We start from the raw sequence: 144179 nt of genomic DNA, 5'->3' as shown, positions 1-144179 counted from the left end.
CTTACTAAGTACCCTATGCTTTTTGTATGTACTATTACTATTTACTTACTTATAGCAGGGTATATACTCATTTTCTTTCTATCTTAGGCTTTGTTTATTTATATAGTATGTAGTGGCTGCTGCCGGGCACTGCAGAACACCTCATAATCTTTTGAATAGGAGCTGTTCTGCTGAACTGGCAATGGTATCTCCTGTGCAGCTCTAGTCAATGTGTGAGAATCACTGCGGTGTACAGCAGGATATCTGACGGGTGTTTCCCCCAATTGATCTCATATTAGTAATTTATCCCATAGGGAGTTCACTAATATGGTGTGATTACAATACTCCTTCAATGGTGCTTTAAAATAGCTAAATAATAATAATAATAACAACAATGAGTCTATTAAGCCAATTTTCCTCTGTAAAGGTATAATATAAATGAATGAACAAAAAATATTGTGCTCATTTAGGCAAGAAAAAAATAGCTGTGCTGTAGACATTATGCCCTTTGCACATAATCAGTACTATCTTCTTATATACATAGGTTTACTTTATAGGGATGTCCACATAAGGTAATCTATAGCAGACGTGGGTAAACTATTGTGTCGCTAGTAGTGATGAGCGAATAGTGAAATATTCGGATTCGGGAAAATTGACACAAATACTTTCTAATATCCGTGAATTTGTACCGAATAACGGATCCAATGCAATTCAATGGGAAAGCCAAATATTTTTCTGCTGAACCCAACAAACAGGTCTGGGAGCATGAGCAAAAGCTGAAATGGATGGAAAAGAGCAAAACCTAAACGGAAACAGCATGGAGAAGATGCCTGCATGCTTTTCTGAATCACACCGTGCGATAGATGAAAAAAACAACAATTCATCTGCCGCCCACAGGAGTTGACAGGATAGAAAAAACAGATTACATGCAGTAAATACACATAGAATAGGTACAAATATACATGTTAGTGACACACACACACATATATAAATATATATATCGCATATACTCGAGTATAAGCGGACCCGAGTATAAGCTGACCCCCTTAATTTTGCAACAAAAAACTGGGAAAACTAATTGACTCGAGTATAAGCCTAGGGTGGAAAATGCAGCAGCTATGGGTAAATGTTAAAAATAAAAATAGATACCAATAAAAGTAAAATTAATTGAGGCATCAGTAGGTTGTGTTTTTGAATATCCATATTGAATCAAGAGCCCCATATAATGCTCCATACAGTTCATTATGGCCCCATAAGATGTTCCATACAAAATAGGCCCCATATAATGCTCCATACAGTTCATTATGGCCCCATAAGATGCTCCATACAAAATAGGCCCCATATAATGCTCCATACAGTTCATTATGGCCCCATAAGATGCTCCATATACAAATATGCCCCATATAATGCTCCATACAGTTCATTATGGCCCCATAGATGCCCCATATAATGCTTGATGCAGTTCTTTATGGCCCCATAGATGCCCCATATAATGCTCAATGCAGTTCTTTATGGCCCCATAGATGCCCCATATAATGCTCCATGCAGTTATAGCCCCATAGATGCCCCATATAATGCTCCATGCAGTTATGACCCCATATAATGCTCCATGCAGTTATGGCCCCATATAATGCTCCATGCAGTTATGGCCCCATATAATGCTCCATGCAGTTATGGCCCCATAGATGCCCCATAGACGCTCCATGCAGTTCTTGCCATGCATTGTGCCACATGTAATGCTGCTACTGCACTAAAAAAAAAATAAAAAATGACATACTCACCTCTCGTCGCTGCCCGCTGCTACTCAGTGTCCCGTCTCTCCGCACTGACTGTTCAGGCAGAGGGCGGCGCGCACACTAATATGTCATCGCGCCCTCTGACCTGAACAGTCACAGCAAGAGGACAGGAAGACGAGGCAGCAGTGGAACGCGGAAAGGTGAATATGACATACTTACTCGCTCCCGGCGCTCCTGACGCAGTCCCTGCATGTCCCACGGTCTTTGGGAGCGGCAGCTTCTTTCTGTAGTGAGCGGTCACATGGTACCGCTCATTACAGTAATGAATATGTGGCTCCACCCCTATGGGAGTGGAGTCCACATTCATAACTTTAATGAGCGGTACCAGTGACCGCTAAACAGGGGAAGAAGCTGCAGGCACCCGAAGACCGTTGGGACATGCAGGGACTGCATCAGGAGCGCTGGGAGCAGGTGAGTATTTGACAGGCGTCACTCCCCCTCACCCACCGACCCCCCCGCCTTCCATGACTCGAGTATAAGCCGAGAGGGGCACTTTCAGCCCATTTTTTTGAGCTGAAAATCTCGGCTTATACTTGAGTATATACGGTACATATAATATATATATATATATATATATATATATATATATATGTAACATAGATCGTTAAAAGAAAAGCCGGTAATTCAGCAACCTTGTACTGAAAAATCACAGCAGGAGCGGACAGGATAGAAGAAATGGATTACATCCAGTAAATATGCATAAAATAGATAGACATATAGCTGGCAGTAACCTATACAATTAGTACAGTGTGTGCAGCTTACTGTGCATGTATTTATTAAAATACTATTTTTCTGAAAAATATGGCGTGGGCTCCTGCAAAATTTTCAGCAGAGGGAAAGCCGATGGCTGGGGGCTGATGTTTATAACCTGGGAAGAGGGTAATATCCACGGAGCTTCCCAGACTATTACTGTCACCTCTCAGATGTATGCTTAGCCTTTACTGGCTATTAAAATGGGGCAACCTAAAAAAATGACCTAGGGTCCCCCTATAATTAATATCCAGCAAAGGCTATGCAGACAGCTGTAGGCTGATATTAATAGCCTAGGAAGGGGCCATGTATATTGGCCCACCAGGCTAAAATCATCAGCTCTCACCCCCCCCCAAGAAAAGGTGCATCGATAAAAATGTGACAATTGTGGCATTTAGCCTTCGCTCTTCCCACTTGCCCTGTTGCCCTGTAGCAGTGGTAAGTGGGATGATAGTTAGGGGGTTGATGTCACCTTTGCATTGTCAGATGACTTCAAGCCCCAAGGTTAGTAATGGAGAGGCGTCAATAAGACTCCCCTATCACTAACCCCATAGTCATATTGTATAAAAACACACACACACAGAAGAAAACAACCCATGTATTGTAGCAGGGTTGCTTCTGCATGTTCTGTGACCCATTTGGTGAGGGCTGAGGACATTGCTTTGCTGAACTGTGAAGGGCTGTTCTGGGCCCGCTGTGGCATCACTGTTCATGTGTGCTGTCCCCCTGGTGCATTAAGGCAAACAGGTACTGGACATCCGGCTGAAGAGTAACACTGGAGAAGGCATTAGCCAGGTCGATCACTGTGAACACTTTTGCTGTGGAAGGCACATTTGAGAACAGAGTGTGCAGATTCGGCACTATTGGAGTTTCATACACCGTGACGCCATTTACAGTTCTCAGCTCATGTACCATTCTGAACTTGGCTGGCTCTCCTTTTACAGTCTTTTTCTTGACAGGGAAAAGCGGGGTATTGCAAGGAGACGTGTAGGGGATAACAACCCCTATTTCTAGGAACACCTTCAATTGGTCTGAGACCGCTTGACTCTGGGTGATGGACAGGGGATACTGGGCATTACAAGGATATGGAGTGCTTGGCTTGAGTGATACCCGCACTGGGGCAACTTGAGGTTCTCCCACATCCTGGGGTCCCTTAGACCATAGACTTTATGGTACTACGTCCAGTACCTCCTTGGGTAGGCCTCCGTCGGTTGTTTGAGGTCCTTGTAGGGCTGCCAGCATGATTCTTCTTGGGTCAGGGATGAAGCAAGTCTCACGGTCCCATCTTCCTGGAACACTGTGGTTGCCTTCAGCTTCTGCAGTATTTCCGCTCCTAGCAGGTTGAGTGGCAGGTCCCTGACACCACAAACTGGGACAGGATAGAGTGTCCTGGCTGAGTGCACATGCTCAGAGGCTTTGTAGGCTGGGAATGTCTGACTTGACCATCAATGCCCATGTGAGACGCAATGGATTCTGATAGGCAGGTGGGAGTTCCACAGGTCTCATCACACTTCTGGCTGCACCGGTGTGCAGAAGAAAAGATCTGACAACGCCATCCACTTTCAGGGTAATTTGAGGTATTTGTCCTGCAGATGGGGTTTTACATGTCAGGAGCGTAGTGTCTGGTGGACCTGGCTTGCTTGCCCCTGTCCTATGGACGGGGTACTTCACTGCTTTCGGTACTTCTTCCTTGAACTGTTTCTCTGGATCAACTCTTGGGTTGCATGGGTGCTCTGCACTGGTTTCAGAAATGGCCAAACTTGCCACAGTTGCAACACTTGACACTTGTTCTGTCTTTGTAGGGTGGTTTGCACTTCCAGGTCAGTGGTCACCATGAGAGGGGCTGTCTTCTGCACTCCTGGTTGGGACTCAATCCCTTTGGCTACTGTGGACAACGGCATGATGGGCACTGTAGTGGCAGTGGGGTCCGGCCTGCTGATTGAAGCTGCGGGCCCTGCGGGGCCTGGTCGTAAGATGGGGCCTGCAGGTGCATTTGTGGTGAGTCCCGGGGGTGCCATGAGACCGGCGGCTGCATCCAACGCAAGGTCTTGGGGCATTACAGGGGCTGCGGATGCATCTGCCATCACTTCATCCCCCTGGATGACATAGCTTCTCCCCTTTGCTAACCTTATTGAGGTCGGTGTCTCCTCTCCGGAGTCTGTAGAGGTTCTTCCGGTGTGTCGCTCGACACTTTGCAGCGTCTTCACTTCTGGCTTCCCTTACGGCGATCTCAGCTGCGTGGCACCCGTTTCCTTCTTCGCACTTTTTGTGGCGCTATGATGGCTGCAGTTTTGGTGGCAATCGGCAATAAACAGTCTCCTAGGCGCACATAACCCATTTTGCTGGGTCAGTCCACTGCTATTGACCTGTTCTCGGGCTTTGCCACTATCAGGACAATAAAAGACATGCAAATAGAAGGGCAGCCAGAGATGGTGAGGGACTGGCGGTCGGGAGCAATGATTCCAGATATCACTTAGTAAGGCAAGCTAAGTAAGTAATGTCAAGTGAAATACAGATTGTTTACCTTTGATCCTTTGGTAAATGTACATAAAAGTGGCAGAGGTAGAGGATGGGCGAACGATCCCTTTTAGAGCATATCCTGTCACTGTGATAAAATATCAGTATTATATAATACATAGGTAAAGAGACAGTTTAAGCATAAGGGGCTTATATGGACACCAGGATAAAGGGAAGGGTCCCAGGTGGTTTCAGATACCTGTAGCCATATTTAGTTGACATATAGTAGGAATGAACAATAAGCATGGTGGTGGATCCCCTGTATCAGTGAAGGTCAAGGAGTCCCAGGACGTATGGTATTGGTCCCAGGAGACGGATCCCAGATAGTCCTAGGTATATATGGCCGTTTGTATTGGGTGAGACATATGGGACTAAGTGGCGAATAGAACCCCATAAATACCAGTGTACTATAGTATCGGTGGTAGTGGTGGATACCTTGCTGTAGGGCCAGTAAAGACCTGTGTGTGCCTGGTGGATGAGGCTTGAAATGGAATGGCCGTCACATTTAAGAAGGGCCTGTAAATACCCACATGTCAAGGACCATGATAAAAGGCAGGAAAAGGGATGGCAAGTTCAGGGGCGAACAGCTCCGGTACCTGTAGTAGCGTGTTCCAGGATTAGCGGCGTTCCCGCGCCCTGCTGGTGATGCTGTCCTGGATGGAGGGAGAAGACGGGCTTAAATGCCGTCCTGAGGTACTACCATACCAGAAGTGAGTTCTTCCGGACCGGAAGTGATGTGGCGCCCTGTATTAGCGCATGCGCGGTAGGCGCTGCGTGTCAGTATGGGCATGGAGATGCCCAATAGTGGGAGTGTGCAGGCTCTGTCTACAGTGGCCGCACAGACAGGACTGCAATGCAGCGACACATAGGACACTATGTAGAAGTCTGTTGCTATAGCGTCCATTGGCAAATAGCCCTATAGTATAGGCAGCTACAGAGAGGACATTGGGATAAAGAGTGTGTGTGTGTGTGTGGGGGGGTAGTTAAAGGTGAGCCTGCTGAATGAAATTAGACCAAAACTAGGAGGGGATGTAAATAAATGAATAAAAAAGGTGAATAAATGTATAAGATAAAGAACAATAATTTGTAAAATGAAAAAAGGGGGGAAAAAAATAATAAAGGGGAAAAAAGAGAAAATACTCAATAAAAAATAATAAAATAAAGATAAAAATTAAATAAGGTAAGGTAATGAAAAATAAAAATCATGAATGAGATGGTTAAACCATGAAAAAACGAAAGAAGTAAAAATAAGGAATAATAGAATGAAATAAAATGATTGAATAAAATGAAAAAAAATGAAAAAATTAAAAAAAAATTAAAAAAGGGGGGGAAATACAATCCTTGATGGATGTTGGGAAAAAATGAGAAAATTTAGAAAAAGGTGGGGAACTCACCTTGTAGATTGCAAACTCAATGTGTCTGAAAGGTAAAAATGCAAAGATTAATACGGTTTTATAGTAGCCAATCTATTTCCCTGTTGAGACCCTTGGGGGTGAGGGTTTTGAGTTTGTGAATTCAAAAAGTTTCTCTTAATTTCAGTTGTTTAATGTGATTACCCCCTCCTCTGGGTCTAGTTACCTGTTCAATTACCTGGTATTTCAATTGTGCGACTGTATGTGTGAATTTGACAAAGTGATTGGGGATGGGTAGCCATGTTTTGCTGCAGCGAATAGTGGATTTGTGGCTAGCTATACGGTCTTTGATGTGTTGTGTTGTTTGCCCTACATACAGGAGGCCACATGGGCATTTTATGATGTAGACTACAAAATTTGAGACGCACGTGTAATAAACGCCGATGGGATATGTTTTACCCGTTCTGGGATGTGTAACACTGTCGGATTTGATGATGTTTGAGCAGGAGGTGTAGCTAAGACAAGGGAATGTCCCATGGCGACATGGGGTCAGTACAGTCTGACTCATGGTAGGGCAAGTACTGCCAATATCTGCCCGGACCACTCTGTCTTTGATATTGGGGGCTCTCTCTCAAGGGCGGTACTGAAAAACTCGTGATGTTGGGATAAGCTTTTGCTAACAGAGGCCAATGTTTGTTAATGACCGATTCTATTTTTGGCATAAAAGGATGAAAAGTATGGACGAATGGTATCCTATCCTTGTTGGTGTGCCTCGGGGAAGGTAGTTGTGTGTTATGATCCGGTGACCTTGGAGCTGCATGAGAACTTTCACTGGAAAAGGTGGCCACTATACTGACCGCAATCCTGAACTTAACCACCGCAACTAGAAGTAGCCGTGGAGTGTACCTAACACACCTAGACACCTCGTCACAGCTGGAGGACTAAATACCTCTAAAGATGGAAACTGGAATACTATCTTGCCTCAGAAAAAATCCTCAAAGGATAGACAGCCCCCCACAAATATTGGCGGTGAGTCAGAGAGGAAAAAACATACACAGGCAGAAAAACAGGATTTAGCACAGGAGGCCACTCTAGCTAGATAGGACAGGATAGGACAGAGTTCTGTGCGGTCAGTATTAAAACCCTTCAAAACATCCACAGCAGAATATACAAAAAACTTCCTACATCTAACTAAAAGATGTAGGAGCGTAAATCTGCAACTCCAGTGAATCCTACAATCAGAGCAGGAATAAAACTGAAACAAGCACACAGCAGTGTGCCATAGATACAAAAACCAACCACTTATCTTTGCTGAATTTGGCAGCAAGCAGGAGAAGACAGAAAGTGATCCAACACTTCACAAGGAACATTGACAACTGGCAAGGGCTAAAGGATCCTGCACACCTAAATATCCCAGTCAGAATTGTAATCATCCGATACACCTGGCCAGGACTGCGAGTCAGAGACAACTGCATTCCCACCTGCAACCACTGGAGGGAACCCAAGAGCAGAATTCACAACAGTTGTGGTTGAAGGAACCCTGATTTCTCTTGGTCAAGTAGACGTTGGGGGTAGTTCCTTTCCCTGAATTTCTCAGACATATTGTCCAAGCGTGTGGGGAGTATGTCAGGGTCAGAGACAATCCTAGCTACTCTGGTGAATTGAGAGCGGGGAAGGCTATTGCGTGTAGCTTTCGGATGACTGCTAGAATAGTGTAGGAGACTGTTGCAGTCTGTTGGTTTGGAATAGAGATAGGTTGAAAGGCGGCCCTGTTTGTCCTTCTGTACAAGGGTATCTAGAAAGGAAATCTGGTTAGGGTCATAATGGATGGTGAACTGAAGTTCAGGGTAGATTGAATTGAGAGTCTCATGGAATGCCCGTAGTACGTCTGTTGGTCCTGCCCAGATAAAGAAGATGTCATCTATATAGAGAAGATAACAATCTATGTGTTGCTTGAACCTGTCATCCGTGTAGATAAAGCTTTCCTCAAATGAGTTCATATAAGCGTTTGCATAAGCCGGTGCGACGTTAGAGCCCATCGCGGTCCCCTAGCACTGTATGTAGTAGGTGTCCCCATAGAGAAAAAAGTTTCTATATAGGACTAATTTTAACAAATCCAGACAGAGGTGTATGGAGTTAGTGGATCTGTCAGAGGTTTCCAATAGCAGTTTGGATGCCGCTATGCCTTTTTCATGAGTGATAGATGTTTAGAGGCTATAACGTCCATAGTGACAAGGAGGCTGTCTGCGTGAACATTACCATGTTGTCTAATTATACCAAGGAAATGCCTCATGTCCAATATAAAGGACTTAGTGGTCTTGACCAGTGGTGTGAGATTTTTTTCTAGAAAGACTGAAAGGGGTGAAAGAATGGATTCAGTGGATGCCACGATGGGACGACCAGGAGGGTTGGTTAGAGATTTGTGGATTTTTGGGAGGACATAGAAGACTGGGGTTATTGGATGAGGATTAGAGAGAAATTTAGCTGTTTGTTGGTCAATCATCCCATTGTCAATGTAGGTGTTTATAACAGACTGGATTTTTCTGGGGATTTCAAAAGTGGGGTCTCTTGGAATGGTATTGTATGTATTGGTATCCGACAGTTGGCGTAATATCTCGGTGCTACACTAAGCAATAAGGCACATATACAGAGATAATGATGTGCACTCAGGTCAGGGACAGGGAGGTGCTGGTGAGACAGACCATGTGGTCCCATAAGTCATATAAGAAGAAAATTACCGCACACTCAAACTGGTATGATGCAAATAGGTATATGCCAGGTTTATTCAAATGAACAAAAAGAGGTTGCCACATAGAAGAATTGTTTAAAGAAACCCAACATTTCGACCCTCCCGGGTCTTATTCATGGGGTTACTAGGAGAACAAAGAAACAAAATAAATAAATAACTGTTCGGCATATAGTAACATTATCATCATTTTCAGACATAAATACTGTACACTATGTAAAAATAAATGACAAAATTAAATAAAAATAATAATCAAAGACCAAAAAAGAGGACAATAAAAGACATGCAAATAGAAGGGCAGCCAGAGATAGTGAGGGACTGGCGGTCGGGAGCAATGATTCCAGATATCACTTAATAAGGCAAGCTAAGGAAGTAATGTCAAGTGAAATACAGATTGTTTACCTTTGATCCTTTGGTAAATGTACATAAAATTGGCAGTGGTATAGGATGGGCGAACGATACCTTTTAGAGCATATCCTAATATGCTGATGAATATGTGATAAAATATCAGTATTATACAGTATAATGCGTAGGTAAAGAGACAGTTTAAGCATAAGGGGCTTATATGGACACCAGGATAAAGGGAAGGGTCCCAGGTGGTTTCAGATACGTGTAGCCATATTTAGTTGATATATAGTAGGAATGAATAATAAGCATGGCGGTGGATCCCCTGTATCAGTGAAGGTCAAGGAATCCCAGGACGTATGGTATTGGTCCCAGGAGACAGATCCAAGATAGTCCTAGGTATATATGGCCGTTTGTATAAGGCGAGACATATGGGACTAAGTGGCGAATAGAACCCCATAAATACCAGTGTACTATAGTATCGGTGGTAGTGGTGGATACCTTGCTGTAGGGCCAGTAATGGCCTGTGTGTCCCGGGTGGATGAGGCTTGAAATCGAATGGCCGTCACATGTAAGAAGGGCCTGTAAATACCCACATGTTAAAGACCGTGATAAAAGGCAGGAAAAGGGATGGCAAGTTCAGGGGCGAACAGCTCCGGTACCTGTAGTAGCGTGTTCAAGGATTAGCAGCGCTCCCACGCCCTGCTGGTGATGCTGTCCTGGATGGAGGGAGAAGACTGGCTTAAATGCCATCCTGAGGTACCACCGTACCGGAAGGGAGTTCTTCCGGACCGGAAGTGACGTGGCGCCCTGTCTTAGCGCATGCGCGGTAGGCGCTGCGTGTCAGTATGGGCATGGAGATGCCCAATAGTGGGAGTGTGCAGGCTCTGTCTGCAGTGGCCGCACAGACAGGACTGCAATGCAGCGACACATAGGACACTGTGTAGAAGTCAAGCCACAGTCTCAATTTGTTGTCCGCCTATTCCGGAGTTGGAGTTCCTCCTCCTGTGGGAATCCCTCCTCCAGCTGCTGATCTGCTCCGGTTAATTTAGTTAAAGATATGTCTAAAGTTAACCCCCTGCTGGCTGGTGTACATAAAGAAGCATTTTTTTGTGGGATTAGCGCGCTTGGGTCTCATGTAAGTGATGAGGAAAAAATGAAAATTTGGATCAATGACTATATTGACATTTGGTCTTTAATTTCTGTTGACCAACATACTGTGGTGAAAGAGAGGAGGGTAATTGAAAATGCACTTGATAGGTCTACAAACAAGGTGGCGAAAAAAATAAATAATTGGCTTCAAGCATTTTCATTTTTGGATTGTATTATGGGCCAAAGGCTCCCGGAACGCTGTATGGAACTTTTTATATATCAAGACATGATTTACAGCTCGTTTAAAGCACATGGCAGCACCGCCTGGTGGCGCTACGATGAGGAATTTAGGAGGTGTCTGGCTCTTCAACCAGAGATAGGATGGGGGTAAAAGAAAAGGATGTTTGGTTGCGGCTTGTGATATCTCAAAAGCAATTCCCCTTTCCAGCAGCGGCTACTGGACAAACAGGCCAGACTTCAGTGGTCGTGTGCAGACCTGGGACCTGTTGGTTGTTCAATGAAGGTCATTGCCATTTCTTTGGCTTATGCAAATTCAAACACAAGTGTTCCGCCTGTAGTGGAGCCCATCCGGCAGTCTGGTGCCCATGCCCGACAGGAAAGTTACCAACTAAACCCCAACAAACAGAACGCAAGGAGTCCTGTGAGCATAATCGCGATGGGCCCCATAATCGCGACAAGTAACCTAAAAAAGAGGCAGCTGGACAATTACGATTCGGGTTTACTTACGTTTTTTTCATCCTGTTCAGACTAAAAAATTCAATTAACGTTGCAAAAAATTTGAAATCCGCTAGAGCACATCCAGATGTTCTCTGCATTAAGATCAAGAAAGAAGTGGCCTTAGGCAGAATTGCCGGGCCTTTTCATGCCCCCCTTTCATAATTTCCGAGTTTCGCCTTTAGGAGTCATTCCCAAAAAAGAACCTTGTTCATTCAGGCTTATTCATCACCTGTCATACTTCAAGGGAGATTCAGTCAATGATGGGATTTTGCCGGAGGATGCTTTGGTATCTTATGCATCCTTTGACAGGACCGTTGCGCTGGTGCGGGATGAAGGAGCTGGAGCTTGGCTGGTGAAGTTGGATATTGACTCCGCCTTTCGTTTATTGCCGGTGCATCCTGATTGTTTCCATCTATTAGGTTGCCGGGTTGACGGTTATTACTACTATGATATGTGCCTCCCAATGAGTTGTTCAATCTCCTGTTACTACTTCGAACTTTTCAGTTCATTTTTAGATTGGGTGATCAGGTACGAAACAGGTAGTAATGCAATGACTCATTACTTAGATGAGTTTTTATTTGGTGGTCCAAAAAATTCTGACTTATGCCAAAATTTGATTAGTAAATTCAAAATGATCGCTGGACTCTTCGGACTTCCTTTGTCACAAGAAAAAACGATTGGTCCGGCTCATGCATTGTCATTTTTAGGTATAGAAATTGATACGGTGGAGATGGTTTTCCGACTGCCGGATGCTAAAATTCAAAAAACGATTGGTTTAATCTAGGGTTTTTGTTCCGTGCGGAAGGTGACATTAACGCAGATGCAGTCCTGGCTGGGTTTACTGTTTTTTGCCAGCAGGGTTATGCCAGTAGGCAGGGTTTTCTCACAGTGTTTGCCTTTATCAACAAAAGTAAATATAAAATTCACCGCACTCTCTTAGGTAACATAAAGTATAGTGTAAATTTATTGTATAAACAATCTGGGAGCGGAACAGAATATACAATTTTATGCGATCTTTTATTCAACGTTTCGGCTCAGCCTGAGCCTTTATCACGTGATCGCTGTGAAGAAAAGAAACATACGTAGAACACAACAAATATTAAATAAATATGGGAAAAAAAACAAACAAAAAAACATATGGTATAAACATATGGTATAATCGCATCGGTGAAACAGGTTGTCCAGGATTAGCGATAGGTCTAGTGGGTCCCGTACAAGGTTTTTTCACGTTCAATTCCAATTTCGTGATCTATTTGATCAAATGCCCTTGTGGGCTCCTATATGTGGGTGAAACCAGGGCCGTATTTGCCACTAGGCACTTGAGGGCACGTGCCTGGGGCGGTGGCATGCTGGGGGGGCGGCACCCGAGCAAGGTGTTTTTTTTTTTATTTTTTTTATTTTAGTGCGGGTTCTTAGTCTGGCGTCGGCCTGCCCACTCACCCACCTCAGTCAGTCTGAGTCTTCAGAGCGGAGATGTTGCAGAGTCATGTGACCTGCCTGTGGTTCCTAGTTATTCTCCGGTGCAGATGCAGCCAGGCTCCCTGCTCTGCTGATTGACCTCCAGAAGGTCAGTGCTGTGTGTCCGGTCTGACTCCTCAGTCCGTGACTCCGCTCACTGCAGCTGGTGTGGGGGAAGGAGGGCGGACTGCAGTTGTTTTACTTATTGCGTGGAGAATGGGAGGCAGACTTTGTGCTGGGAGTTTCAGAAGCTACAGGTGGGATATGCAGCCCCCAGTCTTTGGGGTAGGGGTTACTTACTAGCTGTGCAGCTAGAGTGGAACTACAGGTCCCAGCACACACTGCAGAGCCGCAGCTTAGTGGATGGTGCAAATCGGCTCTGTGCATTAAAAATCTAGTGAGAAGCCTATGTCCTTACTAAATGTAACACAGAATTACTGCACAATGTGACTGATCTCCAGGTGTCAAGACTTGTGCAAAATTGTTACTAGGTGATTTTTCCATCACTATGGCCATGTGAGGGCTTATTTTTTTGCAGAACTAGTTGTACATTTGAACGACACCATTGGTTTTACCATATTGTGTACTCGAAAACGGGGGGGAAAAAAAGTCCATATGTGGTGAAATTGCAAAAGAAGTGCAATCCCACCCTTGTTTTTTGTTTGGCTTTTTTGCTAGGTTCACTAAAGGCCAAATCTGACCTGCCGTTATGATTCTCCAGGTCATTACGAGTTCATAGACACCAAACATGTCCAGGTTCTCTTTTATCTAAGTGGTGAAAAAAAAGTACAAAGTTTGTTAAAGAAAAAAAAAATTGCGCCGTTTTCTGAGACCTGTAGCGTCTCCATTTTTCATGATCTCGGATTGGGTGAGGGTTTATTTTTTTGCGTGCCGAGCCGACGTTTTTAGTGATACCACGTTTGTGCAGATACGATCTTTTTATCGCCCATTATTGCATTTTAATGCAATGTTGCGGCAACCATAAAAAGTAATTCTGGTGTTTTGATTTTTTTTTTTTTCCACTATGCTGTTTAGCGATCAGGTTAATTCAGTTTTCTTTTTTATTGATAGATCGGGTGATTCTGAACACAGCGTTACCAAATATGTGTAGGTTTGATTTTTATTTTTCATTTTGATTTGGATGAAAGGGGGGTGATTTTAAACTTTTATGTTTTTTTTTTTTTTTTTTTTTAATTTTTAAACACTTTTTTTTTACTTTTGACATGCTTCAGTAGCCTCCATAGGAGGCTAGAAGCTGGCATAGTCTGATCGGCTCTGCTACATAGAGGTGATGCATAGATCGCCCCTATGTAGTAGAATTACAGCATTGCACACGGTGGCACTTATAGCAATCTGACATCAACAACCACAGAGGTCTAGAGCATACCTCAGGTTGTTATGGCAACGCAGCGCTGATGCCCGATCACGTGACGGGGTCAGCGCTGCAAGTATTTACGGCTGCGTGACGGAAGCTCTAGTTAAATGACCACTGTCAGCACGAAAAAAAAAATAAAAATATAGAGCTACATGGGCATATACATAGATTTGGCCTCATTCATTCCCTATGGAACTTGCGGACATGTGCAGCACTTGCGGTTTTGCACTTGTGGTGAGACAAAAAAACCGCCAGCAGCATTTTTTTCCATTTCTGCAAGTACCGCATTTGCAGGATCGCGGCAAAACCGCAAGTGCCACACATGTCCACAAGTTCCATAGGGAATGAATGAGGCCGAATGCAGTGTTGCCGTAAGTGATGCGTTACGCGGCAGATGAGGAAAAACTGCCGGATCTGCCGCAAATGGTAAAAATTGCTGATGTGAAAGTAGCCTAAGTCACTGCCGATAGTGTCTGCATTAGTCATACTCACCAATGGGGGAGGCAGCACGAAAGTGCGTAGGGCAGCATACTCTAAATACGGCCCTGGGTGAAACCACACAACATATCAAAGAACGAATCGCCAGCCATAAATCTACCATCAGATGTGGCAAAAATTGGCTACCCTTACCAGACCATTTCTCAAAATTCAGACACACAGTGGCCCAATTAAAATTTCAAGTTATTGAGCATGTCCCCCGTCCTAGGCATATTTATTTAATTTTTGTTGTGTTCTACGTATGTTTCTTTTCTTCACAGCGATCACGTGATAAAGGCTCAGGCTGAGCCGAAACGTTGAATAAAAGATCGCATAAAATTGTATATTCTGTTCCGCTCCCAGATTGTTTATACAATAAATTTACACTATACTTTATGTTACCTAAGAGAGTGCGGTGAATTTTATATTTACTATAGTGGAGACCTTTGGTCTATTACACCAGCACCTCGCTATAGGCTGAGTGCACTCCATTACGTTCTTTTTATCAACAAAAGGTTTATCCAAGCCTAACCATCGGTTGCAGATTTCTAGGTCCATGCGGGTGGACCTGGATGTGTGGAAGTCCTTCCTGCAGTTGTTTAACGGTCACACGTGCTTCATGTTACCTGAAATCCGGAGTCAAGATTTACAATTATTTACGAATTATGATGTAACGGGGGGCTTTATAGCAGTTTTTGGTAGCCATTGGTGCAGAGACACTTGGCCGGAGTCCTGGAAGGCCCAAGGTTGGCTTGTTGATCACAACCTTGGTGAAATCTTTTCAATTGTAGTGGCAGTTGAGCTTTTGGGATCTCAGTTGTCTAACAGAAAAAATTGTTTTACGACAGATAGTGTCAGCGCTGCACGCTGTATCAACCATATGTCATCAACGTTGCTCCCAGTATTGGGTCTTCTTCACCGTTTAGCGCTGCTTTGTTTACAATTTAATATTTGACCTCAGGCTCAGTAAGTAGAGGATACTGTTAACATCTTTACTAACGTTTTACCACATTTCAATTGGCAGGTCTTCAGAGACAGATTTCCCACTGTCCAACCGAAGGGCCTAACCCTCATTCTATATGGGACGTGGTAACGAACTGCTGATGCTGCTAGTTTGTTCATCGGTGGCCCCTTCGACTTGGCAAATGTATGGTAAGGCATGGGTTGACTGATGCAATTTGATAGGGGGCAGATAAGTAGAAGATTGTGATCAAGCTAGGTTGGAAGTCACCATTGAATTTCTTTCTCAACTTTATAACAAGGGCATTTCTCGTGCATCTGCACAGCAGCGCTTGTCAGGTTTAGCGTTTTATTTCCAATTGTTGGGTTGGGCTGATGTTATAAAAGCATTTATTATTAGACAGGCAACGAAAGTGTGGAGAATTAATTGCCAATACGGCTGTTACGTGTGGTTCTTCATTCGAGTCAGCACTCCTAACTGCCGCTTTTGTGTTATCCATTTTTGGAGCACTTCGTATCAGTGAGCTGGTCCCTCAGTCGAGAATTAGCAGGGTTGGTGGTTTATTACATGAAGATGTCGTATTATTGGATGATGCAGTACGCCTTTGTATTCGAAAATCGAAAACGGATCCATCAAGTAGGGTTGCTTGGCTGCTACTTCATCACTCTGATGGCCCAGCTTGTCCGGTCAAGCTAGTTAACACTTATTTAGCAGTCAGACAAGGTAGGAGTTTTTTCTTGACTCATGTAGACGGTTCCCCGTTAACAAGGTATCAATTTCAATTTATATTTGGGAAATGTTTAACAGCTTCTGGGGTTTTGCGAAAGGTTTATGGGATGCATTCATTCCACATTGGAGCTGCCACAAAGGCGGCTAACGCGGGTTTACCAGATTTGGTGGTTCAGAAGATAGGCCGCTGGCGCTCAGCTTGGTTTGCCAGATATATCAGGCTGGACTTGCTAAACTAATGCAGTGCTTTTATCTACAGGTGCTGTCAGACCTACAGTTTAGTTGTTGGGTCATTCTTATATTTTTTGGGCAGCTCAACTGGCCGAATGCCATCCTGGCGGGAGGAATTTGGGATTTTGAAGTGTGAATTTCAATTGATGGGATATTCGAGAATTGCAATGGCCACAAGTTTTTCCAGAAGTAGTAACTATTGCAAGACTGTCTGTTGGTCTGGCGGTTCTGCTATTGCATGCTGGTGGCAATGACCTGTACTCATACAAAGTGGCGAAACTATTCACCATGATGAAGTCTGATATGGAGCGTTTCCATGGTTTCTTCTCCGAGTTTATCCTGGTCTGGTCATAAATTGTTCAGAGGACAGTTTGGAGGGGCGCCATAGATGGTGTAGCCATTGAGGGAAAGATTTGGAGTGGTGGTTAGGCACAAGCAACTTGAAGGTGATAATAGAGCACTGCTAAGGCAGGATGGGGTACATTTAACTGATGTCAGCCTTGATATTTTCCTTTCGTGTCTTCAAGACTTGAACAGGCATTGTAATTCATGGGTGGGGTCGGAGTCCTGTATAAACACAGGATCCTCCATGGTGGTAAAGGAACAGAAAGGGTACATGGTGCGACTCGTTGGCTGACTCACCTGTGAATATGCAGTAGGGCATTTGGCGGTGAGTCCGGTTTAATACATTTAAGTGCCTTTCTAATCGTTGTGTTAAAATACTTTAATAAAGCTGTGACCGACCTTCACCCATCATCCTGTGTTATTGTGTTATTTTATGGATGTGAGTGGGTTGTGGTGCGTGCCAGTTTTGATTAATGCAGTCTCTGCAGTCTGGCAGGCACTGTACTAAGTAAGGAGGGTAATAATATACTCATTTCCCCAGAAAAGAAAGGAGAAAAACCGAGGCATACAAAGATAAAAATTGTATAACAAAATTTTATTAAAGAAACAATAAAGAACAAAATTTGATAAGCCCAACGGATATATAGAAACAAAAAAACTCAATAAAAACAAACAAACAGCAACGGACCAGCATGAAAAACAATGGAAAAATTGCCATACAATGGCATGGGCTATGAAACAAAGGCGCTGGGAAAAATATTTTTTATACAACCAATTTATGAACATGTACCAAAGTCACAAATAAAGTGCTCAGTGCTAAAGAAAAGCAGTCTCAATGGAGCTGCAAATCACTAAAAAGTGCTAGCGTACATGTAAAATGGACATTTACCAGCTTACTGCCTAAATATTAAACCCTATATGTAGCAGCCCAAACGCCATCAGGCTAATATGCAAATGAATGTAAACTTACATGCTGCGTGCAGGTATATCTATCCGGTCCGTGCTGCCACCCCGACAGCGCCGTTTCGCCTACCAGGCTTCTTCCATATGGGGGTATGATGTGTGTCTATCTGAAAATCTCTCCTCTTATAGTGTGCAGTAAAATGAGTTACACCTGTGAAGTAACGCCGCATAGTGTGCAGTGAAATAAATTGCACCTGTGAAGTAAAGCCGCATAGTGATACGATCCTGAATAGCGCATGCGTCGTCCAAATAGCCTCTCCTGCATGAAAAAGAGACTTCCGGTCAACCGCATCTGAGACGCAAGCGTGGAACGCTCGGGTCACGTGGTGAGCAGGACCGGAAGTCATCGGGAGGCTAAGGGTGAGGCATGCGCAGTATGGATCAACAGCCCCATGGTAAGTATAGGTACTAACGCAAAGCCTAGTCGCTAAGTGACATAAATAACTAACATATAGGACTAATAACTGCATCTGCAGACAAGTGAATGAAATAATATAAAATGAACAATTATGCATCAGCCGCAACCCGATCTGATATACAACACCGAAAAGAGACGCCTAATATGAATGTGAAAAAAAAAAAAAAAAAAAGGAAAGGGGAACTATATAAAAAGATTAACATATATGTATATCTAGAACAATACCACAAAAAAGGGCTAGATATATAGCCGTGATATGTGCCGGTAACTTTATGGGAGTAATCACAATATTATGAGAGTGATCCCAGTATTACCACAGAAAAACATAACAATTTACAAAACGGTATACAGAATAAAAAGAAGTGTCTATGTATGAATAGTTCACCAACACCTATAAACTACCCATACATCCTACTAGCGTGATAAATGTAAAAGTGCAACATACACAGTATGAATAGACTTTAAGTAAAATCACAAAGCCTACTTCACTGAGTGACATACTTTGCTACCGTGTGAACAATTGTCAATATCTCAACCAACATAGACATGAAATAAGCTACCATTAGCCGCAACAACATGGCAAGGATAAACAAAAAGTGCGAATCTATTAATAGTGCAACAGCACATATAAATTACTAAATACATACTGGTGAACAATATTACAAATTGTGGTAAAACAAACATGTACCAAATCACCGTGAACCACAAAAAGTGGTACACTGGAGAAAATCCTACTATATGCAAAACTAAACCTAGACAACAATATACCATACAGCCGCAATAGTGTGGGGTAAACTTATACCCATAATGTAAGGACACAGCGGATTCATACACGGGAAAACCAACTGACACTACAAGTAAATAAATATAGGAGAAACGTCCATGATGAACTCCAACCAAACTTCTTATCATGAATTTTGATAGTAGATTTCACCAAAAGATGATACGGTCCATAGCATATTTCAGATCCTGAAGCAGATCTCTTTCATCCTGACGAAGTCAAACGGAACCTCTCAGGAATGTCACCATAATAAGAAACGATGGGCTAAAATCCAACTGACAAAAAATAAAACAGTAAATATCAAAACAGTAAACACACACATAATTAAAATCCGGAAACAGGATGTACGTAAAGTATCACCTAAAGTAAGGAATGGCACGGAAAGAGAGCAGGTGGGGCCTAAATTTTATAAAAAGGAACTAAATCCCATAGTTTCATTCAGACCTTGTGGTGTTAAGGTCCCAAGTTGGTATATCCACCTACTCTCCTTCTGCGCCAGAACTTTCCCCAAATTCCCCCCTCTACTATTCAAAACAACCTGATCAATAGCTTTAATCTTAAGGCCTGTTGGATTAGAATTGTGGAAAAGTCTGAAATGTCTGGGAAGGGTCTTCAACATACTCACATCGTCAGCCGCCGCAGCTTTTTCAATATCGAGCACATGTTCTCTGGTACGTAATTTGAGCTCTCTGGTTGTTAATCCAATATATACCTTCCTGCAGGGGCATTCGGCATGGTATATAACCCCTTTTGAGACACATGAAAGATTTTTCCAAATGGAATAAGTCCTAGAGCCATCATGGTTGCAAAAAGATTGGCTTTTACTGTGGTTACTGCACGCCTTACACCTATTACATGGGAAAAAACCTTTTCTAGTAGATGTAGATGTTTCAGATGTATTATCTTTGTTTGAATAGTGGCTGTGTACCAACATATCTTTCAGATTTTTGCAACGTTTTGGCACTAAAGATGGATGTTTTGGTAAGATATTTTTCAAAACTGGATCACAAAACAACACATTCCAATGTTTGTGCAAAATAGACGTAAGCTCCGACCACTGTTTGTTGTAATTAGTGATGAACCTCACTTGGTCATTCTTTCGTCGACTACCCGGAAGATCACGTCTTCCATAGAGTAGTTCTTCCCTTGACATTTTGGATGCCCTACTACAGCCTCTTTTTATCTGCCTATTACTATATCCTCGATCTTGAAAACGACAGGCCAATTCTTGTGATTGCATTTGATAATCCTCTTCATTAGAGCAGATCTTTTTAACCCTCAAAAATTGTCCTATCGGAATACCATTTATTGTTGGCTTAAAATGTGATGATGAGGCATGTAGAAGGGTATTCGTTGCAGTAGGTTTTCTGTGTACATCAGTGATGATTTTACCACTTGGGGACACCAAGATTTTAAGGTCCAGGAATTCCAGGGATCTGCCACTTTTATATGTGAGATTAATGTTGTAGTTGTTAGAATTAAATTTTTTCATCAATGTCACAAGTTGGTCATTACTACCTTCCCAGATGAAAAGGATGTCGTCGATATAACGACTCCATCCATGTACCAAGTTGATTTCCTCCATCTGGTCATTCTGGAAAATCTCTCTTTCCCAATATCCCATGAATAGATTGGCGTATGCAGGGGCGCAAGTTGCGCCCATGGCAGTACCTTGTTTTTGAAGAAAAATATTTTTATTAAAAATAAAAAAATTATGCTCAAGGACAAATTTCAACAGAATCAAGATCAAATCTATCAATGGTTTCTCCAAATTACTCTCATGTAAATAATGGGCAGTTGCATGTAATCCATCGGCATGTTTAATTGAGGAATATAAAGATTCCACATCAGCTGTAACCAAAATTGAGTTTTCATCCAAATGCACAGCGTCCAACATACGTAATGCAGCTGTTGTATCCTTTAAATATGACGGAAGCGTAACAACTAAGGGCTGCAGGTAAAAATCAATAATATTGCATATTGTCTCACACAAGCTCTCTTTTCCCGAGACTATTGGTCTTCCAGGTGGATCATTCGGCTCTTTATGCAATTTTGGCAAGAGATAGAATGTAGCCATTTTTGGTTTCAATTTGATAAAATAATCTACCAGTCTTCTAGGGATAATCCCTTTCTCATGTGCTTCTTCCAAAATTACAATCAACTCGTGTTGATATTGTACAAGAGGATTGAATGGAAGTTTTGTGTAAGATTTGGTAGATAATATCTTATCAGCCTGTTTTATATAAAGACTTACAGGCCAGATAACGGTATTGCCACCCTTATCCGCCTGTTTTATAACTACATCCTCCAAATTTTGTAGTTCTTTTAATGCCATTTTTTCTTCTCTGTTCAAATTGGATACCCAGTTAGGGCTGTCAGGAATAGACTCTATATCTTTTGTAACCAATCTTGTAAATATCTCTATTGCTGGGCACACACTGAAGCTGGGAAAAGTTTTAGATTTAGCAACCAAATGTAATGGAAACTTACCAGCTTCAGTTTGAGCATTCTCCTGCAACAGATCCTCAAGATCTCTAAGAGCCTTTTTCTCCATTTCAGTTGGAAATAACCCCTCCAAGTCTGTCCTATGATGCATTTTTTGTAGAATGATTTTCCGGGCAAACAGGTGTAAATCTTTTACCACCGTGAACTTGTCTAGTTTAGAAGAGGGAGAAAAAGTTAAACCCTTCTCTAGAACTTTGGTCTGGGCATCCGATAAAACATGACTAGAAAGATTAATTACCTTTAGCCGATCGTTATTCCGCTTGGTGTTTTTTTTGGAGAAAATATCTGCATATTTCTTATTCCCCAGTCGTGTGCGCATGTATTGATCATTGGAGCCTTCAGTTTCACTGCACGATGTACTGCTTTCAGAGTAAGAAGGCAACTCTTTGGTAATCATGTTCCCATTGGCAGAAGCTAGCTTCGATCTTTTTTTGGGGAGCTGCCATTTAAAGATTTTGTCCGTATCATAATCATTTGTATCTCTCAAGTACTTTTTTAATTTTAATTGGCTAATATCCACCTCCCACTTGTCTATATCCTTATCAATCGCTTTCAGATAATTTTCCAATTTATCAGTTGTAAGTTGTTTTTTAAGATTTTTATGTAATTCTTCAATTTCTTTATCCAACAAAATCAGGGAAGCAGAGTTCTTATCGATTATAATTTTGATGAATTCTAGTGAACATATGGTGGCTGCCTTTTTCCATCTTTGCACCAACTCCACTTCCTCCAAATCAAAAGACGGGTAAACTTGTACCCTCAAACCTCTAGGGATAATAGTATGCTCAACATAATTTTCCAAAGCGGTTTTATTCCACCAAATAAGTAAGGAGGGTGCCTAGGACTGCAGTGCCCTTCCCTCTCCTGTTCCCTATGTAGGTATGGCACTCTCCTTCCCCCTCCCCCCCCCCACTCACATGCAAATAAGAGGTGGGTAGATTTTAATACTGGATCAATAAGGTTAGGAGGGGGTTTATACGGCCCCCCTCCTGCAGTATATATAATGGGGCTTGGTGCTTTTTTGTCCTCTTCCCCCTGACTAAGGTCCCGGATTTCTTGGCTGCATCTCTGATCAGTCTTCTCCTTGTCTGAGATGAAAGTTTAGAGGGACGGCCGGGTCTTGGTAGATTTGCAGTGGTATGATACTCCTTCCATTTCAATGTGATCGCTTGCACAGTGCTCCTCGGGATGTTTAAAGTTTTGGGAATCATTTTGTATCCAAATCCTGCTTTAAACTTCTCCACAACAGTATCACAGACCTGCCTGTTGTGTTCCTTGGTCTTCATGATGCTCTCTGTGCTTCAAACAGAACCCTGAGACTATCACAGAGCAGGTGCATTTATACGGAGGCTTGGTTACACAGAGCAGGATTATATATATCATCATTAGGCATTTAGGACAACATTGGATCATTCAGAGATCCACTATGAACTTCTGGAGTGAGTTTTCTGCACAGAAAGTAAAGGGGCTGAATAATATTGCACGCTCCACTATTCAGTTTTTGAATTTCCACAAAAATTTAAAATAACCAATACATTTTGTTCAACTTCACAATTGTGCTCTACTTGCTGCTGATTCTTCACCAAAAATTTACATTTGGTATCTTTATGTTTGAAGCATGAAGCATAAAAAGGTTGAAAAGTTCCAGGGAGCTGAATACTTTTGCAAGGCACTGTATTTGCACTTATTCAAAGCAACAATACATTTCCAGTATACTTCTGAGGTTAACCCCTTAAAGGGAACTTGTCACCTGCTTCATGCTGCCCAATTCGCGGACTGTAGGAATCTGAGCCTGGCTGCAAAATTGCAGACGAGTTTATTTTTCTCTGAAACGTTTTGGCTTATTCCAGCGCTGCTGCAGGTGATTGACAGGTTTTTCACTATGGTAGAGAAATGTCAATCACCTGGGGGCATTGGGAGAAGCTGTCCAGGGGCAGAACCAGGCTTGTCTCGTCTATACCTGATTGATATTACTTGCAGTTTGGGCAGCAGAGATTCGGGTGACTGGTTCCCTTTAAATCCTTGCAAGTATATATAGCATACATTTAAAGATTAAAAAAACACGAAAGTTCTAAACAAAGTAAAAATACTTAAAAACCTTAACTATCCTTGTACTTTAGATAGATTTCTCACTGTATGTGCCGATTTGTCTTCTTAGCAAGTTGCTGATCATATAATTGTTCCTTGAATAGAATTATAATTGGGGTAAAGCCAACACCCAGGGAAAAAGTACAGCTATTAAGATGTTTCCTTTGAAAGTGAGGTAGGCTGTAAGCATTTCACAAAAAGTGTTGACTGACCGGAGTTAATTCAATTATTTATTTTTTTTTACAGTCAAGAATTTTTTCCTTGTCTGCAAACCATCAGGAAAGTTTAATAGGTGTGGTCTGCCATTGGCACCCACACATTGGGTGGAATGGCTAATTTTACCATTAAAACTTGTTTCCTTTTGCCCCTGGGCTTTAAATCCCCAGTATGGTTTGGAACAGTGCTCCAAGTCAACAATGTAGTCACTGTTGACTTAATTACAGCAGACAAGCTCTGACTTTCTTTAGTTTGGTGGCATGACAGTGAACTATATTTGGAGCATATTACACGTGCATGAGGCTGGGATGACTGCAGTGTTCTGGTGAACAATGGTACAGAGATTAGTTTATAGGATAGTTCTGCAGAAACAGTGTTATACCTTTTCTACAATTGCATCTACTATATTAGTGAGTTACCCTGTGAAGCATATGTTTATGGCAGTTCTGCTTGAGAAAATGCATAGCTTTCCTACAAAAGTTATTTGGCAAGGCCCTTTTAAAAGGTCAATATTGATTTTTAGGGTTGCCTTTTCTTGTAATAGGTGGCATTACAGTTCCTCTTCCCTCCTGAATAGGTTATCGCCTTGATTCATCAGGACAGGTGGTTTTCTTTCCAATGTGGATGAGGGGGCCTTGTGGTGTCAGACACACCTGATTTATGAAGAGGCGTACAACTCTTCATGAATCTGGAGCGTCTGTCGAATAGTGTGTGTCTCCGTGTTCAACGACAGAAATCTTACTCTGGTCAGGGTCTGGAGTGAGATTCTTGGCGTACAGAATGCCACAGTTTGTAATGACATAGACAAGCTGTAACCTCACATCCCCACCGTACCCCTATCTTGACAGAAACTGGCATGAAAATTCCAAAAGTTACAACATTTTTGTGGCTTCTCAATATTTTTCACCACTTTTTGGGAGTGAAAGCTTTGATGAATCGAGGCCTATTTATATTTTCATGGGAGCATAGCATGGCTTAAAAATCTCCCTCTGCCAACTTGCATGCTGGGACTCCATGATTCAGAAGTTCGGAACCAACTTTTGTCAGGTCCTTACAGAGGCCATTAGGGACACTTGGGAGCAAGTGGATAATAATTGCCCTAATGACCAATCTGCAATTGCCAATTGTTTTCTTAAAGAAGCACACCTAAGAAATTATTTTATGCCCTTAACCCATCTGAATGTTTATGTAATATACTGCAAGTATGGTAATATGGTTACGATTGCCATCAATCTGGGCCACACTGGTTTTCATATTGTATGTGAGCCCGATGTCTATGGAGCATCTGAACGAAGACTTAATATTTTTATAGAAGTCCCGAATTGACTAAACTGAGATGGACAACCCCTTTAAGTAGAGATGAGCAAATCCATTTGCAGTCAGTTTTCTATGACTGCCATCTGGGAGCCCTGCATAACCACCACCTACCTCCCCTGTGCCTCTTCTGATGTGTAGGCCTGACATGACATCAGATAATCTGGTACTTAGGAGTCGGATCGCTGGGCTCCCATCCGGCAGCCATAGATCACTGAAGTAACTGTTGGACGAAGGGCCTTACTCACCTCTTGAGTCAAGACATCGGGCATTTAACCCCTTCCTGTACCTGATCAATATAGAATGTCACACTTCTTGGTTGGTTCATGACTTTGAGGGTGCTGCCACTGTGTCTCAGCTATCAGCATCAAGAATACATTTCTCTCACAGCTTCCAGGATTGGAAAAAAAAATGCCAAAGCTAACTGTTATCTGATTACACTTGATACTGTCACTGTATGGTGTTGGCGAGATTGGTGGCACCCTCATAACCTCTGGGGCTGGAGTCCTCATCAAAACATCCTGAAAGTTGAAAAAGGTTACCCAAGTCTGTCTCTTAATCCATTGTATGGCATACCAATATAAAATAATTATTGAAAAAAAGCCAATGTGAACCCTTAACATTCCATATCAACATGTACCTATTTAAATCAAGGAATGAGTTAAATAAAAAAAGGCAAACCTGCAGTCACCACTAGGAGGAGTCTATGAGCCTACTTTGTACATTTTATATATTGAGTTCTGTCACAAAACCGTATGCAGTAAGCTCTCAAACTCCCTCTAGTGGTGGCTGTAGACATCCAAAATGTTATTGGTATAGAGTAGGTAGAGAAGCAGATTGATTTTTTTTTTGTGGAAAAATGTTCAGTAAGATGACTATTAATTATTTAGGTTAATTCCTGCACATTCTTGGCTCACGAGTCTTATGGCTTATTGACAACGGTCTTTGTGTGCACAATTACACAAGGAAGCTTGTCGCTCACTGATAAGATTTGTATATCATAGACCTCTATAAAGAAATATTATAAAATAAACAGGGCCGTGTTTAGAGTTTCTGTTGCCCTAGGCAGTTTTACTGCTGCCTCCCCCTTTGGTGGGTATGACACTATCGGCAGTGACTTTGGCAAGAATCGCTGATGTGAAAGTCGCCTTTTGCAGCAGATCCTGCAGTTTTTCCGCATCTGCCGTGTAACAAATCACTTATGGCAACACTGAGTTCAGCCTCATTCATTCCTTATGGGACTTGCGGACATGTGCGGCACTTGCGGTTTTGCCGCGATCCTGCAAATGTGGTACTTGCAGAAATAGAAAAAAAAAACGCTGCTATCAGTGTTTTTTGTATCACCGCAAGTGCAAAACCACAAGTGCTGCACATGTCTGCAAGTAGCCATCACTACCTATCCCTGCACCATGCTAGCTCATCCCTAACCATCCCTCTGACCTAAAACTACACTATAAAGCTTTAGAAAAACAATTTATTACCTGACATATTCCTATGATAATGAGGGCTCCAGGCAACGGCGTAGACTGGGACGGGCAGTCTCCGGGTCTCCATTCTCTTTCTGTGCACACCCTCAGTCCCTGCCTCACTCCCTGTGCACAGACATCACACCACCGGACCCGGTAATCACCGCTTGTAGTAGCATACCGGCAGAGGTGTAGCTAGGGTTTCGGGCACCAGGGGAAAGAATTCATTTTGGCCTTCCCCCCCCTCCACCAAGGACTTATGTGATTTGCACACTTAGTCATGTACCCACAAGCTCCTCTCCCTAATGCTCTCAATGTTCAGTGAAAAACTGAGAGAAGCAGGAAAAGACGCTCGTCACAGGACTACAAGTATGAAAGTCACATATGAGTGAGGTGTCCATATGACGACTACTGTAACCTGCAGAGCTGAATCCTGACATCGCAGCTTCTGAATTCTCACAACGCATGCACTACACACTTTTAGGATTCTCCCTTGCCGGTGGACAGTCATGTCAGCACAAGCATGTGATTTGTTTACTTCTGACCACATTCTGACTAGACGTGCCCGGTCTCGCTTAGTTCATTTTCATTGAGTGAGGCCACACATGTCTAGTCAGCACGTGACCGCATGTATGTAAATCGCCAGCACGAGAGAATTCTGACAGCGTGCAGTGCGCACTGTGAGAAGTCAGAAGTCTGCAGTCACAAAGAATGACTGCAGACTCATCAAAAACCTGGACATCCCCTTTAATGCTCCTAACATAAATAAAAACATGAGAATTAGGCTCCTGTCACACTAGCAGTATTTGGTCAGTATTTTACATCAGTATTTGCAAGCTAAAACCAGGAGTGGAACAAATAGAGGAAAAGTATAACAGAAACATATGCACCACTTCTGTATTTATCACCCACTCCTGGTTTTGGCTTACAAATACTGATGTAAAATACTGACCAAATACTGCTAGTGTGACGGTAGCCTTAGTTAGTATCACAAATAACATTTACATCCAGGTACCTTATAGAAGACGTCGTCTCTGAAGTTGTTCTCCTTCTTTTCTTCATCTTGTCCAGACCCCATGATGAGTATTCTCATCCACAGCCATCTCTGCAGACCTCCATCTTCTCCGCTTTTTTGCAGAAAATTTCCACATACCCAAAGCTTGAAGGTTTTATGTGAAAATTATACTCTTTATTAGTACAGGCATCACCGAGTGCTCATTAGCGTAAGAAAAAATGACGGATACTTTAAGTTAGGGTTTAACCCTAACTTAAAGTATCCGTCATTTTTACTTACGCTAATGAGCACTCGGTGATGCCTGTACTAATAAAGAGTATAATTTTCACATAAAACCTTCAAGCTTTGTGTGCGGCTGTTTTTCCATAGACATTGTGACTTTTGTTCAACCTGCACCTGTTTTCTATGCAGAGTGCACCACATTTCTTAGACTGCCTAGAAAATTTCCACATGACGCCCTGAAAGATACAAATGTCATATGACAAGTGTCATATGCTCATGAATAAAAAATTGCCTCTAACTATATTGTCTGCACAAAATATGACCTCACACTGTCCCTCTCATGGTTCATGCTGTTTACACTGACCTCTCCTTTCCTACCGGCCCCCTCTTCACACTGTCCTCTCATACTGTGTCCTCCCTATAGGGCCCAGTCTCTATACTGTACTCTCTTATCACACTCCCCTTCCTTGTTATACTGTCCCCTCCTGGCTGTGCCCTTATACTGTCCCCCCATGCTACGCCCCCACTACTCAGTTTCTATTCTGTGCCCACTCACTTTTCTCCTCCCATACAGTCTCCTCACACTGTTCCCCCCTCCCTCCTCCTACTGTCTCCTCTCACATCCCTCCTGTTCACCATACTGTCTCCTCATACAGTTAGGGCCAGAAATATTTGGACAGTGACACAAGTTTTGTTATTTTAGCTGTTTACAAAAACATGTTCAGAAATACAATTATATATATAATATGGGCTGAAAGTGCACACTCCCAGCTGCAATATGATAGTTTCCACATCCAAATCGGAGAAAGGGTTTAGGAATCATAGCTCTGTAATGCATAGCGTCCTCTTTTTCAAGGGACCAAAAGTAATTGGACAATGGACTCTAAGGGCTGCAATTAACTCTGAAGGCGTCTCCCTCGTTAACCTGTAATCAATGAAGTAGTTAAAAGGTCAGGGGTGGATTCCAGGTGTGTGGTTTTGCATTTGGAAGCTGTTGCTGTGAGCAGACAACATGCGGTCAAAGGAACTCTCAATTGAGGTGAAGCAGAACATCCTGAGGCTGAAAAAAAAGAAAAAATCCATCAGAGAGATAGCAGACATGCTTGGAGTAGCAAAATCAACAGCTGGGTACATTCTGAGAAAAAAGGAATTGACTGGTGAGCTTGGGAACTCAAAAAGGCCTGGGCGTCCACGGATGACAACAGTGGTGGATGATCGCCGCATACTTAATTTGGTGAAGAAGAACCCGTTCACAACATCAACTGAAGTCCAGAACACTCTCAGTGAAGTAGGTGTATCTGTCTCTAAGTCAACAGTAAAGAGAAAACTCCATGACAGTAAATACAAAGGGTTCACATCTAGATGCAAACCATTCATCAATAACAAAAATAGACAGGCCAGAGTTAAATTTGCAGAAAAACACCTCAAGAAGCCAGTTCAGTTCTGGAAAAGTATTCTATGGACAGATGAGACAAAGATCAACCTGTACCAGAATGATGGGAAGAAAAAAGTTTGGAGAAGAAAGGGAACGGCACATGATCCAAGGCACACCACATCCTCTGTAAAACATGGTGGAGGCAACGTGATGGCATGGGCATGCATGGCTTTCAATGGCACTGGGTCACTTGTGTTTATTGATGACATAAGAGCAGACAAGAGTAGCCGGATGAATTCTGAAGTGTACCGGGATATACTTTCAGCCCAGATTCAGCCAAATGCTGCAAAGTTGATTGGATGGCGCTTCATAGTACAGATGGACAATGACCCCAAGCATACAGCCAAAGCTACCCAGGAGTTCATGAGTGCCAAAAAGTGGAAAATTCTGCAATGGCCAAGTCAATCTCCAGATCTAAACCCAATTGAGCATGCATTTCACTTGCTCAAATCCAGACTTAAGACGGAAAGACCCACAAACAAGCATAACCTGAAGGCTGCGGCTGTAAAGGCCTGGCAAAGCATTAAGAAGGAGGAAACCCAGCGTTTGGTGATGTCCATGGGTTCCAGACTTAAGGCAGTGATTGCCTCCAAAGGATTTGCAACAAAATATTGAAAATAAAAATATTTTGTTTGGGTTATGTTTATTTGTCCAATTACTTTTGACCTCCTAAAATGTGGAGTGTTTGTAAAGAAATGTGTACAATTCCTACATTTTCTATCAGATATTTTTGTTCAACCCTTCAAATTAAACATTACAATCTGCACTTGAATTCTGTTGTAGAGGTTTCATTTCAAATCCAATGTGGTAGCATGCAGAGCCCAACTCGCGAAAATTGTGTCACTGTCCAAATATTTCTGGCCCTAACTGTATATTTACCCCCTAACTTTCTATATTGCCTGCTCATCTGACTCCACATACTGTGTCGGCACACATCCCATCACCCTCATTCCCCGTACTCTATCTGCATACAGTTTTCACATCTCTACTCATACTGTGTCCACATACATTCCCCCGTTCGCTCCTCATACTGTCTGCACCCATCCCCCATACTGTTTCCTCATACATGCCCCCATTCCCCAGTACTGTTTTCTCATACATGCCCCCATTCCCCCATACTGTTTCCTCATACATGCCCCCATTCCCCAGTACTGTTTCCTCATACGTGCCCCCCATTCCCCAGTACTGCTTCCTCATACCTGGCTCTCATTCCCCAGTACTGTTTCCGCATACATGGCCCTCATTCCCCAGTACTGTTTCCTCATACATGGTCCTCATTCCCCTGTATTGTTTCCCCATCTCCCCTTTGCTCTTCATTTTGTGTCCTCAAATCTCCCGCACACATTAAATCCCCCCATCCCCACTACAAATCTCCCCACACACATTAACTCCCCCATCCCCACTCCAATTCTCCCCACACATAATAAATCCCCCTATCCTCTCTCAAATTGTCCCCACACACAAGAAATCCCTCCATCCCCACTCCAATTGTCCCCCATGCACTTAATCTTCGGTGTCTTCAGCTCCACTGGAGCACTTACCACCAGTGTTCACCTCTGCAGTGCGAGTGAGTGACGTCGGAGCCTCAATTGTACTCACTTCTGTAAGATGCGAGTTCAATTGATCCCTGGGCAGGGGTGGACACTGGCTCTGCTCCCCCTCCCATCTTGTATGCATGGCTCTGCTTCCCCCCTCTACCATCTTGTATGTATGGCTCTGCAGCCCACCTCCCATCTTGTATGCCTGGCTCTGCTTCCCCCCATCTTGCATGCGTGGCTCTGCTTCCCCCCTCCCATCTTGTATGCGTGGCTCTGCAGCCCCCCTCCCACCTTGTATGTGTGGCTCTGCAGCCCCCCTCCCATCTTGTATGTATGGCTCTGCAGCCCACCCTCTCCCATCTTGTATGCGTGGCTCTGCTTTCCCCCACCCATCTTATGAGTGGCTCTGCTCCCCCTCCTACCTTGTATGTGTGGCTCTGCTCCCACCTCCCATCTTGTATGCGTGGCTCTGCTTCCCTCCCTCCCATCTTGTATGCATGGATCTGCAGCCCCTCTCTCCCATCTTGTATGCATGGCTCTGCTCCCTCCCTCCTATCTTGTATGCGTGGCTCTGATCCCCCCTCCCATCTTGTATGCGTGGTTCTGCTTCCCCCCTCTCCCATCTTGTATGCGTGGCTCTGCAGCCCCCCTTCCATCTTGTATGCGTGGCTCTGCAGTCCCCCTCTCCCATCTTGTATGCATGGCTCTGCAGCCCCCCTTCCATCTTGTATGCGTGCCTCTGCAGCCCCCTCTCCCATCTTGTATGCGTGGCTCTGCTCCCCCCTCCTATCATGTATGCGTGGCTCTGCTCCCCCCTCCCATCTTGTATGCATGGCTCTGCTCCCCCCTCCCATCTTCTATGCGTGGCATTGCAGCCCCCCTCTCCCATCTTGTGTACGTGGCTCTGCAGCCCCCCTCTCCCATCTTGTATGCATGCCTCAGCAGCCCCCCTCTCCCATCTTCTATGCGTGCCTCAGCAGCCCCCCTCTCCCATCTTGTATGCATGCCTCTGCAGCCCCCCTCTCCCATCTTTTATGCGTGCCTCTGCAGCCCCCCTCTCCCATCTTGTATGGGTGCCTCTGCAGCCCCCCTCTCCCATCTTGTATGCATGCCTCTGCAGCCCCCCTCTCCCATCTTGTATGCATGGCTCTGCAGCCCCCCTTCCATCTTGTATGCGTGGCTCTGCAGCCCCCCTCTCCCATCTTGTATGCGTGGCTCTGCTTCCCCCCTCCCATCTTGTGTGCGTGGCTCTGCAGCCCCCTCCCTCCCATCTTGTATGCGTGCCTCTGCAGCCCCCCTCTCCCATCTTGTATGCGTGCCTCTGCAGCCCCCCTCTCCCATCTTGTATGCGTGCCTCTGCAGCCCCCCTCTCCCATCTTGTATGCGTGCCTCTGCAGCCCCCCTATCCCTTCTTGTATGCGTGCCTCTGCAGCCCCCCTCTCCCATCTTGTATGCGTGGCTCTGCTCCCCCCTCCTATCATGTATGCGTGGCTCTGCTCCCCCCTCCCATCTTGTATGCGTGGCTCTGCTCCCCCCTCCAATCTTCTATGCGTGGCTCTGCAGCCCCCTCTCCCACCTTGTGTACGTGGCTCTGCAGCCCCCCTCTCCCATCTTGTATGCATGCCTCAGCAGCCCCCCTCTCCCATCTTCTATGCGTGCCTCAGCAGCCCCCCTCTCCCATCTTGTATGCGTGCCTCTGCAGCCCCCCTCTCCCATCTTGTATGCGTGCCTCTGCAGCCCCCCTCTCCCATCTTGTATGCGTGCCTCTGTATCCGCCCTCTCCCATCTTGTATGCGTGCCTCTGCATCCCCCCTCTCCCATCTTGTATGCGTGGCTCTGCTCCCCCCTCCTATCATGTATGCGTGGCTCTACTCCCCTCTCACATCTTGTATGCGTGGCTCTGCTCCCCCCTCCTATCATGTATGCGTGGCTCTGCTCCCCACTCCCATCTTGTATGCGTGGCTCTGCTCCCCCCTCCCATCTTCTATGCGTGGCATTGCAGCCCCCCTCTCCCATCTTGTGTACGTGGCTCTGCAGCCCCCCTCTCCCATCTTATATGCATGCCTCAGCAGCCCCCCTCTCCCATCTTGTATGCGTGCCTCTGCAGCCCCCCTCCCATCTTGTATGCATGCCTCTGCAGCCCCCCTCTCCCATCTTGTATGCGTGCCTCTGCAGCCCCCCTCCCATCTTCTATGTGTGGCTCTGCTTCCCCCCTCCCATCTTGTGTGTGTGGCTCTGCAGCCCCCTCCCTCCCATCTTGTATGTGTGGCTCTGCAGCCCCCCTCCCATCTTGTATGCGTGCCTCTGCAGCCCCCCTCTCCCATCTTGTATGAGTTGCTCTGCAGCCCCCCTCTCCCATCTTGTATACGTGGCTCTGCAGCCCCCCCTCTCATCTTGTATGCATGGCTCTGCAGCCCCCCTCCAATCTTGTATGCATGCTTCTGCAGCCCCCTCTCCCATCTTGTATGCGTGCCTCTGCATCCCCCCTCTCCCATCTTGTATGCGTGGCTCTGCTCCCCCCTCCTATCATGTATGCGTGGCTCTACTCCCCTCTCACATCTTGTATGCGTGGCTCTGCTCCCCCCTCCTATCATGTATGCGTGGCTCTGCTCCCCACTCCCATCTTGTATGCGTGGCTCTGCTCCCCCCTCCCATCTTCTATGCGTGGCATTGCAGCCCCCCTCTCCCATCTTGTGTACGTGGCTCTGCAGCCCCCCTCTCCCATCTTATATGCATGCCTCAGCAGCCCCCCTCTCCCATCTTGTATGCGTGCCTCTGCAGCCCCCCTCCCATCTTGTATGCATGCCTCTGCAGCCCCCCTCTCCCATCTTGTATGCGTGCCTCTGCAGCCCCCCTCCCATCTTCTATGTGTGGCTCTGCTTCCCCCCTCCCATCTTGTGTGTGTGGCTCTGCAGCCCCCTCCCTCCCATCTTGTATGTGTGGCTCTGCAGCCCCCCTCCCATCTTGTATGCGTGCCTCTGCAGCCCCCCTCTCCCATCTTGTATGAGTTGCTCTGCAGCCCCCCTCTCCCATCTTGTATACGTGGCTCTGCAGCCCCCCCTCTCATCTTGTATGCATGGCTCTGCAGCCCCCCTCCAATCTTGTATGCATGCTTCTGCAGCCCCCTCTCCCATCTTGCATGCATGCCTCTGCAGCCCCCCTCCCATCTTGTATGCATGCCTCTTCAGCCCCCCTCTCCCATCCTGCATGCGTGCCTCTGCAGCCACCCCTCCCATCTTGTATGCATGCCACTGCAGCCCCCCCTCCCATCTTGTATGCGTGCCTCTGCAGCCACACCTCCCATCTTGTATGCGTGGCTCTGCTTCCCCCTCCCATCTTGTATGCGTGGCTTTGCAGCTCTCCTCTACCATCTTGCATGCGTGCCTCTCCAGCCCCCCCTCCCATCTTATAATTAAATCCCATAATGAACAACACTAGTTCCCCTATATTGGGTCGTCTCCATGTGGAGGAACCCCATATATAGGGACCATAATAATTTACATTGGACACTCCACTATCAAGATACCATAACCCCGGAGGAAACAGAGTACACGTCCCAAATTAAATAAAGGTAAAAGTCAATTTTATTTAACATATATAAATTTGTTATTTACAAAATATTGCCACAAATGTAAAACATGCTCAGCAAAAGAAACATTTGGCACCAGACCTGTGTGACCGCACACACCTGCTCACTATCAAAAATACAATGCTCAGTGCGTATCAGGGGACCGCCCCCTGACGAAGCCGACGCGAAACGTGCGTTGGGGCTGTACTGTGTGATCGCGCTGCATCGGCCACATGAGTAAGGAGTCGTAACTAGGATAACAGACTTATATTAGTGACTATTGGGTTATGTGAGACTAGAGATGGTGGGAGTAAGGAGGTGGTAAAATCCCCCCTCCCCTTTTTTCTAGGGGGACTCTGGATCCCATAAATCGTACTGATACGCACTGAGCATTGTATTTTTGATAGTGAGCAGGTGTGTGCGGTCACACAGGTCTGGTGCCAAATGTTTCTTTTGCTGAGCATGTTTTACATTTGTGGCAATATTTTGTAAATAACAAATTTATATATGTTAAATAAAATTGACTTTTACCTTTATTTAATTTGGGACGTGTACTCTGTTTCCTCCGGGGTTATGGTATCCCCCCTCCCATCTTGTATGCGTGCCTCTGCAGCCCCCCTCCCATCTTGTATGCGTGCCTCTGCAGCCCCCCTTCCCATCTTGTATGCGTGCCTCTGAAGCCCCCCTTCCCATCTTGTATTCGTGGCTCTGCTTCCCCCCTCCTATCTTGTATGCGTGGCTCTGCAGCCCCCCCATCTTGTATGCGTGGCTCTGCAGCCTCCCCTTTTCCATCTTGTATGCGTGGCTCTGCAGCACCCCTCTCCCATCTTGTATGCGTGGCTCTGCAGCCCCCGTCCTCCCCCCGTCCTCCCTCTGTCCTCCCTCATCCTCCTCCCCTGTCATACTCACCTTTCTCACACCTGTGCACCGCGCCGAAAGTCCCTGCATCTTGGTTCCGGTGCTGCATCTTCTCCCTCAGTGAGCGGCACGTGGTACCGCTCATTAAAGTCATGAATATGCATCCATATTCATGACCTTAATGAGCGGTACCATGTGACCACTCAGCACAGGAAGAGGCTACCGGCACTGAGCCCATTGGAGTTGCAGGCACCGCTGGAGCCAAGGAGGGTGAGTATGATGAGTTCAAGGAGGCGGGGAGGTAGGCGGGCGGCTGGCGGTGACCCCGGTCCTTATAATTTAAAAAAAAAACCTTCCTCAGGTGCCGCCCACTGCATCCTGCCACCCCAGGCACCTGCCCTCAAGTGCCTAGTGACAAATACGGCCCTGAAAATAAATACATTTTATATTAGAGCTAAAAATTCAGTATACATTTACTTTAAAATGACAAACATACCAAATTCTTGAAAATTGCTAATCTTATGGTCGTATTAAACTATAGCAAATATCACATCTTTCCTATGTCGTATGATTTACCATTGTGTGAATGTTCGATGTAAAATATGCATAGACTGTTAAGGTCAGAGAGTCCTAGTCACTCTAGCAAGCAAATATTTCAGTTAGTGATAACAATCACGTTTTCGGTATGCTGGTAGGAGGAATAATAGGGTTTGTTTATGACTGTTGTAATCTTTCGCAAACCTGTAGAGTAGACTGTGCGGAAAACTTCAAGTTCATGACCACATGGCCCTATTGTCATCATCACATTCCAAGTCTATCCAAACATAAGAAAAATGGAACACCTAAATATATTGTAGTAGCAGTACACAACGAATTGTTCTCAATAACGGTCACTCAAGATTGTAACCTTAAAGGGATGTTCTCAAGTTTGAAAGCTATCACCTATTCATGGAATAGGTGATAACTCTCCTATTGCTGGGGGTCAGGCCTCTTTGGCCACCACTGACCTGAGACATTAGGTAATGAAGAGTTCTAGCTGAATATAGAGGTGGTCGATCACACACACTACCTTCTTTATTCATTTTAAATGAGAGCGCCAAAGATTGCTGAGCACAGTACTCGGCTGATCTTTGGTGTGCCCATTAGATTGAATGGAGTGGTAGTGCACATGAACCCCCTTCACTCCTCCTCTGCTTCTCTCTGCTTGGCTATGGTTGACTGACAGGTCATTCCCTATAGTGATGACATGTTGTAAATTTATGTGACAGCTGCAGCCAATCACTGATCTTATTGGTGATGCTCTCATATACAGCACAAGATAGCAGAGGCCAGTGATTATCTGCAGCAGTCATGTGAGTGGACAGGATGTCATTGCTATAGAACAAGTTAACCAGTAATCATTGGGACCAGCAGACAATTGTGCTGGAGTGTGAGTGTGTGTGTGTGTGTGTGTGTGTGTGTGTTTGGGGGGGGGGGGGGGGGGGCGAATCACATTGTTTACTACTAGTGATGAGCGAATATACTCGTTACTCAAGATTTCTCGAGCACGCTCGGGGGTCCTCCGAGTATTTTTTAATGCTCGGAGTTTCAGTTTTTAGCGCCGCAGCTGAATGATTTACATCTGTTAGTGAGCATAACTACATATGGGGGTTGCCTGGTTGCTAGGGAATCCCCACATGTAATCAAGCTAGCTAACAGCTCCGAGCACTAAAAAATACTCGGAGGACCCCCGAGCGTGCTTGAGAAATCTCGAGTAACGAGTATATTCGCTCATCACTATTTACTACTACGTCTACAGCTGGAATCGGATTCTATAATGAACAGTTTTTAAAATGCCATCCATCATGCATAACATATTAAAAGCTGCCAATTATAAAGTCCTTACAAGATGTACAGCTGCAGTACAGTTACTAATCTGGCAGGTTTCATTGTGTTACATCTTTGCTTTCTGCTTTTCCAGCAAACTCCTCACATTTTCCCACCTCTACGCAAACTAGATAGTACTATAACCAGTAATAATGTGCACATTAATAGTACCCTATGCCTTCTTATAATAATTCCTTTATTAATAATTATAATCCCTATTGACCCCTTATAATAATGACTCACTACTTCTTTATAAAAAATAACCCCTCTATACTTTCTTATAGTACATAGAAAAAAAGTCCTATCATGGCACAAAGGCACAGTCACAAATGGACATACCTCCCAACTTGTAAAGACTTGGAGAGGTACATGTTTTGCAGCACTTCCACAGTTATTTAGCACCTTCAGAAGCCCCTTAGTGTTCTTACCCACTATGATACCCTTCTATGGCCCTTAGGCTACTTTCACACTAGCGTTAACTGCAATCCGTCACAATGCGTCGTTTTGCAGAAAAAACGCATCCTGCAAAAGTGCTTGCAGGATGCGTTTTTTCCCCATAGACTTGTATTGACGACGCATTGTGACGGATTGCCACACGTCGCATCCGTCGTGCGACGGATGCATCGTGCTTTGGCGGACCGTCGGGAGCAAAAAACGCTACATGTAACGTTTTTTGCTCCTGGCGGACCACTTTTTCCGACCGCGCATGAGCGGCCGGAACTCCGCCCCCACCTCCCCGCACCTCACAATGGGGCAGCGGATGCGCCGGAGAAATGCATCCGCTGCCTCCGTTGTGCAGTGCGTTAAACGCTAGGGTCGGAATCTCTGCCCAACGCATTGCGACGGGGAGATTCCGACGCTAGTGTGAAAGTAGCCTTACAGAGTATGATACCCACCAAAATGCACCTACACAGTATGATAAACCCCACATTCCTCCACATGCACAGTGTGAAGGCCCCACAAACCCCACGCTAAGTATGATACCCCTTTGCTTACTACACAGTCTTATGTCCACCATAGCCATCCACATAGTATGGTCACCACAGACCACCTCACAGTATAATGTCCACTATAGCCCCAATACAGTAGGATGGCTCCTAAAGGTCCACACACAGTATAATAAACCCCACACACAGTATGATGTCCCCACCATCCGACTCTCAGACCCATTAATATTAGAAAAATAGAAAAAATGCTTATGCTCACTTTATCCTGGTTTCCCATCTACTAGACACTCCATCTCTGCTTCTATCTTGTCTCATACTGGGCTGGCATGTATGATGTGATGTAGTCATGTCATTGCACCACCTGGCATCCCCTGCATGGCGATGGGTCTCCAGTAAGCCACAGGCCAGAAGCAGTCTGTGGTCTGATAGAGTAAGTGGTGGAGCAGGGAACTAAATGCTCCTGAGAACGGTGATACTATTAACAGTTGCACAATGAATGTGTCCCATGGACTGTTGACCAGTCTGGCCCTAATATCATATGTGATGTGCATGAATATATAGCCAGGGCCGGAAATATTTGGACAGTGACACAAGTTTTGGCATTTTAGCTGTTTGCCAAAACATATCTAAGATACATTTATATAATCAATATGAGCTTGAAGTGCAGACTTTCAGCTTTAATTTGGGCATTCACATCCTAATTGTAGTAAAGGTTTAGGAATTACAGCTCTTTAATATGTAGCTGCCTCTTTATAAAGAGACAAAAAGTAATTGGACAATTATCTCAAAAGCTGTTTAATGGGTTTCATGAGCTATTTCTTAATTAAACCATCATCAATTAAGCAGGAAAAAAAAGGTCTGGAGCTGATTCCAGGTGTATAATGTGCACTTGGAAGTTGTTGCTGTGAACCCACAACATGCGGACATAGGAGCTCTTAATTGAACAGAAAAAGACCATCATTAGTCTCAAGAAAAGAAGAAATCATAGCACAAAGACACATAGCAGAAACATTAGAAGAGGCCAAATTAACAATTTGGTACATTTGGTACATTCTGCAAAAAAAAAAAAAGAACGCACTGGTGGAGCTTGGGGACTCAAAAAGGCCTGGCATGGTGAAGAAAAATCCATTCAAAACATCCACAAGCGTGTGGAATACTCTCCGTAAGTAGGTGCTTCAGTATCTAAGTCTACCATAAAGACAAGACATCATTAGAGCAAATACATACAGCTGCAAATCATTAATCAGCCTTAAACATAGAACGGTCAGATTAGACTTCTAAACATCTGAAGAAGCCAGCCCAGTTCTAGAAAAGCATGAAACTAAGGTCAATTTGTACCAGAATGGCATCAAGAAGAAACTATGGAGAAAGCTTAGAACAGCTCATGATCCAAAGCACACCAAATCTGTAAGACATGGTGGAGGCAGTGTGATGGCATGGGCATGCATGGCTTACAATGGTATTGGGTCACTATGATGTGACTGAAGACAGAAGCAACCAGCTGAATTCTGAGGCCGGCGTCACACACAGCGTAAAACAATACGGTCCGTATATTACGGCCGTAATACGCTGAAAAGTCCCGAAAAAAGTGGTCCGTAGCTCCTCCGTAGGCAGGGTGTGTCAGCGTTTTTTGCGCATGGCATCCTCCGTATGTAATCCGTATGGCATCCGTACTGCGTGGTTTTCTCGCAGGCTAGCAAAACCAACATACCGCTATAGAAGTGAACCATGTGTCCCAAAAAGAAAAGAAAATATATATATACTGTCTATATATATATATATATATATATATATATATATATATATATGTCAGTAGACACATATATTAGAGAGAAAAGCCGGTAATTCAGTTCGGTGTACAGTAAAATCACACTGACAGCTTACAGTAGAATAGGTAGAATAAATGTGTACACATAGAATAGGTATATATATATGTCAGTGAGACACATATATGTATATATATTAATATTTATTCCAGCGCTAGACAGCTTGAAAGCCGGTAATTCAATTACCGGCTTTTTCCTTCTCCTTCCTAAAACCCGACATGATTTGAGACATGGTTTACATACAGTAAACCATGTCTTCTCTCCATTTTTTTTGCAGATTCCACACTACTAATGTCAGTAGAGTGTATCTGCAAAATTTGGCCGTTCTAGCTCTTAAAATAAAGGGTTAAATGGCGGAAAAAATTGGCGTGGGCTCCCGCGCAATTTTCTCCGCCAGAGTAGTAAAGCCAGTGACTGAGGGCAGATATTAATAGCCTGGAGAGGGTCCACGGTTATTGGCCCCCCCCTGGCTAAAAATATCTGCCCCCAGCCACCCCAGAACAGGCACATCTGGAAGATGCGCCTATTCTGGCACTTGGCCACTCTCTTCCCATTCCCGTGTAGCGGTGGGATATGGGGTAATGAAGGGTTAATGCCACCTTGCTATTGTAAGGTGACATTAAGCCTAATTAATAATGGAGAGGCGTCAATTATGACACCTATCCATTATTAATCCAATTGTAGTGAAGGGTTAAATAAAACACAAACACATTCTTTAAAATTATTTTAATGAAATAAAAACAATGGTTGTTGTAGTATTTTATTCAACGCCCAATCCAGTCACTGAAGACCCTCGTTCTGTGAGTAAAGAAACATAATAAACCAACAATATACTTACCCTCCGCAGATCTGTAACGTCCAACGATGTAAATCCTTCTGAAGGGGTTAAAACATTTTGCAGCAAGGAGCTGTGCTAATGCAGGCTGCTCCTCGCTGCAAAACCCCAGGGAATGAGGCTAAAAATAGATCAATGATCTATATTTAGCATCATTTGCGGTGAGGCGCCCTCTGCTGGCTGTTCATAGATCGTGGGAAATTACCTAGAAAGCCAGGGAGCCAGGGAGCTTTCTAGGTAATTTCCCACGATCTATGAACAGCCAGCAGAGGGCGCCTCACCGCAAATGATGCTAAATATAGATCATTGATCTATTTTTAGCCTCATTCCCTGGGGTTTTGCAGCGAGGAGCAGCCTGCATTAGCACAGCTCCTTGCTGCAAAATGTTTTAACCCCTTCAGAAGGATTTACATCGTTGGACGTTACAGATCTGCGGAGGGTAAGTATATTGTTGGTTTATTATGTTTTTTTACTCACAGAACGAGGGTCTTCAGTGACTGGATTGGGCGTTGAATAAAATACTACAACAACCATTGTTTTTATTTCATTAAAATAATTTTAAAGAATGTGTTTGTGTTTTATTTAACCCTTCACTACAATTGGATTAATAATGGATAGGTGTCATAATTGACGCCTCTCCATTATTAATTAGGCTTAATGTCACCTTACAATAGCAAGGTGGCATTAACCCTTCATTACCCCATATCCCACCGCTACACGGGAATGGGAAGAGAGTGGCCAAGTGCCAGAATAGGCGCATCTTCCAGATGTGCCTTTTCTGGGGTGGCTGGGGGCAGATATTTTTAGCCAGGGGGGGCCAATAACCGTGGACCCTCTCCAGGCTATTAATATCTGCCCTCAGTCACTGGCTTTACTACTCTGGCAGAGAAAATTGCGCGGGAGCCCACGCCAATTTTTTCCGCCAGTTAACCCTTTATTTTAAGAGCTAGAACGGCCAAATTTTGCAGATACACACTACTGACATTAGTAGTGTGGAATCTGCAAAAAAAATGGAGAGAAGACATGGTTTACTGTATGTAAACCATGTCTCAAATCATGTCGGGTTTTATGAAGGAGAAAGAAAAAGCCGGTAATTGAATTACCGGCTTTCAAGCTGTATAGCGCTGGAATAAATATTAATATATATACATATATGTGTCTCACTGACATATATATATATATATACCTATTCTATGTGTACACATTTATTATATCTATTGGACTGGAAGCTGTCAGTGTGATTTTACTGTACACCGCACTGAATTACCGGCTTTTCTCTCTAACAGCGCTGCGTATTTCTCGCAAGTCACACTGCTTGTCCGTGTGTAATCCGTATTTTTCACGCTTCCATAGACTTTCATTGGCGTATTTCTTGCGCAGTACGGTGACAAAGGCAGCATGCTGCGATTTTGTACGGCCGTAGAAAGCCGTATAATACTGATCAGTAAAATACGGCAAATAGGAGCAGGGGCATAGAGAATAATTGTGCCGTATTTTTTGCGAGTTTTACGGACGTAGATTCTGCGCTCTTACGTCCGTAAAACTCGCATGTGTGACCGCGGCCTGAAGTGCACAGAGCGATACTCTCTGCTCAGATTCAACCATGCAGCAAGGTTGATTGGACGGCACTTCACAGTTCAGATGGACAATAATCCAGAACAAAAAACTCCTGGATTTATTTTGCAGTATAACACAAAGAAGTGGAATATTCTGCAATGTCTGAGTCAATCACCAGATTTGCATTTTCGTTTTTACTATTTGTTTTTTTGCTCCCCTTCTGCCTAGAGCCATAACTTTTATTTTTTTGGTCAAAATTGTCATGTGAGGGATTGTTTTTGCGGGACAATTTGTACTTTTGAACGACAACTTTGGTTTTAACCCCTCACCCCTGGAGCGTTTTTCGTTTATGTTTTTCGCTCCCCTTCTTTCCAGAGCCATAACTTTTTTATTTTTCCATCAATATGGCCATGTGAGGGCTTATTTTTTGTGGGACAAGTTGTACTTTTGAATAATACCATTGGTTTTACCATGTCATGTAACAGATAACGGTAAGAAAATTCCAAGTACGCTGAAATTGCAAAAAAAAGTGCAATCCCACACTTGTTTTTTTGTTTGGCTTTTTTGCTAGGTTCACTAAAACTGACCTGACATTATGATTCTCCAGGTCATTACGAGTTCATAGACATCAAACATGTTTAGGTTCTCTTTTATCTAAGTGGTAAAAATAAAATTATTGCGCAATCTTCCTATAGCGGTAGTGTCTCCATTTTTCGTGATCTGGGATCGGGTGAGCACTTATTTTTTGCGTGCTGAGCTGACGTTTTTAATGATACCATTTTGGTAAAGATACGTTCTTTTGATCGCCCGTTATTGCATTTTAATGCAAAGTCGCGGCAACCAAAAATAACGTAATTTTGGCGTTTTGATTTTTTCTCGCTACGGCGCTTAGCGATCAGGTTAATCTTTTTTTATTGATCGATCGGGTGATTCTGAACTCGGCGATACCAAATATGTGTAGGTTTGATTTTTTTTTTATTGTTTTATTTTGATTGGGGCGAATGGGGGGTGATTTGAACTTTTACATTGTTTTCATTTTTTTATATTTTTAAACACATTTTTTAAATTTTGGCATGCTTCAATAGCCTTCATGGGAGGCTAGAAGCATGAACCACTCAATCACCTCTGCTACATAGAGGTGATGCATAGATCACCTCTATGCAGCAGAATTGCAGGCTTGCTATGAACGCCGACCACAGGGTGGCGCTCATAGCAATCTGCCATCAACAGCTATAGAGGTCTCAAGGAGATCTCTGGTTGTGATGGCAACACACCAATGGCCCCCAATCACGTGACGGGGATCAGCGGTGCGAGTATTTCCGGCCGCGTGGCTGGGAGCGTTTGTTAAATGCCGCTGTCAGAGTGTGACAGCGGCATTTAACTAGTTTATGGCCACAGGCGGATCATGAATATTTGATTTTTTTATTGTTTTATCTTGAATGGGGCGAAAGGAGGGTGATTTGAACTTTTAGATGTTTTTTTTAAATATATTTTTAAAAACTTTTTTTTTTTAACTTTTTGCATGCTTAAATAGTCTCCATGGGAGACCAGAAGCTGCAGTAGATCGCCTGTGTGTAGCAGAAATACTCACTTGCTATGAGCACCGACCGCAAGGTGGCGCTTATAGAAATCTGGCAATGACAACCATAAGGCTATGTGCACACGTTCAGGAATTCTAGCAGAAAATTCCGTAGAAAATCCGGACATTTCTGCCAGAATTCCGCTAGAAATCTGCATGCGGAATTAGCGCGGATTTAGCGCGACGTTTGCACGGAATTTCACAAACATTTCCCAATGCTTAGGCAGTGGGAAATCCGTGCAAAATCCGCAAAATTAATGGACATGTTCATTATTTTTCCGGAAAGCGTTTTTTGCGTGGAAAATAGCGCTGCATGTGCACAAAAATTGCGGAATTAATGTTAAATGATGGGATGCTTAAAGTATGCGGATTTATAGCGTTTTTATAGCGCAAAAACACTAAAAATCCGCAAAAAATCCAGAACGTGTGCACATAGCCTACAGGTCTGCTGGAGACCTCTGGTTGTCATGCCAACCCATCCGTGAACCCCGATCATGTGACAGGGTCACCAATGGGCGGGATTTCCTGTGAACTTCCAGTAATTGTGAGTTAAATGCCGCTGTAAGAGATTGACAGTGGAATTTAACTAGTTAACAGCCAAGGATGGATCACACTGCCACCCGCAGCTGTTACGGGCACATGTCAGCTATACAGCTATACAGATCAGCTGTCATGTGCCTCTAAAGGTGCGAGCTCCGGTGCTGAGGAGGAGTCTGGAATTACACCCGATGTTGGAAAGGGGTTTAGAAAAAACTGAAGGCAGAAAGACCCATAAACAATCAACAACTGAAGTCAGCTGCAGTGAAAGCCGACAAAACATCACAAAAGATGAAACCCAGCGTTTGGTGACATCCATGGCTTCCAGACTTCAGGCAGTTATTGCCTGCAAAGGACTCTTTGCAAAGTATTAAAAATGAACATTTTATTTCTGGTGAAGCTAATTTGCCCAATTACTGTTGAGCAACTGAAATGAGGAGGTTATATAGAAAAATGGTTGCGATTCCTAAACATTTCACAGGATATTTTTGTTCAACCCCTTTAATTAAACCTAAAAATCTCCCCTTCAATTTCATATCAGTCGTTTCATTTCAAATAAAAAAATAGTGGCATGTAGAGCCCAAATCACAAAGATTCTGTCACTCTTCAAATCTGGACTTAAAGTGAACCTGTCAACAGGCTTGTGCTCAATAACCTACAGACTCTGTCAGGTTGGCATTGTTAAACTAATTAAAATGATACCTGAGGTGAAGAAATCCGTCTTGTGGTTCTTGTGTAATCAGTAGTATTGAGCATTCCGATACTGCAAGTATCGGGTATCGGCCGATATTTGCTGTATCGGAATTCCGATACCGAGTTCCAATATTTTTGTGAAATCGGAATTGGAGTGTGCGGTGCGTATGGTTCCCAGGGTCTGAAGGAGAGGAAACTCTCCTTCAGGCCCCGGGATCCATATTAATGTAAAAAATAAAGAATAAAGATAAAAAAAATGGCTATACTCACCCCTCGGACGAACCCTGGCTGTCACCATTGCAAGCGTCCGCCTCCGTTCCTGAGAATGTAGTGAGTGAAGGACCTTCAATGACGTCGCGCTCACAGCGACGTCATTGAAGGTCCTTCACTCACTATATTCTCAGGAACGGAGGCGGACGCTTGCAATGGTGACAGCCAGGGTTCGTCCGAGGGGTGAGTATAGCCATATTTTTTATCTTTATTCTTTATTTATTACATTAATATGGATCCCAGGGCCTGAAGGAGAGTTTCCTCTCCTTCAGACACTGGGAACCATCCAGGATACATTCCGATATTTGTGTCCCATTGACTTGTATTGCTATCGGGTATCGGTATCGGCGAGATCCGATATTTTGCCGGTATCGGCCAATACCATCCGATACTGATACTTTCAAATATCAGAAGGTATCGCTCAACACTAGTAATCAGTGTTAGAAGTTTGTGGCTGAAAAGATGCTCATGCTCTGGGGCGGGACTATAAGCAGAGTTTTATATTTCGGCTCTAACACAGAGAAACCAAGGAGAGACCTGCTCACAGGCCGCCCCGAAGCACAACCATGTTCCTCATCATACAGACAGAATGTTTCTGCTTTGGGTGGCTTGTGGACAGGTCTTTCCTTGGTTACTCTGGCCCCGAAGCACAACCATGTTCCTCATCATACAGACAGAATGTTTCTGCTTTGGGTGGCTTGTGGACAGGTCTTTCCTTGGTTACTCTGGCTTAGAGCAGGAATATAAGACTCTGCCTGCAGTCCTGCCTCGGAGCACGGACATCCCATTATCTGCAAACGTCTAACACTAATTACACAAGAACCACAAGACGGATTTCTTCACCTCAGGTATCATTGTAATCAGTTTAACACTGCCAACCTGACACTGTCTGTAGGATACATAGCAAAACCTGCTGACAGGTTCGCCTTAACTGTATATGTACCGTGCAAACAAACGGAAAAAATAAATATTCAACTTTCTAGCAACAGCAGAACAGAACGCGGCAACACTCACCGGACCTGTGGTAGAAGTCTGTCTTTATTGCAGCGTATATACAAACATCTTCATGGCACGGGGGAGCGGAACGAAGGAAGAGGTGATCGGGGAAGGAACGACGGCCATTTCACGCCAACACCGGCTCTTCTACGGGTCCATGTTGAGAGGAAGTGACGCCCGAGGAGATAAGTGAGTAACCTCCGCCTCCTTAGCGTCAAATCCAATCAAACCACAGCGGTGACAGGTGCAGAATAAAATACAATTAAAAACATTAATAACAAAATATATAAGGAAAACAAAACATATCTCTATCTACGATTACGAAGTCGCGAAAACGGACGAAAATACATGAAATAGCTAAGAATTTTTTAAACAGCAATGGAATTACATCTCTCTTTTTACCCAATGGATAAATGGATACAAAGAAACAGAAGAATAGCACGGGAAACTCGGATCCGTCGTGGGTCAGCTAGAGGAAAGTAAACTATTCGATATTTTATCAGGTATAATCACATAGTAACTACTATTAGGACCTTTTTCAAATTTGTTATAAGAAGACGGACATGTCAATTTTCTCATTTAGACCTGCGGGCCCTGTTGCCCGTGTTCTAAAAATCCATCTGGCCTCTTGCTGTAATAATAATTTGTGTAAATCCCCTCCTTGTTTAGGTAGTGTGAAAATTCATCTTCAGTACCGTCCCATAAATAACCCCAACCACCGCATCCTAGTAGCACAGTAATGTACACCAGTGTATAGATAATAGCTACCTGATGGTGTCACAGCCAGAAGCCAGGAGCACACCCGACGCGCCTTTCGGAGCGCAATGCTCCTTCCTCAGGGGCTCATCCCTCTGCAATGACGCACTGGCAGCATGCGCAATGAGTTTTTTTTAACGCCATATTTTAGAGATGGCTTCTTCCATGAATGCACATGTCTCATTAGGGTAAGTGTAAATGTTGGATGACAATTATCAGTTTAATTTATACATCGATTAGCCGCATACTGTGAAACATAATCAGAAGAGTATTCTGATGGGCGGCACGGTGGCGCAGTGGTTAGCACTGCAGCCTTGCAGCGCTGGAGTCCTGGGTTCAAACCCCACCAAGGACAACATCTGCAAAGAGTTTGTATGTTCTCTCCGTGTTTGCGTTGGTTTCCTCTGGGTACTCCGGTTTCCTCCCACATTCAAAAAGACATACTGATTGGGAATTTAGATTGTGAGCCCCATCGGGGACAGTGATGATAATGTGTGCAAAATGTAAAGCGCTGCGGAATATGTTAGCGCTATATAAAAATAAAGATTATTATTATTATTATTATTCTGGAATTTGGCAATATTACGAGTGAATGTAAAGGCACTAAGGCACTTTTGCACATGTACACTTTATATTAATCAAAGAAAATAATGCACAATGTATTATATGTTTAATGCACTTTTATGTAATGTGTAACTTTTTTATAAAAAAAAGATTAACTGATGGTTGTTGAGACACGTATAAATATGTACTAAGTAGAGACACCCACTGCTTGAGAAAGGCTCATATGGAGCCGAAACGTCGCCCTGATATCTGGGTTGATTAAATCTTCCACGCTATCCCAGAAGATAGGCAGTGCTGCCTCTTTTTTTGGAATACTTATCTATCTATCTATCTATCTATCTATCTATCTATCTATCTATCTATCTATCTATCTATCTATCGCTCTGGCAAAAATTAAGAGACCACCTCTGGAATGCAATCAAGAGGATGATGGATAGTCACAACTAGCCATCAAACAAAGAAGAACTGCTTACATTTTTGCTCCAGAAGCAGTGTGAAAGACTGGTGGAAAGCATGCCAAGACGCATGAAAGCTGTGATTAAAAATCATGGTTATTCCACAAAATATTGATTTCTGAACTCTTCCTGAGTAAAAACATAAGTATTGTTGTTTGTAAATCACTGGGGTTTTTTTATTTTGACCATTTCTCCTTTTCAGAAAAAAAATACAAAATTTATTGCTTGGAAATTCGGATACATGTTGTCAGTAGTTTATAGAATAAAATAAAAATTCACATTTTACTCAAAAATATACCTATGAAGAGAAAAATCAGACAAACTGAACATTTTGCAGTGGCCTCTTAATTTTTGCCAGAGCTCTCTCTCTCCCTATGTATGTATTATGTGAGATAGCGCTCACAGTTCATAGTACATCATAAGCACCAACAGTCTGTTGAGGTACCTTACGGGAGCTCCTGCTCCACCTGCTGACTCGTCAGTCCACTCTCCTTGGGAAAGCTGCCTTACGGGGATCACCAACTTGCCTGACAGACATACACCAGTCGGCTCCAGACCCACCGAAGGACGGTAGCTTCCCCAAACAGCACAGAAGCCGTCACAGACCATCCAGGACCATGGTCTCTCCAGGTGCTTCCAGGAAGTCTCCACTCACCGGAGCTTCCAACACAGACCATCCAGGTCCATGGTCACTCTGTGCTCTTCAGGGATCCAGTCCTTCTCCCAGGACCTCCCAACACAGAAGCCTTCCACAGTGCGCTATTCAGGACGTCCGTCCCCACCTGAGACCATCCAACACACAGGCGTGTGGCCTGTCCGGGTGCTATTCAGGACGTTCATCCAACACCCCAGGCCACTAGGTCCAAAGCCCCACCATGTGCTTTTCAGGGATATAGCACTCCCAACACATAGGCTCTTTCAAGATCTTCAGCACCGACCATTCAGATCCATACTCAGAGACATGTGACCCACACCCTGGTTACATTATATACTTGTAACCACTCCCCTAGATGGGACTGTGTGTGTGGCTAGTTCAACCCGCCCAGCTCTCATAACTAGCCCTGCCAGCCTCCCTTCACAATTATACAAACAACACAATTATTTGTGGGACTACAGGTCCCAGAACATCCTTACTTCAGGCTGACAGTGCATAGTATCTTCCTCTGCAACACTCATACTGGCCATTCACAATAATGCTGGACTTTGTCTCATAAACACAGTTATTCCTGCGATTGCCATGCATTCCTATGGCCTCAATAGGCCTCCATGCGTTTTCCGGGAAGACCATGCAGCGTCCCCTACCTGTAACAAGGGTCACTGCATCACAATATATATATATATATATATATATATGTATATATATATATATATATATATATCCACCCTAAGTCTAACACCCAAAGATTGTATGCCAACAGAAAGGTGTGTGGGCGATGCTTGATAAGCATCCAAGCCAACATCACGGATGAAACAAGGAGTATCCAGTAATACATCAGAAAAATGGCACCAAAAGATGAGATGCTAAGAGAAAGCCTAAGGCATCAACAACAGGTCTGGAAGGAAGAACAGGAACATGAAGTGCCATGGCAAGACAAACCGCTCCATGGGATGTACCATCGACAGATATTGGAGGTGGCTGACATGCAGAAATCCTACCAATGGCTGGAGAAAGCGGGACTCCGATACAGCACAGAGGCACTAATCATAGGGACATAAGAGCAAGCACTAAGTACCAGATCCATAGAAGCAGGAATCTACCACACAAGACCCAAGGTGCAAACTATGCAAAGAAACCTCAGAAAGGGTCCAACACATAGTGGCAGGATGCAAAATGCAAGCAGAAACAGTGTATACCGAACGCCACAACCAAGTAGCGGGAATAGTATACAGGAACATCTGCACAGCATATGGGCTAAGTCCTCCTATGTCCAAGTGGGAGACCCCAGAGAAAGTGTTGGAGAATGAAAAGGCTAAAATCCTCTCGGCTTTCAAGATCCAGATGGATAAGCAGGTGTTGGCTAACCAACCAGACATTGTGATAGTAGACAAGGATCAGAAGACAGCAATGATAATAGATGTGGCAGTGCCAAGTGACAGCAACATCAGAAAGAAGGAATATGAGAAGCTTGAGAAATACCAGGGCCTCAAAGGAGAACTGGAACAGATGTGAAAGGTGAAGGCAACAGTAATTCCGTAATTCCAGTGGTGATAGGAGCACTTGGAGCAGTGACCCCCTAAGTTGGAAGATTGGCTACAACAGATCCCAGGAGTCCAGAAAAGTGCAATGCTGGGAACAACTGAGATCCTGTGCAGAACCCTCAAACTCCCAGGCCTGAGAATGAGAAAGGACAACAAAGACCACCCCTGTTCTGCCCATCTTAATGTGCAGAGAGTTAATTATCATGGTATTCAAGTTGTGGCCACTGGAGGTCATCAGTTACCTACTTTTCATGTTGTTTACCAACCTTTCCCTCCTAAGAGCAATGTCTTATGGGTTAGTTCCGCCCACATTCTTCTTGTGAAGACAAGCTTCAGTAGCCATTTTTCCTCAGATCTGCAGAGAGGCACACGTGCTCCTGTCTCGCTTACTTTCTTACCCCTGTCCTAACGGATCTCGGTACGTTTATAAAGGTTTAATGCATCTTATGTTTGTGTTAGTATTTAAGCCTTATGCAGCTCCTATAGTCAGATATAGTTAGGCAGATGTGCTTTGCAGCTTGCAGTTAGGTTAATGTGTACTCTGCATTTAGATAGATGCATTCTTGTATAGAATAGGGCAGTGCTGTTAGAATTACTGTGTAATGCACTCTGTATAATTCTTGCTGTTATGTCCCAGTTATTTATGTGATTGCACCCTGTATGTGCATATACTGAAATGCTGTTATTCTTTACAGTTTTTCACCAGTCATCCACTATGATCAGTCATCCACTATGATTATTCACTGAACATCCACTTTGTACATCAACATCATTCACTATTCGATCATCTACTATGAATACTGTCCACCATTGTTGTTCAGCGTTATAGTTTTGGTTATCATCACCCTAATAAATAAGACTTAAGCATCAACACAGTCTGTTTACTGGGATGTGGATGAAGGTTTAGCCGTATGTTGGAATCCACACAGCATCCTACGTGGAGGAAGACAGAACAACCCCCATTGAGGGTGAGAAGGAAGGTTTATATATATACATATATATACAGCTCTGGAAAAAATTAAGAGACCACCACATCAAAACCCTGTCATGGGCAGCCCAATCTCCAGACCAGAACCCCACTGAAAACCTCTGGAATGTAATCAAGAGGATGATGGAAAGTCACAAGCCATCAAACAAAGAAGAACTGCTTACATTTTGTGTCAAGAGCAGTGTGAAAGACTGGTGGAAAGCATGCCAAGACGCATGAAAGCTGTGATTAAAAATCATGGTTATTCCACAAAATATTGAATTCTGAACTCTTCCCGAGTGAAAACATTAGTATTGTTGTTTCTAAATGATTATGAACTTGTTTTCTTTGCATTATTGGAGGTCTGAAAGCACTGTTGTTGTTTTTTTTTGGAATTTTGAGTATTCCTCCTTTTCAGAAAAAAAATACAAAATGTATTGCTTGGAAATTCGGATACATGTCAGTAGTTTATAGAATAAAAGAAAAATGTACATTTTACTCAAAATTATACATATAAAGAGAAAAATCAGACAAACTGAACATTTTGCAATTTTTGCCGGAGCTGTATACGGTATATATTTTGTACTACCTTTATATATGATATAATGTAACTATCCCATGCAATTGATATTTTTGAAATACATATAATTTTTCTTTTGCACAACATTCCAGTCCCCAGGGAGTTTTGCAATAGAAATTCCTTTTGACCACACACATTCAAACAAGGACAATTTGGGAACCTGTAACCCTATCATTATAATTTAGGAGCGTGGCAGGAAAGCTGTTTTAATCATAAAGGTGTGCTCACATGGGCAGATTTTCCTTAGGCCAATCTGCTTTGGAATGTCATAGAAATCTATGGCAGAAATATGAAGCTGGAGATTTCTGCAGCTCACTGGTTGGCGGAGTCACAAGTGAATTGACAGCAACGGAGAACATGAGATGGATTTAGAATTTTAATGTAATACTCCATGTAGAGTTTTCCAAGAGCACAAGAAAAAGACATAAAATACTCTTATTCATGTGCATATTTTTCAGCAGATTCTGGCAGAATCCACATAGCAACAACAAAAAAACTGACTGGCACATCCAAACTAGTGTGAATAGGTGCATACCAGGAGCAGCTACCTCCATATATAATATACAAAAAAAGGTTGCACTCTATCGAGCTAAAGCATGTCAATGTGAAATATATAAAATATGAATAGCAATATGGATTTTAAATATAAGGAAAAATGAATGAAACGCTTTGCACAAAATTTGGCCAAATAATGTCTGTCCATCAACCAACAACATCAAGGTGGTCCTTAAGACTGATGGGTCCCTAACCAGTGTGAACACCTCTATAAAGCTGATGTCTGAATTCCTCGGCGAATGTAGACACCTTTCTCAGTAAAGCCATTCATGGGTAGACAGGAACATGCAGTAATTAAAATCATCACATGGTGAAGGGCAGAGTGCTTGGTCAGAGAGCTAACATAGAAACAACAAAAAACTGACTGGCACATCCAAACTAGTGTGAATTGTGCATATCAAGAGCAGTTACCTCCATATTCAATATACTAAGAAAAGGTTGCACTCTCTTGTGCTAAAGCATGTCGATGTGAGATATATGAAATATGAATAGCAATACGGCTTTTGAATATTAGGAAAAAATGAATGAGATGCTTTGCACAAAATTTGGCCAAATAATGTCTGCTTTTCATGCGCCTGAAACGCGTACGTTTTTTTTTACTATTTTAATATGGCTTCACATGCCAAATAAAGGTTTTTTATTTTACTACAACAGCTGAGGTGCCGGATATCATCCTTTCGCTTTTTTTCTCAATTGGGTTTAGGTCAGGGTTCTGGCTGGGCCAGACAAGAATGGTCACAGAGTTGTTCTGAAGCCACTGCTTTGTATTTCAGCTGTGTGCTTAGGGTCATTGACTTGTTGGAAGGTGAACGTTCGTCCAAGTCTGAGGTCCTGAGCCCTCTGGAAGAGGCTTTTATCCAGGATATCTCTGTACTTGGCCACATTCATGTTTCCTTCAATGGCAACCAGTTGTCCTGTCCCTGCAGCTGAAAAACACCCCCATAGCATGATGCTGCCACCACCATGTTTCACTGTTGGGATTGCATTGGGCAGGTGATAAGCAGTGCCTGTTTTTCTCCACACATACCGCTTAAAATTATCACCAAAAAGGTCTATCTTCATGTCACCAGACCAGAGAATCTTATTTATCATTGTCTGGTGGTCCTTCATGTTTTTTTTAGCAAACTCTGTGCAGCCTTTAATATGTCTTGCACTGAAGAGAGGTTTCCGTCGGGCCACTCTGCCATAAAGGCCCGACTGGTGGAGGGCTGCAGTGATAGTTGACTATGTGGAACTTTCTCCCATCTCCCTACTGTATCTCTGGAGCTCAGCCATAGTGATCTTGGGGTTCTTCTTTACTTCTCTCACCAAAGCTCTTTTCCTACGATTGCTCAGTTTGGCTGGACGGCCAGGTCTAGGAAGACTTCTTGTGGTCCCAAACTTCTTCCATTTAAGGATTATGGAGACCACTGTGCTCTTAGGGACCTTGAGTGCTGAAGAAATTCTGTTGTAACCTTGGCCAGATGTGTGCCTTGCCACAATTCTGTCTCTGAGCTCTTTGGCCAGTTCCTTTGACCTCATGATTCTCATTTGGTCTGACATGCACTGTGAGCTGTGAGGTCTTATGTAGACAGGTGTGTGCCTTTCCAAATCAAGTCCTATCAGTTTAATTACAGCTGGACTCCAATGAACCAGTAGAAACATTTCAAGGAGGATCACAAGGAAATGGACAGCACGTGACTTAAATGAGTGTCTGAGCAAAGGGTCTGAATACTTGTGACCATGTGATATTTCAGTTTTTCTTTTTAAATACATTTGCAAAAAATTCTACATTTCTGTTTTTATTAGTCAATATGGGGTGCAGAGTGTAGATTAATGTGGAAAAAATGAACTCTTTTGAATTTACTAAATGGCTGCAATGAAACAAAGAGTGCAAAATTTAAAGGGGTCTAAATACTTTCATTTTCCACTGTATAGGTCGTGTGTCTGCTTATAGGCATATAGTGTTCTGCTGATGTACTACTTATTGGAATTTGGAATATGAAGAGTTAAAAAACCAGTACCAGTGCAATATTTGTCTTTACTCCAGCCAGGAGTATTGCTGTAACAGCTCAGCTCCTTGCAGCACCAGCAAACTGTTTGGATAGTTACACCCATGGGAACATTGGTTAGTTGCACGGTGTAATGACATACTGCTGATGCGTAATTCACAATTATTGCACTGCGGGCTAGCATTGCCGAAATATTTCTCTGATGGAGAATAGATGAATTTCTTATTTTGCAAAGAACATTTTAGTAGTACAACATGTGCACTACATGGCTATAGAGGGTGCAAAGGTAGACCCTGGATCTGAGAGGAACCAAAGAAAGACATCAGTATTGTATCTAGCATATGGCAGGTCCACGTTATAGATTTTGTACCTGGGTTCAGGAGCGGAAAGTTAGGCCGACATCACACTCAGCGTACAAAAATACAGTCCGTAATTTACGGCCGTAATACGAAGAAAAGTCCCCAAAATAGTGGTCCGTAGCTCCTCCGTAGGCAGGGTGTGTCAGCGTATTTTGCGCATGGCATCCTCCGTATGTAATCCGTATGGCATCCGTACTGCGTGTTTTTCTCGCAGGCTTGCAAAACCGACATACGGACATACAATGGATCCATGGGCTCCCAAAAACATATGTACTGTCTATATATATATATATATATATATATATATATATATAATGTCAGAGAGACACACATATATATATATATATATTAATATATCATCCAGCGCAAGATAGCTTAAAAGCCGGTAATTCAATTGCCGGCTTTTGCTATCTCCTTCCTAAACCCGACATGATATGAGACATGGTTTACATACAGTAAACCATGTCATATCTCCATTTTGTTTGCATATTCCACACTACTAATGTTAGTAGTGTGTATGTGCAAAATGTGGGCGCTCTAGCTATTAAATTAAAGTCTTAAATGGCGGAAAAAATTGGCGTGGATTGGCGCAATTTTCTCCACCAGAGTAGTAAAGCCAGTGACTTAGGGCAGATATTATTAGCCTGGAGAGGGTCCATGGTTATTGGCCCCCCCTGGCTAAAAACATCTGCCCCCAGCCACCCCAGAAAAGGCACATCTGGAAGATGCGCCTATTCTGGCACTTGGCCACTCTCTTCCCATTCCCGTGTAGCAGTGGGATATGGGGTAATGAAGGGTTAATGTCACCTTGCTATTGTAAGGTGACATTAAGCCAGATTTAAAAAAACACACACAATATTGCAAAGTATTTTAATGAAATAAACACACAGGTTGTTTATATAGTTTATATATATATATATCTCAATGACATATATATATATATATATATATATATTTATATATATATATATATATATATATACCTATTCTGTGTGTACACATTTATTCTACCTATTCTTCTGTAAGCTGTCAGTGTGATTTTACTGTACACCGCACTGAATTGCTGGCTGTTCTCTCTAACACCGCTGCGTATTTCTCACCAGTCACACTGCTGGTCCGTGTGTAAGGCTAGTTTCACACTAGCATTTACCTGATCTGCGGCAGGCTGCGAACTTCCTCCGTGAAGCACCGCCCTCCGCCGCACCTCCGCTGCTAGCTCCGCCTACATCTGCATGCAGCCTACGTACCTATATTTAACATTAGGTACGCAGGTCGTGCGGCTGAATGCGGATTGTGCCGCATGCGTCGTTTTGACGATGCGAAAAAAAAAATGCTACAGGCTGCGTCCTACGCTGGTTGCCGCATCGTCAAAACGAAGCATGCGGCACCATCCGCATACAGCTGCATGACCTGCGTACCTAATGTTAAATATAGGTACGCAGGCCACATGCGGCCGCATGCAGATGTAGGCGGAGCTAGCAGCGGAGGTGTGGCGGAGGGCGGGGCTTCATGGAGGAAGTCCGCAGCCCGCCGCAGATCAGGTAAATGCTAGTGTGAAACTAGCCTAATCCGTAGTTTTCTCGCCCCCATAGGCTTTCATTGGCGTATTTTTTGCACAATACGGTGACAAATGCAGCATGCTGCGATTTTCTACGGCCGTTGAAGACCGTATAATACGGATCAGTAAAATATGGCTGAAAGGAGCTGGGGCATAGAGAAGCATTGTACCGTATGCAATCTGTATTTTCAGCACCTCTCTTACGTCCGTAAAACACGGTAGTGTGACGCCGGCCTTAGACTGTTGTTTACTGCAGGGCAAAAGGTGTTTTTGCCCACCTTCAGTGGTCCCTTCGGGACTTGCGTCTGAATCCCCGGCAAAATGGGATTTGGGTGTATGCGCTGACAGGGCCTATATAGACTATAATTATAAAAAAAAAAAATAGTGAGGAAAGAATGGTTGTAGATGACGAGGAAAAAGCTAACATATTAAACACCTTCTTCTCCACGGTATTCACGGTGGAAAATGAAATGCTAGGTGAAATCCCAAGAAACAATGAAAACCCTATATTAAGGGTCACCAATCTAACCCAAGAAGAGGTGCGAAACCGGCTAAATAAGATTAAAATAGATAAATCTCCGGGTCCGGATGGCATACACCCACGAGTACTAAGAGAACTAAGTAATGTAATAGATAAACCATTATTTCTTATTTTTATATTTTTAGGGACTCTATAGCAACGGGGTCTGTTCCGCAGGACTGGCGCATAGCAAATGTGGTGCCATAATCAAAAAGGGCTCTAAAAGTGAACCTGGAAATTATAGGCCAGTAAGTCTAACCTCTATTGTTGGTAAAATATTTGAAGGGTTTCTGAGGGATGTTATTCTGGATTATCTCAATGAGAATAACTGTTTAACTCCATATCAGCATGGGTTTATGAGAAATCGCTCCTGTCAAACCAATCTAATCAGTTTTTATGAAGAGGTAAGCTATAGGCTGGACCACGGTGAGTCATTGGACGTGGTATATCTCGATTTTTCCAAAGCGTTTTATACCGTGCCGCACAAGAGGTTGGTACACAAAATGAGAATGCTTGGTCTGGGGGAAAATGTGTGTAAATGGGTTAGTAACTGGCTTAGTGATAGAAAGCAGAGGGTGGTTATAAATGTTATAGTCTCTAACTGGGTCGCTGTGACCAGTGGGGTACCGCAGGGGTCGGTATTGGGACCTGTTCTCTTCAACATATTCATTAATGATCTGGTAGAAGGTCTACACAGTAAAATATCAATATTTGCAGATGATACAAAACTATGTAAAGCAGTTAATACAAGAGAAGATAGTATTCTGCTACAGATGGATCTGAATAAGTTGGAAACTTGGGCTGAAAGGTGGCAGATGAGGTTTAACAATGATAAATGTAAGGTTATACACATGGAAAGAAGGAATCAATATCACCATTACACACTGAACGGGAAACCACTGGGTAAATCTGACAGGGAGAAGGACTTGGGGATCCTAGTCAATGATAAACTTACCTGGAGCAGCCAGTGCCAAGCATCAGCTACCAAGGCAAACAGCATCATGGGGTGCATTAAAAGAGGTCTGGATACACATGATGAGAGCATTATACTGCCTCTGTACAAATCCCTAGTTAGACCGCACATGGAGTACTGTTTCCAGTTTTGGGCACCGGTGCTCAGGAAGGTTATAATGGAACTAGAGAGAGTACAAAGGAGGGCAACAAAATTAATAAAGGGGATGGGAGAACTACAATACCCAGATAGATTAGCGAAATTAGGATTATTTAGTCTAGAAAAAAGACAACTGAGGGGCGATCTAATAACCATGTATAAGTATATAAGGGGACAATACAAATATCTTGCTGAGGATCTGTTTATACCAAGGAAGGTGACGGGCACAAGGGGGCATTCTTTGCATCTGGAGGAGAGAAAGTTTTTCCACCAACATAGAAGAGGATTCTTTACTGTTAGGGCAGTGAGAATCTGGAATTCCTTGCCTGAGGAAGTGGTGATGGGGAACTCAGTCGAGGGGTTCAAGAGAGGCCTGGATGTCTTCCTGGAGCAGAACAATATTGCATCATACTATTATTAGGTTCTGTAGAAGGACGTAGATATGGGGATTTATTATGATGGAATATAAGCTGAACTGGACGGAGAAATGTCTTTTTTCGGCCTTACTAACTATGTTACTATGTTACTATGTTATAAAGACCAAGTCAACATGTGTTCTGTAGTGATAAACGAATATACTTGGACAATGTCTTATCCGTGCATGCTCGGGTACTAACCAAGCATCTGGGAGTGCTCATACATTATGTTGGAATCCCTGCTGGCTGCATGATTTGCGGCTTTTAGATAACCTAAACACATGTGGGGATTGCCTGTTTCTTCATGCAGCCGCAGAGATTTGAACATAATATCCACTCCAAGATCCTTGGATAATACCCGAGCATACTCAGATAAGATGTTATCTGAGCACGTTCGCTCATCACTAGTGCTCTGTCGTGCATCATTTTTGGGCATATACGCTTAATGGATGCGGAAACCCAGACACATTCATACTATTGCATCTAAATGTCCGCCTCCAGTAGGTGTTTACCTCTGAAAATGATGCATGACAGAACACACACTGACTTTATCAGCACCACTATAGTCTATAGCCCCGACGGCACTGAATCCCATTTTGTGGGAATGATGCCCTCTCTATAAGTAATAATGCCACCTTTTTGTTACCCCTTGAAGAATAATAAAGCTTCGACTCCTGTAATTCAAGCAACTAAGTTTTCGAGACTTGATATCTTGTAGACCATAGGCCTACTGACAGCATAGGGAGCATTAGGACAGGGAGATTATGGCTCCACCTCGAGATGTAACTGTATCATCATTATCTTATGTTATGTTACAGTTCAATGTACTTGCCTGGAGATCCGCGGTCCCTGGCTAGAAGTGCAAGACATGTGCACAGCCCCAGATCTTTAGGATTAGCAATGTCACTGCTATTGCCTTTTCTTTTTAAATTAGCCTCCAGTAAGAGTTTTGTGTCCAGGGTAGGGTTGAGCGACTTTTCATTTTTCTCAAAAGTCGGGTCGAGTGAAATCGGCCGATCTTATTGAAAAGTCGGGGTCGGGGATCAGCCGAAACACGAAACCCAATGCAAAGTCAATGGGAATTTTTTTTTTTTATATTTGCTTCAGCGCGATATAGCAGAAAAGCCGGTAATTCAATTGCCGGCTTTTCATTTCTCCTGCCTGAACCCGACATGATATGAGACATGGTTTACATACTGTAAACCATGTCATATCCCCCTTTTTTTTGCATATTACACACTACTAATGTTAGTAGTGTGTATGTGCAAAATTTCGGCGCTCTAGCTATTAAATTTAAGAGTTAAATCGCGGAAAAAATTGGCGTGGGCTCCTGCGCAATTTTCTCCGCCAGAGTAGTAAAGCCAGTTACTGAGGGCAGATATTAATAGCCTGGAGAGGGTCCATGGTTATTGGCCCCCCTGGCTAAAAACATCTGCCCCCAGCCACCCCAGAAAAGACACATCTGTAAGATGCGCCTATTCTGGAACTTGGCCAGCTGCATTATAGCAGAGCTCCTGCCTGTAAAATATTTTAACCCTTCAGATGGATTTACAGCGTGGGACGTTACAGAACAACGGAAGGTATGTATATTGTTGGTTTATTATTTTTAATTTGTTACAGAACGAGGGTCTTCAGGTGGATTGAGAGAGCAATAAAATATTAAAACAACCTGTGTGTTTATTTCATTAAAATACGTTTTAGTAATGTGTGTGTGTGTGTGTGTGTTTTTTAACCCTTTCCTACAATTGGATTAATAATGGATAGGTGTCAGAATTGACGCCTCTCCATTATTAATCTGGCTTAATGTCACCTTACAATATCAAGGTGACATTAATCCTTCATTACCCATATCCCACTGCTACACGGAAAGGAGAAGAGAGTTGTTGTGAATTCTGTTGTCGAACTCCCTCCTGTGGTCGTGAATGGTACTTCGGCGAGTTCTGTCTATGGGCTCCCTCTGGTGGCTGTGAGTGAAGCTGCTGCTTCTGAGGTTCCTTACACAGGTGACGTGGTTTATCCTTTGGTTGACTGCTCTATTTAACTCCCCTCAGATCGTTACTCCATGCCAGCTGTCAATGTTTTTGCATTGGTTCAGTTCGCTCCTGGATCTCTCTGGTGACCTGCCTTCTCCTGCAGAAGCTAAGTTCCTGATAGTCATTATTTGTTCATTATTTTCTTGTCCAGCTGGTTTTCATGATTTTGTCTTGCTAGCTGGAAGCTCTGGGATGCAGAGTGGCCCCTCCGCACCGTGAGTCGGTGCGGAGGTCTTTTTTGCACACTATGCGTGGTCTTTTGTAGGTTTTTGTGCTGATTGCAAAGTTACCTTTCCTATCCTCTGCCTATTTAGTAAGTCTGGCCTCCCTTTGCTGAAACCTGTTTCATTTCTGCGTTTGTGACTTTCATCTTTTCTCACAGTCAATATATGTGGGGGGCTTCCTTTACCTTTGGGAAATTTCTCTGAGGCAAGGTAGGCTTTATTTTCTATCTCTAGGGCTAGATAGTTCTTAGGCTGTGACGAGGCGCCTAGGTCTGTGTTGTGAATTCTGTGGCTGAGTTCACTTCTGTGGTCACAAGTGGTATTGCAGTCTCTGGGCTTCCTCCCTCAGGTGTTTTGGTGAGCTCGTTGGCTGCCTTGCTATTTAGCTCCACCTGAGTCTGTCTTCCTTGCTCCTTGTCAATGTTCCAGTGTTGGATCTGAGCTACTGCATCTTTCCTTGGGCCTGCTGCTCTGCTAGATATGTGCTTCTAGTTTGTTTTCTGTTTTTTCTGTCCAGCTTGCTATTAACTTTTGCTGGAAGCTCTGAGAAGCAAAGGGGTGCACCGCCGTGCTGTTAGTTCGGCACGGTGGGTCTTTTTGCCCCTTTGCGTGGTTTTCGTTTTAGGGTTTTTTGTAGACTGCATAGTTCTCTTTGCTATCCTCGCTCTGTCTAGAATATCGGGCCTCACTTTGCTGAATCTATTTCATTCCTACGTTTGTCTTTTCATCTTGCTAACAGTCATTATATGTGGGGGGCTGCCTATTCCTTTGGGGTATTTCTCTGAGGTAAGTCAGGCTTGTATTTCTATCTTCAGGCTAGTCAGCTCCTCAGGCAGTGCCGAGTTGCATAGGTAGTGATAGGCGCAATCCACTGCTGCTTATAGTTGTGTGAGGATAGATCAGGTACTGCAGTCTACAGAGATTCCACGTCTCAGAGCTCGTCCTATTGTTTTTGGTTATTGCCAGATCTCTGTATGTGCGCTGATTACTGCACGCTGTGTTGCCTGATTGCCAGCCATAACAGTACAAGGAGCCCCACCAATGATTCCCAATAGAGGGAAAAAAGAAATCCTGACATCATTTTTTTTTCTTAGCTCTGTCTTCAGTCTTTTTTTTCCCCTAGACATTAGAGTGCTTCAGTTCAAAAACCTGACCTGCACATCCAAACATAGACTGAGTGTGAACAGGTGCTGAACCCAGAGTCGCCAACTCGTATATAGTTAAGTAAAAAGGGCAGCACACTGCAGCGCCAAAACATGCAAACTTGAAAACACGAAATTTGAACTGCATTACTGCACTAGAAATATGAAAAATGAGAGCTTTTAGCGCATAAAAATGGCCATATTTATGTGTACCTCGTAGCCACTTTACGGCATCTCTCTTATACGAGGTCCTACGCTTGACCTACCTCATTGAGAATAAACGTCTCCATCTGAACGGGTACATGTGAAACCTCTTCTTGGACTCAAATTCTCACTCTCTGTGGAGGGGTATTAGACCTACTATAATTAAAACACCTGTGGCTAGGAGGCGGGAGTGCACGATCAGAAGGCTAGAGAATACATTTCAAAAACCTGACCTGCACATCCAAACATAGACTGAGTGTGAACAGGTGCTGAACCCAGAGTCGCCAACTCGTATATAGTTAAGTAAAAAGGGCAGCACACTGCAGCGCCAAAACATGCAAACTTGAAAACACGAAATTTGAACTGCATTACTGCACTAGAAATATGAAAAATGAGAGCTTTTAGCGCATAAAAATGGCCATATTTATGTGTACCTCGTAGCCACTTTACGGCATCTCTCTTATACGAGGTCCTACGCTTGACCTACCTCATTGAGAATAAACGTCTCCATCTGAACGGGTACATGTGAAACCTCTTCTTGGACTCAAATTCTCACTCTCTGTGGAGGGGTATTAGACCTACTATAATTAAAACACCTGTGGCTAGGAGGCGGGAGTGCACGATCAGAAGGCTAGAGAATACATTTCAAAAACCTGACCTGCACATCCAAACATAGACTGAGTGTGAACAGGTGCTGAACCCAGAGTCGCCAACTCGTATATAGTTAAGTAAAAAGGGCAGCACACTGCAGCGCCAAAACATGCAAACTTGAAAACACGAAATTTGAACTGCATTACTGCACTAGAAATATGAAAAATGAAAGCTTTTAGCGCATAAAAATGGCCATATTTATGTGTACCTCGTAGCCACTTTACGGCATCTCTCTTATACGAGGTCCTACGCTTGACCTACCTCATTGAGAATAAACGTCTCCATCTGAACGGGTACATGTGAAACCTCTTCTTGGACTCAAATTCTCACTCTCTGTGGAGGGGTATTAGACCTACTATAATTAAAACACCTGTGGCTAGGAGGCGGGAGTGCACGATCAGAAGGCTAGAGAATACATTTCAAAAACCTGACCTGCACATCCAAACATAGACTGAGTGTGAACAGGTGCTGAACCCAGAGTCGCCAACTCGTATATAGTTAAGTAAAAAGGGCAGCACACTGCAGCGCCAAAACATGCAAACTTGAAAACACGAAATTTGAACTGCATTACTGCACTAGAAATATGAAAAATGAGAGCTTTTAGCGCATAAAAATGGCCATATTTATGTGTACCTCGTAGCCACTTTACGGCATCTCTCTTATACGAGGTCCTACGCTTGACCTACCTCATTGAGAATAAACGTCTCCATCTGAACGGGTACATGTGAAACCTCTTCTTGGACTCAAATTCTCACTCTCTGTGGAGGGGTATTAGACCTACTATAATTAAAACACCTGTGGCTAGGAGGCGGGAGTGCACGATCAGAAGGCTAGAGAATACATTTCAAAAACCTGACCTGCACATCCAAACATAGACTGAGTGTGAACAGGTGCTGAACCCAGAGTCGCCAACTCGTATATAGTTAAGTAAAAAGGGCAGCACACTGCAGCGCCAAAACATGCAAACTTGAAAACACGAAATTTGAACTGCATTACTGCACTAGAAATATGAAAAATGAGAGCTTTTAGCGCATAAAAATGGCCATATTTATGTGTACCTCGTAGCCACTTTACGGCATCTCTCTTATACGAGGTCCTACGCTTGACCTACCTCATTGAGAATAAACGTCTCCATCTGAACGGGTACATGTGAAACCTCTTCTTGGACTCAAATTCTCACTCTCTGTGGAGGGGTATTAGACCTACTATAATTAAAACACCTGTGGCTAGGAGGCGGGAGTGCACGATCAGAAGGCTAGAGAATACATTTCAAAAACCTGACCTGCACATCCAAACATAGACTGAGTGTGAACAGGTGCTGAACCCAGAGTCGCCAACTCGTATATAGTTAAGTAAAAAGGGCAGCACACTGCAGCGCCAAAACATGCAAACTTGAAAACACGAAATTTGAACTGCATTACTGCACTAGAAATATGAAAAATGAGAGCTTTTAGCGCATAAAAATGGCCATATTTATGTGTACCTCGTAGCCACTTTACGGCATCTCTCTTATACGAGGTCCTACGCTTGACCTACCTCATCGAGAATAAACGTCTCCATCTGAACGGGTACATGTGAAACCTCTTCTTGGACTCAAATTCTCACTCTCTGTGGAGGGGTATTAGACCTACTATAATTAAAACACCTGTGGCTAGGAGGCGGGAGTGCACGATCAGAAGGCTAGAGAATACATTTCAAAAACCTGACCTGCACATCCAAACATAGACTGAGTGTGAACAGGTGCTGAACCCAGAGTCGCCAACTCGTATATAGTTAAGTAAAAAGGGCAGCACACTGCAGCGCCAAAACATGCAAACTTGAAAACACGAAATTTGAACTGCATTACTGCACTAGAAATATGAAAAATGAGAGCTTTTAGCGCATAAAAATGGCCATATTTATGTGTACCTCGTAGCCACTTTACGGCATCTCTCTTATACGAGGTCCTACGCTTGACCTACCTCATTGAGAATAAACGTCTCCATCTGAACGGGTACATGTGAAACCTCTTCTTGGACTCAAATTCTCACTCTCTGTGGAGGGGTATTAGACCTACTATAATTAAAACACCTGTGGCTAGGAGGCGGGAGTGCACGATCAGAAGGCTAGAGAATACATTTCAAAAACCTGACCTGCACATCCAAACATAGACTGAGTGTGAACAGGTGCTGAACCCAGAGTCGCCAACTCGTATATAGTTAAGTAAAAAGGGCAGCACACTGCAGCGCCAAAACATGCAAACTTGAAAACACGAAATTTGAACTGCATTACTGCACTAGAAATATGAAAAATGAGAGCTTTTAGCGCATAAAAATGGCCATATTTATGTGTACCTCGTAGCCACTTTACGGCATCTCTCTTATACGAGGTCCTACGCTTGACCTACCTCATTGAGAATAAACGTCTCCATCTGAACGGGTACATGTGAAACCTCTTCTTGGACTCAAATTCTCACTCTCTGTGGAGGGGTATTAGACCTACTATAATTAAAACACCTGTGGCTAGGAGGCGGGAGTGCACGATCAGAAGGCTAGAGAATACATTTCAAAAACCTGACCTGCACATCCAAACATAGACTGAGTGTGAACAGGTGCTGAACCCAGAGTCGCCAACTCGTATATAGTTAAGTAAAAAGGGCAGCACACTGCAGCGCCAAAACATGCAAACTTGAAAACACGAAATTTGAACTGCATTACTGCACTAGAAATATGAAAAATGAGAGCTTTTAGCGCATAAAAATGGCCATATTTATGTGTACCTCGTAGCCACTTTACGGCATCTCTCTTATACGAGGTCCTACGCTTGACCTACCTCATTGAGAATAAACGTCTCCATCTGAACGGGTACATGTGAAACCTCTTCTTGGACTCAAATTCTCACTCTCTGTGGAGGGGTATTAGACCTACTATAATTAAAACACCTGTGGCTAGGAGGCGGGAGTGCACGATCAGAAGGCTAGAGAATACATTTCAAAAACCTGACCTGCACATCCAAACATAGACTGAGTGTGAACAGGTGCTGAACCCAGAGTCGCCAACTCGTATATAGTTAAGTAAAAAGGGCAGCACACTGCAGCGCCAAAACATGCAAACTTGAAAACACGAAATTTGAACTGCATTACTGCACTAGAAATATGAAAAATGAGAGCTTTTAGCGCATAAAAATGGCCATATTTATGTGTACCTCGTAGCCACTTTACGGCATCTCTCTTATACGAGGTCCTACGCTTGACCTACCTCATTGAGAATAAACGTCTCCATCTGAACGGGTACATGTGAAACCTCTTCTTGGACTCAAATTCTCACTCTCTGTGGAGGGGTATTAGACCTACTATAATTAAAACACCTGTGGCTAGGAGGCGGGAGTGCACGATCAGAAGGCTAGAGAATACATTTCAAAAACCTGACCTGCACATCCAAACATAGACTGAGTGTGAACAGGTGCTGAACCCAGAGTCGCCAACTCGTATATAGTTAAGTAAAAAGGGCAGCACACTGCAGCGCCAAAACATGCAAACTTGAAAACACGAAATTTGAACTGCATTACTGCACTAGAAATATGAAAAATGAGAGCTTTTAGCGCATAAAAATGGCCATATTTATGTGTACCTCGTAGCCACTTTACGGCATCTCTCTTATACGAGGTCCTACGCTTGACCTACCTCATTGAGAATAAACGTCTCCATCTGAACGGGTACATGTGAAACCTCTTCTTGGACTCAAATTCTCACTCTCTGTGGAGGGGTATTAGACCTACTATAATTAAAACACCTGTGGCTAGGAGGCGGGAGTGCACGATCAGAAGGCTAGAGAATACATTTCAAAAACCTGACCTGCACATCCAAACATAGACTGAGTGTGAACAGGTGCTGAACCCAGAGTCGCCAACTCGTATATAGTTAAGTAAAAAGGGCAGCACACTGCAGCGCCAAAACATGCAAACTTGAAAACACGAAATTTGAACTGCATTACTGCACTAGAAATATGAAAAATGAGAGCTTTTAGCGCATAAAAATGGCCATATTTATGTGTACCTCGTAGCCACTTTACGGCATCTCTCTTATACGAGGTCCTACGCTTGACCTACCTCATTGAGAATAAACGTCTCCATCTGAACGGGTACATGTGAAACCTCTTCTTGGACTCAAATTCTCACTCTCTGTGGAGGGGTATTAGACCTACTATAATTAAAACACCTGTGGCTAGGAGGCGGGAGTGCACGATCAGAAGGCTAGAGAATACATTTCAAAAACCTGACCTGCACATCCAAACATAGACTGAGTGTGAACAGGTGCTGAACCCAGAGTCGCCAACTCGTATATAGTTAAGTAAAAAGGGCAGCACACTGCAGCGCCAAAACATGCAAACTTGAAAACACGAAATTTGAACTGCATTACTGCACTAGAAATATGAAAAATGAGAGCTTTTAGCGCATAAAAATGGCCATATTTATGTGTACCTCGTAGCCACTTTACGGCATCTCTCTTATACGAGGTCCTACGCTTGACCTACCTCATTGAGAATAAACGTCTCCATCTGAACGGGTACATGTGAAACCTCTTCTTGGACTCAAATTCTCACTCTCTGTGGAGGGGTATTAGACCTACTATAATTAAAACACCTGTGGCTAGGAGGCGGGAGTGCACGATCAGAAGGCTAGAGAATACATTTCAAAAACCTGACCTGCACATCCAAACATAGACTGAGTGTGAACAGGTGCTGAACCCAGAGTCGCCAACTCGTATATAGTTAAGTAAAAAGGGCAGCACACTGCAGCGCCAAAACATGCAAACTTGAAAACACGAAATTTGAACTGCATTACTGCACTAGAAAGGTAGGTAGGTAGGTCAAGCGTAGGACCTCGTATAAGAGAGATGCCGTAAAGTGGCTACGAGGTACACATAAATATGGCCATTTTTATGCGCTAAAAGCTCTCATTTTTCATATTTCTAGTGCAGTAATGCAGTTCAAATTTCGTGTTTTCAAGTTTGCATGTTTTGGCGCTGCAGTGTGCTGCCCTTTTTACTTAACTATATACGAGTTGGCGACTCTGGGTTCAGCACCTGTTCACACTCAGTCTATGTTTGGATGTGCAGGTCAGGTTTTTGAAATGTATTCTCTAGCCTTCTGATCGTGCACTCCCGCCTCCTAGCCACAGGTGTTTTAATTATAGTAGGTCTAATACCCCTCCACAGAGAGTGAGAATTTGAGTCCAAGAAGAGGTTTCACATGTACCCGTTCAGATGGAGACGTTTATTCTCAATGAGGTAGGTCAAGCGTAGGACCTCGTATAAGAGAGATGCCGTAAAGTGGCTACGAGGTACACATAAATATGGCCATTTTTATGCGCTAAAAGCTCTCATTTTTCATATTTCTAGTGCAGTAATGCAGTTCAAATTTCGTGTTTTCAAGTTTGCATGTTTTGGCGCTGCAGTGTGCTGCCCTTTTTACTTAACTATATACGAGTTGGCGACTCTGGGTTCAGCACCTGTTCACACTCAGTCTATGTTTGGATGTGCAGGTCAGGTTTTTGAAATGTATTCTCTAGCCTTCTGATCGTGCACTCCCGCCTCCTAGCCACAGGTGTTTTAATTATAGTAGGTCTAATACCCCTCCACAGAGAGTGAGAATTTGAGTCCAAGAAGAGGTTTCACATGTACCCGTTCAGATGGAGACGTTTATTCTCAATGAGGTAGGTCAAGCGTAGGACCTCGTATAAGAGAGATGCCGTAAAGTGGCTACGAGGTACACATAAATATGGCCATTTTTATGCGCTAAAAGCTCTCATTTTTCATATTTCTAGTGCAGTAATGCAGTTCAAATTTCGTGTTTTCAAGTTTGCATGTTTTGGCGCTGCAGTGTGCTGCCCTTTTTACTTAACTATATACGAGTTGGCGACTCTGGGTTCAGCACCTGTTCACACTCAGTCTATGTTTGGATGTGCAGGTCAGGTTTTTGAAATGTATTCTCTAGCCTTCTGATCGTGCACTCCCGCCTCCTAGCCACAGGTGTTTTAATTATAGTAGGTCTAATACCCCTCCACAGAGAGTGAGAATTTGAGTCCAAGAAGAGGTTTCACATGTACCCGTTCAGATGGAGACGTTTATTCTCAATGAGGTAGGTCAAGCGTAGGACCTCGTATAAGAGAGATGCCGTAAAGTGGCTACGAGGTACACATAAATATGGCCATTTTTATGCGCTAAAAGCTCTCATTTTTCATATTTCTAGTGCAGTAATGCAGTTCAAATTTCGTGTTTTCAAGTTTGCATGTTTTGGCGCTGCAGTGTGCTGCCCTTTTTACTTAACTATATACGAGTTGGCGACTCTGGGTTCAGCACCTGTTCACACTCAGTCTATGTTTGGATGTGCAGGTCAGGTTTTTGAAATGTATTCTCTAGCCTTCTGATCGTGCACTCCCGCCTCCTAGCCACAGGTGTTTTAATTATAGTAGGTCTAATACCCCTCCACAGAGAGTGAGAATTTGAGTCCAAGAAGAGGTTTCACATGTACCCGTTCAGATGGAGACGTTTATTCTCAATGAGGTAGGTCAAGCGTAGGACCTCGTATAAGAGAGATGCCGTAAAGTGGCTACGAGGTACACATAAATATGGCCATTTTTATGCGCTAAAAGCTCTCATTTTTCATATTTCTAGTGCAGTAATGCAGTTCAAATTTCGTGTTTTCAAGTTTGCATGTTTTGGCGCTGCAGTGTGCTGCCCTTTTTACTTAACTATATACGAGTTGGCGACTCTGGGTTCAGCACCTGTTCACACTCAGTCTATGTTTGGATGTGCAGGTCAGGTTTTTGAAATGTATTCTCTAGCCTTCTGATCGTGCACTCCCGCCTCCTAGCCACAGGTGTTTTAATTATAGTAGGTCTAATACCCCTCCACAGAGAGTGAGAATTTGAGTCCAAGAAGAGGTTTCACATGTACCCGTTCAGATGGAGACGTTTATTCTCAATGAGGTAGGTCAAGCGTAGGACCTCGTATAAGAGAGATGCCGTAAAGTGGCTACGAGGTACACATAAATATGGCCATTTTTATGCGCTAAAAGCTCTCATTTTTCATATTTCTAGTGCAGTAATGCAGTTCAAATTTCGTGTTTTCAAGTTTGCATGTTTTGGCGCTGCAGTGTGCTGCCCTTTTTACTTAACTATATTAGAGTGCTTCAGGACACAGCTGTGGACATGGATATTCAGGCTCTGTGCTCCTCAATGGATAATCTCGTTGTAAATGTACAAAAGATTCAAGATACTATTGATCAGAAATCGATGCTAGAACCAAGAATTCCGATTCCTGATTTGTTTTTTGGTGACAGAACTAAGTTCCTGAGCTTCAGAAATAATTGTAAGCTATTTTTGGCCTTGAAACCTCATTCTTCTGGTAATCCTATTCAACAGGTTTTGATTATTATTTCTTTTTTGCGCGGCGACCCACAGGACTGGGCGTTTTCTCTTGCACCAGGAGATTCTGCATTGAGTAATGTTGATGCATTTTTCCAGGCGCTGGGATTGCTTTACGATGAGCCTAATTCAGTGGATCAGGCTGAGAAAAATCTGCTGGCTTTATGCCAGGGTCAGGATGATGTAGAAGTATATTGTCAGAAATTTAGGAAGTGGTCAGTACTCACTCTGTGGAATGAATCTGCACTAGCGGCTTTGTTCAGAAAGGGTCTCTCTGAAGCTCTTAAGGATGTAATGGTGGGATTTACTATGCCTGCTGGTTTGAATGAGTCTATGTCCTTGGCCATTCAGATCGGTTGTCGCTTGCGCGAGCGTAAATCTGTGCACCATCTGGCGGTATTGTCTGAGAGTAAACCTGAGCCTATGCAGTGCGACAGGACTATGACTAAAGTAGAACGGCAAGAACACAGACGTCTGAACAGACTGTGTTTCTATTGTGGTGATTCTACTCATGCTATTTCTAATTGTCCTAAACGCACTAGGCGGTTCGATAGCTCTGCCGTTATTGGTATTGTACAGTCCAAATTCCTTTTGTCCATTACCTTAATGTGCTCTTTGTCATCGTATTCTGTCATGGCGTTTGTGGATTCAGGCGCTGCCCTGAATCTGATGGATTTGGATTATGCTAAACGTTGTGGATTTTTCTTGGAGCCTTTGCGGTGTCCTATTCCGTTGAGAGGAATTGATGCTACACCTTTGGCCAAGAATAAGCCTCAGTACTGGGCCCAGCTGACCATGTGCATGGCTCCTGCACATCAGGAAGTTATTCGCTTTCTGGTACTGCATAATTTGCATGATGTGGTCGTGTTGGGGTTGCCATGGCTACAAACCCATAATCCAGTATTGGATTGGAACTCTATGTCGGTAACCAGCTGGGGTTGTCAGGGAGTACATGGTGATGTTCCATTTTTGTCTATTTCGTCATCCATTCCTTCTGACATCCCAGAGTTCTTGTCGGACTTTCAGGATGTATTTGAAGAGTCCAAGTCTGATGCCCTACCTCCGCATAGGAATTGTGATTGTGCTATCGATTTGATTCCTGGTAGTAAATTCCCTAAGGGTCGTTTATTTAATTTGTCCGTACCTGAACACACCGCTATGCGCAGTTATGTGAAGGAGTCCCTGGAGAAGGGACATATTCGCCCATCGTCGTCACCATTGGGAGCAGGGTTCTTTTTTGTAGCCAAGAAGGATGGTTCGCTAAGACCGTGTATTGATTACCGCCTTCTTAATAAGATCACTGTTAAGTTTCAGTATCCCTTGCCATTGATTTCTGACTTGTTTGCTCGGATTAAGGGGGCTAGTTGGTTTACTAAGATTGATCTTCGTGGTGCGTATAATCTGGTGAGAATCAGGCAGGGAGATGAATGGAAAACGGCATTTAATACGCCCGAGGGTCATTTTGAGTATCTGGTGATGCCGTTCGGACTTGCCAATGCTCCATCTGTTTTTCAGTCTTTTATGCATGACATTTTCCGTGAGTATCTGGATAAATTCTTGATTGTTTACTTGGATGACATTTTGATCTTCTCAGATGATTGGGAGTCTCATGTGAAGCAAGTCAGAATGGTTTTCCAGGTACTGCGTGCTAATTCCTTGTTCGTGAAGGGATCAAAGTGTCTCTTCGGTGTGCAGAAAGTTTCATTTTTGGGGTTCATCTTTTCCCCTTCTACTATCGAGACGGATCCGGTTAAGGTTCAGGCCATCCAGGATTGGACTCAGCCGACATCTCTAAAAAGTCTGCAGAAATTCCTGGGCTTTGCTAATTTTTATCGTCGCTTCATCTGTAATTTTTCTAGCATTGCCAGACCATTGACCGATTTGACCAAGAAGGGTGCTGATTTGGTTAATTGGTCTTCTGCTGCCGTGGAAGCTTTTCAGGAGTTGAAGCGTCGTTTTTGCTGTGCCCCTGTGTTGTGTCAACCTGATGTTTCTCTTCCGTTCCAGGTCGAGGTTGATGCTTCTGAGATTGGTGCAGGGGCGGTTTTGTCACAGAGAGGTTCTGGTTGCTCAGTGTTCAAACCATGTGCTTTCTTTTCCAGGAAATTTTCTGCTGCTGAGCGTAATTATGATGTGGGCAACCGAGAGTTGCTGGCCATGAAGTGGGCATTCGAGGTGTGGCGTCATTGGCTTGAGGGTGCTAAGCATCGCGTGGTGGTATTGACTGATCATAAGAACCTTACTTATCTTGAGTCTGCCAAGCGCTTGAATCCTAGACAGGCCCGTTGGTCGTTATTTTTTGCTCATTTTGATTTTGTGATTTCATACCTTCCGGGCTCTAAAAATGTGAAGGCGGATGCTCTGTCTAGGAGTTTTGTGCCCGACCCTCCGGGGTTATCTGAGCCGGCGAGTATCCTCAAGGAAGGAGTCATTGTGTCTGCCATCTCCCCTGATTTGCGGAGAGTGTTGCAGAAATTTCAGGCTAATAAACCTGATCGTTGTCCGGCCGAGAAACTGTTCGTCCCTGATAGGTGGACTAGTAAAGTTATCTCTGAACTTCATTGTTCGGTGCTGGCCGGTCATCCAGGAATCTTTGGTACAAGGGAGTTGGTTGCTAGATCCTTCTGGTGGCCATCTCTGTCACGGGATGTGCGTGCTTTTGTGCAGTCCTGTGGAATTTGTGCTAGGGCTAAGCCCTGCTGTTCACGTGCCAGTGGGTTGCTTTTGCCCTTGCCGGTCCCGAAGAGGCCTTGGACACATATTTCGATGGATTTCATTTCTGACCTTCCCGTTTCTCAAAAAATGTCGGTCATTTGGGTGGTCTGTGATCGCTTTTCTAAAATGGTCCATCTGGTGCCCTTGGTTAAATTGCCTTCCTCCTCTGATTTGGTGCCTTTGTTCTTCCAGCATGTGGTTCGTTTACATGGCATTCCTGAGAATATTGTTTCTGACAGAGGTTCCCAGTTTGTCTCGAGGTTCTGGCGAGCCTTTTGTGGTAGGATGGGCATTGACCTATCTTTCTCCTCGGCCTTCCATCCTCAGACTAATGGCCAGACCGAACGAACCAATCAGACCTTGGAAACATATCTGAGATGTTTTGTTTCCGCTGACCAGGATGATTGGGTGTCATTTTTGCCGTTGGCTGAGTTCGCCCTTAATAATCGGGCCAGCTCGGCTACCTTGGTCTCTCCATTTTTCTGCAATTCTGGGTTCCATCCTCGTTTCTCTTCAGGACAGGTTGAGTCTTCGGACTGTCCTGGTGTGGATTCTGTGGTGGACAGGTTGCAGCAGATCTGGACTCAGGTAGTGGACAATTTGACCTTGTCCCAGGAGAAGGCTCAGCTTTTCGCTAATCGCAGACGCCGTGTGGGACCCCGACTTCGTGTTGGGGATCTGGTTTGGTTATCTTCTCGTCATATTCCTATGAAGGTTTCCTCTCCTAAATTTAAACCTCGTTTTATTGGTCCGTATAGGATTTCTGAGATTCTCAATCCGGTGTCTTTTCGTCTGACCCTCCCAGACTCCTTTTCCATACATAATGTATTCCATAGGTCGTTGTTGAGGAGATACGTGGCACCTATGGTTCCATCTGTGGAGCCTCCTGCCCCTGTTTTGGTGGAGGGGGAATTGGAGTATATTGTGGAGAAGATTTTGGATTCTCGTGTCTCTAGACGGAAACTCCAGTATCTGGTCAAATGGAAGGGTTATGCTCAGGAAGATAATTCCTGGGTTTTTGCCTCTGATGTCCATGCCCCAGATCTTGTTCGTGCCTTTCATGTGGCTCATCCTGGTCGGCCTGGGGGTTCTGGTGAGGGTTCGGTGACCCCTCCTCAAGGGGGGGGTACTGTTGTGAATTCTGTGGCTGAGTTCACTTCTGTGGTCACAAGTGGTATTGCAGTCTCTGGGCTTCCTCCCTCAGGTGTTTTGGTGAGCTCGTTGGCTGCCTTGCTATTTAGCTCCACCTGAGTCTGTCTTCCTTGCTCCTTGTCAATGTTCCAGTGTTGGATCTGAGCTACTGCATCTTTCCTTGGGCCTGCTGCTCTGCTAGATATGTGCTTCTAGTTTGTTTTCTGTTTTTTCTGTCCAGCTTGCTATTAACTTTTGCTGGAAGCTCTGAGAAGCAAAGGGGTGCACCGCCGTGCTGTTAGTTCGGCACGGTGGGTCTTTTTGCCCCTTTGCGTGGTTTTCGTTTTAGGGTTTTTTGTAGACTGCATAGTTCTCTTTGCTATCCTCGCTCTGTCTAGAATATCGGGCCTCACTTTGCTGAATCTATTTCATTCCTACGTTTGTCTTTTCATCTTGCTAACAGTCATTATATGTGGGGGGCTGCCTATTCCTTTGGGGTATTTCTCTGAGGTAAGTCAGGCTTGTATTTCTATCTTCAGGCTAGTCAGCTCCTCAGGCAGTGCCGAGTTGCATAGGTAGTGATAGGCGCAATCCACTGCTGCTTATAGTTGTGTGAGGATAGATCAGGTACTGCAGTCTACAGAGATTCCACGTCTCAGAGCTCGTCCTATTGTTTTTGGTTATTGCCAGATCTCTGTATGTGCGCTGATTACTGCACGCTGTGTTGCCTGATTGCCAGCCATAACAGGTCTGGTCAGGAGCGCTCCACGGCTATTTCTAGTGTGTGTGATAGGATTAGGGCTTGCGGTCAGCAGAGCTCCCACATCCCAGAGCTCGACCTGTATGAGGTTTAACTATCAGGTCATTCCGGGTGCTCCTAACCACCAGGTCATAACAGTACAGCTGGCCCGAAGTATTAATGCATCTCAATAGAGGGATAAGAGAACTTCTGAGACCATTTTTTTTTCTTTGCACTGTGTTTTGTCTTTCTTTTCCCCTAGACCTTTGGGTGGTTCAGGACACAGGTGTAGATATGGACATTCAAGGTCTGTCCTCTTGTATGGATCATCTCTCTACAAGGGTACAAAACATTCAAGATTTTGTGGTTCAGAATCCTATGTTAGAGCCTAAAATTCCTATTCCTGACTTATTTTCTGGGGATAGATCTAGGTTCTTGAATTTCAAAAATAATTGTAAACTGTTTCTAGCTTTGAAACCCCCGCTCCTCTGGTGACCCCGTTCAACAGGTAAAAATCATTATTTCTTTATTGCGTGGTGACCCTCAAAACTGGGCATTTTCCCTTGCGCCAGGAGATCCGGCATTGCGTGATGTTGATGCATTTTTTCTGGCGCTTGGATTGCTTTATGATGAACCAAATTCAGTGGTTCAGGCAGAGAAAATCTTGCTGGCTTTGTGTCAGGGTCAGGATGAAGCAGAGGTGTACTGTCAGAAGTTTAGAAAGTGGTCTGTGCTTACTCAGTGGAATGAATATGCCCTGGCGGCAATTTTCAGAAAGGGTCTTTCTGAAGCCCTTAAGGATACCATGGTGGGATTTCCCACGCCTGCTGGTCTGAATGAGTCTATGTCTTTGGCCATTCAGATCTATCGGCGCATGCGTGAGCGCAAAGCTGTGCACCATCTGGCGGTATTCTCTGAGCATAGGCCTGAGCCTATGCAGTGTGATAGGACTTTGACCAGAGCTGAACGGCAAGAACACAGACGTCGGAATGGGCTGTGTTTTTACTGTGGTGAATCCACTCATGCTATCTCTGATTGTCCTAAGCACACTAAGCGGTTCGCTAGGTCTGCCATCATTGGTACGGTCTTCAAAAGGAGATTTGTAGTTAAAATTCTGCGCTGCCGCTAAGATGAATTTCAGGAGAGTAAAGTTGATTTACAGTGGTTTTATTCAACGCATTTCAGGAGTCTCATGCCCCCTTCATCAGGAAATACCACACAGAACATACAGGCATTGGTACGGTACAGTCTAAATTTCTTTTGTCCGTTACTCTGATTTGCTCTCTGTCGTCCTATTCTGTAATGGCATTTGTGGATTCAGGCGCTGCCCTGAATTTGATGGACTTGGAGTTTGCCATGCGCTGTGGTTTTTTCTTGGAGCCCTTGCAGTATCCTATTCCATTGAGAGGAATTGATGCTACGCCTTTGGCCAAGAATAAGCCTCAGTACTGGACTCAATTGACCATGTGCATGGCTCCTGCACATCAGGAGAATATTCGCTTTTTGGTGTTGCATAATCTGCATGATGTGGTCGTTTTGGGGTTGCCATGGCTACAGGTCCATAATCCAGTGTTGGATTGGAAATCTATGTCTGTGTCCAGCTGGGCTTGTCAGGGGGTACATGGTGATGTTCCATTGCTCTCAATTTCACCTTCCACTCCTTCTGAAGTCCCTGAGTTTTTATCAGATTACCGGGATGTATTTGAAGAGCCCAAATCTGGTGCCCTACCTCCTCATAGGGATTGCGACTGTGCTATTGATTTGATTCCTGGTAGTAAGTTTCCTAAGGGCCGTTTGTTTAATTTATCTGTGCCAGAGCACGCCGCTATGCGGAGTTATATAAAGGAATCCTTTAAGAAGGGTCATATTCGTCCGTCGTCGTCACCATTGGGAGCAGGGTTCTTTTTTGTGGCCAAGAAGGATGGTTCTTTGAGACCTTGTATTGATTACCGCCTTTTTAATAAGATCACAGTCAAATTTCAGTATCCTTTGCCGCTGCTGTCTGATGTTTTTGCTCGGATTAGGGGGGCTAGTTGGTTCACCAAGATAGATCTTCGTGGTGCGTATAATCTTGTGCGAATTAAACAGGGTGATGAATGGAAGACGGCATTTAATACGCCCGAGGGCCATTTTGAGTACCTGGTTATGCCATTCGGGCTTTCTAATGCTCCATCTGTGTTTCAGTCCTTTATGCATGACATCTTCCGAGAGTACCTGGATAGATTCATGATTGTATATTTGGATGACATTTTGGTCTTTTCGGATGATTGAGAATCTCATGTGAAGCAGGTCAGAATGGTGTTCCAGGTCCTTCGTGCAAATTCCTTGTTTGTGAAGGGGTCAAAGTGTCTCTTTGGAGTTCAGAAAGTTTCATTTTTGGGTTACATTTTTTCCCCTTCTACTATCGAGATGGACCCTGTTAAAGTTCAGGCCATTTACGATTGGACTCAGCCGACATCTGTGAAGAGCTTGCAGAAGTTCCTGGGCTTTGCTAATTTTTATCGTCGCTTCATCGCTAACTTTTCCAGTGTTGCTAAGCCATTGACTGATTTGACCAAGAAAGGTGCTGATGTGGTCAATTGGTCCTCTGCGGCTGTAGAGGCTTTTCGGGAGTTGAAGCGTCGTTTTGCTTCTGCCCCTGTGTTGTGCCAGCCAGATGTTTCGCTCCCTTTTCAGGTGGAGGTTGATGCTTCTGAAATTGGAGCAGGGGCTGTTTTGTCGCAAAGAAGTTCTGATGGTTCGGTGATGAAACCCTGTGCCTTCTTTTCTAGAAAATTCTCGCCTGCTGAGCGCAATTATGATGTGGGCAATCGGGAGTTGTTGGCCATGAAGTGGGCATTCGAGGAGTGGCGACATTGGCTTGAAGGAGCTAAACATCGCGTGGTGGTCTTGACGGATCACAAGAATTTAACTTATCTCGAGTCTGCCAAACGGTTGAATCCTAGACAGGCTCGATGGTCGCTCTTTTTCTCCCGTTTTGATTTTGTGGTTTCATACCTTCCGGGATCTAAGAATGTGAAGGCTGACGCCCTGTCAAGGAGTTTTGTGCCTGACTCTCCGGGTGTTCCGGAGCCGGCGGGTATTCTTAAAGAAGGGGTAATTTTGTCTGCGATTTCCCCTGATTTGTGGCGTGTGCTGCAAAAGTTTCAGGCTGATAGACCTGACCGTTGTCCTACGGAGAAACTGTTTGTCCCTGATAGATGGACTAGTAGAGTTATCTCGGAGATTCATTGTTCAGTATTGGCTGGTCATCCTGGAATCTTTGGTACCAGAGATTTAGTGGCTAGATCCTTTTGATGGCTTTCTTTGTCACGGGATGTGCGTTCTTTTGTGCAGTCCTGTGGGATTTGTGCTCGGGCTAAGCCCTGCTGTTCTCGTGCCAGTGGGTTGCTTTTGCCCTTGCCGATTCCGAAGAGGCCCTGGACGCATATTTCCATGGATTTTATTTCTGATCTCCCTGTTTCTCAAAAGATGTCGGTCATTTGGGTGGTTTGTGATCGCTTCTCTAAGATGGTCCATTTGGTACCCTTATCTAAACTGCCTTCCTCCTCTGATTTGGTGCCATTGTTTTTCCAGCATGTGGTTCGTTTGCATGGCATTCCAGAGAACATCGTCTCGGACAGAGGTTCCCAGTTTGTTTCGAGGTTTTGGCGGTCCTTTTGCGCTAAGATGGGCATTGATTTGTCTTTTTCTTCGGCTTTCCATCCTCAGACTAATGGCCAAACCGAACGAACTAATCAGACTTTAAAGACATATCTGAGATGCTTTGTTTCTGCTGATCAGGATGATTGAGTGTCTTTCTTGCCTTTGGCTGAGTTCGCCCTTAATAATCGGGCCAGCTCAGCTACTTTAGTTTCTCCGTTTTTCTGTAATTCTGGTTTCCATCCTCGCTTCTCTTCAGGGCAGGTTGAGCCTTCGGACTGTTCTGGTGTGGATGCGGTGGTGGACAGGTTGCAGCAGATTTGGACTCATGTGGTGGACAATTTGACATTGTCCCAGGAGAAGGCTCAACGTTTCGCTAACCGCCGGCGTTGTGTTGGTCCCCGACTTCGTGTTGGGGATTTGGTTTGGTTGTCATCTTGTCACGTTCCTATGAAGGTTTCCTCTCCTAAGTTTAAGCCTCGTTTCATTGGACCATATAAGATTTCTGAAGTTCTTAATCCTGTGTCATTTCGTTTGGATCTTCCAGGTTCTTTTGCCATCCATAATGTGTTCCATAGGTCGTTGTTGCGGAGATACGTGGCTGCTATGGTTCCCTCCGTTGATCCTCCTGCCCCGGTGTTGGTCGAGGGGGAGTTGGAGTATGTGGTGGAGAAGATTTTGGATTCTCGTGTTTCGAGACGGAAACTCCAGTACCTGGTCAAGTGGAAGGGTTATGGTCAGGAAGATAATTCCTGGGTTTTTGCCTCTGATGTTCATGCTGCCAATCTTGTTCCTGCCTTTCATTTGGCTCATCCTGATTGGCCTGGGGGCTCTGGTGAGGGTTCGGTGACCCCCTCCTCAAGGGGGGGTACTGTTGTGAATTCTGTTGTCGAACTCCATCCTGTGGTCGTGAATGGTACTTCGGCGAGTTCTGTCTATGGGCTCCCTCTGGTGGCTGTGAGTGAAGCTGCTGCTTCTGAGGTTCCTTACACAGGTGACGTGGTTTATCCTTTGGTTGACTGCTCTATTTAACTCCCCTCAGATCGTTACTCCATGCCAGCTGTCAATGTTTTTGCATTGGTTCAGTTCGCTCCTGGATCTCTCTGGTGACCTGCCTTCTCCTGCAGAAGCTAAGTTCCTGATAGTCATTATTTGTTCATTATTTTCTTGTCCAGCTGGTTTTCATGATTTTGTCTTGCTAGCTGGAAGCTCTGGGATGCAGAGTGGCCCCTCCGCACCGTGAGTCGGTGCGGAGCTCTTTTTTGCACACTCTGCGTGGTCTTTTGTAGGTTTTTGTGCTGATCGCAAAGTTACCTTTCCTATCCTCTGCCTATTTAGTAAGTCTGGCCTCCCATTGCTGAAACCTGTCTCATTTCTGCGTTTGTGACTTTCATCTTTTCTCACAGTCAATGTATGTGGGGGGCTTCCTTTACCTTTGGGGAATTTCTCTGAGGCAAGGTAGGCTTTATTTTCTATCTCTAGGGCTAGATAGTTCTTAGGCTGTGACGAGGCGCCTAGGTCTGGTCAGGAGCGCTCCACGGCTATTTCTAGTGTGTGTGATAGGATTAGGGCTTGCAGAGCTCCCACATCCCAGAGCTCGTCCTGTATGATTTTTAACTATCAGGTCATTCCGGGTGCTCCTAACCACCAGGTCATAACAGAGAGTGGCCAAGTGCCAGAATAGGCGCATCTTCCAGATATGCCTTTTCTGGGGTGGCTGGGGGCAGATATTTTTAGCCAGGGGGGGCCAATAACCGTGGACCCTCTCCAGGCTATTAATATCTGCCCTCAGTCACTGGCTTTACTACTCTGGCGGAGAAAATTGCGTGGGAACCCACGCAAATTTTTTCCGCGATTTAACCCTGAAATTTAATAGCTAGAGCGCCGAAATTTTGCACATACACACTACTAACATTAGTAGTGTGTAATATGCAAAAAAAAGGGGGATATGACATGGTTTACTGTATGTAAACCATGTCTCATATCATGTCGGGTTTAGGCAGGAGAAATGAAAAGCCGGCAATTGAATTACCGGCTTTTCAACATTATCGCGCTGAAGTAAATATAAATATATACAGTGGGGCAAAAAAGTATTTAGTCAGTCAGCAATAGTGCAAGTTCCACCACTTAAAAAGATGAGAGGCGTCTGTAATTTACATCATAGGTAGACCTCAACTATGGGAGACAAAATGAGAAAAAAAAATCCAGAAAATCACATTGTCTGTTTTTTTAACAATTTTTTTGCATATCATGGTGGAAAATAAGTATTTGGTCAGAAACATACAATCAAGATTTCTGGCTCTCACAGACCTGTAACTTCTTCTTTAAGAGTCTCCTCTTTCCTCCACTCATTACCTGTAGTAATGGCACCTGTTTAAACTTGTTATCAGTATAAAAAGACACCTGTGCACACCCTCAAACAGTCTGACTCCAAACTCCACTATGGTGAAGACCAAAGAGCTGTCAAAGGACACCAGAAACAAAATTGTAGCCCTGCACCAGGCTGGGAAAACTGAATCTGCAATAGCCAACCAGCTTGGAGTGAAGAAATCAACAGTGGGAGCAATAATTAGAAAATGGAAGACATACAAGACCACTGATAATCTCCCTCGATCTGGGGCTCCACGCAAATTCCCACCCCGTGGGGTCAGAATGATCACAAGAACGGTGAGCAAAAATCCCAGAACCACGTGGGGGGACCTAGTGAATGAACTGCAGAGAGCTGGGACCAATGTAACAAGGCCTACCATAAGTAACACACTACGCCACCATGGACTCAGATCCTGCAGTGCCAGACGTGTCCCACTGCTTAAGCCAGTACATGTCCGGGCCCGTCTGAAGTTTGCTAGAGAGCATTTGGATGATCCAGAGGAGTTTTGGGAGAATGTCCTATGGTCTGATGAAACCAAACTGGAACTGTTTGGTAGAAACACAACTTGTCGTGTTTGGAGGAAAAAGAATACTGAGTTGCATCCATCAAACACCATACCTACTGTAAAGCATGGTGGTGGAAACATCATGCTTTGGGGCTGTTTCTCTGCAAAGGGGCCAGGACGACTGATCCGGGTACATGAAAGAATGAATGGGGCCATGTATCGTGAGATTTTGAGTGCAAACCTCCTTCCATCAGCAAGGGCATTGAAGATGAAACGTGGCTGGGTCTTTCAACATGACAATGATCCAAAGCACACCGCCAGGGCAACGAAGGAGTGGCTTCGTAAGAAGCATTTCAAGGTCCTGGAGTGGCCTAGCCAGTCTCCAGATCTCAACCCTATAGAAAACCTTTGGAGGGAGTTGAAAGTCCGTGTTGCCAAGCGAAAAGCCAAAAACATCACTGCTCTAGAGGAGATCTGCATGGAGGAATGGGCCAACATACCAACAACAGTGTGTGGCAACCTTGTGAAGACTTACAGAAAACGTTTGACCTCTGTCATTGCCAACAAAGGATATATTACAAAGTATTGAGATGAAATTTTGTTTCTGACCAAATACTTATTTTCCATCATAATATGCAAATAAATTGTTAAAAAAACCTACAATGTGATTTTCTGGATTTTTTTTCTCAGTTTGTCTCCCATAGTTGAGGTCTGCCTATAATGTAAATTACAGACGCCTCTCATCTTTTTAAGTGGTGGAACTTGCACTATTGCTGACTGACTAAATACTTTTTTGCCCCACTGTATGTTTTCCATTTTCTAATTATTGCTCCCACTGTTGATTTCTTCACTCCAAGCTGGTTGGCTATTGCAGATTCAGTCTTCCCAGCCTGGTGCAGGGCTACAATTTTGTTTCTGGTGTCCTTTGACAGCTCTTTGGTCTTCACCATAGTGGAGTTTGGAGTCAGACTGTTTGAGGGTGTGCACAGGTGTCTTTTTATACTGATAACAAGTTTAAACAGGTGCCATTACTACAGGTAATGAGTGGAGGAAAGAGGAGACTCTTAAAGAAGAAGTTACAGGTCTGTGAGAACCAGAAATCTTGATTGTTTGTTTCTGACCAAATACTTATTTTCCACCATAATATGCAAATAAATTGTTAAAAAAACAGACAATGTGATTTTCTGGATTTTTTTTTCTCAGTTTGTCTCCCATAGTTGAGGTCTACCTATGATGTAAATTACAGACGCCTCTCATCTTTTTAAGTGGTGGAACTTGCACTATTGCTGACTGACTAAATACTTTTTTGCCCCACTGTATATGTGTCTCTATGACACATATATATATATGTGTATATATATATATATATATATATATATATATATATATATATATATATATATATATATATATATATATACAGTTAGGTCCATATATATTTGGACAGACACAATATTTTTCTAATTTTGGTTATAGACATTACCACAATGAATTTTAAACAAAACAATTCAGATGCATTTGAAGTTCGGACTTTCAGCTTTCATTTGAGGGTATCCACATTAAAATTGGATTCTAGGGTTTAGGAGTTTCAGCTCCTTAACATGTGCCACCCTGTTTTTAAAGGGACCAAAATTAATTGGACAATTGACTCCAAGGCTATTTCATGGACAGGTGTGGGCAATCCCTTTGTTATGTAATTCTCAATTAAGCAGATAAAAGGCCTGGAGTTGATTTGAGGTGTGGTGCTTGCATTTGGATGGTTTTGCTGTGAAGTAAACATGCGGTCAAAGGAGCTCTCCATGAAGGTGAAACAAGCCATCCTTAAGCTATGAAAACAGAAAAAACCCATCTGAGAAATTGCTACAATATTAGGAGTTGCAAAATCTACAGTTTGGTACATCCTGAGAAAGAAAGAAACCCTGGTGAACTCATCAATGCAAAAAAGACCTGGGCGCCCACGGAAGACAACAGTGGTGGATGATCGGAGAATAATCTCCATGGTGAAGAGAAACCCGTTCACAACAGCCAACCAAGTGCACAACACTCTCCAGGAGGTCGGCGTATCAATATCCAAATCTACCATAAAGAGAAGACTGCATGAAAGTAAATACAGAGGGTTCACTGCACGGTGCGAGCCACTCATAAGCATCAAGAATAAAAAGGCTAGACTGGACTTTGCTAAAAAACATCTAGAAAAGCCAGCACAGTTCTGGAAGAACATTCTTTGGACAGATGAAACCAACATCAACCTCTACCAGAATGATGTAAAGAGAAAAGTATGGTGAAGGCATGGTACAGCTCATGACCCAAAGCATACCACATCATCTGTAAAACACGGCGGAGGCAGTGTGATGGCTTGGGCATGCATGGCTGCCAGTGGCAGTGGGTCACTAGTGTTTATTGATGATGTGACACAGGACAGAAGCAGACGAATGAATTCTGAGGTATTCAGAGACATACTGTGTGCTCAGATCCAGCCAAATGCAGCAAAACTGATTGGTCGTCGTTTCATACTACAGATGGACAATGACCCAAAACATAAAGCCAAAGCAACCCAGGAGTTTATTAAAGCAAAGAAGTGGAATATTCTTGAATGGCCAAGTCAGTCACCTGATCTCAACCCAATTGAGCATGCATTTCACTTGTTAAAGACTAAACTTCAGACAGAAAGGCCCACAAACAAACAGCAACTGAAAACCACCGCAGTGAAGGCCTGGCAGAGCATCAAAAAGGAGGAAACACAGCGTCTGGTGATGTCCATGAGTTCAAGACTTCAGGCAGTCATTGCCAGCAAAGGGTTTTCAACCAAGTACTAAAAATGAATATTTCATTTAAAATTATTGAATCTGTCCAATTACTTTTGGTCCCTTTAAAAACAGGGTGGCACATGTTATGGAGCTGAAACTCCTAAACCCTTCATCCAATTTTAATGTGGATACCCTCAAATGAAAGCTGAAAGTCTGAGCTTCAACTGCATCTGAATTGTTTTGTTTAAAATTCATTGTGGTAATGTCTATAACCAAAATTAGAAAAATGTTGTCTCTGTCCAAATATATATGGACTTAACTGTGTGTGTATATATATATATATATATATATATATATATATATATAATCTCTAATATAAAGCTGAATGTGTGTGTGTGTGTGTGTGTGTGTGTATGTCCGGGATTGGCATCTGCACCGTCGCAGCTACAGCCACAAAATTTTGCACAGTCACACGTCTGGACCCTGAGAGCGTCACAGGCTACGTTGTGAGGTGAAATTTTAACCCCGCGCTTTCCAATTCACCAAACAATTTTGCCCCTATCTACATAATGGGGAAAAAAGTGAAAGGAAAAGTGTTGGAGGCGTCGCAGCTACAGAAACAAAATTTTGCACAGTCACACGTCTGGAACCTGAGAGCGTCATAGGCTACGTTGTGAGGTGAAATTTTAACCCCGCGCTTTCCAATTCACAAAACAATTTTGCCCCTATTTACATAATGGGGAAAAAGTGAAATGAAAAGTGTTGGAGGCAAATTGACAGCTGCCAGATGTGAACAAGGGGGACTTAAAGAATGAGAGCGATGGCGCAAAAGAGTGTATACCGATCAGTTGCTAAGGTGGGGCCCCGAGATGAGATACTCACCACACATGGGGATATGAACACACACACAAAATGCGCCACACACTACCACGTGCTTGAACACATATCACATACCACCCTCAGCACACATTTCACCACACATACACCAACCTCGCCACATAAAAGTCGAAACACAAAAGTCGCCGCTCAAAACTCGCCACGCACAAAACTCGCCACATGCAAAAACTAGGCTCACGCAAAACTCACCACAAGTGCAAAACTCACCTCATGGAAAACTCGCCACACGCAAAACTTGCACACGCGGAAAAATTGCCACGTGCACAAAATTTGCAACACATGCAAAAGTTGCCTCACACAAAACTTGCACATACTCAAAAGGCACCAGACATAAATCTCACCACGCGCAAAACTCGTCATGCGCAAAACTTACTGCACACAACTTACTACACTAACCTATTACATGCAACTCGACACACAAAAAGTTGCTACACGCATGTTGCCACACAAAACTCATCTCACAAAAGTCGCTATATGCATGTCGCCACACACAACTCAACACACACAACTTGACAAACGAAACTTGCCCTAAAACACACACAAGTCTGGTATTAGCCTTCAAAAATAAAAATCTGATTAATAAGCAGACAAACTACAAGAGCAACAAATGTACCATATAGGAAATACAGCAGCTGTCAGTCACATGACCTGTCTATTATGTGTATATGGGAGCTAATATATACTGCCAGGGGGAGGGCTTCCTGTTGGCTGGGGATTTATCAGGCTGCCAATTTATCTTACAAATACTGAGGTAAAAATACTGAGCAAATAACGTGTTAACGAGGTCTAATACAGGAGATCACACAGGTATATACTATATACAGGGGAGATGACACACAGATATCTATAATATAACGCTGGGAGCGTCACTCTGTCCGAAGCCTTTATAGACTGTGCAGGCGCAAGCGCCGGCGCAGTCTGGGCCTCACAGAGTGACGCTCCCGGGAGATCGCGGTATGCGTTCACACTGAACGCACACCGCGATCTCCAACAGAGAAGCAGGGACCGCCAGGAGGGTGAGTATCGGCCATATTCACCTGTCCTCCGTTCCACCGCTGAGCGCCGCCATCTTCCCGGTCTTCGGCCAGTGACCTTCAGTTCAGAGGGCGCGATGACGCGCTTAATGCGCGCCGGTGCCGCCCTCTGACTGAACAGTCACAGCCAGGAGAACGGGAAGATGGCGGTGCCCAGCGCTGGAACGCAGGACAGGTGAATATAGTAAGTGCTGGGGGGCCTGAGCTGGCGGCGATACCGGCACCTGACCCCCACAGCGTGTCGGTGTCCCCGCCTGCTCAGGCCCCCCAGCACTCGGCGCCGAGCGGGTCAGAGGCAGTATGGGGACGCAGGATGGAGCAGCACATAAGGATGGGGACGCAGGATGGAGCAGCACATAAGGATGGGGACGCAGGATGGAGCAGCACATAAGGATGGGGACGCAGGATGGAGCAGCACATAAGGATGGGGACGCAGGATGGAGCAGCACATAAGGATGGGGACGCAGGATGGAGCAGCACATAAGGATGGGGACACAGGATGGAGCAGCACATAAGGATGGGGACGCAGGATGGGTGCAGCGCATGACAGGATGGGGACGCAGGATGGGAGCAGCGCATGACAGGATGGGGACGCAGGATGGGAGCAGCGCATGACAGGATGGGGACGCAGGATGGGAGCAGCGCATGACAGGATGGGGACGCAGGATGGGAGCAGAGCATGACAGGATGGGGACGCAGGATGGAGCAGCACATGACAGGATGGGGACGCAGGATGGGAGCAGCATATGAGAGAATGGAGGCGCAGGATGGAGCAGCACATGACAGGATGGGGACGCGGGATGGGAGCAGCGCATGACAGGATGGGGACGCAGGATGGAGCAGCGCATGACAGGATGGGGACGCAGGATGGGAGCAGCACATGACAGAATGGAGGCGCAGGATGGAGCAGCGCATGACAGGATGGGGACGCAGGATGGAGCAGCACATGACAGGATGGGGACGCAGGATGGAGCAGCACATGACAGGATGGGGACGCAGGATGGAGCAGCACATGACAGGATGGGGACGCAGGATGGGAGCAGCGCATTTCAGGATGGGAGCAGCGCATCACAGGATGGGGACGCAGGATGGGAGCAGCACATGACAGGATGGGGACGCAGGATGGAGCAGCACATGACAGGATGGGGACGCAGGATGGAGCAGCGCATGACAGGATGGGGATGCAGGATGGAGCAGCACATGACAGGATGGGGACGCTGGATGGAGCAGCACATACCAGGATGGAGACCATATACCAATATAAATGCTCACCACCCGGGCGTAGAACAGGTTCAATAGCTAGTATACTATATACAGGAGAGATAACACACAGGTATATACTATATAGAGGAGAAGATGACATACAGGTACATACTATATACAGGAGGAGATGACATACAGGTATATACTAAATACAGGAGGAGATGACACACAGGTATATACTATATACAGGAGCAGATTACCTACAGGTATATACTATATACAGGAGGAGATGACATACAGGTATATGCTATATATAGAAGATGACATACAGGTATATACTATATACAGGAGGAGATGACACACAGATATATACTATATACAGGGGAGATGACACACAGGTGTATACTATATACAGGAGGAGATGACATACAGGTATATACTATATAGAAGGAGATGACATACAGGTATATACAATATATAGGAGGAGATGACATACAGGTATATACTATATATAGGAGGAGATGACATACAGGTATATACTATATACAGGGGAGATGACACTCAGCAGGTATATACTATATACAGGGGCGATGACATACAGGTATATACTGTATACAGGAGATGACATACAGGTGTATACTATATATAAGGGAGATGACAAACATGTATATACTGAGGTGAAAATGAGAGGTGTGAGATGAAAATGAAAAGGTGTGAGTGCAAAATGAGGAGTGAGGGAAAATAGTGTAGTGATCGGAAAATGACAGATGTGAGGTCGAAATGACAAGAGTTAGGGGGGAATGAGAGGAGTGAGGGAGAAAATGAGAGGTGTGAGGGAGAAAATGAGAGATGTGAGGGGGAAAATGAGAGGCGTGATGGGAAAATAAGAGAAGTGACGTGCTATAACTAACCACAGATATTTACTATGCCCAGGCAACGCCGGGCTCTTCAGCTAGTATATATATATATATCTAATATATAAAGCTGAATGTGTGTATGTGTGTGTGTATGTATGTCCGGGATTGGCATCTGCACCGTCGCAGCTACAGCCACAAAATTTTGCACAGTCACACGTCTGGACCCCGAGAGCGTCATAGGCTATGTTGTCAGGCAAAATTTTAACCCCGCGCATTCCAATTCACCAAACAATTTTGCCCCTATCTACATAATGGGGAAAAAAGTGAAAGGAAAAGTGTTGGAAGCGTCGCAGCTACAGCAACAAAATTTTGCACACTCACACGTCTGGACCCTGAGAGCGTCATAGGCTATGTTGTGAGGTGAAATTTTAACCCCGCGCTTTCCAATTCACCAAACAATTTTGCCCCTATCTACATAATGGGGAAAAAAGTGAAAGGAAAAGTGTTGGAGGCGTCGCAGCTACAGAAACAAAATTTTTCACAGTCACACGTCTGGACCCTGAGAGCGTCATAGGCTACGTTGTGAGGTGAAATTTTAACCCCGCGCTTTCCAATTCACCAAACTATTTTTCCCCTATCTACATAATGGGGAAAAGTGAAAGGAAAAGTGTTGGAGGCAAATTGACAGCTGCTAGATGTGAACAAGGGGGACTTAAAGAATGAGAGCGATGGCGCCAAAGAGTATATACCGATCAGTTGCTAAGGTGGGGCCCCAACATGAGATATGAACACACACATAAAATGCGCCACACACTACCACGTGCTTGAACACATATTACCCTCATCACACATTTCACCACACATACACCAACCTCGCCACATAAAAGTCGAAACACAAAAGTCGCTGCTCAAAACTCACCACGCGCAAAACTCGCCACATGCAAAAACTAGGCTAACGCAAAACTCGCCACAAGTGCAAAACTCACCTCATGGAAAACTCGCCACACGCAAAACTTGCACACGCGGAAAAATTGCCACATGCACAAAATTTGCAACACATGCAAAAGTTGCCTCACACAAAACTTGCACATACTCAAAAGGCACCAGACATAAAACTCACCACGCGCAAAACTCGCCATGCTCAAAACTTGCTGCACACAACTTGCTACACTAACCTGTCACATGCAACTCGACACACAAAAAGTTGCTACACGCATGTTGCCACACAAAACTCATCTCACAAAAGTCGCTACATGCATGTCGCCACACACAACTCAACACACACAACTTGACAAACGAAACTCGCCCTAAAACACACACAAGTCTGGTATTAGCCTTCAAAAATAAAAATCAGATTAATAAGCAGACAAACTACAAGAGCAACAAATGTACCATATAGGAAATACAGCAGCTGTCAGTCACATGACCTGTCTATTATGTGTATATGGGAGCTAATATATACTGCCAGGGGGAGGGCTTCCTGTTGGCTGGGGATTTATCAGGCTGCCAATTTATCTTACAAATACTGAGGTAAAAATACTGAGCAAATAACGTGTTAACGAGGTCTACTACAGGAGATCACACAGGTATATACTGTATACAGGGGAGATGACACACAGATATATACTATATACAGGAGAGATGACACACAGGTATATACTATATAGAGGAGGAGATGACATACAGGTACATACTATATACAGGAGGAGATGACATACAGGTATATACTATATACAGGAGGAGATGACACAAAGGTATATACTATATACAGGAGCAGATTACCTACAGGTATATACTATATACAGGAGGAGATGACATACAGGTATATGCTATATATAGAAGATGACATACAGGTATATACTATATACAGGAGGAGATGACACACAGATATATACTATATACAGGGGAGATGACACACAGGTATATACTATATACAGGAGGAGATGACATACAGGTATATACTATATATAGAAGGAGATGACATACAGGTAAATACTATATATAGGAGGAGATGACATACAGGTATATACTATATATAGGAGGAGATGACATACAGTTATATACTATATATAGGAGGAGATGACATACAGGTATATACTACATACAGGGGAGATGACACACAGCAGGTATATACTATATACAGGGGAGATGACATATAGGTATATACTATATACAGGAGATGACATACAGGTGTATACTATATATAAGGGAGATGACAAACATGTATATACTGAGGTGAAAATGAGAGGTGTGAGGTGAAAATGAAAAGGTGTGAGTGCAAAATGAGAGGAGTGAGGGAAAATAGTGTAGTGATCGGAAAATGACAGATGTGAGGTCGAAATGACAAGTGTTAGGCGGGAATGAGAGGAGTGAGGGAGAAAATGAGAGGTGTGAGGGAGAAAATGAGAGATGTGAGGGGGAAAATGAAAGATGTGATTGAGAAAATGAGAGGCGTGATGGGAAAATAAGAGAATTGAGGTGCTCTAACTAACCACAGATATTTACTATGCCCAGGCAACGTCGGGCTCTTCAGCTAGTATATATATAAAAACGAAACCCGACTTTGGAGTAAAGATCGCCGACCGCCGACCCGATCCCACAGCGGGATCGGGTCGGGTTTCACGAAACCCGACTTTGCTAAAAGTCGGCGACTTTTGAAAATTGACGATCTGTTTCGCTCAACCCTAGTCCAGTGCAATTGCCCTTGCATCCACCTGAATTTAAGAGAAGTTCAGACCTGGTACCAAAGATTAATTTACTAACTTATAATGTAATTTACTGTATGGCTTAATAGTATCTCATACCATCTTGTGACTTGTCACATTTACTTCAGAAGAAATATAATTTTAGTTAGTGATAATTTTCTACTGAAACTAAGAGGTTTACACATTGAGCAATAAACAGTATTCTCTGCTCCCATATTGTGACAGATCTGTCAGTAGTCAGTTATGCTGAGCACCATCTAACATAATCTCAAGCAAAAGCTATCACAGGGGACATCTTGCTTACAGCGACTGCCATAGCCCTCATACATATTAGATTAAAGTCGGCCAAACCCACTGGTTTTTGGCTGGACAGGTCAACTATAGATACAGTATGTATGGGTACTGTATATGTGTGATCAGGATTATGATGCCCACAAAGTCAAGACAATGAACAGAAGACTATTGTAATGATGCTTTGCAGCCTCTGATAATTAGTGATGAGCATTTTTGTTTGGAAAATGATCGCAAAACATACATTTGGCACAAATATGGCACATTCGGATTCGTGATCGGAAACATGAGCAAAATTTATAAAAATCGGAAAAAATCTGTAACATTCAGTAAAAAGTGCGGGAAAATATTTGCGTTGCCACAAAAGTATTTTCAGCACTTTGGCAACGATAATGGTGGTGCATCATGAGCGTTTAGCACGTCTTTGATGAGGGGAGGGGGTTTGCAGAGCTCAGAGGTGTGGCGTTGTTGTAAACAGTCATTTTTTCCCCTAACTTTGAGTGTACATTGCAGCTAGCCAATCAGAGCGCATGAAACACAATGTCCTGACACAATGGCTTGTGTCATTGGCTGCTAAAATCACATGTCCTTCTCCATATAAAGAGCGAATATCTTGTTTTTGTGCCATTTTGACACTGTAACAGCATCAGAGAGGCTACTCCTGACGCTGTTTGGCTTGTTAGCAGCAAGATTTTATCTACCGTATATACTCGAGTATAAGACGAGAATTTCAGCCCACTTTTTTAGGTTGAAACTGCCCCTCTCGGCTTATACTCGAGTCATACCAAGGGGTTGGCAGGGGAGGGGGAGCAGCAGCTGCGTAATCATACTCACCTGCTCCTGGCACGGCCCCTGGTTCCCCGGCACCAGCAGCTTCTTCCTGTAGTGAGCGGTCACATGGTACCACTCATTACAGCAATGAATATGGACCCATAGGAGTGGAGCCGCATATTCATTACTATAATGAGCGGTACCATGTGACCGCTCACTACAGGAAGAAGCTGCCGGCGCCGGGGAACCAGGGACCGAGCCAGGAACAGGTGAGTATAACGCGATATTCACCTGCTCCCCATTCTACCGCCGCCGGCCGCCTCTGCGTCTTCCCCGTCCTCTGCATTGATTCTCAGGTCAGAGGGCGCGATGATGCAATTATTGTGCGCGCCGCCCTCTGCTTGAACAGTCAGTGCAGAGGACAGGGAAGACGCAGCGGCGCCGAGGGTGGAACGGGGAGCAGGTGAATATAGCAAGTGCCGAGGGCCTGAGCGACGAGAGGTGAGTATGTGATTTTTTTTTTATAGCAACAAAAGGGGGCAAATGTCTACATGGAGCATCTTATGGGGCATAATCAATGTTTCTGCAGCTTTATATGGGGAAAATGTCTACATAGAGCATCTTATGGGGCATAATCAATGTTTGTGCAGCTTTATATGGGGCAAATATCTTTATGGAGCATCTTATGGGGCCATTATCAACGTTTGTGGAGCATTATATGGGGGGAAATATCTTTATAGAGCATCTTATGGGGCCATAATCAACGTTTGTGCAGCATTATATGGGGCAAATGTCTGCATGGAGCATCTTATGGAGCCATAATCCGCATTTGTGCAGCATTATACGGGATATATTTTACTATGGAGCATCTTATCTGGCCCGTCATAAACTGTATGGAGCATTATATGGGGCTCCTGATTCAATATGGATATTCAAAAACACTTAACCTACTGATGTCTCAATTAATTTTACTTTTATTGGTATCTATTTGTATTTTTGACATTTACCGGTAGCTGCTGCATTTTCCAGCCTAGGCTTATACTTGAGTCATTAAGTTTTCCCAGTTTTTTGTGGCAAAATTAGGGGTCTCGGCTTATACTCTGATCGGCTTATACTCGTGTATATACGGTAGTTAGCTAGGCGGTTGTATATCAGTCAGATAGTGTAGCTAGCTACTGTCCAGAGTGGCTGTTAAATTTACCTTCCACCTTTTTGTTTCTTTTGCCATTACTGAGGTCCACGGACAAAACCAGCAGGGCACATGTCCAACAAGTGTGTTGTGCACTGCATCTATTGTGCTCCCTGCACGAGTATAGCATTCTAAATAATTTTTTTCACAAGCTAAATGGAAATAGCCTGCTGTATCCCACCTTGTTATTTAGTGCTGTGGTGATATGAAACTGTCTGCAGACCTAAGGCACATTAAAAATAAACTATAATTTTTCAGTTGCAAAAAGTTAGACAGCTCATTGTATCACACTTTGTCATTTTGTTGGGTGTTCCTAATGTCAAACAGTAGGGCACCTGACTTTCAAATAGTTTGCAGCATTTAGTGTGTTATAGAGGCCTGATCCAAAGGCAACCAAAATTCTTCTGTTTCTAGTGTAGTAGGGAACCTGCCTTTAAGGCTAGTTTTACACTAGCGTTTACCTGATCTGCGGCGGGCTGCGGACTTCCTCTGTGAATCCCTGCCCTCAGCCGCCCCTCCGCCGCTAGCTCCGCCTACTTCTTCATGCGGCCCGCATGCGGCCTGCGTACCTATCTTTAACATTAGGTACCCAGGTCGTGTGGCTGTATGCGGATACTGCCGCATGCGTCGTTTTGATGATGCGAAAAAAAAATGCTACAGGCTGCATCCTACGCTGGTCGCCACATCGTCAAAACGACGCATGCGGCAGCATCCGCATACAGCCGCATGACCTGCGTACCTAATGTTAAAGATAGGTACGCAGGCCGCATGCGGGCCGCATGCAGAAGCAGGAGGAGCTAGCGGCGGAGGTGCGGTGGAGGGCGGAGCTTCACGGAGGAAGACCGCAGCCTGCCAGAGATCAGGTAAACGCTAATGTGAAACCGGCCTAAAATAGTTTGTAGAATCTAGTATGTTAAAGAGGCCTGATCCAGACACCTCAAAAATTCTTCTGTTCCTAGTGCAGTAGGGAACCTGCCTGTAAAATAGTTTGTAGAATCTAGTGTGTTATAGAGGCCTGAGCCAGAGGCCACACAAATTCTTCTGTTCCTAGTGTCATACAGTAGGGGGCCTGACTTTAAAATAGTTTGTAGGATCTAGTGTGTTAAAGAGGCCGGATCCAGAGGCCACAAATATTTCTTCTGTTCCTATTGTCATACGGTAGGAGGCCTGACTTTCACATAGTTTGCAGCATTTAGTGTGTTATAGAGGTCTGATCCAGAGGCCACAAAAATTATTCTGTTCCTAGTGTCATACAGTAGGGAAGCTGCCTTTAAAATAGTTTGCAGCATCTAGTGTGTTATAGAGGCCTGATCCAGAGGCTACCAAAAAATCCTGTTTCTAGTGTCATACAGTAGGAGACCTGATATTAAAATAGCTTGTAGCATCTAGTGTGTTATATAGGCCTGATCCAGAGGCCACCAAAGAATTCTTGTGTTTCTAATGTCATACAGTAGGGTACATCTGACTTTCAAATTGTTTGCAGCATATCTTCTTTGTCATACATGCCTCATCCACACTCAAACAATTCTTTCTTCTGTGACTAAAACGATATAGCACGCCAATGGGGAAGGTGCAGCTCTGCTGCGGGAGAAAATGGCTAGAAGGTTGGAGGAGTGTTTAAACTAGGGAATGGGGTTGAGGGTTTTCAATTTATAGGAGGGGAAGATAGTGCAGATAGAGACCTAGGCACAAATAAGGAAGTTGGGGGTGGCGGTGGCATTGGTGGTGGGGTTAGAACAATTAATATTTTAAGAAAGAATAGAGGTACAGAGAGATACATAAATTGTATGTACACTAATGCCAGAAGCCTCGCCAACAAAATGGACGAATTAGAGTTAATGTTGTTGGAGCATAACATGACATGGTGGGGATATCTGAAACATAGCTGGATGAGAGCCATGACTTGGCTGTTAACTTGCAGGGCTATAGTCTGTTCAGAAATGACCAAAAGGATAATCGAGGGGGAGGGGTGTGTCTATATGTAAAATCATCCTTAAAACCCATCCTGCGTGATAATATAGGTTAATCTAATGAAAATGTAGTGTCCCTGTGGGTGGAGATAAGGGGAGGGGGAAAAATTATAAATTACTGATAGGGGTTTGTTATAAGTCCCAAAAATAATGGAAACAACGGAGAATATCCTCATAAAGCAAATAGATGAAGCTGCGACTCAAGGAGAAGTCATTATTATGGGGGACTTCAACTACCCTGAAATAGATTGGGGAACAGAAACCTGCAGTTGCAGCAAAGGTAATCGGTTTTTGACAACTATGAGAAACAATTACCTTTCACAACTGGTTCAGGACCCAACAAGAAGGGGGGCACTGGTAGACCTAATATTAACCAACAGACCAGACTGCATATCAAATATAAGGGTTGGGGGTGTTAAGGACTGGCGGAACGCACCAAGTATAGATGGTAAGAAACTAGGTGCGTTCGCAGTCCGAGGTCCACCGTGCAGGTAAAAGACCCTGCAGCTAGCAAGACGGACAATATGGCGGTACACTAAAGGATACACGCATGGGTTAAACCTCACCCAGCGTGAAGAAAGCGATCCTGTTAATTCACAGGACCGCAGTACCGCACTAGTGCGCGAGCAAGTGGTCAGCGGACTTAACCCCAGAAGGGATTGGAGCCCGATTAGACCCTTGCTGGCGTAACACCGCAACTGGGTGTGTAGAGAACCTAAAGAAATATAAGTGCACAAGAGTGCGAGCGATGCCGCACTAACGGACGCCACTAACCACCCAGACTCGGGTATGGAAAGCGCAAGGCAGGCGCACGGCGCCGTACTGGCAGGCACAGCTACAGGACGCTGAGATGTGTGTTTAGTGCTGTAGGCTAAGTCGGGCGCTAGGTAGCAGCCATACACCTTCCGCGAACAGACATTCACTAGGGTAGGGGTTTCCAAGGACGACTTGCACTCACAACATACACACATTAGCAATTGTTAGACAATACTAGCGCATGGCCGTGCGGTCATGCGCAGTTTATATAGCAGCAGCACAGGAAGTGGCCACAGCACTTTTGCCCTTCTAGGACCTGCCAAGAGGACCAATGGAATGTGCTGCAGAGCCTGAGCACATGACCCTCGATCTCCAACGGGAGACCTTACGCTGGGCATGCTCAGTACGTGCAGACAAAGACTTAGTCCCAGAGAAGTCCGCTCGCTGCTGACCAGCACTGACTTTAATGGCAGAGACTGGAGAAGCAGCACTAACTCTCAGAACAGAGTGAGAATGAGCAAGAGGCTGGGACCGACGTCCTTGCTGAGCAGGCTCCACTGCGGCTGGACAAGAATGGGAGACCGCAGCGGAAGTGGCTCGAGATTCCCCCTGTGCAGAAGCGGGAACTCGACCCCTAACATTACCCCCCTCCTAGGGCCCCCCCCTCCTTGGGCCTCGCTACGTTCGAAGGCAGCAATGAGCTGCGGAGCCCGAATGTGCTCCACAGGCTCCCAGGTTCTATCCTCTGGACCATGACCCTTCCAATCCACCAAATAAAATTTTTTGCCACGTACCACCTTGCTTCCCACAATAGCATTCACCTCAAACTCATCCGTGGATGAACCCGATGTCCCAGCAGATAACTCAGAAAACCGAGACAAACGAACGGGCTTTAAGAGGGAAACGTGAAAGGTATCGGTGATACCAAGGCGTGGAGGAATGGCCAAACGGTAAACCACAGGGTTGACCTGTTCCAGAACTTTAAACGGGCCAATGTAGCGAGGAGCAAACTTAGTGGACTCAACTCGCAGCCTGATGTTACGGGCGGAGAGCCACACTAAGTCGCCGGGAGCAAAGACCGGAGCGGGACGCCGGTGTGTATCAGCCGAAACCCTCATTCTCTCCTTGGAGGCCCGAATGGCATCCTGTGTGCGGTCCCAGATGTCCCGTGCCTCCACCGCCCAGTCTGCCACCCTAGAATCGGTGGATGACACGGGCATGGGCACAGGAACACGCGGATGCTGGCCGTAATTAAGGAGAAAAGGAGTTTGGCCAGTGGAATCGGCTACGGCGTTGTTCAAGGCAAATTCCGCCCAAGGTAGCAAAGATGCTCAGTCATCCTGCCTAGCGGAGACGAAATGTCGCAAATATGTCACCAGAGTCTGGTTGGTTCTCTCCACCAACCCATTCGTCTCGGGATGATATGCAGAGGAGAGGTTTAACTCTATGCTGAGCAAACGGCAGAGCTCTCTCCAAAACCGAGACGCGAACTGGGGACCCCGATCGCTGACAATCTTATCAGGCATACCATGCAATCGGAAAACATGCTTCATGAACAACACCGCCAAGGCCCGTGCTGAGGGTAACCGAGGAAGCGGTACCAAATGTACCATCTTAGAGAAATGGTCGGTGACAACCCAAATAATGGAGCAGCCACGCGACTTGGGTAAGCCCACCACAAAGTCCATTCCGACCATCTCCCAGGGCCTGTCTGCCACCGGTAGAGGATAAAGCAACCCAGCAGGCCGTTGCCGAGGAGACCGATTCTGGGCGCAAGAAACGCACGCCTGAATATAGTCCTTGACATCTCGGACCATATGCGGCCACCAATATGTTCTCGCCAAAAGCTCAGAAGTCCTCTTGGTCCCAAAATGCCCACCCACTCTGGAGGAGTGAGCCCAAGAGAGAACCTCCGGTCGTAAGTTAGCTGGCACAAAAGTCTTGCCCGGGGGCACAGACTCCAGCGAAACCGGAGCTACAGTTCTCAAGCTCTCAGGCGGGACAATAAGCCGAGGCTCCTCCTCCTCCTCCTCAGATGACACTACGGAGCGGGAGAGAGCGTCGGCACGAACGTTCTTCTCCCCGGAGAGAAAATGGAGGGTAAAATGGAACCGGGAGAAAAACAGGGACCATCTAGCCTGGCGAGAATTTAGCCGCTGGGCCGTCTGTATATACACCAAGTTCTTGTGGTCAGTGAAGACTTGGAAGGGAAAGCGAGCTCCCTCCAAGAGGTGTCTCCACTCTGAAAAAGCCAACTTCATGGCTAGCAACTCCCTGTCCCCGATGGAATAATTCCTCTCCGCTGGTGTGAAAGTTTTGGAGAAGAAGAAGCAAGGATGCTTCCGACCTTGAGCATCCTTTTGGAAAAGGACTGCTCCAGCACCAACGGATGAGGCATCCACCTCCAAGATGAATGGTTTATCTACATCGGGGCGATGTAGGATGGGAGCGCTAGCGAAGTGTGACTTAATCGAGAGAAAGGCCTTGGAGACCTCCTCTGACCACAACTTGGGATTTGCTCCCTTCTTGGTGAGGGCGACCAAGGGAGCTACCAAAGTTGAGAAGTGTGGAATGAACTGGCGATAGTAATTAATGAACCCCATAAAGCGCTGCACCGCTTTAAGAGAATGGGGTTCCTGCCAGTCCATTACTGCCTGTAGCTTGGCAGGATCCATAGCCAAACCCTGGGCAGAAATGATATAACCAAGGAAAGGCAAGGACTCCTGCTCAAACACACACTTCTCCAACTTAGCGTAGAGGGAGTTTGCCCGTAAGAGGTCGAAGACTTTGCGAACATCTCTCCGATGGGAGTCTATATCTGGAGAGTAGATGAGAATGTCATCCAGATAGACTACGACCGAGGTGGTGAGCATATCCCGAAAGATGTCATTCACAAAGTCTTGGAAAACGGCTGGGGCATTACAGAGCCCAAAGGGCATCACTAGATATTCATAGTGCCCATCCCTGGTGTTAAAAGCCGTCTTCCATTCATCCCCCTCACGGATGCGAATCAGGTTGTAAGCACCCCGCAGATCTAACTTTGTAAATAACTTTGCTCCCCGTAGACAAACAAAGAGCTCAGATATCAGGGGTAATGGGTACTTGTTCTTAACGGTAATGGCGTTAAGACCCCTGTAGTCTATGCATGGACGTAAGTCTCCAGTCTTCTTCTGTACGAAGAAGAACCCAGCCCCTGCCGGTGACACTGACTTCCTAATGAATCCTCTTGCCAGATTCTCCTGAATATACTGGGACATTGCCTCCGTCTCCGGGAGAGATAACGGGTAGACTCGACCCCGGGGAGGCTCAGCACCAGGCAAGAGGTCAATAGGACAGTCATAGGGGCGGTGAGGCGGAAGAGTCTCTGCAGCTCTTTTGGAGAACACGTCTGCATGGGACCAATAGTGCTTGGGGAGAGAGGAAAGATCTGCGGGTACCTGTGTAGTAGCAACCTGAACGCACTCCATCTGACATCTACCCTCACAGGATTTACTCCATCCCAAAATTCTCCCAGAGGACCACTCAATATGAGGAGAATGGTAGCGAAGCCATGGCATCCCCAACAGGACCTCATCAATTCCCTCAGGAATGACTAATAGGGAGATTATCTCCTGATGTGATGGAGACACAGATAGCGTGAAAGGAATGGTTTGGTGGGTAATCTGTGAAGGTAGTGTTGACCCATTTACCACTCGAACGGTCACTGGCTGGGCGAGCATCACCAAGGGTATTGCGTGACGCTGGGCAAAGGCGGAGGACATAAAGTTACCCTCTGCCCCAGAATCCAAGCATAGCTCGACAGTAAGAGTGGATGGGCCTATGGTAATTGTCCCCTTGAAGGACAACTTTGAGGCAAACGTCGCCGTGTCTAGTGTACCTCCTCCAACTGCCACTAGACGCTGACGTTTCCCCGACCGCTGAGGACTCTTGGAGGCAAGACGTCCTGACTGCTGGCAAACATGACGGACCTTATGTGCACGAGCGGACTGAGACTTAGATCCCGCTCGTGTCACCTCCAAGGTCTCATGTGACTCAGATGCCTGGACTGGGGATTCGAAAGGTTTGGCGAAGGTAGGAGCCAGCCGAAACCTCTGCCTACACTGGGCTCGTTCCAACCTCCGCTCGTTAAAACGGAGGTCTATACGAGTAGAAATAGATATTAACTCCTCCAGTGTGGCAGGAATCTCCCTAGTGGCCAGAGCGTCCTTAACATGGTCAGCCAGGCCCCTCCAGAATATGGGGATAAGGGCTTTATCCGACCACTCCAGCTCGGAAGCTAAAGTACGGAATCGGACGGAAAAATGGCTGACCAAGGACTCACCCTGAGTTAATGCCAGTAGTTGGAGCGCTGTATCATGGGTGAGTTGAGGTCCTAGAAAGACCTTTTTCAGCGTGCCCAGAAACAACGGAGCACTCTGCACCACATGATCATCACGCTCCCACAGCGGCGTAGCCCACTCCAACGCCCTGTCCGACAACAGCGAGACAATAAATCCCACCTTAGCCCGCTCTGTAGGAAAACGTGCAGCCAGGAGCTCGAGGTGGATAGAGCACTGACTCACGAATCCCCTACAAGTTTTGCAATCTCCAGAAAATTTTTCTGGCAACGGGAGGCGGGATAATGTCGGAACAGGGGTGGCAGTGGACAAGGTTGCTGCCGCCACGCCAGCAGCCTTTACAGCAACTGCGGTAACATCCACAGCTGAGGTTGAGTTCTCGAGAACCTTCAACCTACCCTCCAACTGCTGGATATACCGCAAAGATTGCTGAATGTCCGCCATACTAGCCAGACCTTGGCGCTAGTATTATGTTAAGGACTGGCGGAACGCACCAAGTATAGATGGTAAGAAACTAGGTGCGTTCGCAGTCCGAGGTCCACCGTGCAGGTAAAAGACCCTGCAGCTAGCAAGACGGACAATATGGCGGTACACTAAAGGATACACGCGTGGGTTAAACCTCACCCAGCGTGAAGAAAGCGATCCTGTTAATTCACAGGACCGCAGTACCGCACTAGTGCGCGAGCAAGTGGTCAGCGGACTTAACCCCAGAAGGGATTGGAGCCCGATTAGACCCTTGCTGGCGTAACACCGCAACTGGGTGTGTAGAGAACCTAAAGAAATATAAGTGCACAAGAGTGCGAGCGATGCCGCACTAACGGACGCCACTAACCACCCAGACTCGGGTATGGAAAGCGCAAGGCAGGCGCACGGCGCCGTACTGGCAGGCACAGCTACAGGACGCTGAGATGTGTGTTTAGTGCTGTAGGCTAAGTCGGGCGCTAGGTAGCAGCCATACACCTTCCGCGAACAGACATTCACTAGGGTAGGGGTTTCCAAGGACGACTTGCACTCACAACATACACACATTAGCAATTGTTAGACAATACTAGCGCATGGCCGTGCGGTCATGCGCAGTTTATATAGCAGCAGCACAGGAAGTGGCCACAGCACTTTTGCCCTTCTAGGACCTGCCAAGAGGACCAATGGAATGTGCTGCAGAGCCTGAGCACATGACCCTCGATCTCCAACGGGAGACCTTACGCTGGGCATGCTCAGTACATGCAGACAAGGACTTAGTCCCAGAGAAGTCCGCTCGCTGCTGACCAGCACTGACTTTAATGGCAGAGACTGGAGAAGCAGCACTAACTCTCAGAACAGAGTGAGAATGAGCAAGAGGCTGGGACCGACGTCCTTGCTGAGCAGGCTCCACTGCGGCTGGACAAGAATGGGAGACCGCAGCGGAAGTGGCTCGAGATTCCCCCTGTGCAGAAGCGGGAACTCGACCCCTAACAGGGGGTCACTTGGGGAATAGTGATCACACAATAATAAGTTTTCATGTATCCTTTAATAAGATGAGTAGTAGAGGGTTTACAAGGACACTAAACTTCAGGAGGGCAAATTTCCAACGGATGAGAGATGATCTTGGTGCAATTAACTGGGACGATATCCTGAGACATAAAAATACACAAAGAAAATGGGAGACGTTTATTAGCATCCTGGATAGGACCTGTGCACAATATATACCGTATGGGAATAAACATACTAGAAATAGGAGGAAACCACTATGGCTAAATAGAGCTGTAAGGGGCGCAACAAGTGACGAAAAGAAAGCATTTAGAGAATTAAAGGAAGTAGGTAGTGAGGAGGCATTAAATAAATACAGAAAATTAAATAAATTCTGTAAAAAGCAAATCAGGGCAGCAAAGATTGAAACAGAGAGACTCATTGCCAGAGAGAGTAAAAATATTCCCAAAATATTCTTTAACTACGTAAACCGTAAGAAACTAAAAAATTATAGTGTTGGCCCCCTTAAAAATAGTCTGGGTGAAATGGTGGATGAGGATGAAGAAAAAGCTAATATGCTAAATGACTTTTTTCCATCAGTATTTACACAAGAAAATTCCATGGCAGACAATATGATCAGTGATAACAAAAATTCCCGCATTAAGTGTCACCTGCTTAACCCAGCAGGAAGTACGTCGGCGTCTAAAAATCACTAAAATTGACAAATCTCCGGGCCTGGATGGGATACACCCCCGAGTACTGCAGGAATTACGTACAGTCATTGATAGACCATTATTTTTAATCTTTAAAGAGTCCATAATAACAGGGTCTGTACCACAGGACTGGCGTATAGCAAATGTGGTGCCAATATTCAAAAAGGGGACAAAAACTGAACTCGGAAATTATAGGCCAGTAAGCTGGCTAGCGTTAAGTAAAATCCTGGAGGGCATTCTAAGGGTTGCTATGCTGGAGTATCTGAAGAGGAATAACCTCATGACCCAATATCAATATGGGTTTACTAGGGACCATTCCTGTCAGACTAATCTGATCAATTTCTATGAAGAGGTAAGTTCCGGACTGGACCAAGGGAACCCAGTGGATGTAGTGTATATGGACTTTTCAAAAGCTTTTGATACGGTGCCACACAAAAGGTTGATACATAAAATGAGAATAATGGGGATAGGGGAAAATATGTGTAAGTGGGTTAAGAGCTGGCTCAGGGATAGGAAACAAAGGGTGGTTATTAATGGAGCACACTCGGACTGGGTCGCGGTTAGCAGTGGGGTACCACAGGGGTCAGTATTGGGCCCTCTTCATTTTAATATATTTATAAGGTCATTATAAGTTGCTGTGCATGCGTTTGGTTTTGCCTCCCATTGACATGAATGACGTTCGGCTATGTTCGGCGAATATTCAAAGAATTAATCGGCGAATATTGCAGATTCGTAATCCGAACCGAACATTGAAATATTCACTCATCTCTACTGATAAGGTTTAAATTGATTTAAAAAAAACAGCTTTGGAGAAGGGGTATGACTCTCCTTAACCCCTTCATGACCCAGCCTATTTTGACCTTAAAGACCTTGCCGTTTTTTGCAATTCTGACCATTGTCCCTTTATGAGGTAATAACTCAGGAATGCTTCAACGGATCCTAGCGGTTCTGAGATTGTTTTTTCGTGACATATTGGGCTTCATGTTAGTGGTAAATTTAGGTCAATAAATTCTGCGTTTATTTGTGATAAAAATGGAAATTTGGTGAAAATTTTGAAAATTTCGCAATTTTCACATTTTGAATTTTTATTCTGTTAAACCAGAGAGTTATGTGACACAAAATAGTTAATAAATAACATTTCCCACATGTCTACTTTACATCAGCACAATTTTGGAAACAAAATTTTTTTTTGCTAGGAAGTTATAAGGGTTAAAATTTGACCAGCGATTTCTCATTTTTACAACGAAATTTACAAAACCATTTTTTTTTAGGGACCACCTCACATTTGAAGTCAGTTTGAGGGGTCTATATGGCTGAAAATACCCAAAAGTGACACCATTCTAAAAACTGCACCCCTCAAGGTACTCAAAACCACATTCAAGAAGTTTATTAACCCTTCAGGTGCTTCACAGCAGCAGAAGCAACATGGAAGGAAAAAATGAACATTTAACTTTTTAGTCACAAAAATTATCTATTAGCAACAATTTTTTTATTTTCCCAATGGTAAAAGGAGAAACTGAACCACGAAAGTTGTTGTCCAATTTGTCCTGAGTACGCTGATACCTCATATGTGGGGGTAAACCACTGTTTGGGCGCACGGCAGGGCTTGGAAGGGAAGGAGCGCCATTTGACTTTTTGAATGAAAAATTGGCTCCACTCTTTAGCGGACACCATGTCACGTTTGGAGAGCCCCCGTGTGCCTAAAAATTGGAGCTCCCTGACAAGTGACCGCATTTTGGAAACTAGACGCCCCAAGGAACTTATCTAGATGCATAGTGAGCACTTTGAACCCCCAGGTGCTTCACAAATTGATCCGTAAAAATGAAAAAGTACTTTTTTTTCACAAAAAAAATTCTTTTAGCCTCAATTTTTTCATTTTCACATGGGCAACAGGATAAAATGGATCCTAAAATTTGTTGGGCAATTTCTCCTGAGTACACCAATACCTCACATGTGGGGGTAAACCACTGTTTGGGCACATGGTAAGGCTCGGAAGGGAAGGAGCGCCATTTGACTTTTTGAATGGAAAATTAGCTCCAATTGTTAGCGGACACCATGTCGCGTTTGGAGAGCCCCTGTGTGCCTAAACATTGGAGCTCCCTGACAAGTGACCCCATTTTGGAAACTAGACCCCCCAAGGAACTTATCTAGATGCATATTGAGCACTTTAAACCCCCAGGTGCTTCACAGAAGTATATAACGCAGAGCCATGAAAATAAAAAATAATTTTTCTTTCCTCAAAAATGATTTTTTAGCCTGGAATTTCCTATTTTGCCAAGGGTAATAGGAGAAATTGGACCCCAAATGTTGTTGTCCAGTTTGTCCTGAGTACGCTGATACCCCATATGTGGGGGTAAACCACTGTTTGGGCACACGGCAGGGCTCGGAAGGGAAGGCACACCATTTGGCTTTTTAAATGGAAAATTAGCTCCAATCATTAGCGGACACCATGTCACGTTTGGAGAGCCCCTGTGTGCCTAAACATTGGAGATTCCCCAGAAATGACCCCATTTTGGAAACTAGACCCCCAAAGGAACTAATCTAGATGTGTGGTGAGGACTTTGAACCCCCAAGTGCGTCACAGAAGTTTATAACGCAGAGCCATGAAAATAAAAAAAAAAATATTTTTTCAAAAATGATCTTTTAGTCTGCAATTTTTTATTTTCCCAAGGGTAACAGGAGAAATTTGACCCCAAAAGTTGTTGTCCAGTTTCTCCTGAGTACGCTGATACCCCATATGTGGGGGTAAACTACTGTTTGGGCACATGCCGGGGCTCGGAAGTGAATTAGTGACATTTTGAAATGCAGACTTTGATGGAATGCTCTGCGGGCGTCACGTTGCGTTTGCAGAGCCCCTGATGTGGCTAAACAGTAGAAACCCCCCACAAGTGACCCCATTTTGGAAACTAGACCCCGAAAGGAACTTATCTAGATGTGTGGTGAGCACTTTGAACCCCCAAGTGCTTCACAGAAGTTTATAATGCAGAGCCGTGAAAATAATAAATACGTTTTCTTTCCTCAAAAATAATTATTTAGCCCAGAATTTTTTATTTTCCCAAGGGTTACAGGAGAAATTGGACCCCAAAAGTTGTTGTCCAGTTTCTCCTGAGTACGCTGATACCCCATGTGTGGAGGTAAACCACTGTTTGGGCACACGTCGGGGCTCAGAAGTGAAGTAGTGACTTTTGAAATGCAGACTTTGATGGAATGGTCTGCGGGCGTCACGTTGCGTTTGCAGAGCCCCTGGTGTGCCTAAACAGTAGAAACCCCCCACAAGTGACCCCATTTTAGGAACTAGACCCCCCAAGGAACTTATCTAGATATGTGGTGAGCACTTTGAACCCCCAAGTGCTTCACAGACGTTTACAACGCAGAGCCGTGAAAATAAAAAAATCATTTTTCTTTCCTCAAAAATGATGTTTTAGCAAGCATTTTTTTATTTTCACAAGGGTAACAGGAGAAATTGGACCCCAGTAATTGTTGCGCAGTTTATCCTGAGTATGCTGGTACCCCATATGTGGGGGTAAACCACTGTTTGGGCACACGTCGGGGCTCGGAAGTGAGGGAGCACCATTTGACTTTTTGAGTACAAGATTGGCTGGAATCAATGGTGGCGCCATGCTGCGTTTGGAGACCCCTGATGTGCCTAAACAGTGGTAACCCCTCAATTCTACCTCCAACACTAACCCCAACACACCCCTAACCCTAATCCCAACTGTAGCCATAACCCTAATCACAACCCTAACCACAACCCTAATTCCAACCCTAACCCTAAGGCTATGTGCCCACGTTGCGGATTCGTGTGAGATTTTTCAGCACTGCGTTTTACCTGCGGATTTTCAGCGGATTTCCAGTGTTTTTTGTGCGGATTTCACCTGCGGATTTCTATTGAGGAACAGGTGTAAAACGCTGCGGAATCCGCACAAAGAATTGACATGCTGCGGAAAATACAACGCAGCGTTTCCGCGCGGTATTTTCCGCACCATGGGCACAGCGGATTTGGTTTTCCATAGGTTTACATGGTACTGTAAACCTGACGGAACACTGCTGCGAATCCGCAGCGGCCAATCCGCTGTGGATCCGCAGCCAAATCCGCACCGTGTGCACATAGCCTAATTCTAAAGGTATGTGCACACACTGCGGAAAACGCTGCGGATCCGCAGCAGTTTCCCATGAGTTTACAGTTCAATGTAAACCTATGGGAAACAAAAATCGCTGTACACATGCTGCGGAAAAACTGCACGGAAACGCAGCGGTTTACATTCCGCAGCATGTCACTTCTTTGTGCGGATTCCGCAGCGGTTTTACAACTGCTCCAATAGAAAATCGCAGTTGTAAAACCGCAGTGAAATGCGCAGAAAAAATGCGGTAAATCTGCCACAAATCCGCAGCGGTTTATCCGCAGAGGACCAGAATACGTGTGCACATTCCTAACCCTAACCCTAGCCCTAACCCTAGCCCTAACCCTAACCCTAACCCTACCCCTAACCCTAACCCTACCCCTAACCCTAACCCTATTCTAACATTAGTGGGAAAAAAAAAATTCTTTATTTTTTATTGTCCCTACCTATGGGGGTGACAAAGGGGGGGGGGTCATTTATTATTTTTTTTATTTTGATCACTGAGATAGATTATATCTCAGTGATCAAAATGTACTTTGGAACGAATCTGCAGGCCGGCAGATTCGGCGGGCGCACTGCGCATGCGCCCGCCATTTTGGAAGATGGCGGCGCCCAGGGGGAAGACGGACGGACCCCGGCAGGATCGGTAAGTATGATGGGGTGGGAGGGAGCACGGGGGGGGGGATCGGAGCATGGGGGGTGGATCGGAGCGCGGGAGGGGTGGAACGGAGGACGGGGGGGTGGAACGGAGCATGGGGGGTGGAACGGAGCACGGGAGGGGGTGGATCGGAGTGCAGGGGGGGTGATTGGAGCACGGGGGGGTGATTGGACCACGGGGGGAGCGGACAAGAGCACGGGAGGAGCGGAGCACAGGATGGAGGGGAGCCGGAGCAGTGTACCGGACAGATCGGTGGCTTGGGGGGGGGGGGCGATCGGTGGGGTGGGGGCACATTAGTGTTTCCAGCCATGGCCGATGATATTGCAGCATCGGCCATGGCTGGATTGTAATATTTCACCGGTTATAATAGGTGAAATATTACAAATCACTCTGATTGGCAGTTTCACTTTCAACAGCCAATCAGAGCGATCGTAGCCACGGGGGGGGGGGGGGGGTGAAGCCACCCCCCCTGGGCTAAACTACCACTCCCCCTGTCCCTGCAGATCGGGGGAAATGGGAGTTAACCCTTTCACCCGATCTGCAGGGACGCGATCTTTCCATGATGCCACATAGGCGTCATGGGTCGGATTGGCACCGACTTTCATGACGCCTACGTGGCGTCATGGGTCGGGAAGGGGTTAAAATGGTATTCTCAAGTTTTAAAGGTATCCACTACTCATGGGACAGGAGATATATTCTCTATTGCAGGGGGTCTATCCACACACACCAATTCCAAGAGCCCCATCCCAAGAACTAGGACTTTGAAGTGAATGGAGTGATGGTTGATCATGTACACCACTTCTCAAATCATTCTTAATGGGAGTGCCAGAGATTGCTGAGTGCACTTGATTCACCACTGCTCTATTCACACAAGAATCTACAAGAGCACCAGTTCTTAGCATCAGTGGGGTCCCGTCTTTTGCCCCTTCACCCCCCCAGTGATCCCATGGATATGGGATGACTTCCAAACTTGAGAATACCCTTTTAGAAAATCAGCTACATGTAGATGTAATCTGCTCTATGGTAAATGGTATGGTTATGTGGTTGGTGCCACCTATTGGAGGTATTATTATTATTATTTATTTATACAGCACCATTGATTCAATTACTTACAGTAAACAAACTAACAATGACAGACTGATACAGAGGGGCGAGGACCCTGCCCTTACGGGCTTACATTCTACAGGATTATGGGGAAGGAGACAGGAGCTTGAGGGTTGCAGGAGCTCCGGTGTTGGTGAGGCGGTAGCTTCGGTAGTGATGAGGATGCAGCGGAGTAAGTGCAGACTGCAGGCTTTCCTGAAGAGCTGGGTTTTCAGGTTCTGTCTGAAGGATCCAAATATGGTTGATAGTGAGACGTGTTGGGGCAAAGAATTCCAGAGGATGGGGGATATTCGGGAGAAGTCTTGGAGGCGGTTGGATGAGGAGCGAATAAGTGTGGAGGAGAGAAGGGGGTCTTGGGAGGACCGGAGATCACATGAGGGAAGATATAGGGAGATTAGTTCAGAGATATATGGAGGAGACAGGTTGTGGATGGCTTTGTAGGTCAGTATTAGTAATTTGAACTGGATATACTGAGGGAATGGGAGCCAGTGAAGAGATTTGCAGAGGGCGGAAGCAGAGGAGTAGCGAGGAGAGAGATGAATTAGTCGGGCAGCAGAGTTAAGGATGGACTGGAGAGGTGCAAGGTGTAAGCAGGGAGCCCGCAGAAAAGGATGTTGCAGTAGTCAAGGTGGGAGATGATGAGAGCATGCACAAGTATTTTAGTAGATTGACTGTTGAGGAAAGGATGGATTCTGGAGATAGGAAGACACCATTTAAGTTACTGTTCAACTCTTGATGAAGCAGCTTAAAAAATTGTATTAGAATATGACATCTCAATGATCTCTCTCTCTCCTACTCTCTCTATATATATACAGGATACCAATAGGTGGCATATATACTGTATATATACAGTGGTCCTGTTTCCAAATTTACAGGACCCTGTGTGAAAAAGTGCTTGCCCCTCCACTTAAAACATACATTTTTAATTTAACTGTGGTTTATCACATCATAGGAAAGTTGAGTTCAATTTTGAGTTCAATTTCCCTATCCACGCACAGGCCTGATTACTGCCACAACTGTTCCCAATCATGAAATCGCTTAAATAGGACATGCTTACAAAGTGAATTAGGCTAAAATAGCCTCAAAAGCTTGACATCATGCCATGATCCAAAGAAATTCAGGAACAAATGAGAAACAAAGTAATTTAGATCTATCAGTCTGTAAAAGGATATACAGCCATTTCTCAAGATTTGGGACTCCAGCGAACCACTGTGAGAGCCATTATCCAAAAATGGAGAAAACATGGAACAGTAGTGAGCCTTCACATCATGATAATCCCCAAGACATTTATTAGAACACTCTGTGGACTGACGAGACAAAAGATGAACTTTTTGGAAGGTGTATGTCCCATTACATCTGGTGTAGAAGTAATACAGCATTTCAGAAAAGGAACAACATACCAGCAGTAAAATATTGTGGTGGTAGAGTGATGGTCTGGGGCTGTTTTGCTGTTTTATGACCTGGAAGACTTGCTGTGGAAAATGGAACCATGAATTCTGCTTTCTACCAAAAAATCCTGAAGGAGAATGTCTGGCCATCTGTTCGTGACCATAAGCTGATGCACATTTGGGTTATACAGCAGGATAGTGATCCAAAACACACCAGCAAGTCTACCTCTGAATGGCTTAAGAAAAACAAAATTAAGACTTTTGAGTGGCCTTGTCAAAGTCCTGACATTAAAGGGAACCTGTCACCCCGTTTTTTGAGATTGAGCTATAAATACTGTTAAATAGGGCCTGCGCTGTGTGTTCCTATAGTGTATGTAGTGTACCCCGATTCCCCATGTATGCTGAGAAATAACTTACCAAAGTCGCCGTTTTCGCCTGTCAATCAGGCTGGTCAGGTCGGGAGGGCGTGGTGACATCGGTGGTTCTTCCTCAGCTTTACGTTGGTGGCGTAGTGGCGTAGTGGTGAAGACACAGCGCGCGATCTGCGCTGTAATCCCTTGCATCGGTGGGGGCGGCCATCTTCCTGGGGCCGCGCGTGCGCAGATCGAGTGCTCTGCTGCACGGGGCTTCAGGAAAATGGCCGCGGGATGCCGCGCGTGCGCATTAGAGATCGCGGCGGCCAGTTTCCCAAAGCCGAGTTTGCATCTCGGCTTTGGGAAAATGGCCGCCGCGATCTCTAATGCGCACGCGCGGCATCCCGCGGCCATTTTCCTGAAGCCCCGTGCAGCAGAGCACTCGATCTGCGCACGCGCGGCCCCAGGAAGATGGCCGCCCCCACCGATGCAAGGGATTACAGCGCAGATCGCGCGCTGTGTCTTCACCACTACGCCACTACGCCACCAACGTAAAGCTGAGGAAGAACCACCGATGTCACCACGCCCTCCCGACCTGACCAGCCTGATTGACAGGCGAAAACGGCGACTTTGGTAAGTTATTTCTCAGCATACATGGGGAATCGGGGTACACTACATACACTATAGGAACACACAGCGCAGGCCCTATTTAACAGTATTTATAGCTCAATCTCAAAAAACGGGGTGACAGGTTCCCTTTAAACCGATTGAGATGCTCTGGCATGACATTATAAAGGCGGTTCATGCTCGGAAACCCTCCAGTGGGGCTGAACTACAACAATTCTGCATAGATGACTGGGACAAAATACCTCAAGAGCATTGTATAAGACTCATTGCCAGTTATCAAAAACGCAGTTGTTGCTGCTAATGGTGGCCCAACACGTTATTAGGTTTAGGGGTCAATCACTTTTTCATACAGGGCCACGAAGATTTGAATTTTTTCCCCTGAATAATAAAGATCTTCATTTAAAAACTGCATTTTGTGATTACTTGTGTTATTTTTGTCTAATATTTAAATTTGGTGATCTGAAACATTTAAGTGTGAAAAACATGCAAAAGGATAGGAAATCACGAAGGGGGCAAACACTTTTTCACACCACTGTATATTTATCTATAGATATATATAGATAGATACTGTATATATATGCTGTACATACATATAAATATATAAACTGTATATAGATACATATATTAATGTCCATCAGCAAAGGTTAAATTACATTAACTTATAGTTTTATACATTTATGATATCGTTATATATCTTTTTAAGTGCCCTGTGACTTTTGCCCTGTAACTTGTGAACATGTAAATCTATTGCCATCGACTTTATGGTTTGATTAAAAAGAAAGGGTGTTGTCCAACAAAAATGTGCTGAAATATGTAGCTCAAGCTAATTGTTATGACACCTCTGTGTCATTTGATATAAGGGTTAAGCACGGATATAAATAATGAACAGGTAGACACAAAGTTCCTGAAGGAGTAGCCTGTCTCCTCCTTGCATCAATACACAACTCCACCTATGGCCTCCAGGGAAAAGGAGGGGTAGATGTGAATCCAAACACATACACACCCAATGATTTTGCAACATTAGATGACAATTTTCATACATTGGGGTTATACTTAGGTCACAGAAATAAAATACCTTAAAGAACCTTTGAGCTGACAGGAGGATTTTTCAGATTTGACAGAACAAGTTCTCAGTTCCAAAGATTATAAACATCTTGACGTTTCATAAAAGAGCGCTTTTATTAGAATTGGTAGATATTTAGGAAACTAATATATACAAATGTGAAACAAAATAAACTTTTAATAGTCTCAGAATATGTAAGTATCAATCACTGGGTACTTTGGGGGGTTTACGACAGAAGCCATGCAGGGACTATGATAGTGCTGAGAGAGCAGAAGCTTGCTAAACCATGGGGTTGTAGTACTAGCTGGGCACTGCATGCAATTAACCTGGAAAGAACCAAAGGAGGAACCTTTTGGAACCCAAAATACTTTTGGTCCTTTGTTACATTTCTGTACAGAGGCACATGATCTAAGTCAGTGTTCTCTAACTCAAGGCCTCAAGAGCTGCCAACAGGTCATGTTTTCAAGATTTCCTTAGTACTTACCAGTTGATGGAATTATTAGCGATTACAAAAGTAAAGGGTCACTCATGAATCTTACCAGTTACACATTCAGAGAGGCACACAGTATCATGGTTATACCCTCCAGAAGTGCACAAGCTTAGTTATGCTATTCACGAAGAGGTGCAAAACTTGTACAGCGTTTAGTTGGAACAACATACATAGATGAGTGAGCTGTCAGCAGTGGTTTCCTTTTAATGAATTAATTTTAGATAAAGGATTATCTGAGGTTCACCAAGTTGGTGTCTCAGACATTTTTTCTGAAGCCGCTCTCACCCTATTTTGCAGAGAAACTTAGTTCTCTGACCTGATGGTCATCATGATCAGTAAAATAAAGAGTTGACATCTTGACTTTTTATTTCCCTACCCCAGCTTATCGAATAATCCACTACAAACAATATTTTTTACTGACACACTGGAAAACTTAAATTATCATGATTATAGGTGATACACGTTTATAGCCCATAATTGGGATAATAAGACATCAACTGCATTCACTGTAAAGTATAAAATGATGATTACGGTCAAAATAATCTGTACACGTTTCTTCAGCTTTAAAATAAATCATGAATGCTTTAAAGAGAACCTATCAAAAGGATTATCCATGTTAAACTAAAAAAATGGGCACAAAGGAGCTGTTATCCTGATTTAATAGGTACCTTCTGTGTAGAAATCGGCAGCCTGGTTGTTTAATTATATCATTAGACATTTGGGTGTAATAAACTCTTCGTGCATTGGGACAGGACAGTAAGGCAGGACTGTAGGTAGGGTATTCCTCTATGCCACTGCCTCTCTGCTACCTCTGATTTCTAAATGATTGGCACAAGGAATGTAAAATTAACACATTTTATTCATTAATCATTAATTAAACATACATCATAATTACTTAGGCACCTCAAACAACAACTAGACGCCACTAGGCATAGGGCACAAATAACCACAACTACTATATTATAACTAGTAGGAAATAAACTCATACAGTATAGTATAACCTAACATAAACACGGTACCTCCCTATGTCATACCTAGTTTAAGCCACTGGCACACGCCTAAGTGGCAAAACAAACCGAGGGAAATTATCCATGTGCTTAGTAGGATACCTACATAGTATAAAATTACTTCAAGTGAAGGTATATTACCTATATAGTGCCCACGTCCTAATGCGCGGCCCACCCCGACGCGCGTTTCGCCAGTTCTTCTTCTACACGCCCCCGGAAGAAGAACTGGCAAAACGCGCGTCGGGGTGGGCCGCGCATTAGGACGTGGGCACTATATAGGTAATATACCTTCACTTGAAGTACTTTTATACTATGTAGGTATCCTACTAAGCACATGGATAATTTCCCTCGGTTTGTTTTGCCACTTAGGCGTGTGCCAGTGGCTTAAACTAGGTATGACATAGGGAGGTACCGTGTTTATGTTAGGTTATACTATACTGTATGAGTTTATTTCCTACTAGTTATAATATAGTAGTTGTGGTTATTTGTGCCCTATGCCTAGTGGCGTCTAGTTGTTGTTTGAGGTGCCTAGGTAATTATGATGTATGTTTAATTAATGATTAATGAATAAAATGTGTTAATTTTACATTCCTTGTGCCAATCATTTATTCTTGTATGGGTTGGTACTGTGGTCTTTTGTACTGGTACGGAATGTGACCAAGCCTGGTGCTTAGGTCATTTGGATTTAAATGTATACCTCTGGTTTCTGTAGCTACTTACTGTTTTAAATTTTGCACTAGCGCCATTCTAAACGTGGGTGGCGCTTGTGCATATTCATCTAGCACTGATAAATTTATACTTGACTCTGCAACGGATGGGCAACCAGTGCAATGGCTGGCATAGAGTAGAGGCATTGATGTTGGAGAGGAAAATGATCCAGGCTGCTGCATTCCGAATGGATTTGAGAGAAGAGAGTTGAGTAAGAGGGAGACCGATTAGTAGAGAGTTGCAGTTGCCCAGACGAGAATGAATGAGAGCTACAGTAAGAGTTTTTGCAAAGGTTACATTCTAGAGATTTTTGAGGTGTAGGTGATATGAGCAAGCAAGTGATCGGATGTAGAGAGTGTAGGAAAATCTGAGGCAAATATAACCTGAAGACGGCAGGCATGCCAGGGGAGTCATGGTAGAACCACACACGGAAATGGCAATATTGGGTTGGGGAAGGTTAGTAGAGGGAGGAAACACAAGGAGTTCAGTTTTAGATAAATTGAGCCCATAATGTTAGAGACAGTGGAAAGGCAATCACTGGTATTTTATAGTAATGTAGAGGTGATGTCAGGAGATGATGTGTATAATTGGACATCATCAGCATATACATGGTACTGGAAACCGAACCTACTGATAGTTTGTCCAATATGGACAGTATGTAGGGAGAAGAGCTGGTGGCCTAGGACTGATCTCTGAGGAACCCCGCCAGTAAGTGGAAGGGAAGAGGAACCAGCAAACAAAGTGAAAAGGTCATAGAGGTAGGAGGAGAACCAGGAGAGAGCAGTATCCTTGAGCCCAACTCCAGGCCTCAAGAACCACCAACAGATCATGTTTTCAAGATTTCCTTAGTACTTACCAGTTGATGGAATTAATAGTGATTACACAAGCAAGGCATCATTCATGAAGAGGCATATGATCTTACCAGTTAAACATTCAGAGAGGGACACAGTACCATGGTTATAATCCCCAGAAGTGCACAAGCTTAGTTGTGCTCTTCACGAGGAGTCACAAAACTTATACAGCCTTTAGTTGGAACAGATATACATAGGTGAGCTGTCAGCAGTGGTTTCCTTTTAATGAATTAACTATAGCTAGTGGATTATCTGCAGTTCACCAAGTTGGTGTCTCAGACCTTTTTTCTGAAGCCTGTCTCTGTGATGTCAGGAGACTATGTGTATAATTGGGCATCATCAGCATATACATGGTACTGCATACCAAACCTACTGAAAGTTTGTCCAATAGGGGTAGTAAGTAGGGAGAAGTGCTGGGGGCCTAGGACTGATCTCTGAGGAACCCTGACAGTAAGGGGAGAAAGGCCTCCAGGACAACCTGAAAATCCTAGAGAAATTCAGCTCCACCTGGGCTCTATCGGTCAACCTAAAGAAAACCAACACCATGGTGTTCCAGAGGAGAAAGAGAAGATCAGACCAACACCCATCATTCGTCCTCAACAACTGCGACCTCACAGGAACGGACAAATATACCTACCTGGGCCTAGAGATTCACCGGTCAGGGAGCTTCAAACAAGCCATAGAGACCCTGAAAGACAAGGCCTGCAAAACCTTCTATGCCATCCGAAGGACACTCTACCATCTTAAGCCACCAGTGAGGGTCTGGCTAAAAATCTTCAACTCCATCATCGCCCCAATCCTCCTGTATGGCAGCGAAGTCTGGGGTCCTCACACCTACCCAGACTGGTCAAAGTGGGATTCCAGTCCAACAGAAATATTCCACCTGGAATTCTGCAAGCACCTTCTCCAGGTCCATCGGAGCACCTCCAACAGTGCTTGTCGGGCCGAGCTGGGCAGATTCCCTCTACACCTAACAGTTCTAAAGAGAGCGCTGTCATTCCGGGCTCACCTGCATAGGAGCAATCCAAGCTTCCCATCACCATAAAGCCCTAATACATGTAGGTGAAACAGAAAAACCAGAACCCTCGGAACAACCCAGCCAAACCCAAACGGACCAGAACACCAATCACAACAACCTGACAAAAGCCGGAATCAGGCAGACGAAGGCCAGGAGAGGTATGTCAATGACTGGAAGAATGATATCATCAGCTCACAGAAACTGACCATGTACCGGAGCCTACAGAGAGACTACAGACTGGCCCCATATCTGGAGAAACTCCCGGACCCCAGAGATCGCAAGATCCTGAGCCGACATAGACTCAGTGCCCACAGTCTGGCCATCGAATGTGGCCGACACAGGCAGACCTACAAGCCCAGGGAGGAAAGACTGTGCCAACACTGTGACCAGAAGGCCATAGAGGACGAAACCAACTTCCTGCTACACTGCTCAAAATACTCAGCAGTGAGAGACACTCACTTCAGGAGACTCTCACATCTCTTCCCGGACTTCATCACCATGAAGGAGGAAGAGAAAACATATATCCTGCTGGGAGAAGAAGAGAGAGCAGTAGAGATAGCAGCGCGGTATGTGAGCGAATGTCATAGACTGCGAGAAAGAACTATGATGCCATGGACTATAGCCCCCACAATGGATCTGCCCCCATCCACCTCCTCTATGCCATGGACTATAGCCCCCACAATGGATCTGCCCCATCCACCTCCCCTATGCCATGGACTATAGCCCCCACAATGGATCTGCCCCCATCCACCTTCCCTACAGCTCCTACCCAACATCCCCACAGTCCCTATCCCTATTGCCATTATACACTTGCTTTGGCAAAACTGATATGTATTTGGTCCTGCCAATAAAGCTTCTTTGAATCTTGAATCTTGGAAGGGAAGAAGAACCAGCAAACAAAGTGAAGGAGCAGTCATAGAGGTAGGAGGAGAACCAGGAGAGAGCAGTATCCTTGAGCCCGATGCGGAACATAGTGAGGAGGAAGTGGTGATCCACAGGGTTGAATGCAGCAGACAGATCCAGGAGAATCAGCAGGGAGCAGTGGCCATTAGGTTTAGCTGTTAGTAGATCATTAGACACTTTAGTGAGGGCAGTTTCAGTAGAATGTAAAGAGGGTAAATCGGAAGAGATAGTAAAGAGCCAAGAGGAGCATTATTTGAGAGATAGCAGATTAGATGGGAGTGGGACAAACGTTCCATAAGTTTAGAAATGAAAGGGCGATTAGAGACAGGTCTGTAGTGAGTAGCGCAGTTCCGGTCGAGGTATGTTTTTGTTTTTATGCTTTTTAAAGCAGCAAATTCCTAATGTCTGTTATTCTTGTTAAGTATGACAAATATTCAATAAGTTTAGGGAAAGATCATGATCCCAATGTTAAATATGTAATAGACCCAATCGGTCCAAGTTTCCCACATCGCGTTCTAAACTTCTGTATGCAGTGTCAGACGCTAGTTCCTCGGGTCCATCTTAAAGCTTGTTCTTTGGTTATACAGGAGATGTGCAGGTCATTATTTTTTTTTTGCATTGTAAACTTTCTTACTGTTGCACACATTTGGCATATGATTAGATATTATCAGTAAGGACTAAGAGCTTGTTCACATGCTGCGTTTTCCCCTCATTGTTTTATGCTCATTTTTAAGGATAAAAAATGCTGCACTTAACAGTACCAGCACTGTGAAAGAGATTTCTGAAATCTCATGCACACACTACTTATTTTTTCCTTGTGGATTTGAACCTTTAAAGCTTTTTTTTCAAATCTGCAGGGTGTCAGTTCTATCAGCATTTTGGCAGCATTTTCCACCCATTCAAATGAATGTGAAAGAACTGCATGTAAAAATTAGTCAAAAACACATGTATTTTTCCCAGCATTTTTCCTGAGAACGCTCTGGTTTTGGGGGCAGAAAAATCTGCTTCAAATACTCAATGTGTGCATATACCCTAATAGGTTAGTAATATTTCAAATAATTCATCCCATTATAAATAGACACTAGTGACAAGTGATTGGACCCAGACTTGCTTGCTTGCCATACACTTGGGGTCAGACGAGCATATGGCATCGGATGCGATATACTAATGACCCTCAGCTCCTGCTCGCAGCAGAGCAGGAGCCGAGTGTCATGTGTCTGTGCTCCGAGCCTCTCGCACAGAGAGAATCAGAGCACAGCTGCGGAGGAGGCGGAGAAATGAATTTCTCCATCTCCTCCATTGCCGGGGTCAGCATATGTTGCACATCACTCGGATGATATCGGAGTGATGTGTGTTGTCTCACGTGCACCCATAGACTAATATGGGTGCGATTGCGCCGAGACTCGGCCTAGTGTGGGTGACAATCGCAGCATGCTTCGATTTCACTCATGCGTTGAAAATTGCTGAGCAAAAAATGCTGATGGGAGCTGCCCCATAGATGAATACTGGTCCGAGTGCTATGCGATGTTTTATTTAGGGATTTAAAAAAATATATTTTTACACTTTACAATATTTACTTTTTTACTTTTTTATATTGTCCCAGGATCGCTGATCTGACACTCTGCACTGACGAGTATTGTTATGGCTGGCAATCAGGCAACACAGCGTGCAGTAATCAGCGCACATACAGAGATCTGGCAATAACCAAAAACAATAGGACGAGCTCTGAGACGTGGAATCTCTGTAGACTGCAGTACCTGATCTATCCTCACACAACTATAAGCAGCAGTGGATTGCGCCTATCACTACCTATGCAACTCGGCACTGCCTGAGGAGCTGACTAGCCTGAAGATAGAAATACAAGCCTGACTTACCTCAGAGAAATACCCCAAAGGAATAGGCAGCCCCCCACATATAATGACTGTTAGCAAGATGAAAAGACAAACGTAGGAATGAAATAGATTCAGCAAAGTGAGGCCCGATATTCTAGACAGAGCGAGGATAGCAAAGAGAACTATGCAGTCTACAAAAAACCCTAAAACGAAAACCACGCAAAGGGGCAAAAAGACCCACTGTGCCGAACTAACAGCACGGCGGTGCACCCCTTTGCTTCTCAGAGCTTCCAGCAAAAGTTAATAGCAAGCTGGACAGAAAAAACAGAAAACAAACTAGAAGCACTTATCTAGCAGAGCAGCAGGCCTAAGGAAAGATGCAGTAGCTCAGATCCAACACTGGAACATTGACAAGGAGCAAGGAAGACAGACTCAGGTGGAGCTAAATAGCAAGGCAGCCAACGAGCTCACCAAAACACCTGAGGGAGGAAGCCCAGAGACTGCAATACCACTTGTGACCACAGAAGTGAACTCAGCCACAGAATTCACAACAGAGTATCAAATCAGGATCTGACAGGCAGGGAAGGAGGCATGCCGGCGCCTCCTCTCAGCAGGAACTCACAAGCCACCTTCCCTGCAGGACCCGGAAGGACATGCTTCAGAGACTGTGCGAACAGAGGCGGGCTGTTATGTTTTTGTGGGAGGATACACATACACGGGCAGGCAGTAGGATGGCAGACATGGAGTTGTCAGGTGTGCAGTGGTCGAAGAATCAAGACATGTGTCAAGTCCTTCAGTGTTTTGAGGAATGCACACGGCTGGTTAGTGCAGACAACGCCATAATAAGCATGAGCATCCCCCTAATGCGTCTGCTGATGCAAAGTTTGACGCACATAAAGGATCAGGCGTCTGCAGCTGAGGAAGAGGAAAGCCTTGATGACAGTCAGCCATTGTCTGGCCAGGGCAGTGTACAGGACGAGTTAGCGGGCGAAGAGGAGGAGGAGGACGAGGAGGATGATGGGGATGATTATATTTTTAATGAGGAAGCTTTTCCGGGGCCACTGGAAATTGGTGGCGCGGCAAGGCCGGGTTCTGGTTTTTGGAGGGACACAAGTGACGTGGATTTGCCTGAAACTGCCCCTCAACCAAGCACAACCGCAGATTTGAGAACTGGAACTTTGGCCCACATGGCGGATTATGCCTTACGTATCCTCAAAAGGGACACACGCATAACTAAAATGATGAACGATGACGATTACTGGTTGGCCTGCCTCCTTGATCCTCGCTATAAAGGCAAATTGCAAAATATAATGCCACATGAGAACTTGGAACTAATATTAGCAACCAAACAATCAACTCTTGTTGACCGTTTGCTTCTGGCATTCCCTGCACACAGCGCCCGTGATCGTTCTCACACGAGCTGCAGGGGCCAGCAGACCAGAGGAGTTAGAGGGGCAGAAATCAGAAGTGGCGTTGGCCAGAGGGGGTTTCTGACCAGGTTGTGGAGTGATTTTGCTATGCCCGCAGACAGGACAGGTACTGCAGCATCAATTCAAAGTGACAGGAGACAACATTTGTCCAGTATGGTTACAAACTATTTTTCATCCCTTATCGATGTTCTCCCTCAACCGTCATTCCCATTTGATTACTGGGCATCAAAATTAGACACCTGGCCAGAATTGGCAGAATATGCATTGCAGGAGCTTGCTTGCCCAGCAGCTAGTGTCCTATCAGAAAGAGTATTCAGTGCTGCAGGTTCAATACTAACAGAAAAAAGGACTCGTCTGGCTACCCAAAATGTAGATGATCTAACCTTCATTAAAATGAACCACAACTGGATTTCGAAATCTTTTGCCCCACCTTGCCCAGCTGACACCTAGCTTTCCTATGAAAAGGTCTTGCCTGTGGACTATTCTGAATGCCTTTTCCAATCTCGTAATTTTCTGCACCTGATTGTCCAGCATACGACATGTTTACACCTCACTAAATGGCCAAACTCCCCACACGGGGCCATGGTATCGACACTTGGCGACAGCACCCGTGAGAGTGCTGTTTGTCTGAAGACGTGGGTGTGCCCGCTTTTGGTCGACGGCACTGCCACTGGGTCCCTCCTAGTACAATAAAGTGTCTCTGGCGGTGGTGGTGCGCACCCAACGTCAGACACACCGTTGTAATATGAGGGGCCCTGGGCCTGTACCGCCGGCCACAAGACAGTTCCCCCCCCAGCTCAAACAGTGCTCTACCACTTGCAAAATTATCTCACAGCTCCACCAATGTTTAGTCTATGAGCTGACATCCTTCAATGCCTGCCACTGACAATACCATTGTATTGACATTTTTGTTATGTTAGGCCTTCGAAGCCTGTCTGCGGTCACTCCTTCCACTATGCCTCCACTGACCACACCACTGCTGCCCGTGTACCCCTGGAACCAATTTAAAATTGCCTACAGCCATGTGTTATTATTTTAGGCCTTCGATGCCTGTCTGCGGTCACTCCTTCCACTAGGCCTCCACTGACCACACCACTGCTGCCCGTGTATTCCTGAAACCAATTTAAAATTGCCTACAGCCATGTGTTATTATTTTAGGCCTTCGATGCCTGTCTGCGGTCACTCCTTCCACTAGGCCTCCACTGACCACACCACTGCTGCCCGTGTACCCTTGGAACCAATTTAAAATTGCCTACAGCCATGTGTTATTATTTTAGGCCTTCGATGCCTGTCTGCGGTCACTCCTTCCACTAGGCCTCCACTGACCACACCACTGCTGCCCGTGTACCCCTGGAACCAATTTAAAATTGCCTACAGCCATGTGTTATTATTTTAGGCCTTCGATGCCTGTCTGCGGTCACTCCTTCCACTATGCCTCCACTGACCACACCACTGCTGCCCGTGTACCCCTGGAACCAATTTAAAATTGCCTACAGCCATGTGTTATTATTTTAGGCCTTCGATGCCTGTCTGCGGTCACTCCTTCCACTAGGCCTCCACTGACCACACCACTGCTGCCCGTGTACCCCTGGAACCAATTTAAAATTGCCTACAGCCATGTGTTATTATTTTAGGCCTTCGATGCCTGTCTGCGGTCACTCCTTCCACTAGGCCTCCACTGACCACACCACTGCTGCCCGTGTACCCCTGGAACCAATTTAAAATTGCCTACAGCCATGTGTTATTATTTTAGGCCTTCGATGCCTGTCTGCGGTCACTCCTTCCACTAGGCCTCCACTGACCACACCACTGCTGCCCGTGTACCCCTGGAACCAATTTAAAATTGCCTACAGCCATGTGTTATTATTTTAGGCCTTTGATGCCTGTCTGCGGTCACTCCTTCCACTAGGCCTCCACTGACCACACCACTGCTGCCCGTGTACCCCTGGAACCAATTTAAAATTGCCTACAGCCATGTGTTATTATTTTAGGCCTTCGATGCCTGTCTGCGGTCACTCCTTCCACTAGGCCTCCACTGACCACACCACTGCTGCCCGTGTACCCCTGGAACCAATTTAAAATTGCCTACAGCCATGTGTTATTATTTTAGGCCTTCGATGCCTGTCTGCGGTCACTCCTTCCACTAGGCCTCCACTGACCACACCACTGCTGCCCGTGTACCCCTGGAACCAATTTAAAATTGCCTACAGCCATGTGTTATTATTTTAGGCCTTCGATGCCTGTCTGCGGTCACTCCTTCCACTAGGCCTCCACTGACCACACCACTGCTGCCCGTGTACCCCTGGAACCAATTTAAAATTGCCTACAGCCATGTGTTATTATTTTAGGCCTTCGATGCCTGTTTGCGGTCACTCCTTCCAATAGTTCTCCACTGACCAGACCAATGCTGGCCGTGTACCCCTGGAACCCAGCTGAAAGTGCATGTAGCCTCCTTTTTTTCTTTGTTTTATATTTAGAAAGCCCAGATGAACTACGCTGTGCAACGGTTCAAGCTACCCAGTCGACATTTCTTTTGCGAGAAAAGCCATCCCAGCCCTCCACCGGCATGAAAAAGTCTGCATTGTCATAGCACTCAGGCAATCAAACAGTAGAAAGGTGCACCTGACAAGAGACGCATGGACCAGTAGGCATGTCCACAAAAAGTTACGTGTCCATTACGGCGCACTGGGTTAATGTGTTGGATGCATGGTCCACAGGGGACAGCCTACAAAGTCTGTCTGCAGTCCCTAATTCCAATTTTCCTCCGCTGACCACACCACTGCTGCCCGTGTACCCCTGGAACCAATTTTACAGTGTCTACAGCCTAATTTTGTTATGTTAGGCCTACTACGCCTGTCTGCGGTCCCTCCTTCCAATACTCGTCCACTGACCACACCACTGCTGCCCGTGGACCCCTGGAACCTATTTTTAATTGCATAGAGCATCCTTTTTTTAATAGTAGGCGTACAAAGTCTGTCTGCGGTCCACTATTGAAATTGTCCTCCACTGCCCAGAGCACTGCTGCTTGTGTACCCCTGTAACTTTTTTAAGCTGCAGTGAGCCACATTTTTGGGTTAAGTCCTACTACCTGTGTCTGTCTGCGCTACTCAATTCAGCTGTGTTCCTTTGAAAAAAGCTGAGCGTCAATAGTCTTGTTTTCAGCCTCTAGGAATTTTAAAACTGCATTGGGGGTACAACTTTGGTAGGGCCTACTAACGGTGTCTGCCTCCCCAAGGTGTGCCCCAGGTTTCCTCGCCATTGCTTCGATCTTAATGCTCTCGTTTAGTAGTTGTTGGAAACTACACTGCATTAGGCCTACAAATTGGGTATGGGGTGTGGAGAGATGGTGTGTTCCACTCCAAGGTGTTCTCCAGGTTGCCTTTCCTGAGCTTCGATCTTCCGGCTCTCGTTTAGTAGTTGTTTGAAACTACGCTGCATTAGGCCTACAAATTGGGTATGGGGTGTAGAGAGATGGTGTGTTCCACTCCAAGGTGTTCCCCAGGTTTCCTCGCCATTGCTTCAATCTTAATGCTCTCGTTTAGTTGTTGTTGGAAACTACACTGCATTAGGCCTACAAATTGGGTATGGGGTGTAGAGAGATGGTGTGTTCCACTCCAAGGTGTTCTCCAGGTTGCCTTTCCTGAGCTTCGATCTTCCGGCTCTCGTTTAGTAGTTGTTGGAAACTACACTGCATTAGGCCTACAAATTGGGTATGGGGTGTAGAGAGATGGTGTGTTCCACTCCAAGGTGTTCTCCAGGTTGCCTTTCCTGAGCTTCGATTTTCCGGCTCTCGTTTAGTAGTTCTTGGAAACTACACTGCGTTAGGCCTACAAATTGGGTATGTGGTGTAGAGAGATGGTGTGTTCCACTCCAAGGTGTTCTCCAGGTTGCCTTTCCTGAGCTTCGATCTTCCGGCTCTCGTTTAGTAGTTGTTTGAAACTACGCTGCATTAGGCCTAAAAATTGGGTATGGGGTGTAGAGAGATGGTGTGTTCCACTCCAAGGTGTTCCCCAGGTTTCCTCGCCATTGCTTCGATCTTAATGCTCTCGTTTAGTAGTTGTTTGAAACTACGCTGCATTAGGCCTACAAATTGGGTATGGGGTGTAGAGAGATGGTGTGTTCCACTCCAAGGTGTTCCCCAGGTTTCCTCGCCATTGCCTCGATCTTAATGCTCTCGTTTAGTAGTTGTTGGAAACTACACTGCATTAGGCCTACAAATTGGGTATGGGGTGTAGAGAGATGGTGTGTTCCACTCCAAGGTGTTCTCCAGGTTGCCTTTCCTGAGCTTCGATTTTCCGGCTCTCGTTTAGTAGTTCTTGGAAACTACACTGCATTAGGCCTACAAATTGGGTATGGGGTGTAGAGAGATGGTGTGTTCCACTCCAAGGTGTTCTCCAGGTTTCCTTTCCTGAGCTTCGATCTTCCGGCTCTCGTTTAGTACTTGTTGGAAACTACACTGCATTAGGCCTACAAATTGGGTATGGGGTGTAGAGAGATGGTGTGTTCCACTCCAAGGTGTTCTCCAGGTTGCCTTTCCTGAGCTTCGATCCTCCGGCTCTCATTTAGTAGTTCTTGGAAACTACACTGCATTAGGCCTACACATTTGGTATGGGGTGTAGAGACGGTGTGTTCCACTCCAAGGTGTTCTCCAGGTTTCCTTTCCTGAGCTTCGATCTTCCGGCTCTCATTTAGTAGTTCTTGGAAACTACACTGCATTAGGCCTACAAATTGGGTATGGGGTGTAGAGAGATGGTGTGTTCCACTCCAAGGTGTTCTCCAGGTTGCCTTTCCTGAGCTTCGATCTTCCGGCTCTCGTTTAGTAGTTCTTGGAAACTACACTGCATTAGGCCTACAAATTGGGTATGGGGTGTAGAGAGATGGTGTGTTCCACTCCAAGGTGTTCCCCAGGTTTCCTCGCCAATGCTTCAATCTTCATGCTCTCGTTTAGTAGTTCTTGGAAACTACACTGCATTAGGCCTACAAATTGGGTATGGGGTGTAGAGAGATGGTGTGTTCCACTCCAAGGTGTTCTCCAGGTTGCCTTTCCTGAGCTTCGATCTTCCGGCTCTCGTTTAGTAGTTGTTGGAAACTACACTGCATTAGGCCTACAAATTGGGTATGGGGTGTAGAGAGATGGTGTGTTCCACTCCAAGGTGTTCCCCAGGTTTCCTCGCCAATGCTTCAATCTTCATGCTCTCGTTTAGTAGTTCTTGGAAACTACACTGCATTAGGCCTACAAATTGGGTATGGGGTGTAGAGAGATGGTGTGTTCCACTCCAAGGTGTTCTCCAGGTTGCCTTTCCTGAGCTTCGATCTTCCGGCTCTCGTTTAGTAGTTGTTGGAAACTACGCTGCATTAGGCCTACAAATTGGGTATGGGGTGTAGAGAGATGGTGTGTTACACTCCAAGGTGTTCTCCAGGTTGCCTTTCCTGAGCTTCGATCCTCCGGCTCTCATTTAGTAGTTCTTGGAAACTACACTGCATTAGGCCTACACATTTGGTATGGGGTGTAGAGACGGTGTGTTCCACTCCAAGGTGTTCTCCAGGTTGCCTTTCCTGAACTTCTATCTTCAGGCTCTCATTAAATTGTGGTTAAACGGAACAACTGCATTTGGCGTACTAGTTGGTTTGGGGCCTACTATCGGTGTCTGCCACTCCTTGCTGTTCTCCTGGTTCCCTGTCCTGAAATTCAATTTTCAGGCTCTCGTTAAGTAGTTGTTAATGTTAGACTGCATTTGGCCTACTAGTTGGGTTGGGGCCTACTATCGGTGTCTGCCACTCCTTGCTGTTCTCCTCCACTGAACAAAGCTGTGCCGCCTGTTTACTACGGTTGCCAATTTTGAACTGCATTTCGACTACTTACTGATTTGGCCCTACTCTCTGTGTCAGCCTCTCATTCCAGTTGTCCTCCACTGCAATGCCCCCTGGTTAGTCCTGTGTTACCAATTTTGAACTGCATTTAGCCAACTTTATTCTTTGGGCCTATATCTGTGTTTCCTCCTCATCCTGCCCATTGCCCAGCCAGTGATAGATGAGTCTGCTGGTACATTGACCCATAACGCAAAATTCCCCGTGCACGCTACACAGCAAGATTGTGACCCTGCTGAAAGTCAGGTTCCTCTTCCCGCATACCATACCACCTTACACGGGGACAAAGAGGAAGGTGCAGATGAAAGTGCAGGTTCCTTCATCAGGTGGGGGGATGAATACTAGTTGGCGACGTCACTGGCACAGGGCCTCTCATAGTACGCAAAAGTGTTGCTGCCGGTGGGAGGCGCCCCCGCCATGCAAACACACCGCTGTACTTTGAGGGGCCCTGTGCCAGTGCCAATGCCAACGAGTGGGCCCCCCCTGCTTGCTCAGGATCACAGCACTTGCAAAGTTGAAATACTTACCTCTCCCTGCTCCACTGCCGTGACGTGGTCCAGATTTACTGGGCCCACTAATTACTTGAACCAGCCCTACCCCCCACAACTTTAGCCAAATGACCCCCAATTTCAAATGCCTTCCAATTATTATAAGGTAAATTACGATTGACAAGCTTCTTTAACAAGAATGGATGTTTTTGCCATTAAAATGGGCAGTGTAGGTGTTTTCCTGGCCTCCACTCACTGCCGACTATGCTCCCCCATTGACTTGCATTGGGTTTCGTGTTTCGGGCGATACCCGACTTTTCGCGATAATCGGCCGATTCCACTCGACTCGACTTCTAAGATAGTCGGGTTTCGCGAAACACGGCTCGACTCTAAAAAGGTCAAGGTCGCTCAACCCTAATCATTACCCCAAGGCTATCGTTTTGTGAGATTCCCCTCTATGATGCCGTCCTAGGATGTGGCTTGTCCTACAGTCACTTTTCCTTCACGTTCCTCAGAGCTGTGTGTTGAAGGATGAGTATTAAATACTTGTTATCAGTATTAAATTTACAACTCTTTGATAAATCCACCTTATAAAATAGATAGCAATCAGAGACTGGCACCAGAGCCAAATTTTGCAATCACATGGCATTTCTGTTTTATATTGTTTGCAACCTCAAGCACGTCCACAAATTTGAGCACACAAACTACTATTAAACATGTAAGACAATAGAGTTGTTAAAGTTTGAGGAGTGAAGAAGGATCTAGGGTTGGCCTCAAAATGCAATGTATATTGTAAAATGTAACCGCAATATTCTGCTCTCCACCAAAGTAAACAGCACGTACAATCTCAGAAGGATCATATTCTGCTCTCGTGTTATATTAGCCTTACTATTGTGATATAATTTCATGCTCTTTAGGTTAAACCTTAACAAAAAATATTGAAAAAAAATTGCTCAATATGTTCTAGCACAGGGGTGGGGAAGCTTTTTTCTGCCAAAAGCCATTTGGATATTTATAGCATCGTTCACGGGCCGTGCAAAATTTTCAACTTGAAAATGATCCAGCTATATTTGGCCAAACATTTAACTCACCCCTAATGTGATGCCATGAACTACTACTTATCTTTGGCGTGGCTGTGATGTTAGGTGGTTTTGATGATGTTGTTACTTGCAACTGCTTTTCCAGGTGTAAATCGGGCTGAAGCGCAGTCAACTCTCTGCCATATGTTTTGTAAGGAACTCGCAGCAGTAAGTTGTTCCGAACTCAAATGTATGTATATTACACTGCAGGTCCCCTCACAGTGGAAAATTCATCACTGCTCATGTTGCATTTATAGAACTCAAGCAATTTGAGGTCTACAGTATGCATGGCATAGAATACACTGAGACTGCTGTATACATAACATAGGAGACACTGAGACTGGTTCATATACATCACATAGGAGACAATGGGGCTTCTGTGTATATATCATGTAAGAGACACTGGGGCTGGTGCATACACATCACATGAGATTCACGGGGGCTTGTTCATATACAGCGATAATAGAAGAATCAGAACTGGAACAGTGGTCACTGATGTAGCAGAGCTGGAATCGAGGTAGCAAAGCTATAATAACAATGACCGATGTTGCAGATGATACTGATATAGCAAAGTTGTGGAACAACAATGATCACGATAACAGAGTTGGATTAGTATTTGCTTATGCAGTGGTGCTGGAAGATTGATGATCGAAGTAGCAGACTTATAGCAGCGTTGGCTGATGTAGCAGTGCTGGAAGAGTAGGACTGTAATGGAGGAGTTACGAAGCATCAGAAATGCCAACTATCAGAATATTCCAGCTTCGACCCACTACCTCAGCTGGGTTTAAATGAGACTGGCAGATGATGTTACAAAAACATGGCAGGCTGCTGAAGCAACCTGATGCGCAGAAAAGCAGAGGAGAGGGACTGCTGCAAATAAAGATCACGTAACAGTGATGACATATTTCTGGCATATACAACTAGTGCATATCCATAATGCAGAGCTGAAGATGCTGATTCATCATTTTAATTCACAAAAGACTTTAAAGTCTAATTTGTTTAGTTCTATGGATCTGATGACAATTTTTAATGTAATTCCTAAATAATTATGATCAAATATTAGTTAGTTACTAATAGATAAAGTACATACTTGGTTAAACTAGACGAAAATTAAAGAAAACATTGAACAAAATGCTATTCCATTCATTCAACAATAAACTGAAGAATTCTTGGAACGAAGTCCACCATATCCTATTATCCATGGATGTCCATCCAAGATAAACTAAATGGCAGACTCAAATGGACACCTGCACATGGAGATAAGTATCCTGAAACTAAGAAACATGTGAAATGTTATGATATTTATATGTCCTCGATCTATTGCCACCTGGTGAGATGCTGCTGCTGATATGCCTAGACACTCAATCCCACTTGAAAATGATAGCTCATATTGACTTGCTTTAACTGCCAGGTATAAAGGTCTGGCATGCTTTAGATTCACTCTTCTCACAGTAAAGGATATGTATTGTTACATTGCTGCTAAAGGGATGGTAATGTAGGAGATTTGTACAGACCTCTTATTTTGATGGACAACCTGCCACAAAGATCATCAGACTTTTACCTTATTGAACTCAAGTTAAGCTTCCTTCAAGCCAATCACACTTCTGAAACTTTGAAACATCTACAGAAGTGATGGGCTGAAATTTCCCTGAATTGTGACAGCTGGAATGTCAAACATCTAAGAATCTGTAACAACGGACTCAAATGGAAGTTTCTTTGAGATAATTATATGACATATAAAAAATATATAAAACCCAGGACACAGAATTTCCACACAATGGAAAACAAATGTTTATTTTAAAAAAATTAGCTTTCATGAAAATAGGATTGCATTAATCAGAAATGATATAGCATACTTAAGAATGTTTTATTTTTTATGCCCTGTAACAATTATATATATATATATATATATATATATATATATATATATATATATATATATATATAATATAACGCTGGGAGCGTCACTCTGTCCGAAGCCTTTATAGACTGCGCAGGCGCAAGCGCCGGCGCAGTCTGGGCCTCACAGAGTGACGCTCCCGGGAGATCGCGGTATGCGTTCACACTGAACGCACACCGTGATCTCCAACAGAGAAGCAGGGACCGCCAGGAGGGTGAGTATCGGCCATATTCACCTGTCCTCCGTTCCACCGCTGAGCGCCGCCATCTTCCCGGTCTTCGGCCTGTGACCTTCAGTTCAGAGGGCGCGATGACGCGCTTAATGTGCGCCGGTGCCGCCCTCTGACTGAACAGTCACAGCCAGGAGACCGGGAAGATGGTGGCGCCCAGCGGTGGAACGGAGGACAGGTGAATATAGTAAGTGCTGGGGGGCCTGAGCTGGCACCTGACCCCCACAGCGCGTCGGTGTCACCGCCTGCTCAGGCCCCGGATAGGTGCAGCACATGAAAGGATGGGGACCCAGGATGGGTGCAGCACATGACACGATGGGGACGCAGGATGGGAGCAGCACATGACAGGATGGGTGCAGCACATGACAGGATGGGGACGCAGGATGGGTGCAGCACATGACAGGATGGGGGCGCAGGATGGGTGCAGCACATGACAGGATGGGGACGCAGGATGGGTGCAGCACATGACAGGATGGGGACGCAGGATGGGGACGCAGGATGGGTGCAGCACATACCAGGATGGGGACGCAGGATGGGTGCAGCACATGACAGGATGGGGACGCAGGATGGGTGCAGCACATGACAGGATGGGGACGCAGGATGGGGACGCAGGATGGGTGCAGCACATACCAGGATGGGGACGCAGGATGGGTGCAGCACATGACAGGATGGGGACGCAGGATGGGGACGCAGGATGGGGACGCAGGATGGGTGTAGCACATACCAGGATGGGGACGCAGGATGGGTGCAGCACATGACAGGATGGGGGCGCAGGATGGGTGCAGCACATGACAGGATGGGGACGCAGGATGGGTGCAGCACATGACAGGATGGGGACGCAGGATGGGTGCAGCACATGACAGGATGGGGACTCAGGATGGGTGCAGCACATGACAGGATGGGGACGCAGGATGGGTGCAGCACATACCAGGATGGGGACGCAGGATGGGTGCAGCACATGACAGGATGGGGACGCAGGATGGGTGCAGCACATACCAGGATGGGGACGCAGGATGGGGACGCAGGATGGGTGCAGCACATACCAAGATGGGGACGCAGGATGGGTGCAGCACATGACAGGATGGGGACGCAGGATGGGTGCAGCACATGACAGGATGGGGACGCAGGATTGGGACGCAGGATGGGTGCAGCACATACCAGGATGGGGACGCAGGATGGGTGCAGCACATGACAGGATGGGGGCGCAGGATGGGTGCAGCACATGACAGGATGGGGACGCAGGATGGGTGCAGCACATGACAGGATGGGGACGCAGGATGGGTGCAGCACATGACAGGATGGGGACGCAGGATGGGTGCAGCACATGACAGGATGGGGATGCAGGATGGGGACGCAGGATGGGTGTAGCACATACCAGGATGGGGACGCAGGATGGGTGCAGCACATGACAGGATGGGGGCGCAGGATGGGTGCAGCACATGACAGGATGGGGACGCAGGATGGGTGCAGCACATGACAGGATGGGGACGCAGGAAGGGTGCAGCACATACCAGGATGGGGACGCAGGATGGGTGCAGCACATGACAGGATGGGGACGCAGGATGGGTGCAGCACATACCAGGATGGGGACGCAGGATGGGTGCAGCACATGACAGGATGGGGACGCAGGATGGGGACGCAGGATGGGTGCAGCACATACCAGGATGGGGACGCAGGATGGGTGCAGCACATGACAGGATGGGGGCGCAGGATGGGTGCAGCACATGACAGGATGGGGACGCAGGATGGGTGCAGCACATACCAGGAAGGGGACGCAGGATGGGTGCAGCACATGACAGGATGGGGACGCAGGATGGGTGCAGCACATACCAGGATGGGGACGCAGGATGGGTGCAGCACATGACAGGATGGGGACGCAGGATGGGGATGCAGGATGGGGACGCAGGATGGGTGTAGCACATACCAGGATGGGGACGCAGGATGGGTGCAGCACATGACAGGATGGGGGCGCAGGATGGGTGCAGCACATGACAGGATGGGGGCGCAGGATGGGTGCAGCACATGACAGGATGGGGATGCAGGATGGGGACGCAGGATGGGTGCAGCACATACCAGGATGGGAACGCAGGATGGGTGCAGCACATGACAGGATGGGGGCGCAGGATGGGTGCAGCACATGACAGGATGGGGACGCAGGATGGGTGCAGCACATACCAGGAAGGGGACGCAGGATGGGTGCAGCACATGACAGGATGGGGACGCAGGATGGGTGCAGCACATACCAGGATGGGGACGCAGGATGGGTGCAGCACATGACAGGATGGGGACGCAGGATGGGGATGCAGGATGGGGACGCAGGATGGGTGTAGCACATAACCGGATGGGGACGCAGGATGGGTGCAGCACATGACAGGATGGGGGCGCAGGATGGGTGCAGCACATGACAGGATGGGGGCGCAGGATGGGTGCAGCACATGACAGGATGGGGATGCAGGATGGGGACGCAGGATGGGTGCAGCACATACCAGGATGGGAACGCAGGATGGGTGCAGCACATGACAGGATGGGGGCGCAGGATGGGTGCAGCACATGACAGGATGGGGACGCAGGATGGGTGCAGCACATACCAGGAAGGGGACGCAGGATGGGTGCAGCACATGACAGGATGGGGACGCAGGATGGGTGCAGCACATACCAGGATGGGGACGCAGGATGGGTGCAGCACATGACAGGATGGGGACGCAGGATGGGGATGCAGGATGGGGACGCAGGATGGGTGTAGCACATACCAGGATGGGGACGCAGGATGGGTGCAGCACATGACAGGATGGGGGCGCAGGATGGGTGCAGCACATGACAGGATGGGAACGCAGGATGGGTGCAGCACATGACAGGATGGGGACGCAGGATGGGTGCAGCACATGACAGGATGGGGACTCAGGATGGGTGCAGCACATGACAGGATGGGGACGCAGGATGGGTGCAGCACATACCAGGATGGGGACGCAGGATGGGTGCAGCATATGACAGGATGGGGACGCAGGATGGGTGCAGCACATACCAGGATGGGGACGCAGGATGGGGACGCAGGAAGGGTGCAGCACATACCAGGATGGGGACGCAGGATGGGTGCAGCACATGACAGGATGGGGACGCAGGATGGGTGCAGCACATGACAGGATGGGGACGCAGGATGGGTGCAGCACATACCAGGATGGGGACGCAGGATGGGTGCAGCACATGACAGGATGGGGACGCAGGATGGGGACGCAGGATGGGTGTAGCACATACCAGGATGGGGACGCAGGATGGGTGCAGCACATGACAGGATGGGGGCGCAGGATGGGTGCAGCACATGACAGGATGGGGACGCAGGATGGGTGCAGCACATGACAGGATGGGGACGCAGGATGGGTGCAGCACATGACAGGATGGGGACGCAGGAATGGTGCAACACATACCAGGATGGGGACGCAGGATGGGTGCAGCACATGACAGGATGGGGACGCAGGATGGGTGCAGCACATACCAGGATGGGGACGCAGGATGGGTGCAGCACATGACAGGATGGGGACACAGGATGGGGACGCAGGATGGGTGCAGCACATACCAGGATGGGGACGCAGGATGGGTGCAGCACATGACAGGATGGGGGCGCAGGATGGGTGCAGCACATGACAGGATGGGGACGCATGATGGGTGCAGCACATGACAGGAAGGGGACGCAGGATGGGTGCAGCACATACCAGGAAGGGGACGCAGGATGGGTGCAGCACATGACAGGATGGGGACGCAGGATGGGTGCAGCACATGACAGGATGGGGGCGCAGGATGGGTGCAGCACATGACAGGATGGGGACGCAGGATGGGTGCAGCACATGACAGGATGGGGACGCATGATGGGTGCAGCACATGACAGGATGGGGACGCAGGATGGGGACGCAGGATGGGTGCAGCACATACCAGGATGAGGACACAGGATGGGTGCAGCACATGACAGGATGGGGACGCAGGATGGAGCAACACATACCAGGATGGAGACCATATACCAATATAAATGCTCGCCACCCGGGCGTAGAACGGGTTCAATAGCTAGTATATATATATATATATATATATATATACATATACATATACATCTCAAACTTTACATATCCATTAATTAGAGTTTTACAGATAAATTTATTAGTAAACCATAATACAAAGAAAAAGTTAACTTACGACTTCTACAGATGTGACAGACCTAAAGTACATGTTCTCCAATAGTGGACTGACAGTTTTGCCATTGTCCAAAGACAATAACCATAGAAGCCCCTTCAAAGCTGTAGATTAACTATGATGCAGTTGCTAGTGCAAAAAAATAACTTGGGATTACTTCTGAAAGGTCAAGTGGAAGAATGTGGTCAGTAGGTTTTGCAACATCTACCGATTTCTGGCCTCTCTGATGCTTCCTAATCCAGAGCAATAAGGTAAAAGTTGATTGGGATAATTTTTGTGCCCTTTTTATGTAGCAAACTTCACGCTAAACATGCAAATGAATGGACAGTGGGATCTCCAGAAATACAGTTAGGTCCATATATATTTGGACAGAGACAACATTTTTCTAATTTTGGTTATAGATATTACCACAATGAATTTTAAACAAAACAATTGAGATGCAGTTGAAGTTCAGACTTTCAGCTTTCATTTGAGGGTATCCACATTAAAATTGGATGAAGGGTTTAGGAGTTTCAGCTCCTTAACATGCGCCACCCTATTTTTAAAGGGACTAAAAGTAATTGGACAATTGAATCCAAAGCTATTTTATGGAATGGTGTGGACAATCCCTTTGTTATGTCATTCTCAATTAAGCAGATAAAAGGCCTGGAGTTGATTTGAGGTGTGGTTCTTGCATTTGGAAGATTTTGCTGTGAAGTAAACATGCGGTCAAAGGAGCTCTCCATGCAGGTGAAACAAGCCATCCTTAAGCTGCGAAAACAGGAAAAACCCATCCGAGAAATTGCTACAATATTAGGAGTGGCAAAATCTACAATTTGGTACATCCTGAGAAAGAAAGAAAGCACTGGTGAACTCATCAATGCAAAAAGACCTTGGCGCCCATGGAAGACAACAGTTGTGGATGATCGCAGAATGATCTCCATGGTCAAGAGAAACCCCTTCACAACAGCCAACCAAGTGAACAACACTCTCCAGGAGGTCGGCGTATCAATATTCTAATCTACCATAAAGAGAAGACTGCATGAATGAAAATACAGAGGGTTCACTGCACGGTGCAAGCCACTCACAAGATTCAAGAATAAAAAGGCTAGACTGTACTATGCTAAAAAACATCTAAAAAAGTCAGCAAAGTTCTGGAAGAACTTTCTTTGGACAGATGAAACCAAGATCAACCTCTACCAGAATGATGGAAAGAGAAAAGTATGGCGAAGGCGAGGTACAGTTCATGATCCAAAGCATACCACATCATCTGTAAAACACGGGCAGTGTGATGGCTTGGGCATGCATCGCTGCCAGTGGCACTGGGTCACTAGTGTTTATTGATGATGTGACACAGGACAGAAGCAGCCGAATGAATTCTGAGATATTCAGAGCCATACTGTGCGCTCAGATCAAGCCAAATGCAGCCAAACTGATTGGCCCTCGTTTCATACTACAGATGCACAATGACCCAAAACATAAAGCCAAAGCTACCCAGGAGTTTATTAAAGCAAAGAAGTGGAATATTCTTGAATGGCCAAGTCAGTCACCTGAGCTCAACCCAATTGAGCATGCATTTCACTTGTTAAAGACTACACTTCAGACAGAAAGGCCCCAAAACAAACAGCAACTGAAAACCACTGCAGTGAAGGCCTGGCAGAGCATCAAAAAGGAGGAAACACGGCGTCTGGTGATGTCCATGAGTTCAAGACTTCAGGCAGTCATTGCCAACAAACGGTTTTCAACCAAGTACTAAAAATGAACATTTTATTTAAAATTATTGAATCTGTCCAATTACTTTTGGTCCCTTTAAAAACAGGGTGGCACATGTTAAGGAGCTGAAACTCCTAAACCCTTCATCCAATTTTAATGTGGATACCCTTAAATGAAAGCTGAAAGTCTGAACTTCAACTGCATCTGAATTGTTTTGTTTAAAATTCATTGTGGTAATGTCTATAAATAAAATTTGAAAAATGTTGTCTCTGTCCAAATATATATGGACCTAACTGTACATAGTGTGTGAAATACGTATTGAACACATCTAATATTTTCTAAGTAAATATATTTCTGAAGGTGCTATTGACATTAAATTGTTACCAGATATTGGTAACAGCTAGTGATGAGCGAGTATTTTTTAGTGCTCGGAGATTTAGTTTTCATTGCCGCAGCTGAAAGATTTACATAAGCACATGTGTGGGTTGCCTGGTTGCTAGGGAATCCCCAAACGTAATCAAGCTGGCTAACAGATGTAAATCATCCAGCTGCTGTGAGGAAAACTAAATCTCCGGGCACTAAAAAATACTCGGAGGTCACCCTAGCGTGCTTGGGAAATCTCGAGTAACGAGTATATTCGCTCATCACTAGTAACAACCCACCCAATTCACAGAGACTAATAAATCAAACCATAAATTTCCAGAAATTAAGTTATTTGCTATAATGAAAAATGACACAGGCAAAAAGTTGAACACATGAAGAAAGAGAGGTGCAAAAAAACATCGAAAGTCATGACATCTGCTGAAATCTATCAGTGACTAGAAAGAAATCCTGCCACTTGTTGTAAAATAATATCAGCTGGTTTCATTACCAAAGTGCAGCACAATAAATATCTCATTATGAGTAAAACCAGTGAGCTGTCTTAAGACTTTCAGAACCTTGTTGTTGCAAAACATACTGATGGCATTGGTTACAGAAGAATTTCTAAACTACTGAAGCTTCCAGTGAGCATTGTTAGGACCATAATCCTGAAGTGTAAAGAACATAATTTCACCATAAACCTGTCACAACCAGGTGCTCCCCACAAGAATTCACACAGCGGAGTAAAAGAATCATCAGAAGAGTTGTCCAAAATCCAAAGAACCCCTATGCTAAGCTACAGAAAGACCTTGAAGCAACAGGTACAATTGTTTCAAAGAAATCTATAAGTACTGCACTCAGCCCCCATGGCCTGTAATGCACATTCACCATGCAAGACTCAATTGCTAAACAAAAGGCATGTTCAAGTGCGTTTGAAGTTTGCTCAACAACATTTAGACAGGCCTGTGAAATACTGGGAGAATATAGTCTGGTCAGATAAGACCAACATTGAACTCTTTGGATGCCATAATACACATGATGTTTGGAGGCCAAAAGGCACTGCATATCACCCCAAAAACACCATAGCAACAGTGACATTTCGAGGTGGGAAAATCATGGTATGTAGCTGTAAAACTTCATATAATTGAAAGGATGAAGAGAGAGATTTACCAGGACATTCTTGATCAAATCTGCTGCCATATACCAAGCTGATGAAAATGAAATGAGGGCGGACTTTTCAGCAAGACAATAATCCCAAACACACAGCCAAAGAAACTGTCAGTTGATTTCAGAGAAAGAAAAGAAAGCAGCTAGAATGGCCCTGCCAAGCACCAGACCTGAACATAATAGAAAATTTATGGAAGGGACTAAAGCTCGGAGTTCATAGAAGGAGCCTATGGAATCTTCAGGAATTGAAGAGGGGTTGTGTGGAAGAATGATCCAAAATGCCACCTGAGCAATACATGCGACTAGTTTCTCCATACAGGAGGTGTCTTGAAGCTGCCATCACCAACAAAAGCTTTTGTATGAACTATTAAATACATTTCAGTAAGCATGTTCAATACTTTCTCCCTGTATCATTTTCATTATTACACATAGCTTAATTTCGGGACATCTATGGTTTGATTTCTTTGCATGTGTAGATTGGATGGATTGTTACTAGTGATGTGCGAATATACCGTATTTTTCGGACTAAAAGACGCACTTTTTCCCCCCCAAAAAAGGGCGGAAAATGGGGGGTGCGTCTAATAGTCGCAATGCAGGCTTACCTAGGTGGCAGAGGTGCGGTGGCAGAGGTCCGGTGGCAGAGGTGCGGTTGCGGGGGTGTGGCGGCAGAGGAGGCGCAGTAAGCGGGGTCCCTTTCCCCGGTATGGTGATGCAGCAGGCCCGTTATGCAGCAGAGCCGGGTGAATCCTCTTGTTATCGGTGGTGGCGGCCATTTTCCGGAGGCCGCGCGTGCGCAGATGGAGCGCTCTGCTTCCCGGGGCTTCAGGAAAATGGCCGCCGCGATCTCCATCTGCGCATGCGCGGCCTCCCGCGGCCATTTTCCTGAAGCCCCGGGAGCAGAGCGCTTCATCTGCACACGCGCGGCCTCAGGAAGATGGCCGCGCCCACCGATAACAAGAGGATTCACCCGGCTCTGCTGCATACCGGGCCTGCTGCATCACCATACCGGGGAATGGGACCCCACTTCCTGCGCCTCCTCTGCTGCCACACCCCCGCCACCGCACCTCTGCCACCGGACCTCTGCCACCGCACCTCTGCCACCTAGGTAAGCCTGCATGGTACGCCAGGGACCCCTCTCACGCCATACCTCTCACTGCACCTCCTGATCCCAGCACCTCCTGATCCCAGCACCTCCTGATCCCAGCACCTCCTGATCCCAGCACCTCCTGATCCCAGCACCTTCTCATCCCAGCACCTTCTCATCCCAGCACCTTCTCATCCCAGCACCTCCTCATCCCAGCATCACCCCACCTTGCCTCCTGTGACCCTGCTCTGCCACCGCCATAAGATACTGTAAATTCGGACAATAAGACGGACCCCCATGTTATAAAAAATCTTTTTTTCTGCAATTTTCACCCCAAATTTGGGGTGCGTCTTATGGTCCGGTGCGTCTTATAGTCCGAAAAATACGGTACTCGTTACTTGAGATTTCTCGAGCACGCTCGGGGGTCCTCCAATTGTTTTTTAGTGCTCGGAGATTTAGTTTTTCTATCCACAGCTGAATTACTTACATCTGTTGGCCAGCATAAGTACATGTGGGGATTCCATAGCAACCAGGGAACCCCCCCACCCCACATGTACTTATGCTGGCCAACAGATGTAAATCATTCAGCTGTGGCAAGAAAAACTAAGTCTCTGAGCACTAAAAGTACTCGGAGGACCCCTGAGCATGCTCGAGAAATCTCGAGTAACGAGTATATTCGCTCATCACTAATTGTTACCGACATCTGGTTCGAATTTCATGTCAATAGCACCTAAATATATTTACTTAAAGAATTGATGCCATGTTCAATACTTATTTTGCCCTCTGTAATTTGAGTTTCAACAAAAAAACGGAAGCAACCGAAAAAGACTGATAAGCCGCAATGCATTAATTTAGCTTTTGACGATTGTTTATGTAGCGGCCTAATCACTATTTCTACAGACAAGTCCACAAACTTTGTGCTCTCAGCTTCTAATAAGTTCTCATGTGTGTCCTTGAAAGATTACCTAAAATTAAAAATTATTTTTTTTTTCTAAAATATCAACACTCTTGTGAATAGCCTGTGTCTGGTATTGCAAATCATTTCCATTCATGGCAATAAAGGGAAAGACATGAATGCTCTGGTGCCGCCCCTGGCCAGATTCTCCGCACATCACTCCAGTTGATTGAAAGGTTTCTCCTTATGTACACACATGGGAGAGACCCATGAGTCAACCGGAGCATTGCAGGGAGAAGTCAGCTAGGGGCCACACAGGACTAGTTAAGTCTCTTCTTCATATAGTGTCCTGTTGGCTTTTCAAACTATGTTTTTTTCATAAAGGCTGAGGTGTTTCAGAGAAGTGGATACCTTGCTACATTTCTGCCGCCAGCTCATATTGTCCTTGCTTCGGTCAGTATGAATCCAGTGACTCATTTCCTTTAAGACTTCCTAAAATTGCCACAATGGTCTTCAGTGAGAGCACTTGGAGGACATCTCTATGGGAAATAATAAAGAATAACTGAAATAATAGAAATTACACAGTAATAGCTAAAAGTAAGTGTAAAATAAATAACATTTACTTGGACTTGTAAAACAAGTTTCTATATGAATACTTTGGCCAAACACAATTGTGTGGACTCTTCATTTTATCCCTTTGTTTCTATTTGGTCTTTACCTTTATTCCAACTTGTGTATATTTTGTAACAATTTGGCTGATGATTAGTTTCTTTAGTTTTACACTATTTGTTAAGACGTTAAATTATTTAGCTTTATGACATTATGGTTTAGGCTGCAATGAAACCCTCATCTGAGAGTTCATTGTTACCAGAAGTAACAAGATTTCTAACCTGAATGTTCAGGATTATAGACCTAAAGAAGAACAATGCACAAGGGCTTTTATAATCTCTCATAATTACATATTTAACAACTCATCGGAATGCATTCATGTTGAAAGTCCTATAAAAGTTATGGAAAGTTTAGTCATTCATTACATAGCAGTGGATCAGTCTGACAAGCCGTAATTAGTCTAGATTATGGTTATCAGGTTCACAATTGGACCAACAGAGCTACCATATCTGCTACCTGAATTTAGATACTGTAGCTGTAAATGTGGATAACCTGTATACTTTTCATCTTTAATGTGCCACTTATAATACTGGTGTCTTAATTCTTATGTGTTGGAAAGATCACTGGGTCCCATTCAGCATTAGCAGGGGCGTAACAATCCCAGAGAGTGCAACTGCGACAGTGTCTGTGCGGGAGGAAGGCCCACCGAAGCCAGCAGCTATCTCAGCTGGATGTGTGTCCAAGGACGCACATTCAGCTAAAATGCATTATGGTGCAGATACCTGTCGGGTCCTTGCACTACAATACATGCAGCCGGACAATCAGAGAGGCCGGCAACTGTCATAATTGTGCATATCACTGGTGGCGCATGGCAGTGACATTATGCGCTGCCCGCTCCATTGCACTTTGAGGTCATTTGTTGGCTTCTGAGCCAGCTATAGAAGAGGAAGCCATATATTGTAGGAATGGGGGGCAGGCTGAGTAGAATTGGGTACTTTTTTTTTTATATTTGTTGAAGAAGAGCCACAAAACAGGGACATTATTACTGGAAGAAGCCCAGGATGAGGCACATTATACCGGGATGAGGGACATATTAATGGAAGGAGCCCAAGATAGGAGGCATATATTATGGGAAGGGGCCTAGGATGGGGGACATTATACCAAGATAGGGGACATATATTATAAGAATGGGCCCAGGATGGGGGACATTTTACGAATAAACTGAGAAATTATACTTTTAATGGGAGACATTATACCATAAAGACATTTTACCAGGAGGAGAGACATTATTACAGGAAGGGATCCAGGATAGAGGGCTTTATACTTGGGTGGGGTACATATGTAACGATGGGGAACATAATATCAGGAAATGGAGGACATTATACCTGGAAGGGGCCCAAGATGGCAAAATTATTACAGTAAGGGGCCAAGATGTGGGACATAATACAGGAAGGAGCACAATGTTACATGAGAAGGTGAACACATATGTCTTCACAGGATCTGGGACTCTACAAAGGCCCATATATCTGATGAGCATGCAGAGGGGCCAGGTCCAAATTTTGCATTGGGGCCCATTAAACTCTAGATATGTCACTGAGCATTAGGGTTACTTCTGCACTCCCTATAGTTATGCTGCTGAATTAATAAAAATGAATATATTATTTTCAATCTACATATTTACAGCTAAAATTGAGTCAGTAAATGAAAGCCTGATGTCAATTTTCTGAAAGCCCAGAGTCCATTGTAGCCTTGCACTGCCAAACACCCACACCTCCCTGCCTGGGGCCCGCAGCTTCACCCCACTCCTGGCGCCACCTCCGGCTTGCTGCTGCAGTGACTCTGCCTCCTGGGACCTCGCTCCACCACAGCTGCCCAATGCTAAGCTACTGTAAAAGTGGACTTTAAAACGCACTACCATTTTATTAAAAAAAATACTTTTCTATTTCCCGATCCAAAATTTGGGATGCATCTATTGTCCGGTGCAACTTATAGTCTGCAAAATACGCTAATTCCTACTTTTTAAATGAAATGTCATGCACCTCTTTCTGTACTGTGTTTTTATGATAATGTTTCTCAAAGTCAGTTTAGCTGAACCCTGCAATTCCACCTCAGGATCTCTTGGATTGAGGTGGTTCTTATATTGGAGTTATTATTCTAAATTTTATATCTTAAAACCGTGGTCCAATACCTAAAATATCCATTCTAAATAGTTACTTCCTATGCTTCCTTTTATTGCTGCCCTCTGAAGATGTCCTGGTTTAACGGCACTGATAGAAACAGTAGGAAAGGTGAGTGCAGGGCTGGCACTCTGCTTCTGTCTGTGAAACAAGAAAGCATCCAGGGCACAAATAGATGCAGTGTGAGTGACACCAGCACCATTCAAAGCTTCTATCACCACCTTCAAACAAATAGACAGCATGGGATGGAGATAGAAGCAGTGAGTGACACCTTTGCCACACCTTTATGTTGACTCGTTTGATGATAGAAGCTGGGGGGCGATGACTTTTTTACAGAAGCTGCAACACAGGTATAAAAAGAGCACCGACACTGCTCTTAACTTTGCCACAGCTTCCATCAATGCCATAGAAAAGGACATGACATTTTCTTTCGGCAGCAATGAAAGAAACCATAGTAACTGCAGTGCCATCCCTTGAAGACATTCTGTTTCTGTTTTACGAAGGCTGATAAAAGTTGCGGGGTGTGAGTTCAACCCCAGACTTGTTTGATGTCCCTGTTGAGAATCCTGTCAAATAAAACATCACAGGATGTTAGGGAAAAAACATATCTAGAGAATAGCTGTATAGGAAGAAGTGTAGGGTGTTTTAGAATAAAGCTAATAACAAAATTTCGTAAGGTGCAAAAATAGAATGGACATAATAGGTATCAGACCACTCTTTTAATGGCCACATGGAGTTGACAGCATTAATTTATCTAAGTTATAGAAACTCAACACTGCAGAAAAACGACAACATTGTGAATTGTGCAGCCACAGGTTGGGTGCACAGCTGTCAAAGTCAAGATCTCCAGAAAGAAGACCAACATGTTTTTGCTGTTTCTGCTTTGTTATTGTGCATGTAAAGAGCATTCAATGAGGCTAGCTCTTTTGGGCCTGACTAACAAGTTACTACCGAATCAACATAACCCAGTCCACGTTTAACAAGGTCTAACACAGCCCTGATAGTGACTAGGGCTAAAAGTCAACAAATGTCACAAGAATAGCACATTGCAAAATCACATCTAATAATTTTCAATAGGGTCATGATGTAAAACAAAGACCCAACATGTGCACATTAAATTTGTTGAATTTCTGCATATTGTGATGCCGAGTCACTTCTTACGGACAAGCCGTAAGAGGGGAAGTGAAGGTGTCCGTGGTCAAATGCGAGGAGAGTATGTCAAAGACAAAAGCGATAAGACAAATGAATAGTCAAAGGCAAAGTCTGAGGACAGGCAACTAAGGTAGGTCGAAGGCAAAAGAGGTAATACAAACCAGTAGTCACAAAGGCAGATCCATGGTCTAGCACCAAAGATCAGAATCTCAGAACACAGATCACAGAGCAAATACACGACCAAGCAGGGCTATGACAGACAATGGTCTGACTATTGCCAGCTAGCTAGATAGCCAGGTAATCACCCTGAATGGGTGACACCTGGAGGAAACCCGCAGGCCCGGCCATATTGGGCTTCAGAGCTGTTACTCATAATACTGACATCCCAGCACATCCCAGTCTCTGATTGGGTGATTGGACTGTCACTCATAATACTGACAGTCGAGCATGCCCATGATCCTATAGAGTGGCTGAGCTGTCACTTACAATGTCCTTAGGACACAGTGATTGATGGAGTCGGGACATATTTAGCACAGCGCTGGAGAAATACAAGCATATGGCTCACACATATTTTGACCTTTGAGTTTTCATCTCCTGGCAGTTCATGTTGGGGGAGGAAAAGCAGTATAGCAAAGGTGACACTGCTATGATAGAAAGAGAGCTGAGAGAAGTGTATGTCATGTGACACAACTAAACTCAGCTGTACTGCTCCTATCCCCACTCACTGCCAGGAGGTGAGAGCTCAAAGGTGTCAATAATGACACTGGTCTGCTATGCTCACAGCACACCAACTTGCCAACACTTGGGAGTGAGATCAGGCCGTCTGTCATTATATGTCTCACACAGGAGTAGCCTGTTCTAAGCTATGACTGGGGCTTGCTCTTCTTCTTCTTCAGCATCATACAGTGGGAAGATGATGCCCACTTGGACATAATTAAAATTAACTAATTAACTGCCAAATACTTTGATTGCTAATATCTCAACAATGAACAGGTGAAGTAAAAAGAAAACAAAATACATTTAATCTACTCTGCAGCCACTATTACACCTTGTGTCCAGTTCAAGATGCAAATTTTAGTGAAAAGTCTACACAAAAAAAGGCAGCCATAGATTTGTGATAGGTACTCTTTAAAGCAGGGATGCACAACTTGCAGCCCAGGGGTCAAGCGTGATGTCATTCTGTGTGGCCCCAACCATATGGACAGAAAAATGCCTGCTTGACAGGTTAGTTATATGTGAAAAGCCATACACATAAAAGTAGTGGCAAGCAGCTAAGGATAAGGCTACTTTCACACATCGTTTTTTGCCGTCAGGCACAATCTGGCTAATTTTGAAAAAAACGGATCCAGCAAAAGTCACCGCCGGATCCGTTTTTTTTCTCATAGACTTGTATTAGTGATGGATTGTGATGGATGGCATCACGTTTCGCCGGATCCGTCAAATTGTTTTTCCGGCGGACGGAGAAAACAGACATAGTAACGTTTTTTGTGTCTGTCGATAAAACGGACAGTGACAGAGCAGGCGCCATCCAGCGTTTGCTAGAATGGAAGCCTATGGTGCCGGATCCGTCCAATGATGGAATCCGGCGACGGATTCCGCCTTTTTAAACTAAGCATGCGTTTTCCATTCTGGTCTCTCTACCCGGATCAGCTGTC

This window comes from Ranitomeya imitator, chromosome 1 (assembly GCF_032444005.1).
Source record: "Ranitomeya imitator isolate aRanImi1 chromosome 1, aRanImi1.pri, whole genome shotgun sequence".
Taxonomy (NCBI): domain Eukaryota; kingdom Metazoa; phylum Chordata; class Amphibia; order Anura; family Dendrobatidae; genus Ranitomeya; species Ranitomeya imitator.
The sequence above is the reverse complement of the archived record's forward strand: the minus strand, read 5'-3'. Positions refer to the sequence as shown.